This window comes from Plectropomus leopardus, chromosome 22, assembly GCF_026936395.1.
Source record: "Plectropomus leopardus strain MGB_pleo_1.0 chromosome 22, ASM2693639v1, whole genome shotgun sequence".
Lineage (NCBI taxonomy): Eukaryota > Metazoa > Chordata > Actinopteri > Perciformes > Serranidae > Plectropomus > Plectropomus leopardus.
In genome coordinates this window covers 20888052-21015254 of record NC_142197.1, presented here as the reverse complement: position 1 = coordinate 21015254, position 127203 = coordinate 20888052, and the positions used below count along the sequence as shown (strand labels likewise).

Genomic DNA, 127203 nt, shown 5'->3' with positions numbered 1-127203 from the left:
AGTTGGAAATCTGCCCTCAGGACGCTTCCCAGTTTGGAAATTTCAAGTTGGGAACTTAGAAGTTTCAACTTCCTGTTGCAAATGGAACGCACCGGTAGATGAAACTAAGAATCAGTGTGTTGTCTGTACCTTAAAAGGAGCTGTTTACTGCTACAAAGGAGTGGATCTCCTCCCACAGAGCCTGCCATGTTGTTTCCTTTGCCCAGAAAAGATAAATCAATCACTGGCTTTAGATAGGGCCATTTGCGTTTTGGCAATTTCACGTTTTCTATGGTTTTCCTACATGCTTGACACACAGGAGATGTTTCCATTCTGCAACCTCACCACCATATACGCCACTAAATCCTACACACAAGACCTTTGTGGAGGTTTCGATAACTAGTGATGTGGACCAGTGTTTTTATGAGCGAGTCACCGTTTTTTGCTTGTAACATGCAGCGTGTCTTTGTTGATATATTTATTGATTTTCAGAGTTTTTAATCCCACAAGAGAGCACACGATACAAAACATGTATACTTGACTTTAGTACAACTAGTCATCTCCTGACTACATAGAAGCACTATTCATTAAAAAATGTTGACAAATTAAAATCCCAATTCCCTGCCAACCTCCACACTCACCCTGGTTATAGAATAAATCCAGGTGAAGGAGGGAAGAATATAATTAGATAATTTAATAATTGCATTAATTATTCAAAGAACTGTAAAAAATGAGAAGAAAAAGGGAAACGGGAGGGGAGGAAAGGAAGAAATGCTCACTGCTGTAATGGGTCATTAATGAGTTTCATCCTACTATTTATCACAGCGTTCCAGAAAAGGCTTCCATATCTTACCAAAGGTTTTTTGAGTTGTAATTACATTTTTTTCATAGCTCTGAGAAATACATAACATCTTGGACCCAATGAGAAAAGGACGGAGGAGTCTGTTGCTTCCATTTTAAAAGGATCAAATGTCTTGCAATGAGCGTAGTGGAAGCTATGAGCAACAGGCTTTTTTTGGTATGAGAGCACAAGATTTATTTGATGTTAAACCAAAGAGTGTGCAGACCGGGTCAGTGTCAATCTGGGATTCACATCTCACTAATTCGCCATGGTGTTAAGTTTGAAGTGAAACGCCACAGGGTACCTCTAAAGTGAGCTGTCAGACACCAGTGTGTGAAAAACATGACAGGCCAGCATAGCAGGCATTCTAATTTGTGTCACTAAATTTAATACCGTATATTCTGTATTGATGTTCACATTGTTTTAATTGGATATGTTTCATGGCTTCACATTACACTACATTCAGTGTCCTCCTACAGGATTTTATTTTTGTTACCATAGAAATGCCTCTAAATGAGTATTTAAACTGTTGTATGATTCGTTCACCAAAATCAAATGAATGTTTTTTAAAACACTGTAAAATCTGACAAGTTGATCATACTTCCAATAATCTTGGAAATGGATTGCCTTAAAAAAAGGAGAGTAAATACAACTATTATATTTATATTATACTATCTACATTTATGTTAACTTTATATCTAATTGTTTAGTTTATTTCAAATTTAACAGTATTTACTTAATTTTGTGAAGTTAATGCAACTTAAAAATTGCAAGTGGAATTAACTTGTTCTTTTTAAGTGTTAGTAACTTCAGTAAACCAAGTTAGTCTGACTTAACTTGAGCATAAAAAATGATTTTGTCAATGATGAAGATGGGAGATCTGCAATTTATGTTTTTTTTTTTAACATGTTTAAGTATGTGAAAGTATGACTGACGTTTGCAACGGTAAACTTGGCTTACTGATGTTGTTAAAACTTAGAAAGATTAATTTGGTCAAAATGGTCATTTTTAGATTGCAACACCTTTAAAAATCAAGTAAATATAACAACATTTTAAATTAATATATCTATTAAATATAAAATGAACCCTAAGAGTATTAGTTAAATTTACTTACATTTTTCAAGGCAATCATTTTCCAGTATTTTTTTTAAACTAAAATAAACTTGTCAGATTTTATGGCATACATGTCTTGCTTGCTGAAACAAAACTATATTTGTTAGAATGACTGACTATTCTCACAGGTTATTATTGAGCTCTAACAAAAATTTTAGGACCTGAAAATCATTTTTTTTCACTGCTGGTGAAGTAGTAGCCGAATGGATCACCACCAAGGTTGAAAATCACTTTAAGATCCTCGATACAAAAATATTTTTAAGGACGTACTTCAGCTTTTGAAATAGTGACTGACTGACATTTTTTTTTTTTATCATGTGTGCTGTACCTTTTCTGGTATAACGCCCTCAGCTCTGACAGGTGTGTGAGGCTGGTGTGGGAGGAAACTGGAAGAAACTGGAGCGTCGAGAATCGATTCGCTCCCTTTCTCTATTATCTCTGGTTCCTCTCCAGGAAGACATGAACCAGATCAGACGACGGGGGAAATCACTCTGCCTGCGTGTGTGTGTGTACTCATATGTATCCTTTGTGTGGAACAATTGGAGTTTTAGATCTTCAGGGTGAAGTCATATAGCCTGTCCTCACTTCTCCAAAGGGGTTATTTTAGGTTCACGACCTGGATTGAGGCTAATTGGAGTGAAACCGTACATATTAAGCGATGGGTTCAGGTGACGGGTACAGCTAAAGGTTAAGAGCTAGGGAAGGATCATAGTCAATGACAAGTAGTGATGATACATATTGATGAGATTAGTACATGCATGTTTGCCCATATCTGTGTACACACTTCATTGTAAATGCTGATATACTGTATATGCATGTACATGATTATGGTGTGTGGGTGTGATGCACTTCAGTCTATTTATGTTAGCTGCCTTTGAGTGGCTTGAAGGATATAAATACAGATTTAATGCTTTGCCTTTATATTCACAGTGTAATCTGTGTGACCTGTGGAGCTGTTGAAGATGTCTTCATTCATGTATTTACTTTCAAGGCCTGCTTGATATCTTCCTTGTACGTTTGTAGTTGTAACATTTCTTTTCTCTTATGTTAGCAATGAATGCTAACTGCTAAATGTTTTGTAATATATGTTAAGCTTGTTGCCAAACCATTCCTAGTAGTTATTAGATTTTTTTTTTTAGCAAAGTTAACCCAGTTAAAATTAGTAGGTGCTTAGTAGGTAAAGGTGCTTTTAGATAGAAAATGAAGTAAATTTTACACCTTGCTGTATTCATGCAAATTTGCTTTCTAGAGTTTTTGAGTGTTGCTATCGCTGTTAGCTAGCTAGCTAGCATGAGCACAGATTTGCACTGTGGCTGAACTTAATCAGGAACTCGGCTCTTATTTTCCTTCATTTTTCCTCCTTTCATCACATGTTCAAGAGGTGGAGTCATTGATTCACATTTCTCACTCAAATTCCTGCTCATACTTTGCGTCCACACATGTTGTTGCATTGACTTTGAATGCAATCTTGCCGCCTTAAAAAATAGTTGTGTTTTTTATTTATTTATTTATTATTTTTTTTTACAGATATTTGCATTTACGATTAGTTATCTGATTGTCAGTTGACTTGTTGGGTTTCTGGCATGTCAGAAATGGAAGACTAGTCTTCAGCAGAAAATACTGGCAATGGCATTGTACATGGCATGTTTCTGCAAACCCTAGATGTGTTACATTTGTACATTTCACGTTTCTAAATGGATGCAGCATATCAGCATATTTTTTCATAGGGAGATGAAAGTGACGGTAGATGGCAGGACACCAAGGCAAAATGTCTGCCATGCTGCAGACCACTGTTCAAGAGCAACAAACAACAAAACTGGTTTCCTAGCAGCTTTTTAGCCATCAAATGTGTATTTCTTTAGTGACCTGCTGCTGTTTCTTCAACAGGGACAATGCCACGAAAAGTGATAGTTTTTAACGGAGACATCGCTGCGATTGCTGGGGGTTGTGCCACCAAAAGCAGGTATTTTAAGCCAAAACATCTTTTCCTGACCATAACAAAGTTGTTTTTTTGCCTAACCACATGTTAACCACAGTGTTGTTAAATGCAAAGGAACACAAACTTAAACTAATCTGCTGCATAATAACATATGTAATGTTTGCAGAAACATACTATGTCAGTGTTTATTCTGGTGATTTGGGTTGGAAATGTTGGTGGTAGTCCTACTTTACAAATTTACAGCAGGATATTGTTTGGGAATGGTAGAGAATGAGGTGACATGTCAAGTTGAAACACGTTATTTAACAGTTTAACTGATTATTGGTCTTATCTCATCTAATCTTAATCTAATCCATTAAAATTTAAGACATAAAAACTGAAACCCAACAGGATAATTTTACCAAAATGAGTCTTTTAGCCAAAGTCAGCTGTTAAATGTGCTTTGGTAAGACTTGACTGTACTTCAAAAATCGCAAAGTGAGAAAATAATGCAAAAGATGTGCACAAACCAGAAATTATCCCAGTAAACATCCCTTCTTTGCATCCTGGGAGACATGTCCCACCATATACTTGTGTCCTCCCAGACTTACACTGCCCACAGGGGGCCTCTTTTGATCACAGTCTGATGTCCACAGTCAAGTTAACACTGAACTTGACTCCTACAAGTCAGCATTTAAGAAGCACTATGTGGTCAAGCTCCATATCCTCATCAACCACATGACCACTGAGCAGCCTATAGTCCGAACTTGACCTTTTAGCGGTTTCCTCTGTTACAACACTTAGCCGTTAATATTACAGCCTTTAATATTTTACACCCTGAACATATCTGCACCCGCGGTAATTCAACACTGAAAGTGAAGGTGTGTTTGGGTGTGCGCACGTGTGCGTGTGTGTGGGGGCTGCCGGTCCGTGTGCCACATCAGATACCCTTACTGACAGAACAAGAGGGCGCATGGGAGTGTGTGTTGGTGTGGGCGTGCTTGTGTGTGTGTGCAACCTGACACTGCCTCTCACACTCTATCTGTATTTAGCATCAGTTACCATCAGGTAGAACAATTAGTTGTTGAGGAGGTTGGCCAAGCAATTAGACAGGGAGGAAGTAGAACAAGCAACACGCAACTCTGCAGCAAATACCATCATTTATTTCATTAATTACTTTCCTTAAAGTGATGGAAAGGAAAACAGATAGCTTGGAGTACTAGTCAGGTGAAGTTAAACATTAATATGCAAGTGTTACTTCAACCTCAAGAAAATATCTTGCTTTATGCTAAATATAACACTGCTGCACGTCTTACTTATAGAGTTTGTCTTATGTTTTTTATTTCCATAGTACATATACAAACTAATTCAAAGTCCTTTTCATTAGACTTTGAGACAAACACAAAGAAAAACTGAAAAGGTAAATTAGCATAACATTTTAAAGAATAAAATGTATTTTTCTTTAATTTGAAATGAATTAGTGTTCTAAGAGTGAGTCTAAGATCTTCTGGAAGTTTGCACCAGATCTGCACAAATAACTGGTTTTTGGTAAAAGAGTAGAAGGTAGAAGCCGATGTACAAGAAGACTTTGGGGGAGAAGTTAACAAAAATCAAACTGCAGTATAAAGGCATAGCAAATTACAGACAGAAACACAACAACTTCCAACTACTTTTAACAAATAAATACAAAATGGAAAAAGCATGAATGATTTAATTTAAAAAAACTTATGGTATTTGGTTGTTCAAATGACGAATGAATTACATTTGGTGAGGAGCGCATTATGACTTGTTTAGGAGTCACAACTCACAGTTTAGGACTTGGGACTTATCAATCTTGCCTTGGGACTTGTCTCTGGACTCGCCTGTCTTGACTTGGAACTTGTCTCTGGACTTGACTGTCTACAATGGGAAATTGTCCCTAGACTTGACTGTATTGACTATGGACTTATCTCAGGGATGACTGCCTTTTCTCTGGACTTGTAAGTCTTGCTTTGGGTCTTGACTTGGGAATTGAGAGCAAAGACTTGACACTTACTTGTCACTTGCAAAACAATGACTTGATCCCACGTCTGCCAGAATGTCTTTCCCTAACTCTCATATTGACATCTCGCATCTCATTTTGACCTAGCCTATATACATTCCTGAAATTCTGTCATAACTTTTGGTTTCTGTGATTTTTCCCATCTGGCCACCATGATGAGAAACTCTCTGGGCGCTTCTGACTCTATGACACATGTGCCTCCCTCTCTTGGGTGAAACTCCTCATTGTATAACTTTAATTTGCACTGGGAAGCCTCTTTTGTGGTCTTAAGCTTTACGCTGCGGACCCTTAAGACCCTGCAGGTTTGCATCTAAACCTCAACAGAAGGCACAGTAATTAATGCACATTAGAGGGCCCAATAATCTCTGCTTGTGTCTGTGTGCCTGTAATTCCTTTGCAGAACACCCAATCAGCCAGCCGGTCTGTTACCCATGAGCCCCGGTGTGCGGTGTATTAGGCGAGTGTACACAATAAGCTGAGTTGTGGAGTTTCTGCTACCCAGTCAGCCATTTGGAGGAGCGTATTATCCCAGCAGAGCTAAGCCTATACTGAGCTGAGGATTGCACTACTGAGTCAGAGTGTTGCTGTTGTTTCTCTCACCTGCTGCTGACAGCAAACCAGCATGGCCGACTGACCGAACTCGCAGACTGAAACGGGGCCTGCCTCTCAGCTGGAGTCACAAAGAGTTGAGGCGAAATGGCTCTCCGCAAATCCCCCTCCTCTGCCTGTGCAGGTGAGTAACCTATAGGAAAGCCAGCTCCTTTGTGTGGCCTGTCCTGCCTGTATCCTCACCAAACAAAAAGGACACACTAGACAGGACCACTGTAGAGTAACCCGCCTATTGTCCCATCCCAGTTCCCCCCATGTGTGTGTGTGTTTATGTGTGTGTGTCAGCAGGCCGTGTGGGGCCGCCGTCAACAGGGGAGGGGATACAGTTGCATGTGAGGCTGCTGTAGTTTAATTTGGTTATTCGTTCAGACCCCTCTGTGCTGCTGTAGTCCTCTTGTTGTTCTCATCTTTTGCCACATTTGGACAGAGCAAATCAGTTTTTAAGGAGGACTTTATCTCAGAGATGTGCTCCCTCGCAGTAAAGCTCAGGCAGGGTGGTAATCCGGGTTAGTTTGCATGGCTGAACGCCGCTGTGCTTTAGTGTAAGTGAGGTGACGAAGCTGTTGTGGCTGATTTCAAATGACCCTAAAATCCCCTTAAACCTTGAAAAGCAACATGAAGCATCCCCCTCTGTTCAGAAATGGCCCCAAGCTGAGACTTCAGAACTTGTGTGCTGTAGTGCATGAACATTTTATCGGGTAGCTCCAGGGGGAAACATTTTGACACGATGCAGGCAGGCGATATTGACTGCAGCAGGGGAATGATTTGGCAGCTCTGGGACGTCAGGGTTTACTATCGAGCCTCCTGGAGGTTTTATGTTCCAGAGTCATTATTATACCGTATCTTTGATGGGAGATGGCCAATTGATAGCCAATAATGACGTCCCAGCTGTTGCACACACCCTGCCTCGCATTTGGCAACCCAACCAGGCTTCTGCGTAGTTTGTTTACCCAGAATAGAACATGTGGAAAGTTCAATCGCTGCTGTTGTATGGAAAATTAAAGACCCCCTCCAGACATGTTTGAAGACATAAAATACAATTTGTGTCTGATGTGTTTTTTTCCTTAAAAAAAGAAGAGAAAGTTACGTAGTTTAGTCCTTTGAAGCCTGAGCAAATTGGTTTGATGTCTTTCAGAAACATGGGGAGGAGACAATGAGCAGCTTAACAAGACATGGCCCCAAAAATAGCAAGAATTTAGTAAAACGTTGAACATATATTTATATCTATCTATCCATCTGTCTATATCTATGTATCTATATGTAGATATAGACGTGTATGTGTGTATTTTGTCTGTAACATAATTTTGAATATCTAATTATAATAATTCTAAATATATTTTTCTGGGCCTTTTTTAAACATATTATTTACTTTTTTTTTTTTTTAATTTTCTAATAATAATCCTTACCCTATTTTTTTGGGGTTATTTCTTGTCACCTTTTATTCATTTATCTTAATTTGTAGGACATTTCTTGCCAAGTTGCTCATTGCCCTTTTTCTAGTTTTTTTTTTTTTTTTTTAAGAAATCAATGTCCTAAAATTCTTGAAACACCCTTAAATCCTGGAAATGTCCTTAAATCCTAGATACATCCCAAATTTCTAGAAATGTCCTAAAATCCTAGAAACATCCAATTTTTCTGGGAATTGTCCTACAATCTTAGAAACATCCCACAATCCTAGAAATTTCTAAAATCCTAAAAAAAAAAATAAAAATCCTAACATCTGAGAAATTTCCTAAAATCCAAGAAATGTCCTAAAATCTTAGAAACACTTATGGGGTTGCTTTTAGGCTCACTGGTTTGCTGTCTGAAAGTTTTTTTTATTTCTGTGCATATAAGGTTCAAGTTTAATGAACTTTTATAAGTTGCATATTGGCCTCTGAATGGTTTCCAAACTAGCTGTGACGTCACAAAATCCTGCTTGTAAGGTACACTTGTTAACGTCAGATTTTAGGGGCCTTGTGGATTTATGTCAAACTCTAGTGTCAAACTTGGCACAAACATCCTTCTACATAGTAAATATCAAGAATCCAAGTAACAATACACATTCTTGAGTGGAGGGGGGACTTTAATAATTAGGACACAATTCTTTTGAATTTCAGCAGATCTAGTGCATTACATTGCAAAGTGTTGAAAATCTTTACAGCTGCATTACATAAGTATTTTAATTTAATCAAGATGGTTATAACATGAAACCAAAATAAGACAGGGTTAAGGCTCTCATGCGGTCAGTGAGCCAGAGCTGAGACAACACGTATAAAAGCATCAGCATTAAGTCTGTGTGCTGTGTGGCTGCCCATTAGCTGCTCTCTGAAGGCTGCCCTTTGTCTCTGCCATTAAAAATGACTGTGATAGAGAGCGTGTTTATCTTACACAATCAGTCTGAGCAGCCAGGGCAGTGTGAAATTCCCAAAAGGTCCTCATATTATATCAAGCAACTTTTGAGGAAACTGAGGAAGCTTTTTAACTCTTGGACACACAAAAAAGAGATAAAATGTGGGAAGTTAAAGCCCAATTTACAATAATTTGTCTCATGGAACGCCTTGTTAGAGAAAATGTGTTATTAGATGTCATAACACAACAACATGAATGAGACATAATGTATTAATCTTCACGCATTTTCCTGCAAATTACGCTGAATTAAGCATGGGGAGAATTATGTGACAATGGGCCCCTGGGCATAGACATGCAAAAGGCCTCCACCTCTCCTGCATAGAAGTAATACACATGGTCTTTGCCTTGGCTTTGCCTGTTTTTGTTGTTGTTGTTTTGTGTCTCTTTGAAGTTGTCAGCATCTTTTTGTGATTAAGTGTCTTATTATGGTAATTTTGTGTGTTCTGTGTCACTCTGAAGCCTTTTTGTGTCTTTTAGAGGTATATTTGTGTTTTACTGTTGTTTCATTTATCTTAGTAGTTGTTTTGTGTCTCTTTGAGGTATATTTGTGTCTTTTTTGGACATTTTTTGTTACTATGTAGTCGTTCCATCTTTGAAATTCCTCTGCATCTCTTTGTATCTCTTTTTTCTTTTTTGTATCTCTTTGTTATTTTGTGTCTATTTGAGGTATATTTTTGAGTCCTTTTTGGTAGTTCTTTATGTGCTGGTAGTTCCTTTGCATCTCTTTGTGGTAATTTTGTGTCTTTGTAGTTACTTTGCATGTCTTTGTTGTTGTTTTGTGTCTCTTTAAAGCTCCGCTTGTGTCTCTTTGAGGTACATTGAGTCTTTTTTGATCATTTTGTGTCTGTCTATAAAGTTTTTCTGTGTCTCTTTGTAGTTCTTCTGCATCTCTTTGTTGTCATTTTGTGACTCTTTTAAGGTAAATTTTTGTCTCTTTAATGTATATTTGGGTCTTTTCTGGTCCCTGCGTCTCTCTTTCTAGTTGGTTTATGTCTCTCGGAGGCACATGTATGTCTGTTTGATTGTTTTGTATCTCTTTGTGGTTGCAATGTATGTCTTTGTACTTCCATTGCATGTCTTTATTGTCGTTTTGTGTCTCTTCAAGGGTCAAATTGTGTCTCTTTTAGGTATATTTGTGTCTTTTTTGGTAGTTTTGTGTTTCTTTTCCTCTCCATCTCTTTCTGTTTTGTGTCTTTGTAGTTCCCTGGCATGTCTGTTGTCATTTTGTTTCTCTTTAAAGGTCCATTGGTGTCTCTTTGAGTTATATCAGGGTATTTTTGGCCATTTTGTGTGTCTATGAGGGACATTTTTGTCTTTTTTTGCTTGTTTTGTGTCTCCTTGTAGTTATTCTGTATCTAGCTCCTCTCCATCCTAGTTCCTTTGCATGTCTTTGTTTTGTGTCCCTTTAAAGGTCAATTTGTGTCTCTTTGAGGTATATTTGTATCTCTGTATGGTCACTTTGTGTCTCTTTGTCATCTTTTCATCTTCCTTTGTAATTTGTTTGCATTTTTTTGTTGTCAGTTTGAGTCTCTTTCTCACTGAAAGATGAAATTTTAATGGCATTTTTCAGGTGAAGGCTCAGGGGGCCCTGACACTTTGAGCCCTTAGTCCTGTTCTCGGTAGACCCAGTCATTAAACATGTATGATATTAAGCATTGCTACAGAGATTGCCCAAAGACATTATAAGTAATATGTCCCCTAGAAACCTTTTTGGGGAAATCTCAACGCATGGTTGATGACTGTTTCCAATGCTTTTTAAATCTACTTCATACTTTATTTTAAAATCAAGAAACCGTCAGCAACATATTTTTCTGCGATGCCCTGCTTTATATTTATACATGAGGGATTTTCTCATTCAATTCCCCTCCTACCAGATTCAAACTGGCGACCTTCCAGTTATAGGCCTGCCTCTCTAACCTCCAGGCTACTGCACTGCTGTCAAGTGAGCTGTGAGGAACAGAAACCCAACTGTTGCCATAAAAATATCTGTCCTTACAGGCCCAAAATACTTCAATAGAGACATTATAAAAATATTTTTCCCTCTTGACCTGGTTCTTGCTCGTACAGTATGTTAAAGTGTTGTACAACTCTGCGAATGAGAGAGAGGAAGATAGAATGAAATAGAGCGAGCTGTCCGTGGTGCTGAAATGAGAGCACAGCACGTGGCCTGGTGCGTTACTATGGCTACAGCTGTCTGTATCCCTAAAATAACCATACACACACATAGTAACCTTATTACTAAAAAATCTGTTGCGGTTCCTGACAACACGGCAGATTGATGAAGATGGAGAAATGTCTGTCTGTCACCACTCCACTTTAAACTCCCCGAGAGGAACTGTTTGAAAAAATCCTCAGGATAAACAATGGCTTAGCAACAAGTAATCTGCTGGTGTCTTTTCCCCCCCCCCCCTGCGCCCTGTGGAGAATCAAACTTTTACGCCATTGAACATATTTTCTCTCTTGTGCTTTTTCTTTTCCTTATTGTGTTCTTTGTGTTCTGATTGTTAAGAAGTTGGCTCTACTGTACGTAGGCTTGTCCTTTGTAAAGTGCTTCTAGACAGGGTTTGTGATTGACTGACACGCACATCAATGTGTGCAGTTTGAAAGATTCATGAGGCAACTTTGCATATCTGTGGCTCCAAATAATAAGAAATCGGGAGGCTACGTCATAACCAAGATGTCCTATGTAGGTTTGATAGGGAAACGTGAAAAAAGTGGATGCATAATTGCGCTCCAGTTTGTTGATGACATATGTCAAGGTAAAAAGTGTGTAGAGCATTGATAGTTAAAATTATGGGTCATTTGTTTTTTGCATTTTCTTTCTAAAAGTTTGATGAGTGGGTCAGTGCAACTATCATATCTGCACATTAAATAAAAGGCAACGGCCAGCAGCCAGTTAACATAGCTTAGCTTAGCATAAAGACTGGAAACAGGTTGAAACAGCTAACCTGACATCGTCAATAGGTAAAAATAGAAATCTGCATGGCAACTTTGCTTTAACGCATAAATTTAGACATAATATCTAGTTCATTTAATGTATACAAAAACTGAAGTAGAAAAATGGCAGATTGTGGTTTTATTGGGAGTTATGGGGTGGACTATTTCTTGGTAGGGAGCACTGACTTATTGAAGCCTCCGTGGATAGCCTCCAACCTCACGCCAAAGTCACGCCATCCTGCCAAGAAAGAGTCTGACACATAACCCCCTGTAAAACCATACAACTTCCTGTCTTAAATAGATTAAACAATAAAAGACAAGTTGTTTATTATTGCGCTTCAAAGCAATACTCCACCTTCCACATGGTCTTTTGTGTATCTATTACTTTACAAACTCTCACACAACTCGTGCAGTATAATCCAATCTTATTTACTCAGTCGTATGCTCAATTCTTTCCAAATACGTGCATTTTTGCTAAAAGCGTAACATTGGACACACGTGGACGAGTAGTGTGATTTTAAGAGTTTGCAGAATTGTTTTATATTGTAATGTTTTAGCCAAAATGCATGTTTTTCAGGAAGTAATAAGCATACAACTGGATAAATGAGACTGAGATTATACTGCATGAGTTGTGTAAGAATTTGTAGATGAATATAATAGTTCTGCTGTTGTTTAACTTGGACCCCCAGCACTTCAAGTCATAAAGACTTTTCTCAGTTTTTGGATTCTTCGTTCACTGTGGAGACATGCGAGAAAAACATGTTTCCTTTCCGAAATCAACGTAACACAGGGTGTGCAATTTATTTTAAAATGATCATTTGGGGGGTGCACTATACCTGCTGTGTTACTGTTGCAGAGAACTGGCTGTTTGCCCCTGTCCCAGTCTTTGTGCTAAGCTCAGCTGAGTGGACATTGGCTGTAGTCTTATATATGTAGACATGAGAGTGGTATTGATCTTTTCATCCAACTTTGGGCAAAAAGCGAAAAAGCTTACTTCTCTAAATGTCCTAGAGATCAATGGGCTGGAGGGCTGAGACATTTGCTTTCATCTGTGGTAGCAAGGATTCACTTCACAATTTAAGATTCAGCAACAAGTTTCTCCTTAGAGGTTTTTTCGTCCATCCTTAAAGTGACCATAGCCCTTGTGTCAGTGTTAGCAATAACTGACAGGCTGGCCAATCTTTTTAACCAAATGTATGAACATTACATTTATAGTCATGCTGTTGTCTCAATCATTTGATATAGAAAGCACATTTTCTTTTTTATATTTATTTTATGACTATTCTGAAGTGCATAAATGTGAGGCAGGCTTTGAAAGTTTTAGTGCGGCTGGCTGACTTTGCCAGGATAAACAAAAGAAAGCTGCACAGGACAAGATGTGAAAATACACCTGAATCAATACAGCTGAATCATCCGAGAAGCTCCACATTCACCCCGTTTCACTCCTGTGTTTTTGTGTTCCTGGTGGGAAATGTTTACCCAGAGTAAACTGGACCCACTGCCTATAGATGCACCTCTTCACTACCTCCATGTTGAAAATGTTGAATATTAGTGAGTGGCATCACAGCACATGCACAGTTGACAGATTCCCTTTAAACCTTCAACATTTTAGTTATATTTTAACATAGAGCTCTCTTAAAATGTGAGCAAATTGATTTGAATTCTTTCATGGCCCAAAAAAAAAAAAAATTAGAAGTAAATTACCCAAAAATCAGATGTATTTTCAAAATAAATGTCATGAAATCATTTGTCTTTTCAAAATAAATGTCTTCCAGAGTCATGGACCAATGGTGCAACCCTTATGCGAGTGGCCACAGCGCTCAGCGAGTCTTCGTCCATCCACAGTGATGCCCTGTACCATCTCACCAAGGATATGTCCGGGATGGGACTGGACCCCATGTCCTACAGCATCCTGGAGCCTGAACCTACAGAAGAAACCTGGGTTGAGGAGTCACAAAGTTTATTACAGGTGATACAGTGTGTGTGTGTGTGTGTGTGTGTGTGTGTGTGTGTGTGTGTGTTGCTAAAATAACAACAACTCATCACTGAACTTTTGTTTTTTGGTTTTAGGAACCAGTCTGAGGTTAGAGCCTGCTCATACTCACAAGGAGAGACTTGTAAAAATTAGTTAATCATGTAATATTTCCTGCATGAGTAATGCATTGCATAGCCTTGCATCATTTTTATGACTCAGCATAAAATAGAAAGAATCTCATTAAAATGACTTCATGACTTTTAATCTGTTATGATGATGGAGGGAGCTGTTCTACAAGATTTGTTTTTCAAGAGCTTTATTCTCGCAGCCTTTCAAAATAAGAGTCGTCTAGGAGAACTGAACTGACTTTGACCTGAATTTCAGTAAAAAGCGTCAACACATGAGTTCAAGGTTAATGTTAGTTTTGGGAAAAGACTTGAGTTGAGGATGAAGGCTGATATTAGAAATAGGTTAATGGTAAAGCCTGGGGTTAGCTGTGCTTCAGAGGGTGTCTGTGTGTGTGTGTGTGTGTGTGTCATCTAAAATGCTCATTCTGAGAGAGACAGAAATATATTCCTGGGACAAGAGCTGTGCTACAATTACATTTTATATATTTGCTTCTGTGATTATGATGTAGCTATTAGGAAAACAGAGGTCTCTCTCCAAGTTACATCAGTGGGCTGTCTAAGCAGCCAAGGCTGCTCCCTCTCTCCACGCTGCAAAAAATATCCATCTTAACCTGTCGTGTTTTAAACAAGCGCAAGAGAGATTTTTTTCTATTATAAAATAGGGTAAAAATGAGCTCAAGGTGAAGGTGAGTTTCCAAGTTTTAATGTAAATAAACCTTTGAAAGGAGGGATTTTTCTACTGTCAGGTGAAATTCATTTCACTTCATACTCATTCTGTATACTTGCACCTACTCTGACATGTTTGTGTTTATATTCTGAATTTGAGATTTAGCATATTTTCAGAAACAGGCCAGCACATCAAAATGGCTCGGCCAATGAAAAGGTCCAATGAATGGGCCTTCCCTAAATATCCTTAACTCATATCAACACATGCACGTGCTTTCTCTCTCTCCTTGTTTAGATCATAGACTGTATAATAAAAGTGGATGACACAAGAGCTCTCCAAAAGTGAGGCCAAAACATATGAATTGCCCCCTTGAGGCTGGCTGCAGTATAGGTCATAAACCCCGCCTCCTCCATGTTAGCGGATGGCACATGGGCCAAACAAAAACTAGTCATATAATTTTTTCCCAAAGATGGTTTCTGTCATTTTAGATAGTTCGTATCACACTGATGATTGTTCAATTGTTTATTTTTCTGATAAGTTTGGTTTTAATTCATTATTTAAGGGTATAAAAAGGGGGATTTGACAGCTGACTGACAACTGTGTAAGCCAATCAGTGTGCTCATGATCAATGGCGCTGCTTGCGATTGGTGGGACTGAAGACTGCAGAAAATGCCTGCTGCACAGAATCTGCCTCCAAATGATGACACCAAGGCATATTGGGGATATTTTAGCATCATTTATGTAGAGTGGGAAGAAATTAAGACATGTCGTTCATTTTTATATACAGTCTATTATTTAGACCAGTAAATCTTTCAGGTCATGTGGCCATAAACCCGCGTTTCTTTCTTTTTTTTCTTGCAATGGTTGTGTAAAAACAAACAAACAAAAAAAACTTATACCATTCAGGAGAGTTTCCTCCCAATTTATTAAGAAAAATGCTACATTTTATTAAAGTAAGAATAAATACAGTGTTTATTTTTGTTGTTTTAATAAGTAATGGTGAATACATTGGTCCAAAATGTACAATGTCCAAAATTTGTACAATGTACAATGTCCAAAATTTCCCTTTCATTGGTAATGGATGAACATGATTGATGATGGCCCCCTTTCCCCCCCCTAATGGACACCCCTGTTCAAAAACAGGCAAAACTTCTAAAAACTATTGAAACCACACCGAAAATATTTTTATTATAATTCTCACCAATTAGCAGAAACGAGTTTAAAATATTGGAATATATATTTTTCTTTCAACAACAAGCCCAAATAGCATTTCGACGACAGACATTTTTTACAGTGTGGCATGCTGGGTGCCAAAGCGCCGGCGGTGCGCAGGCAGCCTCCAGATCACTCAGCGGGATAGATGGGTATCACCAGCATGCGAGCAGGCTGCTGAGAGTCTATGAGCAGCCTCTTCATCCTCACTGCCCTCTCTTTAACTAAACAATGAGCCGCGGTGCAGATGAGCCGTCGCTCCTCGCGGACTGTGGACTAACTGGAGTGACCTCGGGTGTCATTTGGGGATGACGGGGGTGAAGGTGGTGATGATGATGAATGTGGCTGTTTTTTTCTGCGAAAACTGCCAACTTTCACTCCCTCTCTTCTTTTATTTCTTCTTTTTCTACTTCTCTGTTTGTGTTTAAAGCGCAACAGCATGCAGATCTCCCCGACTGAGGACAAGAGCCCTGTAAGTACAACAGTATCCATCCGCCGACACTCTGTTGCTTCTCTCGTCTTTTTCTTGACTTTAATTAGCTTCACCTGTAGCCACTTCGTGTTGACGACCCACTGTAAGTTTTCATACTTCAAACCACCGTTCAGAAAGTGATTCTTAAACTGCTGCTGCTGTTTGACCCGATATACAGGCAAGTTAGGACCACAATACAGTCAAATATTTAATGCCAGCTGAGAGGTGAGGTTCTGTTAAAGATTTTGACAACCTTCAGAGAACGTTTTGTTCACCTTTTGCCACCACGAGTGGCCTATTTAGGAACCGTCTTTGAGCTAGCTAGGCTAAAGTTGCATTCTCCTCTTTCTAGAGAAATGTCAGCAAACAGAAACCGTTTTGAAAAGTTCAAGGTTTGAAGTTTGGATGTAGCAGTCACCGTGTGTGCTGTGTACTGTAGCACAGCCTGCATCACAGATGCTCTTCTTTTGCTGGGGGAGGCACAGGTCAAGTGTTGGCAGGGGCGTTTCTAAGATTTATGTGCATTGGGGGCTTAGCTTGGACCTCTGTTGGGGGCTGTGGAGGGACCCTCCCCTGGCATTGTTTTTGATTAACAAGCTCTATTTTGATGCTTTTTAAAATGCACTTTGGAACCGTATTTCAATTCAAAGTACAACAAAAGGTTACAGTGTAGATCAATTGACTTTATTGTGATTTAGAAAACAATAAGGCATCCAACTGCCTTGGCTGTAAGTTGAGTATCACAGGCCTACATGGCAGTCTTGACTCGCGATGCTCCTTATGACAACTTTCCCTGACGTTTGGATGGAAGTTTATCTTAGACTAGCAGACCATTTTAATAGTCTGAAGGTAAGAAACGATTCAGAAAACAGTCAACATTTAGCACAATTTATCTATAAGGTTAAAAATTATCTGAAAAATATTGCATATTAAGAAGATCTGCGGAAAGGCTGTCCATAACATGACAACAACTTAGAATTAAATGTTAATTAATAACATTTATTGTAAACAATATTCTTTATGAAAATAAATCTTTCAGAAACATGCCCAATTATTACAGCATTTTTATTGGGTGAATGCAATTGCATAAAATGATAAAAAATGATACAGTTTTAAATATAAGTTCAGTTGACAACTAGCAAGGGTAACAGCGTTTAATTGACAAGTCGACTAATCACGTGCATCACTAGTCTCAGCTGGTAAGATCTTTGAAAATTTACTATGGATATTATTGTTTTACTTGACAATATGCTATGGTTAAGGGCTGTTTACAGTAAATACAGTTCAGGTATATTAAAATATATTTTTTTTATGACATCTTTGGACATGAGGAGCAAACTAATATGACAGTTTATTGTGGGAAAATATTTGCACAGTAAAGGTTGGCCATATAGCACTAAAATATCACTACAGTTCAGAGTATTTTTGCGAAAATGACCTTGATGATATTAAAAAAAAAAGAAAAATATTACTCATTTTAAAAAGGAAAATCTATCAGTTCTTTAGTTTGTAAACAACAACAGCAAGTCACTGTTAGATTTGGTTCTATATATAATTAATATAATTAAAACAACAAAATACAATCAACCACAACTCTAAAGTTCACATCATAGCATATGCCTAATGCAAACAAAGTTGTGTGTAGATTAGACTTCATTTGGGCGGAGCTATGCTGGGAAAATATGTGAGATCACCAAACTAGCTGTGTCTAAAATCAATCCCAGATTTACTCATTTATTATCTTTACATGGTAGACACTCGGTCATTTATAGTTTTTAAAAGAGAAGACAATTAAATGTTCAAATGTATTGGCACGAAGTAAATGTAGTACATTATGCAGTAAATACAGTGGGATTTTGGACACAAGTCATGTAAATTGTTCTACCCAACAGGTGAAAGTAAGATGGCAATCAAACAGTGCGTGCACTTCAAGGTCCAGTAAGTCTGAATAAATGTAAAAGCCTGTGTTGGAGGACCATAGACACCTGGGGGCTTTTAAATATTTTAGTTAATCTGGCGTTGGAACCATAAAAGCATCTTGCCATATTTTAATGACATCGGGATCCAAGCTAAACTTCACACTGACATACCATTAAGTGAGTCCTGTAAGCTACCGTTTCTATTATTTCAGACATACAGTCGGAGTTGGAGTTAGAATTTGTCACTCAGTGAGATAGAAAAAAAATCACAAACATTAACTGTTTCGCTACTGGGAAATTATGAGGCATTTCACCATGGTGACTTTTTTTGTCATGCAGATGTACAAAGTAGAAGTTGCAACAGTTTCAGACATAGTCACATAGCTATTGTGCTGTAGTGAGAGGTTATAGCAGCTTGTTTGCTTGCCAGGTTATCAAACATGAAAGCATTTATAACCATTATTTACTCTTGAAATGCATCCACATTATCATTTTCTCCTTTCTAAATCTGAATATTTCTTGAGGGTCTGTGAATTTAGCATTGTTTATTATTATTATTGTTTATTAGTTGATAGCTGATCAGATTGATGGATAAGTGGAGAAGCAGAGTGCAGAGTGAGTGAATGCAAACTTTTAGACTCAGCACAATTATTAGTTAGGTTTCACTTTCAATGCGCCTGGTGTTCTACTGCTCCGTCTATGACAGTGCACGCTGCGCTCCGAGAGTGTGGTGCAATGAATAACTACACAGTACATGTTCAATAGCAGTGGTAAATCTATTTGTGGTGGCGGATGTTTTAATTGTGGCGGCATGCCAAAAAATAAACTTCACCTTCATATGGGACACACATGCCATTTTTGAACAGACTAGAATTTAACTTCTACTAAAAACCTGTCCCGCTGATAAATAAGAAACCAGCTCGGATGTTAAAAAAAATCTCTCATCGTGTCCAGAGCCTATAGAGCGTTCCCTCTTGTGTCGTCCATGTTTAGTCTCCCTCTCTACTTTCCCTCTGTCTAAATAAAGAATAAAACTGCCAAAGGTGAGCTGACTGCCCACTCTGCTGCTGAAGGTTCTCACTTCAGTGTTTTTGAGAACCTGCCAAAAGCCACTTCTGTTTGCGTGTGCTGACAGTGCAGTAGATGTTTAAGTTCATTCAAATGGTTATTACATAACTCCACTGCTGCGTAAAGGTTCTGCATATGCTGTCTTTAAACAATGTGGACTTATTGAATTGATTAGAGATGATGATTTCCTCTACCAGCAGTTTGAATGGTTGGTGCTGCTGATTTAACACCACTGCTGACTTACTAAATATTTTACATTCCCTTTTGATTGCTCTCCCTACAGGTCGTGGATTCAACATCAAGCCCTCAAGGCAGCGGAAAAGGCCTTTACTTCTCTGATGGCAGACGAAAAGTTGACTATGTTCTGGTCTTCCATCAGCGACGGCGCAGCTCCATACGATCTCCCGCCAGCACCTCGGTTTCACACGACAGGTTATCTATCGTTTCCAATGGCAACTTTCCCCCTGCGGCGGGATCAGATGCGGCGGCAGCAAGAGGCAGCATATCGGCACCGGACGCTGCGAGCGTCGGTGAGGTGTTCATGGAGCTTGGAGCTGCAGGAGGGAACGAGCTAACGGAGCCGGCCGACCATGAGATGCGTCTAATCAGACAGGAATTTGAGGCCAACCTGCTGGAGGCTGGCCTGGAGATAGAGAGAGACAGAGAGGTGAGTGCATATGTGGCCATGCTAATGTCCTTGTCATCTCCTTCCTGCTCTGTCCAAGGCACTCTATTGACACCTAAGAGGGTCCCATATCTTATACTTTCTAATGTTATATTCAACATTATAACATTAACTGCAACAATGTCTTGGCAGCTGGTATTGTTTTCATCTTGCAAGTCTGTTTGTGTGTCATCATGGCAAAATGTTGTCCAGGTGACACTAACTGAGGCAGGAACTACCACAGAGGCTGTTTAGAGTGTTTTACTTGGTGCTTATAAGTCTGTCAGTTTGTGGATGGACTTTGTCAATGCAATAATGTTTCGACGGTGCAAGATGCAGTCACAAGATTTTACAGGTGTGCTGTTAAGATGAAAATGAAAGCCAAGTTTTAAGATGGGTGTGGTCTAAACTAAGGAGCTGGAAGTGAGTGGGCAGATAGCAGTGAAGGGGCCATTGGTCCCTCCACTTTATGCCCCTGGCTCACAAAAAATTACAGTTTAGGCCACAATGGCAAAGTTGTAAAGTGGGTGTAGTCAGATATAAGGGGCCACAAACAGAGGGGTTGGAAGTATGGACAGGGCCATTGCTCCCTACTTAACTCCCCTAGCCCACATTTTAAAGAAGTATTTCACCAATATAAAGACAGTCCACACATAAAACTAGGCTGTCTCTGCAGTAGAAAGATGTAAATACTTTTTAAATTGATGCTCCATGACCAGAGAAAACAGAGAAAAGTGCTGTGGCATTGGCTTTTGCTTAAAAGGTAGAAAGAATAGAGCTACCAGAATCCATCGTATCAGTGACGTCAAGCAGCGTTCTGAAACTCATGTTACAGTTGAACAGTAAGCTGAGGCGTGTTTCTGGAAACATTTGAGGCAAGAAACAGACAACACAGTAATTGGTTCCTTGTTTACATTAGATCAACACTGCTTAGTTTTACAGTTTGATCTCTGTTTTTTGTCCTCTGCGGGAGGACGACCACTTCCTGGTCACAAACTCTCACCATAATGGCAAAATGGGGCATTAACATGTTTGTGAAAACATTTTAGGTGAGAAATAGGCAGTGTAGGGACATAATCTTAAATTTATATTTGATCAGCACTGCCTAGTTTTACCATTTGATAAGATTTTGGTCTGAGTTTTAGAGACTAAAAGAGGGGTTGGGTTTTTCTTAATTAGCTGTATACTCTTTGAGTTCATGGTTGTGGCGGCATGGGTGGTGGGCTATACGAAAAAATGCAAAAGGACAGCCTGTAGTTCGAGCAACAGCCCCAAAAGCCAGCAAAACACCACCGGGGGGAAGGAGGGATATCCAGGCACTGCTTTTAGCTGGAGGGAAGTTTATTACAGTTCATCTACACATCCTACCCACATTGTTTTGATACAAAGATGGTTGCAAGTATCCCTTTAAGATACGAGTCAAATTATCACAGCTGGAGTGATCCCATCACAACATCATCATTAGTATTTAGTGTTGATGCAGTTGAGAATGATGCTTTTGTTGGGAACTCTTCCTTGTTGGTGGATTAAAAGGCTGGTAGAAAAACCAGTCTGAAACCAGTTGTGGTATGAAAGGAACATTTAATGGAATAAAAACCCCACTGTGCTCAACGTTGAAGGCTTTCATTGTCTTCTGTTCCGGTGCAGTGTGCACAGCAATGAGACAGTGAAATTATAGGCTTCAGACAGGCTCAACCTGTAACAGTCAAATTAATGGACAACGAAGAGAACAAGATTCGAATAAAGATTAGAAAAAGGATAAAATATGCAATAAAATCAAGCACTATAAATAAACAGTTTGACTTCAGGGACATTAGCAAATAGTTGGCAGTTAAACCTGCTTTATTGTGATTTTGGGGCAGCATAACAAGTTCATCACAATAATTTATTGTCACCTATATAGTGATACCCAAATCAAAAATACCTACTTTTCCTCTTACCTGTAGTGCAGTTTATCAGTCTAGATTGTTTTGGTGTGAGGTGCCAAGTGTTGGCGATATCTGCTGTAGGGATGTCTGCCCTTTCCTGAATATAATGGAAGTAGATTTCAATTGGCTGGTGTTGTTCAGAGCACCAAAGAAATACATCTGAAAACCCAGCAGCAAAGTCTCTTTCCAGAAATGAGATGATCAACAGACCCTATTGTGAACAGTGTCATATAGGAACTATTTTCTTTCTACTGAATTACACCCACCAACTCTATCTCCCAGCAGAAGAAAGTGTGCATCAATTTCTATCCTGAAGTTATTGTAAATAAACAGTTGTGATTTTGATTGGGTCTATATCATCGACTGTAAAAAATAATACAGGTTTATATAGCAACTAGCTGAAAGGAGCCATATTGCTACCTACTGTGGAGGAGTCAGACATACTTCTGTCAATAAATTGCTTCTCCACTGGTGCTTGTATACTGGGACCAGGACAGTAGTACAGTTAAATGGCCGAATCAAGCTATAACTGTAGTTCCACTTATGTGTTCATGTAAGCGTACTGAATTTCATAAAAGTCGGCAAGAATGCGCAATTGTGTGCTTGTCTGCAAAAAACATGTTTTTTGCCCATTGTTTAAACGTGTAGGAATTTGGCCAGTTTTGCACATCACTACTCCAAAAATACAAAATCTGCTTTTGGCGAGGCATGTTTTAATCATGGCAGGCTGCCGCAAATAAATGACTGTGTGGGAAACCCTTTGGTTGGTGTCTCTTGACATCTTACATATGTAAATCTATTACTCACTTTACTTTTTTAGCTCTTGAAGAAACTATCTGTTCTTTTTTGTTTTGCTGCTGGAAGCAATGCTGAACAGAGTTGGAAGAATGAACCAAAACAGTAAAATTTTGGGCCTTAAAACACAGTAAGTGCTCCACAGGGCTAAGGAGAACTGCTGAGTTGAATGGTAATTCTCTGTAGATTTGTCTCTCTGAGAGACAATTTTATGCAGTCATTTTGTCGTCATTGTTGACATAAAAACATGGATCGGTGAAACTTTAAATTATAGAACATTCATAGGTAATGGTCAAAAATGTACAAACCAAGAGCATGTTCTCCTGTTGTTCTGTTTTTATATTTAAAATTGTCTGAAAAAGTGTGATCTTTATTCAAGATGGACAATTATGGTTCATCTTTGTGGTCTCAATACCTGGAGAAGTTATTCGCAGTATAATCTCAGACATTAACCAGCAGCCTGTGGATTGATACATAGACTAGATTCAGTTTTTATTGACTTCACAGGATTTTAAACCCTGCCACAGGATCTGATGTAACTCTGTCTTGAGCTATTTAAGGTGAGCGCCTACATAGGAACCTGGCTCAGATGGTAGAGGAAAGAAGTGGGTGAGACTCGATGTGTTGTTAAGGGTATAAGGTGGCTATCACACCAGCAAGAGTGTGAATGTGATAAGAGCTTTCTGTTAAACTTGGAAAGGTATCTCTCATTTCCCTTTAATGTACTGTGTTGTGCCTTATTCAGTCACCTTGTTGCTGCTGGACAAAATAACAGGAACGCCGCATAAAAGTGTGTCAGCTTTAGAACAAAGTGCAGGCACAATCAGAGCCAAAGGCATCCTAAAATATTCACCTGCACCTAGTCAGTACCTGCTCAGTTAAAGCATCTGAACAAAATATTTCTTCTCAACCACAAATGTAACCACTTAGCGCTTAAAATTTGCTCATCAAATCAGTTGTGTAAAAACTAGCAATAGGCTGTAATCTGCACTTGTTGCACCATGCTACATGACAGCAGTTATTAAGATGAACAAAAATTTGATTTTTCTGACTTCATTTTACAGAAGCAACCCATATGACATGGTGAACACAAAATTTAAACGTCCTACAGAGAGTAAAACACCCATGATGGCTTGTTTCTTGCAATGTCCTCAAAGTATTTTCCACACAAATCCTTTATTTTTTTCCAGAACAATTTATTTTGTCTCCTGCATTGACATGAATTAGTGAGCCCTTTTAGCCACTTAACACAGATGCTCTGGGGCAAGGCATTAAGCCTGAAATAGATGAACTCTAGAAAGGAAAATATCAAAGTAAATAGTAAATAGATAGCATATTGAGGAAAAAAAAGCAGCAGCATAGAATGCCAAACATGGACAAGCTGCATTAAACTGCAAGTTTTAACTCACCAAAAGGTAGATCAACACTTGAGCACAGTATGAGTTGGTCAAAAACCTTGACAGAAAATTCTCCAGAAAGTGGTGTTTAAGGACAGACAGTCCTGTGTCAGAAACGGCTTGTATCCAGGGCAACACACAAAAATGCACAAGTTGGAGCAGGCGCCACCAAACCTGCAAACCTGAGCAAGGTGAGCATTGGAGAAAAAAATCAAGTCTGAGTCATTCAACCTTGTTCCGTCATACAGAAACTCTTGCCAGAAGCACAAAGGAAACCTTCAACCAACAATGTTTCCTGTTAAGAGAAAGGGTGGGTGACATGGCCAAAATCTTCTTTCACTATATATATAATTATATATTAAGGTTACAGTATATAGCACAATACAAGATTTGTTCTGTAAATTCTGTAAAAATCAGCAGCCATATAACAGGGATGATAAATGATTGTTATTGCTATTGTTGTTGTTTAGAAAGCACTGGTGACGCTTATGTTTTATTTCACGTTAGAGGCCAATGCTGTTGTGTTATACGTCAAGATTTGTCTGATTCGGCAAGGCTGCAATGCAGTGTTTAAAAACACAGTGGAGAGGAATGTTGTTTGTTTATGTGTAAACTTGCAAAAGTAGTGGCCCTATAGAGCGATCTCTGCGTAAAACGGGCAAAAGAGAGGAAAGAAACAAGCGCAACCCGTAATGACAGCAAAGTAAAGACTCCCTCACAAGTTTAAATGATTAATTTCTGGATTGATCATTATTTTGCATTATTTTTGGCGTTAAAAAATGGGTCTCTTTCACTTGGCAGGGGCCCTCATTGGCAGCCCACCAACTGTTTCCAATCTAAACGTCTTTATCTTGTGATGTTTCTGTTATTTTGACTTTACCACCTTTATATGTGCATGACTGGGATTCTGTTTATTTTGGTGTCGGAATCCACACAAGAGCCTGACGTTTACATGTAAGCTGGCAGAGTCTAATTCTAGTCACTGAAGCCAACACAGCTGCTGCGCTGACCTCTTTGTATCGATTTACCAATTTAGCCTGAAACGGGTAATTTTATTTTGACATGTACAAATCGCTTCGCTGTGATTGTATGTTACGTAGCAACCAGTACTTGCTTGTGAGAGTGTGCAGCTCAGTCCTGCTTGTGTGTGTGTGTGTGTCTGTGTAGTAGGTATTTGGCAGAATGCACAGTGTGTGTGTGTGTGTGTGTGTGTGTGTGTGTGTGTGTTCTTGTAGTGGGGCTGCAGGCTCTCTGCCACAGAGTTGTACAAATGTAGTTATTGTTAAAAGTTCCACTTGTTACCAAATGAACTGCTGCTGCACTCTGGCTCCGGCACTAAGAGGAATCATTTGGGATAATGAAGTGTCTCTCGCATCAGCTGTTGGAAGCTGCAGAGAATGGGCTTGCGATTTTTTGTGAATTGTTACATCTCCTAATACTAAGAATGAGAGACAGGAGCAGTTACGCAATGTAGTTAACGATAGGATCATATGTTCAGGAAAGAATTATCTTTACTTTAAAATGCAGGATAGCCAGATTTTTACAGTATAGGGTTTGTGTGCATGTAATACCTGTTTCACGAAAAACACATGTGACTGTGCGGACATGTGTGTGTGCTGGCTGGCAGCCAGTTGGCAGTGTGTGAGGTCTGCAGGCTAGTATTAATCAGATTGCTGACAGTGTGGCCACGGAGCCTAAGCCAGGATGAGATTAGCTGAGTGACTATTAGCTCCTTATCTCATCCCATGGATCGAGGGGTAGATCGAATCTGCTGCCGAGAGCAGCCAATCTAAAGAAGAAGACCTGCGTTCCAGTGTCCCTCATCTGAATGTAGTGAGGGGTACTCTTACAAAATGACTGACAAACATAATTACACTCCTTCCATCAGCTAGATGTGGTTGTAGGAGGTTCTGGCAGAGAGAAGGAACATTGTCTGATAATAACTGCAGGTTTGCTGCTCACTTAATCACTCATATAGATACAATCAATAAATGGTAATGCATTTGTTGACCACAGTCTGAGTGCAGATAATAAATGAATGCAGCAAATTAAAGTTGTTTAACCCTTTAACAGGCATTTCAACAGCACAGTTGATATTTTTTGCGATCAAATTGCTTTTGTAAAAACTGGCCAAAACCTAATTTCATTTTTAAACGTTTTTTTTTTTTATACAATGCATTTTAGTATTTTGATTATACAATAAGCTTCATCTCTTTTTTAAAACTATATTAAATTGACTATTTGTTTTTTTCCTACCGTAAATTCCAAACATTTTGTTACTAGATGTGTTATTTTTTGTATTAGTTTTATTTGTTTATTTTATGAAGTTACTTACATTTTCTTTTTTTAATTATATAACACTGAAAATTTGTTTTTAGCATATATGTGTATACCTTTTTTAAATAGATTCATTTTTTATTTGTATCTATTTTATTTATTTTTTATATGTTCATTGCATGAAGTTACTTTTATTTTCAGATTTCTATTATATTACATTGACTTTTGCACTTTGTACAGTGCATTATATGCATTTTGTTAACATATTCTACGGTCTATAATGTTCTTGCAAAGGCATTTCTTAGTGTGACTGTTAAAGGGTTAACTTTCATTATAATCTGTGAATTTCCCGCAGCACCAATGTCAAACAGGAATGTATCTGCACGAGTATTATTTACTGAAAACAGACTATGTAATTTCAAATTAAAGAAGTTACATCACAGAGGCGGAGCATTAACCTCTGACCTGTTGGTTTATAGGGGCATTAAATGTTAGCCTGGGAACCAGATGAATCTGCAATCTGCGTCCCCCTCCCGTTCGGACAGATTTCCAGCCGGCCTCACATGGGTCAGGCCAATCACAACTGTTATCTAATATGGGTCATGTTTCGGACAATTACTGACAAGTTGGGGAAACCTTTGTGCTTTACATAATCTGTGTGATGAGGCCAATTTTGGCTGGGGCACCCTCGTGCTGGGTACACTAAAACAAGCATAAATCTAGCTTAGTAAGGTGGGCGATGTTGAGGTATTTTTTGAAAAAAACAAAAAAACAAAAAACAAAAAAAAAACAAGATGGCTGCAGCTAATCTTTCTGTTGAAGTACTGCTTTCAAATTGTGAAGGCAACACTCGTGCAGATATATTGATGCAAAATCCTCCTAGCTCATCTCTGCTGACTGCAGTCTGTTTACATTCATATGTTTTGTTGCTCTGATTGGTTAAAAATTCTATCCAACTACGTCCAGAGGCATTTTGGTCCTCTGCCACAGACAACTCCCCTTTGGAAATCGAAAATGAGCCGAGAGCTTCCAGACGAACTCACATTTGCAATTTGGTCTGGTGATATGAGGGTAATTAAATGTGTGCCAAAAGGTTTCAGTGGACAATGTTGTACTTTTTATGGTTATCACTGTTTTTTTGGCTTTCTATTGAATGAATTTCATTTGACTCCACATCTGCTGCTGAGCATTTTTTGAATAGTGAGCATATTTAAGAACGACTCTCTTAACAGCAGGTTGAAAATGTGGCCCTGAATGAACAAACCATTCAGCAAAGCAACAAAATGATTGAGCTGTTATTGAAGAGCAGATCAACAAAGATTATGACCGTGTGATATTGTAAATAAACATTGGCCAACATGGCAGCGATATTAAGTGTGATTAAACAGATTAAGGCACTTCATAATCTGTACGACAGTACGGCCGTCCATCCGTCCGTCTGTCTATTATTCAAACTCACTGCTGTTTTGGTGACAGTGTTTTACAAAGCAGACCGAATAATATTAATTATGATCAATTTTGTCCACACCGAACTAACACTTGTTAGGCTGAAGTCACCCAAAGAAAATCATAGATATTCTGCCAACTCTTCAACCAGCTGATCGATCGCTGCATGAAATAAATCTGCATTTTTTCTATAGTTAAACTAAATCACAACTGTGCACTAACAGTTTGGTGGTATCCACCAAACTGTTTTTTTCTCGACATTATCACTTGACCAGGGCAAGTAAACACCGTGTTCAGGCAAGTGGAAGGCATCAAGTGAAAAAAAAGTGTGATCTTTAAAATAATATCATTCGTAAATAAGCTGCATGCACGAGTCAGTCTGCCATACTGGACACTATAAAAGGTAACTCACATGCATTATAAAAAGTGATGCAACATATTAAAATATTGTAATAATAATGTATTGTAATAAAGTTCTTTCACCAGTGGCATTAAATGAAAAACAAAACCAAAGTATTATTTTTTAAATAATGTCCGTGTCGAGTCGAACTAAAGTCCCCAGTTTGTGTCCAACCTGTTTGACTCCAGATTAATTGGATGCTGGGAAAAAAAAGAGTGTGTAAATGTCAAACTTGTTGACTGTGTCTGAGGATTATTGAGTTGACCTTCGATCTCTGAGGGACATCCTCCTCCAGAACGCTTTTAATTAAATCAGAGCACGATGTTAATTCAAGGAGTGGAGCTGGGACTTTTGAAGAGTTCGGTCTGTGGGGGCTTGGGAAACAGAATGAGCAGGATTAACTATTTGTAAGACTGCCCTCAGGTAGAGAGTGATTATTTAACACGTGGACAGGGAGGAGGAGGAGGAACATGCTCGTCTGCTGCCTCAATTCCTGCTGCACCACTGTGTCGTAGAGGAATACCAATAATCACAAAAAGCATCAGAATCACAGCACTAAGAATTACTTTATGTGCACATCTTTTTCGTAAGGGTAAAGGCATTTGAGGCAATTCTGGATGCACACAGTGAGGAAAATCAGGTGTATCCTACACACCTCTTCCTCACATTCTCACTGGGAGGAGCTAAAATGTAAGGAAGAGACGTGAGTCACTGAAGCAGTGAGAAATAATAACATAATAAATAGCACCTTTAATACGTCAGTGCTTATGGTTGACTGGAGTCTATATGGCTCAAGGCCCTGACACCCTAAGCTGATGGTCCGCTGTTTGTCAGTGTTGTGCTGTCAGTGAGTGTGCCCCATACTGCCTGCCTTTTTACTGCCTTTTTTCAGGCGATTCAGCATGTTGAATCTGCATTGGCGGAGCCTGTCTGTAAATGAAATCACTCTGATTGACAGTTCATTATGTATTGATTTTTTTCTTCTTTTTTTTTTGTCAGCTGTTGAAGTCTTTAGGAGAAACAGTTTGTAATTGTGTTCTGGTTTGCGAGTGCACGGTAAATATCCTTTGTTCCCTCAACAGTGGGTTGTGTTGTTAATGTGCTAACTGGCTAACAAGCGTCATGTCTGTCCTGTCAGTCTTCCAGTTTCCCTTTTTGAGTGACAAATAGAGACTACTGTCCATGGATTTATTAAGAGACCTGGATACAGCATTGGACACAGGACATGCTCATTTCTGTGAAAGCTGCCCAGTAGCACATGAAGCAAAAAAACAAAGCTCTTTTATGAAATTCCCCAGATCTTCCACATTATGGAGTCCTTAGAGCATAGGCAAACCAGCCAAACTGGCCAAAAGGATAACTTCCAGCTTTGCGCTTTGCTAATAAAATTATTTAATCTTGCATCTCTTCTTGACTTTCTAAATGTTATTGGACTGAATGGATGAAATCCTGATGTCATGTTTGGAATAATGGGGGAGTATTAGTATGCATGTAACCGTAGCCACTGTCGTAAGGCAACAGGAAGAACAAGTTTTGAGGCTGCTTTTTAAAAGAGATGATTGTCTGTGCACAACATTTGAGTCATAAAAACTCAAGATGAAGCATAACCATAACTGTTAGTGTGGAAACTCCAAACTCCATGTATAATGTATGAGTCTAGTCTACATTTTGGTACTCTGAAGTACCCTAAAAGACTTGTCATTTCTCTGGAGTGTTTGTTCTGTAACTGATGTGTCATCTCTGCAGCAGGAACCTGTAGCTACTCCTGGTATTAATTTACTAAAATGAATAATGTCTTTGGTCAACGTAAGTGATCACTTAAGATGTGTAGTCATAGAAAGCATCAGCAATCAGCGTTTCCAGGTTAATCCCTTCATCCTACCACCTGCAGGTCTGGAGGAGCTTCTGTAATGTCAGCCCCCACAGCCTTTAACCCAATTCATTGACTTATCCTAATAACCACCTGCCATACTGTGTTTCCCTTTGTGTTGCTTTGTATCTGTCTCTCTCTGTGTGATCCATTTACTTTCTGTCTCACTCATCCTCTGTCACTGCCATTCTCTCATTAGCACCATCCGTACCTCTCTTGACTCGATTCTTCTCCGCTCACCGCTTCACCCAGCCGTCCCATCACCCAACCGATCACCTTCTCATATTCCATGCACCCTCCCCGCCCTCATCCAAAGACGCCCCCGGCTGCGTCCTAGTTACCCCCCCTACAGAGATAAAGAGCTAATTGGAAATCCCTCTACTAATTAACCTTCTCCAGGCTGAAAGGTATTTATATCCCCTGCTTTTTGATGGAGCGATAAAAAGAAGGGAGGGGAAGGAGGAGGAAGGAAAAGGGGGCGAGAGATCTGAGAAATTAATGTGAGCAAGTGGGTAGAATATAATGGATGTTGGTGGGAGGTGGGTACAAGTAAGTGAGGGAGGAGAGCGAGGTGTAGACGTGAAAGTAACAGGATGAAGTAGCTGCAGCAGTTTAACATAACGTCAATGAATCATTGCTAATTTTTTAATTTTGTGACAGTCCCATAAGCATTGAAGTCAGCTATCAGTTTTGTAGTCTGCAAATTTACATTTAGAGTCACCAGGTCAGTCTGAAGGGAGAAGAGACATTTGTTTGATTGCAGATTATGTTCTTGAGGGAGAGAAAGGAGGATAGTTTTCGGTACGCCATGCTGGTGTCTTAATGGTAAAGAACTTCCTTGTACTGTTGATTTTTTTAAAAAAAATTCTCATGGCATAAATGTACACCAGTCGTCAGTCTTCTCCGGCTTGCTTTCAGTGTCTCAGAAGCACAGGTGGGGTGCTGGCAGAGCCACTCAAAAAACGCTCCACCACCTTGTCCTCTAAGTGAGGAAATTGATTATTCACATTTTCCACAATGTGGTTAAAATTATATACATTTTTTAAGTGCTTAAAGTTCAAATCATCACTAAAACGTATGCCATGCAAGAGAGCCAGTTCAGACAAATGATATAGTTTAAGCTGTCATATTGTCATTTAAGGTGTGTTGGTTGATTCACGGTCAACTCATGCAACATGAGTAACATGCAAGAAAACATTACATTACACCTGTAAAGGTAGCTGCTGGTGGGCTTTAATTGATGCTGACAGGGTAACAGTAACAGTACATATTGTACTCGTAGTATTAATGATGTTGATGGCGAGGATTTGGTGACAGTAACAGTATATATTGTATTTGTAGTGTTGATGATGTTGATGATGTTGGTATTAGAGTTACAATAACAGTACAAATTGTATTTATGAGCTATATTGCAGCATCAGCCTTCATACTGGTCCTGATGCTGCATTGTTGTGGCCGTCATGACCTGTTGATGGTGATGTATACCACGCTGGAAATAGTTTATGTTATTAGGAGATGTTGTCATATTTGATGCTCACTACATTATTACAGACCCTATGAAGTTATGGTGGACGTTTACTAATCTGCTCCTGTGGAGCTTGAATTTGCAAAGGTGTAAGTCACCTTAAAGTCACAGTTTAATGTCATCTGTTGTATGTTTCAATGTCATATTGTTTATGCTTTTATGTGTTTTCTTTTATGTTTTTGCACTTGCTGCAACACAAATTGCCCTCTGGGACAAACAATAAAATTGAATTAAATTGAGTTGAATTGGCACAGTGAATGAAATTATCTGCACACATATGAAATACGAATCATTCTTCTGACTGTGTCATTTTTTTTGCTTCGTGGATAACATGATGAAGCCCATCTAAAGTCGAAAGTTTGGAGGTGGTTTGGCGCACTCTGATATGACTCCGGGGATGGTCCATAAACTGGTAATGGAAATGCAAATCAACACGCCTTGGTTTGACTCCGAACAGCCAAAATTGCAATTAAAAGTCCTACGTTAGTACCACCTGTGGGAGATACAGCTCAGCAGTTGTATTTACCATGATTCAAATATATGGTTGAGATATATATATATATATATCTATATATATAAATATATATATATATATATATATTTTTTTTTAATGATTCATTTAAAGAACTCAGACCACCTTGAGTGAAAAATCACACATCATTTGAATGAAGCCAGTTCAGCAGCACAGTAAGGATGCTAATGCAGAGGACTTGGGTAAAACAGTTGAATTAGTCTCAACTTTTGCTACAACACTACTGGCAAGACACTGCAAGGTTCAATTAAATACAATCAAGCTCACCTTCGTGCAAAATGCTTGTAATTTGAACACTATTTTTCTACAGTTTACCTTGCAGTTGATGTGATGACTTTGTCTAGGATAGTAGATAGTGTCAACTTCTACAGTTTATCTGACCAAATCAGCAAAATAGTTGCTGCACGTTGACACACTGAGTGTCAGGAAACCCCAGTTTTTACATATCTTTCTGCTGAGGTCTCAAATCTTATTGCTTATAAGTTCGTTTTTTCCTTTTGTCGGTTTGTGAAAAGTTAGTTTTGGATTCTTTATCATGTTAATAGTGCATCCCAACAAAAATCAACTTTTAGGTACTTTGTGTTGATGGCTAGCAGATGTTTATGACACAGAGTTACCATAGTGCAATACAGTTGATGGAGAGTCAATGCACTCTGTCTCTATAGTGCTACGTTCGCTCCTGGCTGAACGAAGCTGTGGAAAAAACATGTTGATCACACATCTGCGGTGGTGCTATTTGATGCAAGCATCTTCCCTGTTGACTTGAAACAACATCCTTGGGACGAATACATTAGTCTGGCTTATTTTGCCCTTATACTTATTGGTTAGGGCAAAAATAACAATCCCTCTCAGACAGAATACAGCTAACACGAACACAACATCAGACCAAATAAAGGTGAAACATCAGCGATTCAGAGTGATTATCAGGCTACTTTTCCCATGCATCATTGAGTTTCTTTAGTTGATTTTAAAATTGTTTTGTGTTCTTCAAAGATGGCTTTTAGTGTAATTTAAAACAAGTTACCTACAAACATTTGTCTTCTGAATATCCATATGTATGCTGCATAACAAATAGCTCAGGTGGCTTTATGCTCCGCTGTGTCCCTGAGCAGGACAAAGGACAGCGTGGATGTGAGCAAGGGAGAAGATAATGAAATATAAGAGGAGGAAGAGTGACAGTCACTGAGTCAGCCAGTCAGTCAATCAGTCAGTGAAACAGTGTCTAGCGGGTGGCAGAAGGTACAGTAATATATGTGCGGAGGGGGATGGGGGGTTGAGGGGGAGTGAAAGATCTCAGGAGAGTAGGAGTCGAGAGAGGAGAAAGGGAATCGTTTCAGGTTTCTATCATTTGCCATGCTACCTTTCTCTTTTCACTCCCCCCTCCTCTGTCAGAAGCTGATGAGGGTCTGAGGAGGGTAAGGTTACCTGGCTGTCGTCCCCTGCTGGCTCGCTTTCATTTCTACCAGCAAACCAGCTCCATCATGATTTTGGAGAAACTGTTTTATGCTTTGTTTCTAAATTTCTGTTCTCCCTAGTCAAAGCAGAAGTGGGTTTATTAATGCACTAATATTCATAATTCAACGTTTTTCTGCATTTGAAGCTGCTAATTATCAGATTTTGCTAATGCATCTTAATGTTAAATATAAAATACAGTGTGGGCACTGGATCGTGATTCATTAGCAGAACAGGCTACATGAGTCAGGGTTTTCTTTAACATACAGTAAATACATTTTGTGGGTTCCATCTGGATGATGATAGGAGCATAAAAAGCATCCAATGTGTCGAGAACAGGCTGCAACAACAAGAAAACAGCTCTGGGCTTCGCTTTAGGAGCACATCTATCTTTTATAAATACCAGTAAAGCTGCTGGCCAAGCTGGTCAGCCAAAGTGTTTCAGTGGGTCAGGCTGAAGGCAGGGACTGATTGTGCCTGGTTCAGGCGTGAAGTCAAACTTTGAGTGTGGAGCACTGAGTAATCTGAGATGTTGAGTTGCAGCTCCAGAGGCCAGTTTTGAGGCAAAAGCAGCTGAGAGGCAAGTGCAGCACTCACTGAGGTCTGCCGACCATATTGGATTGCAGAGCCGCACTGACAGATGGCCTGGTAAGCCAGCAGGTAGCTTCAGCCAAGCAATCTCGTAATATATTTCCCAAAACATAAAAGTTTACATTATAAAAAAATAAGAAAACTTTGGCTAACTGATTATCTTGTATCTTGTTGGGGAACCAGTTTGAAGAAGCAAATATGACCCATTTGCAGCTCTCGAGCATCTAGGCCATGAATACTCAGCTTGTTTTGCATAGGGACCAGTTGATAGACAAACGTTATCAATTACTATACACTAAACAAAATATACGTGCAACTCTATTTGCTCTCATTTTCAGCAGGTTCAAGTTTAGACTTTTTATTCACTCAATAGATAAACTTCTGTCAAATATTGTTCACCGATTCGTTAAGCTTCGTGTTAGTGAGCGTTTCTCCTTTTACAAGATAACCGATCCACCTGACAGTTGTGGCATATCAAGATGCTTATTGAACAGCACCATTAGCACTAGGGCTGCACAATTCTTGCTAAAATGTGAATCACAATTCTCTCACACAATTTCCAAGAAAAAACATTTATTGCACTCTTAGTTGCTCAAGTAAAAAAAACACGTCTGAGAAGCTGTCTGTCTAGACAGCTTTAAACGGACGACATTAACATCAAAGTGCTTGACTTACATATAACACATATCAAAGTGCTGGACCTAAACTTCAAAGTCTCTTGTAACACAAAAAAATCCCCTCAAGTTTCTTTTCGTCTCTTAGTTTAGAACATCAAAGTGACGAATTTAAATGCTGTCGAATAGAAAAATAGAATGTAAAGTTATAGCTTCAGAATAATAAACACATAAGCTGACCATCATTTATGCGATTGATACTCGTATGGTGGTGTGTCTTTGTCGCTCTGCAGTTACCCCTCCAAAACACAAGTCGGCACTGGGATTCCTGTGAAGTGCTGTAAATTTTGATTGATTCAAAACATACCGAAAAAGACACCTAAAACACACCTAAAACATGGCTTAAAAGCGATGCAAATCAATGTCATTATAACTTAAACAGTTCCCAGACAAAACGCTTGCCTTACACGACACGTGTTGAACACGATGCACTCCCAAATTCACAGAAGTGACAATGTAGACAGCTTATAACAGTGAAATGAACGTTCAGTTCATGTTCAACAGCTCTTTATGTGATGTTTTGTTTACGTGATGTTTTGTTTCTTTTTCAGTTAAAGACCCACGGCCCCAGCTTCACTCGTCTCCACGCGCCCTGGCCGGTACTCTGTCGAGAGGCTGAGTTCCTCAAGGTTAAAGTCCCCACCAAAACGGTGAGACCTCAGCACCTGTTCTGATCTTATCAGTAGTCAGTAGACACAGACAAGGGGGTCTTTTTATGTATCTCCTTACTCATGTCTTATCCTTGTGTATGAGCTCCTCCCAATGAAGATTTTACTCAGAGATGCAAGAAAAGGATGCAGATGAAGGTGCTGGGAGCTATGGCTGCCAAATGAGAAATCCTTTGTTCCACAGTGTCGGTCTTTAGCGACGTCAGTTACTGTGCCACATGTGAAGGTGCAGCATTTATATGTGATGCCCCTTGATTAACACTTTGAAACCTGGAGTTACAGCAGTTTTCTTGTGCTCCTTTTTGACACGTATTCAAACGTTTGAACCCTGCACAAATTGGTGTGATTTCTTTCAAAAACATGGGAAAACAGGCAATGAGAAACTTGGTAAGAAAATGTTCCACAAATTGCAAAAAATAAAATTGATTTTCAAAAAAGCAAAAGGAAAATGTTGAGGGGAAAAAAGAAAAGAGCAAGGGGAAAGACTATTATTATAATTCCGATAATTTCTTATTTAAAATGATGTTACAGAAATGTAAGCACTTTTTCTACATCATTTCTTTGTTTTTTTATTTATTTCATTTAATGAGTTTTTTTTATTTGTTTGTTTTTTTAAACTAATTTTAATGTAATGTTCTTGTACTTTTTACTAATTTCTTGCCAGTTTTCAGGTCATTTCTTCTTTTGTTGCTCATTTCCTTCCCATGTATTTGAAAGAAATCAAGCCAAATTTGCTCAGGTTTAAAGGGTTAAAGACTCCATATAGCATACACCTGTGTGTCTTCTCTCTGAGGCCCTACAGAAGCCTCCTCTCTCCTCAATGTGCATTTAATGGTATGGGAGATCCTCCATGATAGTGGAGAGGAAATGATATTGTAGAGGACTCGGAAAAATAAGCTGCCGTGATAAAAAAGGGCCCCTTGTGTTTGTGTCAGTGCCTCACATCAATCTCAATCAGCAGTCATACAGAGACACTGATATTTCAGCTCTGCCGCTAAGTGTTTGAAAAGTTTACATTCCTCAGAACTGTAAGATATTTTGACCAACGTGTGTAAAGTGGTCTCTGTGTCGTGTGTTTTAACAGAGTTATGAACTTAAAGAGGAAAGCGGTTTCGGGTCCAGTATGAGCACAGTGTGGAGGAAAATGAACCAGCCGTTCCAGCCCAAAGTACCACACCAGGACCACGAACGCACCAAATTTCTCACACACTGCTTCTCCAGGGACAAACTCCACCTGTGAGAGACGCACACACACACACACACAACCCCCCCATACCTTTCTGTACTGTAAGAAACAGATAAGCAGAGAGATCACAGCTCAGCCAAATTTAAAGCAGGAGCTTTCTAACTTGTATGAGAATAACTGGCACATTATCTTAAAAACTAAAAAGCTAAATTCATAAGCAATTATAGATACTAGGCACATTACAAATACTAGGGTATAAAGATGTGATTTTTATTGATTGGCTGTGTTTCTTTCAGGTACAACATCACATCTAAAGACACATTCTTCGACAACGCCACGAGAGGCAGAATAGTGAGTTTTCATTTCGATTTTAACCTGTCCAAATCAGTATTAGCTCGAATCTCCAGTCTTGACGTTCTTGCATGTGTTTTAGGTTTACGAGATCCTGAGACGGACTGTGTGTGTACGGACTTGTCAAACCATAGGTGAGGATACCAAACTGGTCAAGGACCAGACTGTGTGTGTGTGTTTGTTTGTGTGTGAACTTATGCACCTTTTCCTGCCTTAAAGTACGCACCTGTTACACTGATATGGACACTTTGACTTGGTCATTGACAAAATGCACATACGTGGAACACAATCTAGATCAAATATTCGTGCACTCAAACATTTCACAAATGTCAGTGATTTTTGCGTTATGCTCTTTCCTGGTCAAACGTGCACAAAACAACGCAGGAGTAACAGCAACACAATCTGAAATCCTCCTCTGACTACACATCCCATCTCATCCCATTGAAGTGTGATGGCCTGTAACTGATTTTTTAAATTGGAGGTAACAAGCTAAAGAGAGCAGAGTTCTACCAAAGAGATCATGAATCAAGACATTAGAAAAAAACGTGTTTTGGTTTAATAAAAATGCATTTTAAGCCTTTGTAGTGGACGTGTTTAGATTCTGATCACTGGCACTATCGGCCATCAGTTCAAAAGATGCCAGTCTTATAAGGTCGGGGAGTCTTGAAACTTGAAATCTTGAAACTTGGAATCAAACCTTTAGCTGGTAATTTAAAATCCTAGTGCCAGGTATGATCAAAATTTTAATCATTGACAATCAGCAACAAATCGATGGACCCTGAGCAGCATATTGTGAAAAGTGTAAAGCGTAGGTCTGGATTTGAGAGTGAGATTAGAAAGTAAAATCAGGTGCTGTGGGACTCTTTTGTAACATGTTTGGCTGTGACGCTGCAGGGTGAAGTCAGCTTTCAGCTCAAGGTTGTGTTCTAACTCTCAAACGTGACTGGACTTTGAGAGACTTCAGGTGAACTGGGAGGTGATACTGATATGCCTACTGGGAGTTCAGTTGGGAGGTGAAGTGAAGTGCAGTTGGTGACCCCAAACAAGGAGTGTGGTGATTGTGTAATTGGATGAGGACATCTTTTTAACTCTTATTTGTTTGGTCTGAGCTTTGTAGCAACACTTTTTTTCAACCAGGCTGTTCCTAGAAAGCTTCGCTTATTAACACTTTCGACTGTAAGCATCCGCTGGGGTGATTAGCAATTAGGCTAACTTAGAGCAGTGAGTAAGATTAAGGGGGATTTAGTGGAATGTCGTGGTGAGGATTGCAGTTTGCAACCACCTGAACCTTTTCTCAGCTGGAATTCCTTCACTGTTTTTGTTCAGGAGTTTTTTTTATACCTGAAGCTGAATTATCCACAGAAGTCTCCTCATCTCAAAAACAGACAAGGTGATTTGTACATCAGTTTCATGTTACAAATTAGTGTTTCTCTGATGATGTTAAGCCTGTGTGTGACAAGTATCTGCCAATTTGTGCTGACCTTTTTTTTCTGATACAGATGCTCAGGAGGTCTCCAGGTGATGCAAACCAGTAATAAACACTGAATCAATGTTTTTTTAAATGCTGTTTGGCATGTCAGAGACAGACTGTTAAGCAAGAGAGGGTAAGATGTTAAAAAAAAACCAAAAAAAAAAACCCATCACATTAACCAGCTTAGCCATCCGTGGCAGCATGTGTGTTTGTTGATGTCCCGGTGTAGGGACATCACAGTAGGGGCATCCCAGAAACAGCAGACGCACAAGGATACCTAGAGCATAATATGTAGACCCAGAAGTCTGCTGCAAAGCAATAATTTGTGACAAATTGGGATGAGAATATGTTAGTAGAAACATGGGTCTGTGGACAAGGACATGCTCTCTATGTGGATATAAACAAGTCATTCCAAGACCCGGGAAATAGAATTATTTTTATTTTTAGGTGATTATCAATAAAAGAAAACAGTAATTATATTCCATATCTGCCAATACATCCCCCTAACTCCTACACGCGGGTGCTTTAAATGAGGCAGTTGTGTCAGTTATTTATGTCTCTTGAAAATAATTTCTAGCTTTTGCAGGCGATAGCAGCAACAGCCACAAAAGAGAGAAAATAAGATAAGTGTCAGTAAGACTTCACACTGCTTGCAAAATAGGTCCACCGCTGTCTGTAAGAGACAAAAATATCTCCTCTGGGATTATCTAAATGCAGGACAATCCAGCACACTCTACATTCGTGTTAGCTCAGCTCTTGCCTTAGTGTTTATATATATGTTAACAGCTGCCTCTGCATGTATGAGACCCATCAGTCCCATATAGAAAGAGCAGACACCCGTTTTGCTCCCAGTGTCCACCATATGTCTGGTTGGCGTTCCCATCACAGCAGAAGGTCTAAGCCAGAGGGTGTTGATGGAGCTGCAGGGGAAGATGGGAGAGAAATGGGAGTTGCATCTCTCTAACCTCTATTTTCTCTTTCCTATTCAGTATGGGTGTATAAATTTGGTCTTTCACACACACACACACACACACACACACACACACACACACACACACACACACACATACAGAGCCCACTCCTCGTGTCTCTGTTGCCTTCCTCCATCTCCTACAAGTGGGTCACACTTCCTGGGTCAGGCAGAGATTGAAGCAGGGGCCTCTGGGAATTGTGGTTGTATCTCGCTGGTTGAGTGTGCATTCATGCATTTGTACATGTGCGTTTGTGTGTATGTGTGTGTTGGTCTGGAGTTTCATTAATAGCACAGCTAATCACTGCATACTTCCCAGTCCCCCCTTTGGAGGCAGTGATAATTAATTGATTCATGACTTTGATGAAAGAGCCAGCTGCCGGTGCCAGGTCATCTGATGTCACAGTCGGTCCTGACATTCACAGGTCAGGCCAGCGCTTTCCCACATGAAATTTTCCAAAGACTAAAAGCGGTTACCTACGTAACCCTAATCCCAGTGTGCTTGACACTGAAAAGCAGAGTTAAAGCGGTGCAGGCTGCAGAGTGTGGCCTGATGTCACAGCAGACACAGCTGGGGTGCAAAGGCCACTTTCTAATACACATGGTGGCTGGATTTGAGCCTGCATACGGGAAAACTAGCTTTTGGAATTGTTATGTAATTGGAAGAATTTGAGGCATAATGTCACTAACATCTGAATTTAAATCCATGCTGATTAATTTAAAACTGCTCTTCAGGAATCAATAAAAGATCTAAGCAGAGAAGTGTGCAGCACTAGATACGAGATAAATAACAGAAGGTGCTTCTTTAGTGGCTACCACTTTATTTCACGCCACATCTTGGAGCGCATTTGGTGTAAACTCGCTCTTTAATGCCACTATTACTCCACCAGCTGCTTGGATTCCTGGTTTAAAACTCAATTATCAGCCCAAACTATCACTGAAGAGAAAAGTTGTTTTCTGTCAGGACTTCTCTCCAGTAGATACAGTAAATTATTCATATAAAAGGGACGTTAATGATGATTCAGATGACAAGGCGGGAGAAGATAAGCATCTTAAAGTACATTTAAATACTCCCTTGGGGTTGTCTCATGTCTCTGCTCTCTCTCTCTTTTTCCAGGCATCAGCACATTGATAGCCAAAGGCGTGTATGACGCTGCCTTCCCTCTTCACGATGTAAGTGTGAGCTTTGGGATTCCCAGTAGACGGCCGGTTTCAATTTATTTCACTGCAGTATTCCATTTACAGAGAATAGAAAGTCACTCTAAAAAGAAACCAAAGTCAAAGCTCTGTCATCTCAATTTTTTGTCAAACTTTTTGAATTACATTTTTGTCAGCTTGGTAGGAACAGTGGTGTTTGTTGAGCTGTGTGGCCAAAAATCAGAAAAAAAGATCAAATTCACAGTCTCTGACACACATGTTGCAGCTATCTACAAGGACATTGGAACAAACAGGGAACAGTGATGAGACAGTTTGTGCTCTCAACTTCATTAGCATGTTAGGATGAAATATCCGTAAAAAAAAAAAGGTTAGTAAGTGAGATACACTATTGTGAGGTATCCCCTATCAGTATTTGAGAGTTTTTTTTGTGCCGAGGTGACTAATACATTTTTTTTTAATTGGTTCAGTGTTGAGAGAGAGCGCTGTTGTTTTTGCCACTGGTAGGTTCAGGTTGTTATTATAAGTGTCTGATAACATACAGAGATAGCAGTTTGAGTTTCAGGGCGCCTTCACACAAGAGCTGTTTGGTCTGCTTGGAACGGACCAGAGAGACCTCGGATAGTCCGCTTCGTTTGGGAAGGTGTGAAAGCTCATCTGAACTCTGGTGTGGACCAAACAAGTGAACTCTGGTCCGCCTGAAAACGTGGGTCTTGGTTTGCTTGCAAGTGAACCCTGGTGTGGTTCGCTTACAGTGGGAAATGCAAACGGACTATCCAGTGAACCAAACAGAGGAAGTGACGTAGAGCGCAGTGCATTTTGGGTAGAACAAAAAATAAAGTCAATAGCACAAATCTGATAAAGCAATAGTAAAAGTAAAAACAAAAACCCCAAGACTGCATAAATTTAGCGTTGCTCCATTGTTTTTGTGGTGAACAAGCTGGCTGAAGGGGATGGATTTCCATTTTTGGTCCTGGCCAATCAATGAGCCAGGTTTTCTTCTTCCTCATGCTTGTGAAAGTGTGAAAGTGAACCAAACCAAATGAAGGTGTGAAATTTTTCGGCATTCCCCGCCCAATCGAACCGAGTCCCCTGGACTATCCTGGTGTGAAAGCGCCCTGAGAGACTTTAAGAAGATCAGTTTTGTTTAACCCGAAACAGCCCACTATCTTTGCTGTCTCGCTATATTCAAACTCATCACACTCTATTTACATAAGCAGTCATTTTATCATCGGAAAACACACTTCCTTTAAAAGTTGACAGGAACAAAATAAGACTCACAAAAAAAAGCTTGGTTCATCTCACCACTGTTTTCACAAAGATCAACTCTGGATTGGTTCAGATAAATCTTGTGTTCACCCAGTTAGATGTGAAAATATGCTGCTCTATACACGCTTAAATTACTGTCTGTGTTTTCGGGCAGTCTGTGTTCGATTACTTGCTGTTGTTTTTGTTGTGTGACTTTGTTAATGTGTGTATTCCTAAATGTTTAAGTTAGTATGTGAGTAAGAGAGTGAGTGACTTCTACGTGCTGTCTATTCTCAGTTTTTATGCGTTTGTAAGCCTGCGTGCACTCATGTTTTTCTCCCTCTCTTGTCACTCCTTAGGGTGACTATAAGGTCATTGAACACCTTGAGGAGAGGAACGATAGACAGGTAGACTGACTCCTCATTTCACTCTTTTTTCCTCTTCTCTCCTGTCTTTCCTCTGCTTCTCCTCCCACTCCTCTCCATTTGTCTGCTAATGAAAAACAACAAAAAGGCTACCACTGCTCTACCTCTTCAGAAAGTAACCTCGCTAATGTGATTGAGTGCTGCGGCCGTTTAGGAAGAAAAAAGATATATGTCATCTAAAAGTCTACTGCACAAGAACTTTTACCGGTGCTGCAAGTTTCACAAATGTTATCTTCATCTCCTATCTTTCTTCTATTTTCTCTTTTCAGATTGTTCCTCCTTCCCATCTGTGTAACACTGTCACAGATTGGAGTTTAAGTTCAGTAAACATTCCTCAGAAGCAGAGCTGCGCTCAAGGCAGAAAATAAAACTCATTGACTGACTTGAATTTCAAAGGAACGAGCAAAACAAACTATTTTTGGAGCGTGCGTTAGTAAAAAAAACAACAGCAGCAAACAAAAAATGAATGGAATGTATAAATATCAGCTTCTTCTTTTCCATTCAGAAATCATCATTGCATTCATGTTTTGGACTTTTTAACCAGGTCATTTATTGTAATATTACTTCAGCATCTAGAGTGTCGTATTATGATCGTCTTCCTTCTCCTTAAACCTCTTTCACTTGGCTTTGGCTTAATGTGACTCAAGCTGCAGCTCTTTGATTTCCTCCAGTGTGTTTTAGCTCAGCTAATCAGATTATTTTTGCCTCCAGATCAGCTCTGCCTCTGAGGACTGTTTGTTGATTTTCAACTTGCTGCAAACTAGTAAACATCCAGCCTGATAACATACACCCACATTGACTCTTTCCTGTCTGTTTGCCAGATTCTGCACGACGAGTGGGCCAGATACTCGGCCTTTTACAAGTACCAGCCCATCGATCTTGTCAGGTAATGTGACCGCAGCACTGCAATGTAGAGATTACATCAGTAACTCACCTTTTTTTTACGCCTGAATGTTTTCGTTTCATTTAATTTGCAACTCAAGATAACTGCTAGACTTCTCTGATCTGTTAAGAGAAAGACACACTACAACTATACAGATGTTGCAATGCATTATGGATATTGTAGTTTACTAACAGACTTGTTATTTGGCAGGATTTGACATTTGAAATCTCCAGATTGCTTGAACTCGCTGATTATAATCAGCGATTCTTTGCATCATGGCACAACTATGATAGCCCCAACTTCTCAGATGTTTTAAAGTCATAGTGTCACATGCAGCAACATTCTTTACGATTTCTCTTATATTTTTCCTCATTTTCTGGTAAGAGAAAATAAAAGAGAAGTCAACACTTAATGCACCAAACTTTCTTAACCCTCCAAATTTACTCTTACCCAGCTGTGCTCAGTGATGAATCCCACTTGATCATAAGACACCTTAGCATAAAAGACTGACATATAGCCAAGACTGGAGACATAATGCCAAAAAAGGTTATAAGAAGAACTTCTGCCTACTGTTAAATGAACTTAAATGAAGTAAATGTTATTTCAGGGAAAAGTATTAAAGTATTAGTAGTAAAGGTACACTTGCAAAAATGTTGTAATAGATCTAATGAAACTAAATAAGTAAAAGGCAAAGCAACAAGTCCTTATATAAACAGCAACATAAAAAATCCTTAGATTTGCACTTTACTTGTGTAAATGTACTTTACTTGCTACATTCCTGCACTGGTGAGCAGAGGGTTGCACCACGACTGAAATTACAGTAATTGCTCCATCAGTGCACCAAGTATAGCAGTATTTCTTTAGGCCTGAAATTTAATAATTTAGTAATTACACTTACTCTAACACATGATCTACATTTTATTAAATGATATTCATGCATTTTTAAATGGTTCTTAAAATATAAAACTCATTTTTCCTTGCACTGGGCAAAGCAAGATGTTTTTCTCTTATCTCAGTCAGAGTGCTCCAGAAATTTTCTCTGACCTCAGAGAAGGTCAAAAATAAGAAAACATTGGTGAATCCCAAAAATCCATAGGTGCTGACAAAATGAGAACAAATAGTGAATACGAACAAAAATAAGAGGCATATATATTGTATATCGTGTCTTGCGTGAAGCCCAGTGTTTTTACACTACACCCATAATTCCAGGGGAGTATTACAATAATGAAACCTCTCCTCCATACTGGCTGTCAACTGAATTCCCTCTTTCAGGATTCAGTATTTCCAGCCCAAACATTAACTTTCAGTGTATTTATATCCTACATATGAAATCACACACTGCACTAAATACACAACATGTGTACTATTGTCCCACATACTTTTGTGTACATAACCAGTAGTGTGTGTCTTTTTGGACCAATGAGCTGTAATCACCACCTCACTTCCAGATAGCCTCCTTGCCAGCTGGAGACGCGTAACCATGGTAACCCCTGCCAACCCCTGCCATCCTCAGCTCCACTGGCATCTGCAATACCTGACAGAAAGCATGATGAATTTTTTGGTTCTGGTTTTTTTTTTTCTTTCACGTCTGTGGGAGTACTTTGGCTGTTAGAAAATGTGAACCTGTTGTGCATCTTGCAGGCGTCTTCATTGCCAGATTAAATTAGCTAAAAGCGAACACCAACCTGCTAACTCACTAAAGTTAAGCAAACATAATGTTAGGTGTGTACCAATCACATGGCATGCCATCCCAAAATTGTTTAAGACATATCAGTGAGTGTCAAAATGGAGGATAGAGCGACCAACATCCCTGGTGACATGCCACTAGCATGACTTAGAAAAACCTCAAACAATCATGTTGTAGCCATAACAAAGCTAATTATTAATAAAATATGTCATCTATCTATAATGGTACCCCTACCCACAATTCTTCATATAGTGTTTCCCAAATATGCACATCAGGCAGCTGACTCATGACCAAGAAATTCACTAGAGGTATTTATTACTCAGTGATGGTTCAGAGCTGCCTTGGTTGCTGTCTGAGAATTTCTGTTATGAACATTGTCATCTACTGCATTGCATTGTGAGATATTGGGATATTGTGAGATGTGTCATATTCATGCTGGCATAGTGTCCAGATTCAGATTCAGAGAACTTTTTTTATCCCAAATGAACAATTTTGGTTTGACGACCTCGCCAGTTAGCATAAGAGATAAAAATAAGCAAACTTAATAAAATGAAATAAACAACAAACATACTTCTACTGTTTGCGCACAGTAATATTTCAGCGGAAATACTATACAACTCACATACTATTGGTGTCATATTAAAGTTTCGGACATACAGAAAAATCTAACATACTGTCCAGATTGTGGACAGTATTTTGTGTGTGTGTGTGTGTGTGTGTGTGTGTGTGTGTGTGTGTGTGTGTGTGTGTGTGGAGGACATGCATGTCTCCTTTCCCAATCTTTCAGCCTTTTTAAATGCAGTTAATAATGCATGGACTACCGTTAACTGATATGTCTGGAGAAAAATATTAAGTCTGCACATTTGCAGCAGATTGGCTATAGCTTTGTGGTTATCGTAGATGCCGAGAGAGAGAAGGCAGTGGCTGATGGTGACAGTTTATTGTGATTACTTGTCTATTGGACATTTGCCATCACAGTGGAGTTGTGTTGTGTCGCGGCTGACATTTGCTGCTGTGGCTCCAGTGAAACTCATAACTCAACTGTTAAGAGATTGACTTCTGGAAGACTCAAGGAACATGGTTTTTGGGTATAGCTCAGTAGAAAGAAAGTAGATGCTACATGAAACTGCTCACAACAAGGTCTTTGGATTATCTTGAGTAACTGGGTCATGATTTTGGGAAAGAGATATTTCTGCTAGTTTCTCATGTGTAGTTTTTTGGCATTTCGAGCACTGCAAGCTGAGTGCCATCTAATCAGTTTCTTTACATTGGAGAGAAGGCAGACGTCTCTATGGCCGATATCTCCAACGTTTGGCAATATATCAAAATGATCTAGATTGATAAGTAGCACTTTAGGTAGAGCAAAATATATTTTTGATTTGGGGGTGAATTGTCCCTTCAAGGTTGAAGTTAAGTTCATGCTTGGGGCTTACTTCTGTCAGTCGTGGCATGGTAAGCAGAGCTAGTACACAAATCTTAAAAAAAGGTGGTGCTTTGTGAACTCAGCGTAAACATTGAGAGAATGAATGAATTAAACCTTAACATGCTTAATCTATTCTTGTAACAAACACAGCATGAGGATTCCCACACCCGAGTTGCGTGCTGCTTAATTCTACACAGTCTGTTCTGCCATGACCATGACCGGCTCTGCCACTTTCACCTCCTAATCCTTGACCTCTGACCTCACAGGAAGTATTTCGGGGAGAAGATCGGTCTGTACTTCGCATGGCTCGGTGTTTACACTCAGCTGCTGATACCAGCCTCCATAGTGGGGATCATCGTGTTTGGCTACGGGGTGGCAACAGTGGATACTAATATACCCAGGTACCAAAAAGTGCACTGCAGCTTTATTTGAGAAAGAACATATTGTAAAAAGAAACACTTTTCAGCTCAATTAAGGTGCAAAAAAAGGATTAAACCCATTTGAGAAATGACATTTTTTGCTACTGTGTTTAGTGAAATAAGAACAAATGTTTGGCTGCCACAGTGCTAACACTAGTCTGTGAAGAAGCTCCAAATGACTGTGAAACCGTTAGGAGAGTTGCGACACTTTCCCTGATTTTAAGCAAAAACAACAGCATGATGGACATTATGGACAACATTAGAAGGATGCAGAGGATTTGGATCTCTTCCTACCACAGTATAAATGTATGCACACGTGCCCTTACACACACACACACACACACACACACACACACACAGCAGACAGGGATTGCCCAGATACCTGCAGTATCTGGCTTTAGACAGCGCTGTGTGGGAGGAACACAGAAGGCAGTGCTGGCAGTGTGTGCATGTGTGTGTGTGTGTGTGTGTGTGTGTGTGTGTGTGTGTGTGTGTGTGTGTGAGTGTGTCATGAAGCAAAAGGTTGATAATTCAGCCTACACTGACTATGAGTCAGGTCAAAGCAGAGAGGCTTGTATTGTGGTTATGTGTTAAAAGTTCCATTCATTTCTAATGGTTAACTGTTACTCTGGGTCTTTTTACTGGGACTGAATCCACAGACGGATGCAGAACTTGTCTTTATTTGATTTTTTTTAAGTGCAGGTGGCTTAAATTCAGTGTATTATCTTCAATTGTGAAACACCATGGGGTTAATGCTGTCAGATCCAGGTGCTCTGTGACTTAACTTTTGATGTCTTCCCCCCTCAGTTTGGAGATGTGTGATGAGCGTCTCAATTTCACCATGTGTCCTCTGTGTGACGGAGCCTGCGACTTCTGGCAGCTCAGCACCGCCTGCGGCACCGCCAGAGCTTCACACCTCTTTGACAACCCTGCCACCGTCTTCTTCGCCATCTTCATGTCTCTGTGGGGTGAGGTTATGCTTGTGTGAGTGTGTGTGTGTGTGTGTTTGAACAGGGGTGCTGAATTTGCAATTTGAAGGTGCTCTTTGATTTTGACTCATCTTAAGACCTCCTTCACTTTAAGTTGTGGGCTGTGGTGGAATTGTAAAAAAAAAAAATCATGTGTCTTTTCATGAACACTTTTCCTTGACCTTGAGGAAAAACATTATGAGGTCAAGGACAGATGTGACGGAGAATTTATAAGCAACTGGTAAAAGACAAAATTTGGTTAGGTGCTCCAAAGATAGACTAAAAGCACATCTTTGTCCAACTTTGCCCCCTGTGTTCTTGCATGTTGTTCCATGCACGTTATATAAACATGGACAACATGGTAAAAAAAAATCTTTTTTTATTGCCAAGGTTACACTTTAAATGCAAACAAAAATCCACCCTCATGAAAATCAGTGAAACACTTAACCTTTAGCTGATGAAGACAAAAACATGAGTTGGGTGTGAAAGTACTTTTTTTTTACACTAGAAACTGAAGCATAATATATATCTTGTTTTTTCTTTTTCAATCATGAGATACAGTTGGAGATGCCAGAAAAAAAAACTACTAAAGCCATTCTAATATCCTCATTGTATGGATTGTATTTCAATTTTATATGCAGTCAGATCAGGGATCATCTGATTACTGCCAAACCACAATTAACAAATGCACCTGGTCAGATCTTCATCAAAATGATCTGACTTTTCCTGTGTTTGTTTAGCGGTGCTGTTCCTGGAGCACTGGAAGCGCCGTCAGATCAGTTTGAGCTTCAGTTGGGATCTGACTGGCATCGAGGAGGACGAGGTATGTACAACACACACACACGCAATCACACACACTTGAAGAAATTTACTATTGCACATATGTGGGTACTAATATTAAATGTAAACAAATGAGTGTGTCCGTCTGACTAAACACACACACAAATATATACACAAATACATATACATCATCCATATGACAAGACAGGATGTTGGACCATCCTGCACTACCTCCAATTATTTTTGTCAGAGCTAAAGCTTTTTCTATTTATTCCTATTGCTATATGAGTGCATGCCAACAACAGTATGTTTAAATCTGAGCAAATGGCTTGGTTTCTGTCAAAAACATGGGGAGAAGGCAATAAACAATGAAAAAAATGACACCCAAATTAGTAAGAAATAATTACAAAGTACAAGAAAGTTAATTGAAATTATTTTATTATTTTTTCAAATTATTAAAAAAAGAGAAAGAGCGTTTAAAAATAAACAAGGAAAGGATCTAGAAAAAGTGATTAAAAATTATGATAATTCTGTAATAAAATTTTAGATATGTAGTTTGATAATTAGAAATATGGTTTTCTCAGCTTTTTTTCTTTTTCCCTAGATGTTTTTTCCAAGCTTTAAAAAAAAAATTGCTAAACTCACACATCTTGGTAAGACAAGTTCCACAAACTGCAGGACATTTGCAAAGTTTTAGAAAATTATTTTTAAAAAGCATTGCATTATTGTTCAAGCATAATATATGCTTGAACAATAATGCAATATATGTCTTGCAGTTGGTGGAACTTTTCTTACCAAGTTGTGTAAGTTTCATTGCATTTGAAATGAAATTGAATTGCCATGAAAGACAGACATGCTGCACCCTTCTCCCCTCGCCACAAATAGGACAGATTACCTCCTCCACTGACTCTAAACACTAAAGACGTCATCCTCTGCAGAATCTCCTGTAATGCCATGAGAGAATGGACTGAAATGGTGCATTAATCATACACAACTACACATACAGAAAAAACACAGTTACACACATACATAAACATAATATACATGTATTTATCTCTTTCTCCTGTTTTTTTCTTCAGGAGCATCCGAGGCCAAAATACGAGACCATCCTCCTTCAGAAGAGACAGAGGAAGCAGAAAAATAAGAAGAAGAAGAAGAAAAAGAATGAGGTAGGGATGATTAGAAATGTAACTGCTTTGGACCACATTTCCCATAAAGCCTGTTTTCCAAACTCGTTAGTGTTTGCTAAATGAAATATGAACAATGTATGAATTCCATTCTCATAGCTGGACCTGACTGTCAACAATACTAATGGAAAGGTATTATACAGGGGAACTCATTCACTGCATAACATTTAAAGTAAAATATAACATTCAACAAGTCCGCACAATATATTCCCATTAGCCTCATGAATACAGGAAGTATTCTGTACTGCGGTCTGTGAGGGAGACAGAAACAGTGAAGCCATGAAATTCTTCCGCCTGGCTCAGTCTTCACGTTTGCAGTCAGCTGGTTCTTCATGCATCCTGATAGTTTGGATTCCAAAGCGTGCGGCAGACATCAGTGTGATAATCTAATGATCAGGAACGATCTAGATTCCCTCTGTAAATTGGGTCAATCACATTGAGTCCTGTTGGCCCACATACACTTTGCCTTGGTGACAGATGGCTTCCTGCCACAGGCTAACTCATTCACACGGTACAGGATCCCCGCCACACCACCCCAAAACCTGATCCTGGGATAAAAGTTGGAAACCTGAAGGATCCTGCAGCTGCTATTTTGTGTAGCTGTAGGGAAAGTGTAGACATATGCCATCTGCTGGTTAGATTTCAACAAAATGGAAAAGTACTGCACAGTTTCACAAGAAACTGAAATGGTTGATTATGTACAGTTTTACCATGGCCACGCTGAAATCTCTGTTCTGATTGGCCTCACGTTGGTTGTTTTTTTTGTCTAAGTTATCATTGGACATATTATGCCTCGCATACACTGGAAGACTTTGAAAAGACTAAAGTCTGACACCTTCTCATATCTAAAGACACACTCTGTAAGATTTTGCAAAGACTGGGGGTCTTGCAGGGTTACTATTTGCAAGGCTATAGCTAGATCGCTTTTGAGACGATTTCCCATCCTACTCCGGGTGAAAAATATTATTCCAAACTCCTGGCTGGCAAAAACACACAACTCTAGAAACACTAGATAAAAGGCGTCACAGTTCAACAGTATTTTTATTAATTTGGCATCAGTATAATCCGTAAAGATTAACTGTATTTGCAAACTTTTGAAATTTTGTTGCCTCTACTAGCTACCTTAGTTACCTGAATATGTTAGTGGGAAGAGGGAATTGTGTGTTTGGTGTGTGTCAATGTGTGTAACCTGCTGCTCTGTGTTGCAGCCAGATAAGCAGGAGGACGGGACAGTGACAGGGAAGGACAGATGGAGGCAAAAACTACTGTCTGCCATGGCTGCAGGAATACCGGTAACCCTTCCTCTCCCCTCGCCCTCTTCCTCTTCCTCCTCTCACCTTCCTTTTCCTCTTTCACTTCCTCTTTTCCCCCATTTTTTCCCTCTCCTTTTCCTTCTCACCTACCACTTCCTCCTCTCCTCCGTTTTCCTCTCCTGCAGGCTGCTGTCTATCTGTTCTTCTCTTCCTGTCACATCCTCTGGCTTCTGCAGTTTCAGGTATTTGTTTTGTGCAACTTTTTTTAACATTAATTCATATATCTGAAAGTCACAGAAACAAACTGAGCCTTTGTAATCTTCTCAAGTCTTTCTGTGCAACTAAATGTGTGACAGAGCTGTTATTTCAGCGTCTGTTGCCTGGTTGAAGTTGACTGAAAGATTTCCTGTTCTGTGCGAGCTTATGTGAGCTTCTCTCTTCCACTAATGAGGTAGAAATCTGTTCTAACTGAAAGTTTTAATTCGAGGCAGTCTGCTGCGGTGTCAATATTAGGAAATATTTGCTTCCTAAATTCAATATTTTCATTGATTGATGACTGTTTTGTAAGTAGGTTTTTAATAATGGACCTCATTGTAACGCTAGCCGTTTTTGTTTGGAGAGGTGTCTTCTCAGTGATGGACGTCTCATTTTCGGAATGAAACTTCTCGGTTATTTCAGATTTTTGCCAGCAGTGAGGGAACAGAATGTGCTTTCTCTCAGCAGAAGGAGACGAACCTGTTATTTGAGACAAATACAGTCTGTATCAACAGAAACAGGGGCAGTGTTGTCTGGAAACTTCAACAGGTGGAGTGTTTTTCTTCCAAAGCAGAGGGAAAATGTGAGGAAAGCAAAGACTTTCATTAACGTAAAATCAATTAACCATTTACTTACTGAGGCATTTTGAGACCTGCTGATAGAGAATGACATGTTAAAGAAGGACTTCAGGGTTTTCCATAAGCACCAACTATTGGTCTGATAGCTGGACATGAAAACACTGCAGACCAACTGATTCCTTACTGTTTCAAGCATAGCTTTCAAGTAACATCACTATCACTTTTAAGATGTTTTAAGATTGGGATGAAGGTCTTTCGTCATCAGACATCTGGATCTTAAGTTATCTGAGCAGCAAGCAGAGTTAATGTAGCAGCAGCTCGGCTCGCAGACCGCCCCTGAACCTCCCCGTGTCAACTAAAGAGCGTTGGAGAGACACTGATTTTTAACGTGAAACTGTTTTTTCACTGTTTTTACCAGGTTAAATCAGGTCTGTTTGTTTTGGGGCGCAGGGGCCTAAATATAGACTGCAGGCAGTGCAGTGGCACCGGGGCCCATGGATTGGGGGGCCTGTATATAGGGTGGACCTGTACAAAGGGGGGCCCTTGCTAGTGATTTGTCAACAAATCCCTCAAAAAAACCAAAATAAACTCCCTCTGTGCTTAACAGCTCCATTAATGTGCAAAACCTAAAAACACATCAGTGCTACAGTAGCTGTTACTTCATCATCACAAACATACACACACACTGCAATTTATTTTGAGCCTCTAATACACACTTGTAACTAAATGCAGACTAATCCACGTCTGAAAATAGTCCTCCAGCAAATACACTACTTTCTTCTGTGCCCCACTGTTTCAGTAAACTACTTGTAAAAAATGAAACCATCAGTTTGTGATCTGCTGTTAAATATTTCCGTCTCCAGAGAGGTGAATGAGTTGAGGGCTGAGCGCCACAGAGAGGTTATCTTTAACTGTTGTAATCCCATGTTTAACAGGCATTTCAGCTCATCAGAGACAGGTGTAACTAATAACATTAATGATAGCTTATTGTGCTCGCTGGATCACAGACACCGAAATGAAACAGAGTTAATGGTAATTAATGCCATTAGTTACACCTGCGTTTTTCCAGCAATGTCAAGTCAAAATGTCTGCTGGGAAAAAAAATGTCTGTACAACTGCTGTTGTGCTGGTAGAACTAGAATTCTCCACCTGCAACCAACTGTCTGTAGAACTAAATTAAAAAAGACAAAGAGCGCACGGCATGAAAAGAGACAAAGACACAGAGACAATGAGAGAGACACACAAATAAAGAGAGAGAGAGACTTGGAGAAGTACAAGGATGGAGAGCAGCAGAGGGAGGGAGGCTGAGTGGGAGTGAGGCATGCTGGGCTGGAAGCCAGGGGTAAGATTAGGGAACGTCACTATGGCGACACAGAAACCTCTCTCTCTCTCTCACATACACACACATACACACACAAACACAAACATGATTGATTTTATACCTGTGACAGTGAAGTGAGCTTTAACATCAAATCTCAAGACATTACAGTTCATTCTGTATTCAGTATTTTTATGACTACTCAATGTACAGACCAAAACATCGCCTGGGAAATCAGCACTTTGAAAGTGCCTCGTCATAATGTGACGGACAAACAGATATTTTTACATTATTGTTACCTTGTGCTTTATTTATAGATGAAGCCGGGTCCGGTACTCAGTGACGGACAGATCTCTTTCAAAACCTTTCACATCATTTCTTAAATTAGAAGATGTCAGTGCTAATAATGTGAGACGTGTCAAAGAGCTATAATAAGATCATATATACAGGATCATTTTAAATATTTCAGCACTCAGAGGTAGTGGTGTCTTTGAGAATTTTTGTAACTCTCATGATTTTATTCAAAATCGATCCTATATTAAATTCATTGAACAGACGGCATGATTTTCAGTCTCTTGCTCAAGTACGCTAAACTGTCAACTGCCAAACCAAATCTCTGGTGTCCTTATTTCACTGAAATACAACATGAAACAAGTGAAATAGACATACAGGCACAGAGTTGTTTTCTTCACCAGAGTTGGTTTGAGTTGTTTAAGGCCACAGTGTACGTTCATCAGCTGTTTTTGTTTGTTTACATTACTGCTGATAGCTACTGGGCTCAGTCGGTTTCTGGTTGATGGCGTAGAATGTATTCAAAAGTATACAAGTGGACCAAGAGAACTCAGATCAAATTTTACAACTAGGCAGTGCTGGTCAAATAAAAACCAAGTCTGTTACTGCACTGCTTACCTCTCACCCCAGATGTTCTCAGAATCATGTTTTAGCTTAGTGTTTAACTGTTATACGAGATTATTTGTTGCCACCTGCCCGTCATTGTGTCTAACAGACGACTTCACATACATTAGTCAACCACCAGCGGGAGCATTTATTGGTCTGGTACTGCACAGTGCATTCTGGTAGTTGTAGGTTTTCTACCTCTTGAGCAAAACTGAACGCCACAGTTCTTTTTCTGTGTTTTCTCTGATAATGTAGCACCAATTTGAAAAGTATTTCAATCTTCCTACTGCAAAGAGAGGGCTAAGTTTTATAAAAAGGTGTGTACGGTAGCGTTGTCTTGGTTCCTTCATCAAAAAGCCAATTGGATTTTTCCATTAGGTTCTTGATCAGTGTAGAAAATTGGAAAAAGAACATTTATGATACTTACACAGTTTGTTGAGCAAGATAATCTCCACAAATGAACACCACTTTTAGGATTTTTTAGGCCTAAATGCAGTCATCTGGAGTAAAATGTTACACCATGGATGCTCCACCTGACGTTGCCACCACAACAACACGACGGCGGTCTGTAGTCACATTTATCTGCTTATTAACAATCTTTTTTTAAGACTCATAAAAGCCTTAAGGTTCAGAGTGGGATATTTACTTACGTATTTTGTATCGTAGAACAAAACGTGAAAGTCTCTTCCGCTTGTGTATACCACTGCCCTTATTTCAACCAAACCAAAAAACCTGCTCAAAAACCCCATTGGCTTTGAGAGTAGGGAACTGAGGTGCTGGAATGCTAAATCATTTTCAGTTTTTTGGACTCATTACTGGGCCACTCTATACTTCTTTAAAGAGGCTAGTTTGCCTGGACTTAAATCAGCAGATTCAGAGCTATAGGGCCAGCAAACCTGAAAAATACCATAGTGAATCACAGGCATAAATGTAGCAGCGACAGTATTTCTGAAACCTATGAGTCATTATCGTTTTGCGTCATTATTGACAGGTGTTAGTGGCACGACGGTCATTTTTGCATGTATTCAATGTGACACATTGCATTGTGGGATAAGATGACCTGATGACCTGTCCATGGTGTATCCCACCTCATACCCACTGTTCACTGGGCTCACTGGATGAGTTTTAGTCAGCTAGCAACCAATTATGATGGATGAACAAATGAATGCACCCCTCGTGTGTGTGTGTGTGTGTGTGTGTGTGTGTGTGTGTGTGTGTGTGTGTGTGTGTGTGTGTGTGTGTGTGTGTGTGCGCGGTAAATATCTTGGTTGTCCTTGCAGCTGCATCAGATTTTCACATGGATATGAACATGCTGATATGATTTCGTTGCACATTCTTTCATTGCTTCCCAGCTAATTAAATGCAATACAACTACCATGTTTTTGACACGAAAGAAAAAAAGAAATAGAGAGAGGGAGGATGAACTGAGGAGGCAAGTGACAGAGAGAAATAAAGATCTCCGTCACCAGACGAAGGCTTTCACTAGGCTTTCCTCAGCGGAGGTAACAAGCCAAATATAACACCTGACCCATTTACTACTACCATTCTCTGTGATGGCCGTCCCCACCAACAATCACACACAGACACCTCTACTTTGAAGGTCTTTTTTTGTCCTCCAATAAGTGGATCCCTCAAGTTCATCACCTGGTGTGTGTTTGTGAATTAAAAAAAAAAAGTATGACTAGCAAAGCTCTTTAGTATCTTGGTTGAAATTAATACACAGGCCAAAAAAAATCAGCAGTCGTATTTTAAATCTTAATATACATATTTCATCTCTCATACTATATATATGTTTTGTCACTATTGATTAAAATGCACTATTTACAGGTGTTATAAAACAGTATAAAGTAAAGAACAGTGTGTTGCATGAAGTTGAAGGTTTTGTATTTTTTTTTAAGATCATTTTTTCTGGCTTTTTTTTTTTTTAAGATTATTTTTTGGGGCATTTTTCCCTTTATTGATAGGATAGCTAAGGATAGACAAAAGGGGAATGACATGCAGCAAAGAGCCACAGACTGGACTTGAACTCTGGCCACTGCAAAAGCCTCAGCCATGTGAGGTGCAAACAAAATGAGCTAGAGGTCATCCCATTTTGCACATTTTAAAGTCTGTGTGAATACAGTGTGGACTTCAGAATGCACTGTGCCAGTGTATCCACTAGATGGTGCTGTTGGCCTACTCAGCAGATTGAAGGACTTTTACTGTACAGACTCCCTGAACATCATTCAGTGACTGTGTGTGAAATTCCTGCTCTTGCCTGCCACTGTGAGAATGTGTGTGTGTGTGTATGGGTGAGGGGGTTCACATGCATGAGTATGGAGATACAGAATTCATTTTGTTTTTTTGCGGAGATCAAATTGTATTTAACCACAAACAGGCTCTGAAGCAGCTCCTCTTTTTGACACAAGTAGGTCAGCTTCTCCTGCTGGTTTTAAGTTCAGGGAACGATGCTGTGCACGCTTGTTAGAGAGAGTATGAGGGTGGAGTCAAGGGTCCCTCCTTTTGAGCACCGGACCATCATGAACTTTTGGAATTGTCTAGCTTTGAGAACACTGTCTAAGGAAGACAGATGCTCGGCATTCTTTTGCATCTCCAAAAATGAACCGAGCCATGTCCCTGATCTCAAAAGTGGCACAATGATGAGTAAAATGTTTACAGACTTAGGGTGTAGTCTGACCCTGAAAACTGTCGAAATGTCTTTATTTCATGAACAAGGAGCACAAAATAATGAGACAGTCCTCTTTTTTGTTGCTGTTCTTTGCTCTTCTTTACAGGGAGGTCAAAGGTCAGCTGGTCGGCATCAGGCAATTATCTATGACCTTGATTATGTTTTAGCTGGGTTAGGGGTCCACCAATATTTGTTTTATAGGGCCGATACCGATTATTAGTAGTTATTGAGACCGATAACGGATATTTGGAACCGATTTGTATTTACAATAAAAATGAAAAAATTTGTGTTAACATTTAGAATTTGAAATATAAGAAACTCCAACACAAAACTTGCTGAAATGCTTTTAGCAAATGTGTATTGTGAATCAAAGCTGAAACTTTAGATCTCATATACAATAAGTTCCGGGCATCTTTTCTTATAAAGTCAAGTGAAAATTTAAAGAAATTTCCTTGCACTTTTTAAATAATTAATTTTATCCATGATCATTAAAATAAAATGCTGATCGGCAAAATGCCAAATATTGGCTTTAATAATCGGCCAGGCCGATGATCTGCGGACCCCTAGTCTTGGTTTTGTTTCTCCAGTCTTTGTTGGGTGCCCACCTTGAATCTGTGCTGATTGTATAGATCTTCTGTGCTGCAGGGTTAAAGATATGTGTGAGGCATCCATTTTTTTTTACAGACGTGGATGTAAACTATAACTACAACTTTACTGGTTTTTAGGAGGTTTACAACTATAAGGTGTTAATTCTAGTTTTTCATGTCAACAATAAAACAATGTTTACACAAAAATGCCCATTTTAGTGTCTGAACAAATGGATAAATCCCAGGGTCCAAGGAATAAAAAACATTTGTTCCGAGCTGGTCTCTAAAAGTAGGATGCAGACTGCATAACAGGCCATTGTGCTCCTTTATGTCTCTCTGTTGAGACGTGGTAACACTTCCTGTGGAGGCGGTGAAATACAGATGGCTGCTGTTGCTTCAACTCTCCATTCAGCTTTTACAAACTGTTTGAAAGGAGGACAGGAGACTGTGACAATGCTTTTCACATCAGGATATTTGAAAGATTTATCAATGCAAACGTGTGAAAAAGCTTTTTTTCTTCCTCGCTTGTCTTTTTTGATGTCTCAGTGGGCGACTCTGCATCCTAACAAATGTTAATAAAGCTTTGATCACTGTACAAACTTTTCTTCTCTTGTCCTCTCCCTTGTCCCCCTGTCCATCTTGTCAGGCTGCCATAGAGAAGTTGACCTGGAAAGACCGTCTTCCTGGATACTTCATCAACGTTTCCTCTATCCTCTTTATGGTTAGTACATAAAAATCAGGTTAATGCTCTACTTAGGATCATACATTTCTCAGTATATATATGCATTAAAGTGCTTTACATGGAATAATAAACACGTATATGATAAGCTAATGTACATAAATGCCTATACGACTGACCTACATCGATGTGATCTTTGAAATATTCATTTCAGCCTCTGCACTGTGACGATCAGACAAATATGGTGGAATAATGACTTATTTATTGTAATTTTTTTCCCTCCTTTCTGCTGTCAGTTTGGCTTGACGTTTTCAGCAGTTTTCGGCGTCATCATCTACCGCATCACAGTGTCGGCCCTGATGGCGATGAGCCCAGACCCGGAGACCAAGTCCAATGTTAGGGTGACAGTGACGGCCACTGCGGTCATCATCAACCTGGTGGTCATTCTAATCCTTGATGAAATCTACGGTGCTGTGGCGCTGTGGCTGACTGAGCTAGGTACAGAAATACCGATATTTACTTTTGTAGTGCGGTGCCTTCAAGAAACAAACCCAAACAAACTATGTTAGAATAAGCATTACTAGTTGACCTCAACAATTTTAGTCATTCTTTCTCAATCATTAAGTAAATAGTTTGACATTTTTTGGAAACTTTTATTTGCGTTTTTGCTGGGAGTTAAATAAAAGAGAGATGCCGCTCTCATGTCTGTAGCCAACTATGAAGGTTGGCAAAGCTGTGATGTTTAGCTTAGCTTAGCCCAACAACAGGGAGCAAGAGAAAACGGCTCGTATCTTTCCAAAGATAACATAATATCCTGTAAAACTAAAACTCGTTTCATACAGAATATCCAAACAAGGCGTAATGTGTTATATTGGTGGTACAGTGGTGCAGGAATGAGTCCTAAAACCTGGAAATTAGTTTGCATTTCTGTACCTTCTGTTCCCTCCTCTTGAAGTCAGTGTTTTTGTTTTTTTTTAATGGGTTTTTGGTTAAATGCGTGACATAAGTAAGTAATAAAAGATTGTTATTGCCGTACCACTATAACTCATCTTGTCAAGACGTTTGTTCAGCTGACATTTCTTCTGCATAGGGTGAAAAGACTCCAGGGCTCATGAGCTGTTATGCTTCACTTTGATTTCATCTCCTTGAAATAAACAGTAATGCCATCAGGAATGTGGCCCTATCAAAGAATACTCATAGAATAGTTACTTACTTAAATTTGTCAAATATCCAGCTGAGTTTTGCCTCATTATGATTCTTTCTTGATATTAATGGGAATCGATTTATGATGACATATTTCAAAAATTAGAGATTATAAATAATTAAAATTCTGCCCAAGCATCTTGTTAAAGAAAGTCAGCACTTTTACTTCTAATCATCGTGTGTGTGTGTGTGTGTGTGTGTGTGTGAGAGAGAGAGAATTTCCTTCCTCTTGGTGTACAGTTTGATGAAACTTTGATGTTTTTATGCTCCACTCGTCCCATCAGTCATCCCAGGAGGTTCCAACCACATTTACATTCATATTCAAAAACCTCTGAAACACAAGAAAATAATGGGAAGCAGAAGTGTGAGAAAGAGGGAATGTGTGTGTGTATGAGTTTATGTGTGTGCATGCGTGCGGACGTGCGTGCCGTGTGAAAAGTGCTAGTATTTTAACCTACTTCCAGCACAGTGATCATGTTCTGACTTAAATTCATGAGTCAGACTGGCAGAATCACCACCTCACCCCAAGTAAAGAAACACACTGTAAAAAACCTCTTTCATTTTAAAAAGAAAAAAAAATATATGATGACAGCCAAACCCCCCTCAGTCATTCGTTCGTCTCTACTCCTTACTGTCCTCACAAAACACTGTCATGTCTCTCTCACAGTTTCTCTTCACCTGTTTTTCAGAGATTCCTAAAACAGAAACCAACTTTGAGGAGCGTCTCATCCTGAAAGCCTTCCTGCTCAAGTTTATGAATGCATATGCACCCATCTTTTATGTGGCTTTCTTCAAGGGGCGGTAAGTCCTGCTTTCACATGTGCAGGAGTGCATTAGTGCATTGCAGTCCTTTTTTTTTTTTTTTTTTTTGTTTTTTCCACACATCAATGTCACTGATGTGGATACACACATAATGCTCATCAGCCCGAGATGCTGGTGGGAATCTCACAATTTTCATCCGATTCAGGGGGCCATGAATGGGCTGAGCAATATGGAGCAAATCCATTATCATGATATTTTTTACACAAATAATCTCAATATCAATTTTGCAGCACTACTGTAGGTATCATGTGCTTTCACAAAATATTTACACAATTTTGATAAATAATCGTCAGTTATTTGGATATAATTACTAAATTGGTAAAGACAAATATTTTTTTTTTTTTTTTTTTTATTAATGTATGTACCAACATACAATGATTACAAAGAAAATATTACATACAAATTTCCATATATACCAACACCTACACCATACACTGTGCGCACTCTTGGTACACTTGAGCCACCCAAAAAAAAAAACAAAAAAAAACCCAAAACATTCAAACACTCGTACATTCATACCTACATATATACCAAAGATTTGACATAATCTCTTCTCATCATGCAAGTTCCTTATACATATCTAAATTCGTATATTTCATTTTTTATACATACACAGCTTTAATTTATTTAAGTTTTTTTTTTTTTTTTCTTTCCTTTCTTCTTTCTTCCCTTTCTAACCCAAAATTAACCATACACAGTACATTTTATAATAAATTTGTACACAGCAACTGAAAAGAAAATGGTTGTTTTTAGTCTTTTATTTGAATTGAAGTGCATTGCAGTCCTGCCAAAACTATGTATCTCCAAAATATCTGTTTTCCCAACTGAATTGCCAGAAAAATTGTAGCAATCGAAGCATTGTGCATTTCTCCAAACCACAGATTTTGAGGTTAATGTGTAGTTAGGTTAAGGCAAGAAAAGATAATATTTTTGGCTTAAAATAAGATGGATTTTAGTGGCACAGTCACAGCTGGAGAAGCAGTTGATATCACGGTTAAGTAGAACCACTTTTCATGAAACTGTCCCCGGTGGAAACAGTAATTGGTCGCTAAAAACCACCCATGTATGGTGGCTAAAAGCAGCTGGAAACACAGCAATGCCTTGCTAAAGAACAACCTGTGTGTTATTTGTTGGTATCAAACAGGCGCCCGTGGTGGTCTGCAGCTTGGCAGCTGTCTTGCATAGGTGACGCGCTGTCCACAACCCCCTCCACCTCCTGATGACAAAGTCAACTTTTATACCTCACTTTAGAAACCTGTCCAAATTCCATGATTTTATTTTATGGAGTAGGTGTGCGTGCTATGTGAAGACTCAAAGTATCAAATTGCTCAATCTACAGAGAAATCCACACAGTCCGTATTAAGAAATTGCTTCTAAACGAGCCGTCAGGGCTTGGGTGAAGTTGTGATGTCACAAATCTATTATATTGAAATAGAAACTGCAGTTGCAGTTTTGTTACAATCTTCTCCTAGCTGCAGTGATGGTGCAGACACACTGAGAGCACAGAAGTGGAAGACCCAGAAACACTGAGCAGACTTGGCTGTCTGGAAATGGGTCTTACAGAGATGGGTGCTAAAACAGAGCGTTTCAGCCAAACGGTGAATATATTGACATAATATATTCAGGCAGACAGACTGAGAAATTTTTTATTTTGAATATTAAAGCATGTAAACCTCTTCAGGTAAATACTTCAAACACAGATATGAACCTAAAAATGAGCAAAATGTGGGACCTTTAATATTAAACATAAAACGTACAAATGTAACATATAATGTAACATATAATATCAACATTTTCTAACATACAATGCCAACATTTTCTTCTGCCGACTGAGCTGGTTTTCCATGTGTTTGTTTTGAGCTTTGTGACGATGCGTTTTCAGCTAACCAATTGAGTTTATCGAGGTAAATAATAAAAATAAGATAAAGGAATATTTAATCCTTAAGTTTATGTGAAAAAATTTGGAGAAACATGGTTTTCTGTTGGCAGCAATGGTATTGATGCTGTTACACAATTGATTGCATTAATTTTGGAAATAAAACACATTGTAATATCCAGGTGAAGCTTCTCAGTCCTTATTGTGTCTTTCCACAGGTTTGCTGGTCGACCTGGAAATTACGTGTACGTCTTTAACGATTATCGGATGGAAGAGGTTTGTTGTATCTCTTACTTCCCGTTTGACTGAATAATTGAAACAACAATTATAACAATTATAACAATGTAATAATAAGTAATTGTACTAATGAAGTGTGTGTCTCCCTCAGTGTGCACCAGGGGGCTGCCTCATTGAGCTGTGCATTCAGCTCAGCATCATCATGCTGGGGAAGCAGCTAATCCAGAACAACATCTTTGAGATCGGCATCCCGTAAGTACACTGCACTCCTTTTCTTTGCATGTGCTCACTGAGTAGGAATATTTGGAGACACTGAAGTGGGATATTTTGTGTAATGTGTTATTCTCTGACACCGAACAGACACGCCTTTATACACACTGACAAGCACTTAGAACATTCCCTCTCCACCGTCTTGTTCTAATAACATTCCTGCCGTGTCTGTACAGTGGTGCTCCATCTTTTACATGCAAATCTCAAAGGTCAGAGGTCGGCTCTGTTTATAACAACTGTCACACAACAGAGAGGCCTTTTGGCTTCAGGCTGCACTGTTACTGTTGCTGTGAGCACAGCTTGACCTTCTGTCCTGTTGGGTGAGTCTCTTCAAACACTGGGGTTTCTCCATGACGTCCTGAGGGATCAGCGAGCCACAGCACATCCCATCATATCATCTACACACCACCCACTCATCTGCTTTACATTCAGCCACTTAAAAGCTTTCACACCTGGGAGTCGACCAGTAAAACCACAGTCTCATACTGTGGGCCAGTACAAAGAATCTCGAGCGGCTGAGTGGAGGATGTACATTAGAGGTTTTCACAGGTTTGAAAAAATTATACCTGACCCTAAAAGCCCCTGTCGGAAGATGTATAAGACAGACCTGTCCATTTGAAAAAGTCAAGCCGACATCCCCCCAAAGAGGATTTACAGCCGCGTCATCCTGAGCTCCCACCCATGAGACCTAAACAAGTGACTAGCCCTCAAGAGTCATGGCCAGTTAAATTATAAAAGAAGGGTGTGTTTTGCTGCATTTGGAGGAGCCTTGGACAATCCCGTTGACTCATTGTAACACACTGAGGTTTGAAATACTGACTTCAAATTATGTGGCTGCTGAATTTGAGCCCAGTATGTGCAGAATGTGGGAGATAAGGCATGAAGCTTAAGATAAAGATTCAGATATATTGAGAAAAAAAAAATGCTCCTTACTTCAGAACTTACCTGAGAACCATCACGTTTTTAAGTTGTCCTCAGTATCACAGTAATCCATCGATAGTTATCCATGTTTACATTGCAAACGAGATCTGCTAAAAACTAATTTGGCACACTTCTTATGGTTTGAATTTGTTGGGGAAGCTACTTTGAGAGCTTTGCAAGTTACCAATGACTTCACACTGGGAGAAGCTAAACTACAGCCAAGCTACTCTAGGGAGAAATCTAGTTTGTGTAACTAAAGCTACTTCAAAAAGGTAATTCAAACTACTTTGTTAAAAATGATCAAATTGTCAGCGTACGTGTGATAAACGTACGTGTGAAATTGTGACAAAATATGATATAAAAAAGTCACATGGCGGCAAAAAATGTCACTTGGTTAAGTTAATTGCAAATAAAGAAATAAACTGCAAATAATTAAATAAATAATTATGATAAAGTACCCCATAATTTATGGGGAAGTGCATGGAATGTCAGTTTTGGTTTTATTTAGAGTGTCCATCAGTTGGGGTTTTCCAGCCGGAGATATTTCACTGCTTAGTTAGCCATGTAACATCTTAAATGGCACGCAGAAACTTCTCTGTTGTTAATAACATTTGTTAATGGCAATAATCAATACTTCTGACTGGTTAAGGTAAAAGAGATTTTAATTCCATAGAGAAGCAATGGTAAATAAACATTTTAGAAAGTATTCCTTCCCTCTCATGGCCTAAATTTGTTTGTAGTTTTGGTGGATAACCACACAAAAATGGCAACAAAAGGAATTTAACTACCTCACTATGCCAATATAAGTGTAGTTTAACTACCATTAAGCTACATCATGATGTAGTTATTATCCTAGTTTAATAACATGATGTTCACTACTACCCAACACTGCCAATTTGCAAAAGAATCAACAAATTTTGGCAAAAAACAACAGGGCTTAAGTTTAAGCAAACACTGTGCTTCAGTTCCAAAACTCTGCAAGGCATCGGTGTCTCTCTTTTTTTTTTCCGAGGGGGTCCACAGTGTCAGACTTTGAAAACCATTAGTATACCATGCATAGTAAGACAGAAGAAAATAGTCCACTTTTTGATGTACTTAAAATCATGTGAATTAAAAAACTCCTAGAATATGTGTATGTTTTTATTAAATTTATTAAATTGAAGCCGTGTTAAGTAATTCTGACCACTAGAGGGCAGAAAATACTTAAACAGATTCATTAAAACACAGTCCCTAAAATGCTGAACACAGTTATGGTTTACCTGCTCACACATCAAGCAGACACCTGCTGCTACAGTATCGCCCCATTTGGAGTCATGTTTCTGGCCAACTGATCAATATAAGTCCAATATTAAGTGTCCTTAAAAACAGGAGTCCTTAGCAAATGTCTTATCTAAGCTTCCCAAATCCTTAGTTTAATTCAATTCATTGCAATATTTGACTAAAATCTGAAGAAGTACAGAGATAGTTGATCTGTCTCAGACTCTTTCTCAAAAATATTGCCAAATGCAGGTTTTATCAGATAACCTAATGTTTTTATATTAACTTAAACATCACTCAGATAGAATTTGGGGTATGTATTTGAGGTATACCTTGCATTTTTTACAACATATTTGACTTGGCGGTAACCCAATGTAATTGCTAAAAAGGAGGGAAAAGGAACACCGGGCGAAGGCGGCAGAAGCATACATTAAATGTGCAGACAGAGTGAGAGTCCTGACCTACATCAGAAACCTCTAATCTCCTTTCAGACTAACAGCAGCAACACAACTGTGTGCACTGTAAGCATGTGTGTGGGTGTGCACATGTGTGTCTACTTTATGTGACTGTGAGTGTGTTGAAAGGACAGTAAACATTTGTACTTTCACTGCCTCCCCCAATGTGTCGTACACACTCCCGTGTGTGTGTGTGTGTGTGTAAGGGAGAGAGAGATAACCACCTAAATAATGCAGTCAAGCATTTAGCTGCTTTTATTAGAGTTTTTATTAGTGCAGTACAGTCACATGCTCAGTACTTACACACTCACTGTCACACAGGCCTACATCCATCATTTTACATGTACACAATAGGGATGTCCCGTTCACGTTTTTTAGCCTGTGATCTAAATACGAGTCATGTTATATTGATTATCTGTCGATACTGAGTCCAGATACTATTTTTCCAGATAATACAGCTGCACTGTGCAAACTTTAAGAAGGCTCCTTTAAATTTTTTTTAAAGATTCGTCTAATGTGTAGCCTGTGCTTCACAATATGCAAAAATGAAAAACTCTGCAATGCATTTGCCTATTATTATTATTATTGATTTATTTTACAAAATAAAATATAAAAAACAAACCCTCCCTTTAATGGTTTTGGCTTGTCTCAGGGGAGTGTCTGTCCCTTTAAGAGATCTTTTGTTGCTTCAGCTTGTGTCTAAGTTACCTGAATGAACTGTACTCCCTTAAGTGTTTATTTTTGTCGTCCTCACATCTTTTTTTGAGGATTGCACTTTATTAATACATTAGACATGCAGTTGAAGTGGCATGGTTTACGTGTGGTTGTAATAAACTCAGCTCTGCTCTGCTTTCCTCCTCTCCTCGGAGCACGACGCAGAAACACGCGCTGTAGCTGAAGGCAAAATGCGAGACCCTCACACTGAGCTGAAATAATACAAGTGTTCATAACTACAGTAAATAATGTATATAAACAGTCTCATACTGGGTTTTTGTTTATGGTGTGTGATGTTTTGCGGCAATCAGGACTCAGCCACCTCTAACACACACTCACACACACACAGGAGCTCAGCAGAGGGGAGGCAGAGACAGCTGAGTGGAGGAGCGTGACAGCTGGCATAAAACAAAGGATCAGATGCACTATAAGCTGAATATTCACAGTTCCTATCAGTCAAAGAATGCGCTGGTATCAGTGTTTGAGATCAGATTGGGAAATCCCTAGTACATATATACTGTGCATTTAAAATACTGTTCATGCACAGACACACATACTGTGAGTTGGACTTATTTCCACTGGGGTATGTACCTACAGAAACACACACATAAAACTTTTGTGTACCTGGCTCTCTCTGCTCTCCCACTGTGTTTCCCAGCAGCAGCCTGTTTGCATCTCACAGCTTCAGTTTTTAGTTGAATGCCAACCTGCTGGCTACTTTCTTTGGCGTCTGCATTTCTTAGAAAAGAGTCAGCGTCTGGCTCTCAGTCCAGTTGGTTTGCAATAAAATGTTTAGGCTTACTTTACTTCTGCAAACATGTGTATTATGTTTCACAAGCAAAGTGAGTCTGTCTGTCTCTATTGTTCAAGTTTACTGAGTACACATCCCGTACACCAGCACCAGCATGCTTTACATTTGCACAGGATTTCCAATTCAGGCTCCCAGCAGCACTAAAGTTGCCAAGTGCAGCTTTTTGAGGATTCAAGGATTCTTTATTGTCATTCCAGCCATGCAAATACATGAGAAGAACAAAATGAAGTACTCAGGTCTCTGTGGTCATTAAATAATAAACATTTATATAAATAAAACCCTGAGTCAGCAAATAAGTTTTTAGTTAAAAAAAATATTTAATTAAAAAAAATAGAGTGAGCAGTGCAGTAAAGAGTAAAATAAAAATACCTTGAATAAATAAGACAATTTCTCTACCAATGTGTTGGGTATTGAGTAACAGTTAATTTCTGTTAAAGTCACTTAAACATGAAAATGTCCAACTGTGATACCTCCTGAAGTAATATATTTCTATTAAAAAAATACAGCAGTAGACAGCAAAAATTCAGTCCCTGTTTGAAATCAGCCACTTCAGCAGGTAATCCAAAAAAGAAAAACTAATTCCATCACTAATATCATATTATTTTCTTACCAAATCTTTTCTTATTTATTGACTCACAGAATACAAACAGAAAAACATTGAATACTTAATTTTAACAACTCACACATACAAGGGAGTCATGTCTAACCCTTTCCTAACTAATACTGAAAATCCAAAACCAAAATTGGAACCAACTCTTTACCAGTGTGCCAATAAAACAATATCAGTCATAAAGATCATTACTTTTTCTTACTACATTCATCTTAGCACAGTTTGAATTTGATTATTCAGTTTATATTTTTTGTACATGTTGCTACTTTAGATTTGCTGTTTTTATTTGACACACAGAGCACATATACACACACACAGCATGAAATGATTAAGTCTTACCATAAATCTTTTTTCCATTGCTCTCCTTACCTTCTCCTCCATGTCTCCCTCCATCCTGACAGGAAGTTGAAGAAGCTGGTGCGTGCAATAAAGGATAAGGGATCTGCAGAGAAGGAGATGGAGGAGGAGAGGCCTCCGCAGCAGTGGAACCTGGACTACGCTCTAGCTCCCTTTGAAGGCCTCACACCTGAATACATGGAGATGAGTGAGTCTGCCTGCGCACACACACAGAAAAATTAGTTTCAGGGACAAAGACTCATCATTTTTGCAACATACAAGCAAGTACTCCGGTGCATCACTTAGAGGTGTTAGGTAATCAGTATGTATGAGGACCTTCTCAAGGCCTGAATAAAATGCCGGCATTGCATATTAGTGCAAACCACAGATTGTCATATTTGTACGTTATTATGTACCAGATATGTTGAAACTTCTCTTGTTTCAGCAAAGTTGTGGTTAACCTATAGTTAGTTTTGTGATTTTGGTTTGGAAAAAGATCATGTTTTTGTTTAAAATATATGCTTTTGGTGGCACAATCACCGCTGGAAATGTTGCTGATGTCTTAGTAAGTAACACTTTGTTCTGGCGGCACAATTGTCAATGGCAATGTTTCCAATATGTAGCTAACAAACGCCTGATTTTGGTGGCACAGTGCCCACTGGAAATGCAGCTGTTGTCTGGCTAAAAAACACTTGGTTTTGGTTGCACGATCGCCAGTGGAAATGTTGCTTAAGTCTTGCTAAATAACAATTTTTGCTTGCACAGTTGCTGCTTGAAATTCTTGTTAAAAAACAACTGGTTTGTGCCACAATTGCTACTGAAAATGCCGCCAGTGTCTTGTGAAAACGACTGGTTTTGGTGGCACAGTCGCCAATGGAAATGTCGCCTTTGTCTCTCTACAAAATTGCTGATTTTTATAGCACAGTTGTTTCTGGAAATGCTGGCAATGCCTTGACACAAACAGCCATTTTTGGTGGCACAACTGCCAGTGGAAATGCTGCCGATGTCTCGCTACAAAACGACTGGTTTGGTGGCATAATTGCAGCTGGAAAAGCCGCCGTTGTCTCATTACAAAATATTAGGTTTTGGTGGCACAATCATGGCTGGAAATACTGGCATTGTCTTGCTAGGAAACACTTTAGTTGCCACTAAACTTGCCACTTAAGATTTGCTAAAAAAATATATCTGGTTTTGGTGGCACAATCATGGCTGGAAATGCTGCTGATGTCTCGCTTATAAACAGTTTGTTATTTGTTGGTATTGAACATTGGTCTGCAGTTTGGCTGGTGTCATGCCATCCCTTCCACCTCCCAGTGACAAAGTTAGCTCGTAGACATATAACCAGAACTGTGTCACTTTCGAAACATTGATATGATCCTTGTGAAATGTTCTAATGTAGGGTATCTGCGGTTGCAGAAACATACTATGCCAACATTTTTTTCTTCTGGGACTGGGCTGCTAAAAGTGCACACTTGTAATGAAGAGCATATAGATTTGAGATGTATTTGCTCATTGTTCACACACACTCTTTAGGACCGAGGTGAGCTGACAGCATTTGTCAGTTGTCTAAAACTCCTTACATTGACCTGACAAGGACCTCTACCAGAGAAGTGAATTATGACTTTTGTCTGTCGCAGTGAACAGTGTATTTTGTCATTTAATTTGGAGAACTTGTAGCAGTCATCCACATGCAAACTGCACATACACTGTATGCAATAATTGATTTACATTCATGTCCATCACAAACCAAAGCACATAAACACTGGAGATTAAAGGCTTTTCCTCCTTCAGGCATAATCAGTCTCAGCTGCGTATTTAAACCAGCGTATTTCATGTTTAAGGCCGGCAACTAATTAACAAGCGACACATTATTTTGAATGGTTTTCACTTTCATTCATGGCCCTCTTGTTACCAGTGCTTTTGTTACAATGCCAGAAGTGTATGTGCCTTTGCTTTTTTTTACACACTGTTCGAGTTATTCAAATAGAAAATAGAAAAGTTGTTGTTTCTCAGCTGTGTTGATCCAATATGAAATGACATCATGCTTATACAGGCTTGTACAGGCCTGGCACTGGCTGTTTGGGAAAAGTTTGCAAATAGTCAGAACAAGCCACCATGTACTGAGGCTAAGGAGAGACTGAAAAAACTGTTTTCCATTCTAATGTTTTTGGACAGGCTTCCGTAGGTTTTTGGTTGTCTACAGTAGTACGTAGAGAACTACATGCGACAGTGTCAGGCTCTAAAGATCTTTAATGCAACCTAATCAATGCAGTGTTTTGACAGGTCGTACTACTTATTTAAAAGAATGTAGCACAATGTTCAGCTTGTTTTCACACATTTGTAGCATTAGATGGCTGCAGTCATGGAAACCTCTAAATTTGAACTTATGTGAATTCAGAGCCTCTGTGGAAAACTGGCAGTGGCACAACTTGGAGCTACCAGTCTGTCTTTACTGTTGTTGGCACAAATAAAACATGGTGGGAAAAAAAACCTGGGAAATCAAACGTTATGTAGAAGCCCATTAAATTTCGTCATGACAAAGGACTGGCAGAAAGAGGAAAAATTGCAATAGTAATAATAATAAAAAGAGATTAAGTCAGCAAGGGGGAAAATGGAGTTACAGGCAACATCGAAATAAAATTAATAATATTTCAAGTTGTCCTAATTTTTTTAACACAGTATGCCAGTCAGGTCATTCAAAGATTAAATAGTTTAAAGGAGGGACTGGTATGTGGCAGTAAAAGTCGACTCAATATGAGGGGATACTTACCATGGGTGAAAGCCCTGTGTTTGTTTGACCTTCCACCCTAAACAGACTCTGTTACTCTTTATACTCCATCCCCTGACTCTCTCCTTTGCAGCTGTAGTAATTACTACAGCCACTAAATGTTACCGCCTAACAATAAACGTACATATTGGTCAGTATTTCTGCTTGGACAAATGGACTAAGCGGTTGTTTTTTAAAGGAGAGTCTTGATTGGCTGATGATTTGTTGTAACAGGGAAAATGAACTGAAAGTGAAAATAGCTGCTTCAAAGCTCCACTGTGATGAAATGTAATTCTGCTCTGAGAACAAAAGCAAAAATATGTTTAGGATATATAGCATATAAATGGCGGATAGTCCCCTTCCGATACAGCCACACAGCTTGATATTTTCAGAGCATTTCCTTTAGGTCGATGGAGTCAAAGAGCAGCAGCAGTTGAAACTGGCAACGTGTATGTGAAGGATTGTGAACTAGTAAAACTGGATGTGAGCCTGGCCTGAGGTCAAAGCCATAAAAACAGGGCGATTTTGGTGAAATTGTAAATAGCAAGTAAAGATTTGTTTTGTTAAAATCTAATGTGACCTGCGTGGGAAATGATCTCGTAAATGTTGCAGAGAAACCTTTAATACATGGACCAGACTGGGCGTATTAGAAATATCTGTACTGTAAGAACTACACTTCTTTACAACTGGATAAATATTCAGTTATTTTGACATTTTATATTAAAATGGCATAAACTTGAGTCATAGCTGCTACCGCTATCGTTTGGTGGAATCAAGACCTGTGATAACTTCTCCCAGAGTTCAGAAGAGTCTAGAGAGATTGTGTCGTGATAATGTGGAGATTTTATGTGATACGGAGCGAGGACAGATGTAGGAGGGAGGAGGGAGAGAAAAAAGAAAGAAGAGTTTGCTGATGTGGCTGCAGGGCAAAGCAAGGAATGTCAGAAATGTCTGAGCTCTACATGCAAACACACACTCACACATAGCTGTTAGATGTGTGAATGGGTAGTTCTGGGTTTGTGTTAACCCATTCATTATTTGTGTGTGTGTGCTTGTCTGTAACTGTTTGTTGTATTTGTGCATTCATTTGAGACCAGGTGCTCGTGTCAAGGTGTGTGTGTGTGCGTGTCTTCCCTGTGTGTGCCTGGACCAGCCTCGAACCCGTCAACCTCGGCTCAGGTAGATAGCGAGGTTATTCTAAGCTTGCCCTCTAGCACTCGCCGCTCCGCTGTCGTATTTTCTTCCTCACTGCTCTTTGTCTCAGCGTAGCGTCCCGAGGTGAAGCCGTCAGTCTCCGGCTCGCTGGAAATCCCCGTTCCCACACTGCTAGAGTTCCACTGCTGCGATCAGAGACGCACATCGGCCAAAGTCAGGCAAACTGCCTTGTCTTTCTCATGTTTCCTCTCCACATTCTTAGGAAGCAGGTGGAGTTATTTTGGCCATTTGTAAAAAGTTTGTAGCAGCAATAGTGTGATAAAGCTTATATCTTTAAACCCTGCTCATTGGCCCGCTATAAGCCCTGTTTATATTTTGTCCAACGGCCAGTGAGTTGAAAGATGCATTTCTAACCAAACTTTCTGCATATGCAAACATCTAACCGTCCAGGGTCATGATTTCATTACTGAACAGACCTACCAGGCACAGGCCCAGGGGCCCAGAGTGTCTGCAAAATGTCACTTAAATTAACACCTGGTGACCAGGAACAGCCTCAAAATGACTGCAACAGAACTGCAAAGAGACAGAAAATGAACCCATAGAGACACAAAACAGCACAAAACGACACAAAACAGCACAAAAAGACACAAAATAACTACAAAGAGACACAAAATACTGACAGAGAGACACAAAATTACAGAGATATAGAAAAATCTCAAAGAGACACAAAAGCTTCACAAGGAGACACAAAACAACTACAAGGAGGCACACATTGAATACAAAGAGATAAAAAGTGACTATAAAGAGACGCAAAACAACAGAAAAAACTAAATTACCTCAAAAAGACACAGCATTACACAAAACAAGAGACACAAAACAAGTACAAAGAGACACAAAATGACTACAAAAAGACACACAGGACCTCAAAAAGACAAAAAAGGGCTAAAAAGAGGCAAAGACCTCAAAGAGACACAAAATGACCCAAAAGAGACAAAAAAAAACCCTAAAAGAGACAAAAAAACCCCTTAAAGAGACAAAATGACCACATGGAGAGACAAAACAATGGCAGAGAGACTTAAAATGATTTAAAGAGACACAAAATAATAAACAAAACTATGCTAAATTACCTAAAAAAGACAAATTTTACTTGAAAGAGACACAAAAGTATAACAAACAGAGACAGAGGCAAAACCACCACAAAGTTTGTTTTTCTTGCTCCTGTGTAGTAAAGTTGGTGGGGCCTTTTGCATATCTGTGCCCAGGGGCCCACTAACTCTTTAATCTGCCCATATCTACAGTGTCCTCGGACAAGACCCCAATTCCCCACCAGTTTCAGAACAGCCTTACTAAGCTTACCTCTGACCTTCCTGTGGCTAAAGGGAAGCCCAGACAAGTCTTTTAAAGCATCGTGGTTCGGATTATTGAACTTGGCAGTGGCGAGCCAGGAAGCTACTGCCAACAGCCCTACAACCCTAATATCCAGTGTTTGTCCGTGTGTGCTTGTGATGTTCTGTGCAATAAATTCCTATCAACTTTAGTTTAAATTATCAGTCATGGCTGTTGTGTCTCTGGGTTATCTAATCAGACTGACTTACATAACAGACACATAACTCCACGCACTTTCTAATCATAAAAAAGTCCCTGTTTAGCTGGTGCAGTGGAGTGTTTAACCTTAAAAGGCATCATCTGAACTGCAGAGCGAGCCCGGACAGACAGTGTGACTCCTGACCAGACAAATGACCATTCACAAATGTCAATCTGTCAGCGTATTTGTGGCGGTTTGAAATGTCTCCAATGCTGTAGATTCCTTTCTCACATGTCCACCCTGTCTTATGCTGGCGAACAGCAGAAACAGATGGCATAAGTGGTTATTTTCCAAGAGAAACCTGTCGCCTTATGCAGCAGTGTTAGCTGAAAAATAGGAAGTTAATTTGTTTCCTGCATAGCATTCCTAAATGAGCCAACTTTTTTTCTCACTGTGGACATTCTGACCTCACATAGAATAGCACCATGCACAATCTGCCACATTGCATTTTCAGAAGAAATTAAACTGACTTTCTTTTCTCTGCAATTTACTGACACTCAGAATATTTACATGAATATACTCAGAGTACAGACCACAAGGGGTTTAATTTCTTAATACCCTGGTATACCATAATACTGTGATACTGCTGATGCCTTGTAATGTTGATTACTGTAAGCTAATCTGTAGCAAGCAATGAAACTCTTGTACCACATCCATTGATTTTCTTGGTTCTGCAAGCTCTACAGGCTTTAATTTTTGACTCTCAATGCTCTTAAAGCTGGAATACGCAGATTTCTGTAAAGGTATACAAAATATGTCAAAAATAAAAAATAGACCTTTAGCAGTCCCCCCCCTCTGCCCTAAGCCCCTCCGTCCAGAAGACCGTGAGCATTTGGACATGCGCCATACTGTAACCCAGTTTTTCCCATACATTGATTTTTTTATTAGCCTTATATTATTGAAGAGCTGCACAAGACACATTTGTTAATTTTCCTTCGCCCCTCCTTGCCCTGTTCTCTCTTTTTGAGATAAGAATCAGCTAGCTAGCCCATCCGTCTCGGCTTCCGCCACTGTAGACTGCTTTGCTAGGAGGAAAGTGGGCAGCAGCTCTGGAGATAGACATTTTTTCAGTGGCTGTAGCGCTCCATTTGGCCTGAGTGGTCTGATCCCCCAGTGCTGGCTCCATTTGGATCGCTGCAGCAGCTGACTGGGGGTCTGTCTACAGAGCTGCTGTCTACTGCTGGAATAGCAACTTTCTCTGCACGATTCCTCGCCATTGAATCAGACATTCTCCATCTGAAGGGACGTGCACGCACATCTACATTTGTGGAACAGCCAATAAGAATGCCTTTTCTCTTAAATGACCTGTGATTGGCTTAAGTCTCCAGTCACAGGATAGATTTTCTAAAGCTTTAAAACTGAGTCAAGAGGAGGTTCAAAAGTCTAGTTTTCTGTCAGACCACAGGTTATTATGAGGTTTTTGTCCAATGATGCCAAAATAAAACTTTCTATCCCAGCCTTTATTAACACTTCTGCTGATTGTAACACATCTTCTGTGTCTGCCATTTTGGAAACATGGAGAAAATTGTACCATTTCATTAGTATACAATTCTCTCACCTTATGATACCTTCTTTACTATTTTCAACATGACAGACAGAAAACCAGACAAAATATGGATGTGACAACAAATATGAACATCCAACTTCCAGCTGGTGTGGACACCACTGTTGTTACCTTAAAACAAAGTTCAGATCAGAGGTGGATTTAAGATGCTTTGCTGGGCCATATAGGCTAGAAAACTGATTTCTCCTTAACAATTTTTTTTTTTTACAAGACGTTGGAAGTACTAAACAATGTTTCACTTAGCCTAATTTCAAAGTACTCTAAACTGGGATGTACTTTGATGTAAAGTTGGACAAAGGATGACTTTAACCACTATCACTGTCTGCGAACTCTGCTGCAAGGCATTAATGGATACAGGGAAAACATATTTAATGTTTGCAGCAATACAGTAGTACACACAGCAGTAGACACCCATGATACTACTATGACGTAAACTTGAACCTCAAAAGTGTCTGATTGTTTTTCTTGATCAAACTGCAGTGAGAAACTTGAAAAAACTCTTTGTTAAAAGTGTGCCCCGAGGTAGAAGTGTAACTTGGGTAATCTTATGTCAGTCATAAGTCTCATTCCCACTGCATAAAACCCCCACTAACACCCGCTAACATCTAGCTTTGTAATGCAATGACAATGCGTACAATCGGCATTCACACCCAGGTCAAATGACTCTGCAGTAGACACAGGTTTTTAATTGCCTTTGGCTCCGAATGTGGTAATATAAGCTCCTTAACCAGCAAAATGCAATCATACGCCCTCACTAATTACCCTCTGTCTCCTCCTAAGCAGCATTAAAACACCAATCCAAATACATCTTTACCGAGTTTGAAAGAGAAACTGAATAAGTGAAGGATATTTAAAGAGATGAAACCACTAAAAAGTTGTCAAAGACCTCTGTTCCTGCTACTGTCTACTGTTTACCTGTTCTCCAGTCTGTCCATGATATCGCACAGACACACCAACAAAACAGCCCACACACACACACACACACACACACACACACACACACACACACACAAGCTAAAGCAATAGAATACAGTCTATTGCCTACGTTTAATGGGTTTACCCGTGTTTGAAAAACCTGCATGCATGTGCTACTTTTGGTGGGAAAGAGGTATTAGAGCCAAATATGTGAACTTCTATGATGTGGTCAGCGGGTAGCAGCTAGAGGCTATGGGACCACTCTCAGTTTGGATACAGACATGTACATTTGAATGTCATCAGCATAATTATGATAAGAAAGTGTGTTAGAAAATCAAAAACAGGATTTTTATTTGAAAAGTGTATGTACAAAGGGCATGGAGCACTGGGGGGTTTGGGAAATGTGGCCTTCAGTTCCAGAAGCACAATAGCTAATACAACGTACCCACCATGGTCACATTTGTTAAAATATACATGTATTTGTAACAAATGTGTTATACAAACTCATTTTCACTTTTTCTTATTCTATTTTCTCCAGTCATCCAGTTTGGTTTTGTGTCCCTTTTCGTGGCTTCGTTCCCGCTTGCTCCGCTCTTTGCTCTGCTCAACAACGTCATTGAGATCAGATTGGATGCCAAGAAGTTTGTGACGGAGCTAAGAAGGCCTGTCGCTGTACGTGCTAAGGACATTGGTAAGCTGACGTGACACATGTAAACACACAAAGCATTATTGACTCATGATTGTCACAGTCTCCCATTAAACCAGGGTTCAATAATATATCAGATTTGGCAATGGAAAGATTTGATGTGGTTTAGTAGATTTCAACAGTTTAACAGCTAATGCGGCAAAGGATTGGACAGGAGCTGCTAATGGCCAATACTTGTATCATTTATATGCCAAAATGACAAGTTTTGAATATGTTCTCCATAATTTTGTTCAGAGTGGAAACCCTTTAAAAGCAGCATTTAAAACATCATAGGACACCAAAGCTCCACTGAAACCAAACTGACACCCCTTAGCAGTTCCATATAGTCATGTTGTTGCTACCAGCTCTGAACTTCTCTAAGCTTCTATTTTAAACTCATGCCGGTAATGTGAAAAATGCTCTCTTTTAATGAGCAAAAAAACTGGTATGAGGTTTATATTTGTGGTTTTACGTAAAAAGTCTTAGAACTTCCTGGATGGACTGCCATGAAATTTGGTACACGTGGTACATGATCTTCTCACGATGGATTGTAATAACTTGAAGCATCATCATCAGGTCAAAACCAAATACATGCAATTAGTTATACCTGCTAAACATGAAATGTTCTATCATTGTCAACATGTTTGCGTGCTGGTATTAGTATTTTAACTCACATAACTGCTTACTTTGCTGCAGACTCTTTTGCTCTCTTGTTTCCTCCATGTCTCATAAAATACTGACAATTTGGAGTGTTTCTCTCAATCTAATGACCAGACAGACTGTGGAGCGACATCACAGTTATGTAGACAATAAAGGCAAAAAAACAGCCAGTTGCAAGATTGAGTTGCATGCTTTATTAAGAGTTTGGGAAAACAAAGTTTGTGGTACAGATTTTCTCTCTGAACCCTTATCAACATAAACCACTCTCTTCTCTTCTCTCTTGCTCTTCCTCCTGTAGGTATATGGTACAACATACTAAGTGGAATGGGAAAATTCTCAGTTATTATAAATGTAAGTATCAATGCAGTGTTCCATCTTTTATTACCTGTGTACTGGATAAATGATGAATGTAGATATGTGCACAAGAAATGCAAGTATTTTACACAAAGTAAAATAAAATTAAAAGCGCTGTTGTTCGAAGAAACAACGTTTTTTTTTTTCAACATGAATTAATGAACAGTTAATTGAAGATTAATGAAAAAAAGGTTTCTATCGATATGTAAAATACAAAATATAGTGCCTTACGTGCAAGAGTTGGTGCAATGTAAGAGATGGTTATAATGAGACATGGCATAACCCTGAACTGTAATGACAACATTATGCTAGTGAAAATATGCTAAAAAACTTGGCTGCAAGATAACGAGGGGTTTGTTAGCTAACATTGGGTGTTCACAATTAGTGAAAATATTACTTTTGCAGTGTAAAATTTTGTTGGCAGGTTTCCTGCCAGTTCAGGTGCGCTTGACATTCTGCTGCTCCGTCTCACCAAACGGAGTCCTCAGATTACGTTCCAACAGCGCTCCAATTTAATGAACTGTCCAGTTTTTGCAATAGTGAGATTTAGCACTCATAATGAGTATTTCTGAACACACCAATTTAAGGTCCCACAGGTCTGTGGATTATCTTGAGTAACCGGGTCACGATTTCCGGAAAGAGACATCGCTGTTGAGTTTTTCAAATGTATTTTTTTGGTGCTTTCAGCACCGCAAGCCGCGTGCCATCTAGTTCCATTTTAGAGGGAAAGCAGACATCTCTACGGCGGATATCTCCAACACTCTCACAAAAATAATCTAGATAGATACATAGCACTACAGGTAAGAGGAAAAATATGTCTTTTTTGGGGGGTGAGCTGTCCCTTTAACAATTTACCATTTAAAATAGTCAGAACTTACTTAATGTACACAAATAGAATATTCATAGAGGTGACTATCAGGCTTTAGCAGTGTTTTCAGTGCATTTTAAATTGTGAGTCAACAAGTAAGATTTAGAGGGAAATGAGATGGATTACAGACAAAACAGAAAAAGATTTAGAAAAGTTCAATGTATTTGTCATGTAGAGTGCTACTCAGTTTGTATGATGTATTCTGTATTCTCTGGAGGGAGCTTTGTTTTGTCTTGTGCGTTTAGAAATACTGTAAATTCATATTTGACTCATCTACAATAACACTGCGCTGCATTTCAAAGTTATGACATTATGCTGAAGTTACAATATTCCGTTTTTACGGTAACAAGGTCACTTCATTTACCCAAAGACAGAACAGACAGGGACTACATCAGAGGTTAACAAAGATTGTGTAGCTGCAGCAGTGCTTTTACCTTGAGCTTCTCCCCTTCTCTGCTCCTGCCACTTGTAATCCGGCTTTCATCACGTCTGCTGTGAGTGTGGATTACATATATTTTAAATTATACAGCGCTGACAATGACAGCAATTGATAATAAACAGAGATTTAACCTTTCCATTTGTTCTGGGATGTCATCCATGGTGACCTTGTGAGATCCCAGAATCATGTCTGAAACCCCTTAACATTCTGATCTGAGGAGGTCAAGGTCTGTGTGTGTTTATGGAGTTGGGAAGGTTCTGCTTGGGATTTGTCCTAGGCCAGCTAACCAAATCCTATTACGTTTACTTTTAATACTAAAGAGATTTGTGTAGGATTCAGAAAAACAAGCAAAAACGAGTTTTTATTTATTCTAGCTCTATGGGGCATTGGACACATACACAAATGGTTAAGCTACGCCAGGAACTCAAAGGCAATGGAAAACTAGAAGCAGAATTCCCCTTTTGTACATGTCTCTTTTATCAGTTCTACAAACTTTATTTATTATTACTACATCAATACATTTCCATGCATTACTCAAATACCACTAAATTCATATTTTATGAGAACTATTGCTTTAAACATCTGAAAATAAACAGTGTGACCCCTTGCAACTCTCCACAAATCAAAGTTTAATAGGATGAAAGTTCTTGTTTCATGGCATAATTATTTTTTTAATGAATTGTCATTGAAAAAAAAAATTTTTGTCTCTCTCTTTCTCTCTGCAGGCCTTTGTGATCTCGTTCACCTCAGACTTCATCCCTCGGCTCGTCTATCAGTACATGTTCAGTCAGACCGGCACCATGCACGGCTTCATTGACCACACACTCTCCTACTTCAATGTGTCCAATTTTAAACCTGGCACAGCACCGCAGAACTCGGACCATGGAGATATCACCGTCTGCCGGTAAAAACACACACACGAGCACACATGCAACACTTAGAAGTTACAGATATTAAAAGGAGTACTTCATTCATAATTTGCTTCAACATCTTTGTGACAGGCAATAAATACAACTGACAAGTCAATGTTTTGATTATTTAATTCGGCATTGATGAAAAATAGCACCCTGGTCATTAAAAATAGATAAGTATTCATACACTTTTGCATGCTCATGTACTACTTTAAACACACAGCCCTACATTTGTAGTTTTTGACACATCTTTTACTGTTTGTGGAGTACTTGCAGTACGTGCATTCAAGAAAACAGTCAAGTCAGTTCATCTATTTTTAATCACATAAGTTCAGTTGGGGGGGGGTGGTCAAAGTGGATAAAACAACATTACTCTGTTTTCTCATAGCTTATAACTTTGACCTTAACAAATACTTAAATACTCGCCTTCGGTCTGTGTATCAACAATGAATAGCTACCATTATCACGCTTATTTCAAGGCTAAAGAGAGGATGTATCTGTTTTTTCTTTGGTTCATAGAGTCTACTGAACTCCCAACAGAATTTTCTCTCTATTCCTAAACCTTAATGCATATTGAGGAACCTTTTTGTAACAGTCTGAATAACATTTGATCATTTTAACATTCAAACTAAAGGAAATGTGGAACAATTACAGCCCCTCTTTGTTCACCTTTTGCTATCACCAGAAACTCTGACCACTTTTGCACTTAAAGAACGGCACTTTTTTTGTTTGTTTTGTACCATAAAACAATTCAGGAGATTCTGTTTTTGTGATAACAGAGTGACTACTAGAGCAGCCAATTCTGCAGTTACAGGCATGTCTAGCTTTGTATCCTGACATGGCACCAAAAACTGAAAGTGATTATAGTGGGAAATGAGATATCAGCATTTGATACGTATAATAATATGTCATCCGCATAAGGCAGCATATTGTTATATTCATTGATGTATATAAACTGAAGGACTGATGCATTTTATGAGTGATATTGGTAATTACTTGAGTCAGGACTTCCAAATATATACTAAGTGGGTAATTGAGCACAATCTTGCATGGTGGACTGGGATCACTGTTGATGATTTTTTTTATTTTCTTTGCTCAAGTTGGAAGAAGAGAAACTTTGTTTTTGATTTTTTTTTTCTGAAGATTATTGAGAGGAAGTCCTTTAACCAATAAGACCACAAAGGTCACATGTTCTTACCTGTGAGTGCAACCTATAGAAGTGTTTCCTAAATTAGCTTACCTCCCGGTGGACGTCAGAATAGCTTGTCTGTGAACGGTTGCAATTTTAAATACTTGGGTAATGTTGTGAAATGGTCGCAATTGCAACAAAACTCCTTGGTTCAGTTTAGAAAAGTGGTTTGACTTTAAATAAGTATGTGTTTTACTACTGTAATGTGATGTAGTATGTTGCCATACAACATTGCGTTGTTAAAATAAAGCAACAGTGGCCTTTTATTTTTACTGGAGACATAAACACCAGTCTTCTGGTTGAAAGCCCTGTGTATGTTTGACCCATCAACCCAAAGTGGATTTTATCTTGCTTTGTTGCCTGACTTCCTAGTAAAAATGAGATGTGATTTTTGCTTGTAAAAATGACGTGGTTCTACTTTGGAGGGCAGTGTCATTGAGCATTGTACTGTTACTGAGGTTTGCAGGTGAAGGAACGGAAAACCTTTCACTGCCATCTTGGCCCCCACAGACTTTTCTCTGAGCTTTTTCTCTGGGCCACAAACGCCATGAACGGCCACTGAATGAAAGAATTACCTAGCGAGTGACCTTGTGATAGTTTTTGGTTGGAGTCATGGATGGGGTTAAGGCTGACATACATACCTTCACACTAACAGGTCACAATAAGTCACTTTGAATCCAAAGACAAAGAGAACGGATATGTAAGATCTTGTCAGAGCTCAATAGAAGCTCAACAGTTTTTGCCCCAGAAGACAGTCCACTATTGTATCTTTTCTGCATCTTAAGTCATGCCAATAGCAAGCATCTCTTTCATAATATCAATATAAAGCGCTGTAGAAGAAAAGGTCACGGATGCCAGCGCCCACAGACAGAGGTCAACCTGCTGTTACATAAGACAGCTAAGAATTACAATGCAAGAATACAGTCTTTGTGCAAATGTAGTGTGGTACGTCACGCCCGAGACACGACGAGATACTGAACGCCCTTGACTGCTTACAGGCGTGAAATTGGCTGGAGGATGTTCCAAGAATGGTGTGAGTAGTGCTGTATAGTGTATGTACAGACTGTATCCAGGCAATGTAATAGCTGCTTAGGGGAAATGATTCAACACTGTATTTCAAAATGTGTCAGATGCTCCAGACAGTTAATTTCTTTCTTTTTATGGCTCCGCGTCGGCGACAGCCGAGGGCTGAGGCATTACGTTCCCGGACTGTTTGGTTTTTGTGAACACAATATCTCAGGAAAGCCTTAAGGACTTGAGGATGAAGTGATTAGATTTTGGTTGTTAAAGGTAAAGGTCACTGTGACCTCATGTCCGTCCAATTCTCACATATGTGATGAAAGACTGGAGGGAATTTTATGATAGTTGGCACAAACGTCCACTTGGACCCAATGATTTTGGTATTCAAATGTCACTGTGACCTCATATAAAGGGTTTTTTTGTCTACAACTTGAATATTAATTTGATATTTATGTCAAAATTAGAATAAAATGGTGAAGTTAGGAACAGAAGGGGAGATGTTTGTTCAGATACTGAATTGATGATACTAATCTTGGTGTCCACCTTCATTACATTTGTAATTATACAGACTTTCCTTGCTGTCAGGTTGGAGATGTAAGTAAAACTTTGACATTTTAGAAATAATAGCTTCTTTCCATCCTTTTTTTAAAAAAAACATTTCTGCTGTCATGGCTACAACTTTATCCTTTTAGAATGAGTTTTATTGGCCACAATCCAGTCATCAGTATAAATGTTGGCATTGTATTTTTCTGCAAACCATGGCTACATTACCTTTGTATGTTATGTATTTAATACATCAAGACTTTATTTCTTTACATTTTACCACCACTTTGGTTAACGTGTGGTTAGGTTTTAGGCCCAAAAAAACTTGGAAAAGATCATGTTTTGGTTAAAAATGTCCAGTTTTGGTGTCAATATCTCAGCTAAAAATGCAATGATGTCTTATAAAAAAAAAAGCACAGTGCCAGAGGGTCGCTAAAAAACACCCATGTTTGGTAGATAAAAAGAAGATGGAAACACAACAACAACTAAAAAAACAGCCATATTTGTTGGATTGTTGGTTTCGCACAGTGGTCTGTAGCTTGGCAGACATCTTTACTAGGTGACAAGCTATTTATCATCACCTCAAGCTCTCCATGACAAAGTCAGCACATAAACTACCTCATTCTAGAAACGCTGATATGATACGTATGAAACATACAAATGTAACATAATTGTGGTTTGCAGAATTGTACAATGCCAACATTTTCTTCTGGCACTTTGGTTGTTTCCCATGAATGTGAACACATAAAAGGACTTTGACTCTGTTTTGAACATGTACACTAAAAGACATACAGCACTTCGACAAAGTCAAGTTAAATTTTCCTTTGACTTTCATTTGTCCTGTAAATTCCCAAACCACACACAAAAATGTCCCTCAAAGGGCCTCACAACAGCAGACAACATCCTCTGTTGTTGCACCATGTGACAAAGTTCTTTATCAGAGAGTTCTTTATCAAAGATTGTCCTCAAGTAAGAACGGCATGTTCCTCACTGGAAATTATTCACTGGAATCATACATGTCAATGTAATGATAACGTCCATTTCAACAAAAAATACACTTATCAAATCCCTTCACGTCTTTGCTACAAAATTTTATCGAGTGTTGACAGACCTGAATGTAAACTGCAAGCTGACAGGTTTATGGAGGCATAAAACCGTGAGGCAGTTCCAGTCTTTCTTTTTATTTGACCCAGTTCATTTTGGGACTCTAGTATGGATGAATATATTGGAGAAAAAAAGAGTTTGAAAATGGACACGTGGATGGATGACCAGGCAATGGAGAGATGACGAATAGTGTCATTGAGCAGAAAATAAAGGGATAGCGAAGCATGGAAATATGTAGAAATAAGACAGTAGAAAAGAAAAGGGAGAGGCACTGTAGTTGGATGGATGGTGTGACAGAGGCCAACCACTGAGGTATTAAATCTTTAATTACATTTTAAAACAGCAGTGTGAGGAAGCCTAAGACAGTTTATGCGTCAGTGGGCCGAGCATCACTGTACCAATCTGCAAACGTGTTTTCTCTACTGTATCCACATCACAAGATCAGTGCTACATAAAAATGTGGGTTAACTATGAATTCTGCTTGGTGGTGAAAACCTCACCAATGTCAGGAAATTTGTTTCAGATCATTTCCAGAGCATAATGAGCTATTACTTTTAAAACGCCAATTTTAAACTTCATTTTTACCATCCACAAGTGGCGGTTAACCATTTCTTTGGGATTTGCTGAAGCAAATGTCAAACAGATGCAGCAACCAAAGCATTTAAATGAAAACAGTGCAGATGTATGGTCTACAACTATTATCCCTATTATATAAATCACAAAATAAATGCATGAAGTACAGCAGTAACCAAACAGCAGCACATGATCAGTTTGAGTAATGTTAAAAGTAAAACTCCTTTTGGTAAATGTGATATTTCTCGGTCACAACCCAGCTCTAATGACCATGAAATTCAATATAATGTTCATTTCCCTGAGCATGACCACCGTTGATTCTAAACCCATGAACCAACAATAAAGAAGACCATCACTCAGGCCGTTTATTTACGTTTTTATGAGTGGATATTTTGCCCTCCTATCATCACTATGTTTATAGAGTGTATATGCTGACTTTCTCAAAACATATACTGTACATCTCATTACCATTGGTTCCCCTTCAATATTAGGATGTAGGAGCTCACTTAAAAATTAGAGTGATGCTCTGGACATAGAACTTTTGAAAACAACCACTCTTTCGAAATTGCCCCACCATCCACTGGTTCGATCAGGCATGATCCAAAACCATTGCTTCTGGTGGACCTTGAACGGAAGATTGAGCAAAAACAATGGGTGCAGCAAATGCCTCAGTTCGTCCATTAAGTGTTGCAGCAATGCTAAATTTCAGTCTCAAGTAGTTATTAGACCTAGCAGTGCTAACAAAATTGTGACAAATTGTTAGTCCAGCATTATTGTTTTTGTTTTCCCAATGCTCCATTTTACATGTTTACATGGATACAAAGTAACCATAGTTTTGAAAAGTCTTTACCTTATATGCTGTTGTCAAAAATCTCAATTCTAGTTACCTTATTTCCATTTTTGTGTTGACAAAAGGCTGAAACGTTGAGGAAAATATCCGTCTCTGAATATTTTTGGGTTTAGGGAAAATTTGATAGTGATTTTAAGACTTGTGTAACATGACTTAGACTCAAGTCACACTTAAGTCACACATTTGATGACTCAAGACTCGATTTGACAAAATCAAAAAAGTCTTGCAACTTGACTTGGACTCAAATACCAGTGACCCAAGACTTCACCTGGGCTTGAGCCTTTTGACTTGAAAATATTGAAAGCCAGTTTGGGTGGAGAAAGTTATAGACGTTTTCACTGACTAATAGTGCTATTATACTATGGAAGTACGTGTAAGTGTTACTTTTTTTTTCCTGATCACGTTCAATCATAATTGTTCATGGTTTGTGACAGACACAAACTCAAAGTTAATAACTTTGGAACTGATTTGTCAGTCTTGACTTAGGACTGGAGTGCAAAGACTCATTCACCATTAAAAGTGCCTGTTACATAACATTAAAAAATCAAACTAAAAAGAAACATACTCTCATAAAAATGCCCATTTTTAAAGGTGATTCAGGTCCGTCTCCTGTTAGGGAAATACTGAGCAAATATTAAATCTCCACCAGCCCCAACTGTCATTTGGCCGACCTCCATGTGGAGGGGGCAAGAGAAAAGGCAGTATCCAAACAGGAATACACTTTATCTGTCTGTATTCTTAACATGTACTGACGTCGGTTAGCTTTAAATCAAATTATGTTTAGCCAGGAACTTTACAGTGATTTACAGAAAGCAAAGAGCACACACAACATAAACAGATAAATTCAGGATAATAAAAACAAGACACAGGACGAATTAGCCACTAACTCTTGTGATTAGAAGACTTTATATGTTAAAAAAATGTTTTCTTTCTGGATAAGACTTTGCAAAGTATTATGATATCAGGACTTTAAGGCGTATACCTGCTTAATGTCAAGACTGCTTTTTCCCTGAGCTGACAAGAAGTTGGGCATGGTTACACTCTTGTCCTGGGAGTCAAGTGATAGTCAAGGAATTATTGGACAGATTATCATGTTGTTTCTGAAAGGATTTTCTTTTCTTCTTTATTTAGTGTAGCTGGTTCAGAAATAATATGTGGTCATGAATAAATGTTAAAAATAAATAAATAAATCAAAGACATGGCAGTAAATATGTCTTCCTACATGAGTTATAAAGCGGTCTTTTGGGTAGAGTAAATAACACCCCTTCAGTTCTGAGCTTTATCTTTAGTTTTATTTATTTATTTTTTGTCAAATCAGTTGTAATGCTAAGGCAAAAAGGTTGAATCTATAATTTGCCCTTGATTTATTAAAATATTACCAGTTGGGTCAGTGAACTTGCACATGAAACATAAGTTAGTGCACAAATGACATAAGATCACCACCACCACTTGACTGATCAGGGTAACCTTGGAAATTTGAGCACACAGTAGTAGAGGTAGTCAGGTAGTTTCTACCTCAGGAGGGGCAACTGAGAAGGGATCCCTCTTCCAGGACAGACAGACCTGCAATAGATGTAAAGAACAATAAAATTACAGTAGCAAGAAACACAGCGTACAGTTCATTATGGGAATTTCATACATTCTGTTAACCACAGTACTGCAAACATTGAAATTTTATTGAAAGTTTAAAGATTAACATTATTACAATGAATGCTAAGGGGGGCATCCATGTCCCAAATGTAAATTCATCCAAAAGCTGTTTGCTGTTTCACCAAAAAACACATATATCAACTTCATGGTGGTGCTCAAGGAAAAGTCCAGAGATCATCAGTCATTCAGAAAGATTCAGTACGTTTACATGATGTTAGAAAAAGAAAAATTATTATGTTAGTCCAACAACAGTTTTAGATACAAATTAACAGGTTAGTCTGACTGAAATTGTACTAAAATGAATTTCTCAAAGTCGGACTAACATACCGAGATAATGTGGTTGAGGGACGATTTACTCGCTCATGTATGTGCCTTAATCGGCCAAGCATTCTGCCATAGTCCCCTCATCGGGCTTTGACTCGGAAGTCGAACAGCATAAATTCGTAAAAGAAAGCCAGGAAAAACAAAAAAAGAAGAAGTAGGGAAGAAACAAAACAAGATGAAGGTGCCAAGCAAAGCTTTGAGTATGTACAAAATGTACAGTGTTGACACGTTGTCCATATTGTCACCTAGCAACATGCTACCTGTTTGCTGCTTGCTAACTTATTTGGTATGTTATGTAATAGGTCAGCCACAAGACGTATTCTCTTAAAAGGTGTCATTTTGCCACCTACCATGTCTGACATACTTCCGTTAATAAATCGATTCTCCCCTGGTGCTAGTCCAATTAAATGGCCTCATCGAGCTGTAACGGTAGCTCCACTTAACTGTCTATGTGAACACACTAACTGTCTGGGCACGTCGGATATCTGTGCTAAATTTAAGGGTAATCCATTGAGTAGTTTCAAGAAATTTAACTAAAATCCCCAACAATGTCAAGTGCAAAAAGAAAAGATGGTGATGCTTGAGCTAAAGGCAGTAGGATTCATCCTCTGGGGACCATGAATATCTTTAGTGGGTTTCATTTATAAAACACCATAACTTAAAGTTTAATAACTGTGCAATCGGTGGTGCAAAATACATTTTTGCTGTGTGTTTGTTTGGCTGTATGAGCACCAGTCTCGTCTGTACAGGAGCTGCATTTAATTTGTCGTTACCTCTTGCCCTGATCAATTCCAATTTTTCATCAAACTCCTCCAAAATTGAGACTGTAAAGTACATTTGTTTTTCAATCATGATCTGTAGTTCTCAAATATTAAGTCTGAAACATGTTGGATGGAAATTTTGGAGCTTTTTTTTCTCCTCCTGTCCCTTTCTTTACCCAGCCAGGGGGAAGTAATAAACTGAAGAGGGATGGAAGTGTTTTTGCATCAAAGGAAATAGGATGCCAGAGCTGCTGTTACTGCTCTCTGCTCTTAACTGTTCTGAGGAAAGAGAGACACAAAATGGAAAGAAACAAGAGGAAAAAACTGCAAAAAGTGGCAAAAAACAAAGAGAGTATCTGAAAAAGATCACAGAAAAGGCAAATATTGGCAGCTGCATGACATATGAAAGGCACATGTGTTCGCAACAGAGAGAAAGATGCGATTGTTTTAGGTCATTAATCTGAACCAAAATATCACCTGACAGTTTTATAATGAGGTGGTTAGAGTGTGTGTGTGTTTGTGTGTGTGTGTGTGTGTGTGTGTGTGTGTGTGTGTGTGTTTTAAGGATGGGAATGCTCTGACCCTTGTTAGTAAATATATTCCTAGATCCCAGGGGGCACTCTCAGGATCACACACACACACACACACACACACACACACACACACACACACGTTCTCACGTACTAACTATAATCTCATTGGTCTTATGAAGGAATATTGAGTTAGATGCTCCACTTGTTGCCGAGCTGCACCACCATAACCAAACATGGTGCGTCTACAAAACACACACACACACACACACACACACACACACACACACACACACACACACACACACACACGCACACAGGAAGAGAGACAAAGGGTGATTCATTTCTTTGAAAAAAATATATTTCATACTTGATTCCACCCAGATAAGTTAAATGAACTGGAGCATGACAGGAGGGGAGGTCACGTCTTACAGTTTGGTTCACATTGGAAGTCGATCAGCAACAAAACAGTGTCAAATATTGGCGAGTTAGTGAGAGGAAGATGAACAGATCAAAGAAAAAAAAGCAAGGGAGACCAGCTAACTCTCACGGGCAAGCATTCCTCACTCATGACTGTATAAGGAGAAGGAATCAGACACCATAAGACCCGCTGACACACACACACAATGCACACACACATTTCGCCTTCCCTCTTATTATTTCTATACTACAAGCTAAGTGCTTAGTGAGACAATCAGGCTATTTCATCTGTTTTGGCTTCAGAGAATTTTTTTTCATGACTGTGTTTGTGTGTGTGCGAAAACTTTGATCTGAACCATCACATCCATCACATTAATTTGACATTTTAAACTGCTGTGTGTTCACTGTAAAGGACAGTTTCCAGTGTGATTGGCGTTTCCTGCATTCCCAGATCGAAATCATCTTTGGTTATTGAGAATAACTTGCTAAGAGACATTTTTAATTCAGCTTTAATTTATTTATTTATTATTATAATTTTAGGTGTGTGCAATCTCACTTTAAATTATAATTGTCACTTTATCGCTTTTAGAATTCTGCCTTGGTTTTTCTGATTGGCCTTTTTCGCAGCAGACATTTTGACTCGAATAAAACACTCGCTTCTGTTGGCAAAGCAAATTCTCATCTCTGCATCGTGTGGAGATAAACTTGGGTGAAGTTTGATCGGGGAATCTGCAGCCTCAACCAAAAGCAAAAAATTATGTGTGGACAAGACAGTGAATCTCATTCATTAAACGTTAGCAGAATATATTTGTTTTAGCATAATGAAAGGTGCGTGCACTCTGGCATTTATCAATAATTTAGTAGCTTCGATCTGTTAATAGTTACTAACTAAATCTACAGCTGCCTCTGACCGTTCGTAGAGCTTGTGTAAATTAGGAATGCACATAAATATTGCCATTATAGCGTCATTACAAGAAACTACAATTTATTCGTATTTGTTTTTTATGTTCACAATACTTTGAAACAAGCAAGTTAGACATGACAAAAGAGTAAACATTTAACACATTTAGCTAAATTACTTGGCAAATACCAGATTCAGTGGAAAAAAAAAGGTCAGTGATGGCTGTCAGAATGTAGCAATTTGTGAGATCATCACATGATCTTAAATACCGAGCCACAGTATTTTATGATCGGAGACATGGGATTGTAGCCGGATTACAGCTGAAAACGAGTTAGATGAGCAAAACAATACCACTCTAGCATGGCTTAGCTGAGACTGGAAATAGGAAGCCTTGCTTTTTCAGAATGTACTGTGATAAAATTCGACGTTCAGCTCTTCTAAAGTTCACTAATTTACACATCATATCGCACTTGGATTAATCATTTAAAAAAAGAAAATTGTTGTAGCTTTAAGATCGTTATGTGGCAGACAATTTCGTGGCTGGAAGCAGGGACTTCCTGAAGATCTTTATGGTTGTCTTGCAATCTCACAATGACTATAAAACTTCAGGAAGTCCCGGTCCCCGGGCTAAGAAATAATCAGGCACATGAACCCTCAGAAACCACTTTTTTGCCCTGATGTGATATTGCAGTGTGCCAGTCCGAAATAAGACTACAGATGTAAAATGGTGGCAAAATAAAAGCAAGAGCACATGAGTCTACCAGTTCTTAATACTGGAGAAGCAACCGCTTTTATCTTCCTGCCAGATTTGTGCCAAATGTTTGGATGTTGTCACAAGACCTTTTAAAAAATCTTTATTTCCAGTGGGAGTCACAAGAAGTCAACAATCACAGCACTGTGAAACAAATAGTTTTCAAATTGCATCTTTGCAAAGAGAGCAGTTGAGATTACTTTGACGTAGACTGACTACTTCCATGTTCCCAGACACTTTTGAGTCAAGAGTATTTACTTTCCATCACCTCAACTCAATATGGGTTGGATCTCTTCCTAGCTTGTCATTATGTTGACCATGAATTAAACACAAGAAGCAAGCAACCACAGTCGAAAGAACTTTATGTCATTTGTGTTTCCTTATGTTTGCAAATTCAGTATCTCTCAGATTTAAAAGCTCATCATGGAGTACCTGCACGATGAGCAGAATTGTCACGCAGAAAACACGTCATGTCTTCATTGCCTCGTCTTCCATGTTTGGCACGTTTTTCATCTTGATTTTCTGTATTTTTGTCTTCTGCTGGGCCATGTGTTTATCATCAAAAAATGCTCTCTATATATCTATAGCTCCACATGACGAAGATCTTCGTCGATAAATCTCAACCACGGTTATCATTTCCATACATTCAGTGATTTAGGAGGATGCATTTTTCTTCCTAAAGATGTTATCTTGATGAATAGTGACATGGGTTGTCTCTCAGTTTTCTCCTTGAAAGGAGTGTTATATGTTGTACTTGGCATCCCGCAGGGAAAGGCTGTCACTTTTAAAATAGCTATATGGGAAATGATGTCCAAAAATACTGTAACATATAGACTTGTGGATCTCCAGACCCAACTCTTAAGCCAGAGTCTCCCTAACTTTCCTTGCACACTCTATGTCAATCTAAAGACATGAATAAAGTATTTTACAGAGCGTACCTTCTGTGTAGAGGGTTGGTAGATGCTAAGATTACTAACATGTGATGTTTCTGTTGGATCTCTGCTCAGATAGCTGCTCACATAGTCCTTGAAGCAATCTGACTGTGCTGCACGTCTTCACATCAGACCCTTGTTGAGAAAAAAAGTTCTGATTCAGATTATTTTGAACACCCATGTCAAAATCGAATCAATAGAAGATTTTGCATATTTTGCATCCAGCTTCAATGATTCCCTGTGTTACATGTGTTTTTCGCTTCTTAGATCGGTGTTTAGAAGAAAATGGTGTAGCTTAACAGTACAGACCAAATGAATAGGACAATAGTTGGAAAACAACTTTATTGTTTTTGTATTGCTTTTTGATAAATGTGATTATGTGCAGCATGTTTTTAAGCAGCTACAGACTCCTCTCAGCTGTCAACTCTGGCTGCTTTGCTGAAGAGATTTTGATTTTGATTGAATCCTGCTGTGTTCTCATATATATCCATATGTGAATAACTGACTGCATCCTACTAGATAAGTTATAAATAAACCCTGAAGTGGAACATAAAGAGGGCAAGACCCTCTTTGGCTTTTTTAGGAGTGATTGTATCCAACAGGAAACCGTTCGTTTAAACTTATCCATCACCTTGGCTTTGTACCAGGAATTACTGTACACAAATATATACATACGTTGGTGTACTTATGATAATGCTGGAACCATATGTTCTCATTTATCTTGTTTTTATTCAGTTTTTTTTATCCCTTCGTGCAGGCACCAACCATGGCTGCAGGAATTTGGCATTATGTTTTCAGGTACCATTTTCGTTTAGCGGCTTGGACTTAATGATGAAAAAATTAGATTTTGGTGGGTAAAGGTCAAGCTCATCGTAATCTTGTCCATCTCATGCTCCTGAATGAGATATCTCGAGAAATTCTTGAGGGAATTCCCATAAATTTGGCACAATCATCTGTTATATCCGAAAGGTCAACTTCACTGTGACGTCATAATGTTCTACAAAAACTCTTTTCTGGCCATAACTCAGTGCCATAACAGGAAGTGAAACACTTGGTCAGATACTGAATTGGTGACACTTCTCTCGGGTGCCTGTTTTGAAACTGTGATAGTACAGATCTTGTGTGCTGCTGGGTTGGAGACATATGTGAAGCACATGTTTGTTTCAGAATAGGTAGATAAGCATTGTTAACTGTCATGGCTACATGGGCTAGGCCTCTCACTGGTTTTGCTGGTTTTCCATTAGCTTCCTGTTGGCTTTAGAATTGGTTTTAAGATTTTACTGATAACTTTTAAAGCTCATCTAAGTGTGGCCCCAAGCTACATAACAGAAATGTCGACCCAATATGAGCCAGTTAGCAGCCTTATGCTGCATTTCCACAAGTCAGTTCAGTTCAGTTCAGTTCATTACGCAGTTTTTTGAGTTTCCATTGTGAAATGTTGTGGATGGTACCCTAAGTACTTTTAGAACCGTCCCCATTTTTGGCCATCTCTCTGCTTGGGATTCCTAGCACACTGATCTTGTAATAAATAATGGAGCTAGAAACGGTGCAGTCTGCCCAGTGGAGAATCAACACTGTGTGCTCAACTGTTTATACTGTGACATGTTTTTCATTCATTAGTAAACTATAAAATTAAAATGAAATAATGTTTCACAGGCTCTACCAGCTGCTGGAGATTTAGAAAAAATAATTTAATTAACAGGGCAACACACCTTAAAATTCAACATGACAACTTTGACTATTCTGTCTGTTTTTATTGTCTCTCTTGGATGACATACACTTTTAGTAATAAGTGGATCTTTAAGTCTTCAAAAAATGACATTAGTTGTAACTGGATTGTGTACACGATTTAGGTACTTGGTCTTAGGTGTTACTCTTGGTTCCACATTTATTATACGGTAGGCTTTTGATAGCTTTAGATCCTCCCGTAGGGCTCTTCTCGCTGCTCCAAAGAAGAGGCTTAAATCAAAAGGTAACCGTGCTTTTGCCATCAGGGCCCCTCAACTTTAAACAACCTGTCTGAGGAAATAAGGCACACAGAAGCAGCGACCTCTTTTAAATCATTTATCAGAATCCCTTTTTAAAGACTTGCTTTTAGGTGATGCCGCAGCTTCTTATTATCTGTGTTCACTGATTATATTTATAATTCTTAATTATAATTCTTGTCTGGCCTTTGATCAGCATTGTTGTTTGGCTCCTGTTATTATATTGCCTTGTTTTTTTTTGCCTCTGCTTAGCTTTGTTTGTCAAAGCACCTAGTAAACTCTGTTTTTTAAGGTTCTATATAAATAGAGTTATTATTATTATTATTTTATTACAGGAGTTTTGACACACTTGGATGCAAACTGTAACTGCAATTTGACTTTAGTGCTCGGAACAGTGAGCTGGTGACAGACAGACAGAAAGTAACAAAAAAGTTTTTATTCTTCAGACACCAAATTTTGCAATTGTGTAGTGCTCCTGAGAGTGATGGGCCACTTTGACACTCAGTCATTTTCTTTTTACATCTGCATGTCAGACAGCTCGACTACAACTTGACATCATTTTACTTTGTTCTGATCTTTTCTCGTTGCGCCGGAGCCAACAGATTCAGCATCAACAGCTCTGGCGCCTGAACTGTCCGACTGCCTCAAGTTACATTGCACAATATTTTCATTTTTATGGCCTCTTAACATGCAGTCTGTGCGCTTAGTGGCAAGTGATACACTGTCACAAGAATCATCTGTGACTCAGCTGGCATGACGCATGATAACAGCCTGTCAGCACCAAAAGCTGATATTTTAATTTAAGTGATGTTTCACCAGTATTTCTTTAGTGAGACAACAAAGCATAGCAAAAATGTGACCGAATCAATAAAATGACCTAATTCCATTAATGACTAATAAAAGACTAGTTCAAGAATTGTTTTATTTATTTAGATCCTCAATTTCCTCAAGTCTTGAAGTCAAAGAATAAACACGCTTCAGCAGATAAACAGCTGTTTCATGCTGTGTGTGTGTGTGTGTGTGTGTGTGTGTGTGTGCGCGTGCGTGCATGCGTGTGTTGTACCAGACAAAATCCTCTGCCTGTCCGCTAACATTAATTCTTTCAGTCTTTAATCTGATAGCCAGCTATAAAGTAAACACATCTTCTCTGTCTTTTTTCTGTCATCTCTTCTAAAGTTCCTTTTTCTCTCTCTTTATCTCAGAATGTTCCTCTCATTTGTTTGCCTCTGTTCCTTTCCTTTTTCTTGCTTACTTGTTCTCCTCTCTCTGATTCCTTATCACCATTTGAAGCCATTACTTCGACATGTGGTTTGAGTTTTCTGCTTTTTGTTTTGCCAGCACAATAAAGAGTGTTTACTACAAAGAAAACAGAGGAGAGGGACCCTAATAAATTTTAAGCACTTTGAGTCGGGGCCCAAGCTTGCGTGGAGGAGTGGGATGTTGTAATGCGACCAGATCTCAGCCAGGTAGAGATAAATAAGAACAGGGGAGAGAAGGTTGTCAGAGGCTCTGAACTGCATCTGCGATCGCCTGTCAATCAGACAATGCGGAGGCTACCTTTCTTGTTTTACCCATTGATTGATGTTTTATTGAAATTTATTGTATTAGGATAAACCTCTTGAGATGCATCATTTCATTTTCGAGAGGGTCCCAAAACAAATATTCATTTTACGAATGTAAAATAGAACGGTATACAAGACAGTGCAAGACAGTGCAATAAAAAAAAAATCAAACAAACAACAAACCCACAAAAAGTAGTAAGCGAAAATAATAATAATACATTTTTAAAAATAATGTGTGTGTGTGTGTACATGTACAATTTTAAAAACACATACACACACAAACAAGCATACATACAAAAATTATTAATGTGTTTTAAGCAAGATGACATGAAATAATGACAGAGGACAGATATTAAGCGAGTGAAATAATGAAAGAAATCATATATTTTATGGTAACTTATTTCAATCTGAAGAAGCTAAAAACAACTTTTTTAGACAGCAAGGTCACTACAAGAAGGATCCAATCCAAAGCTTCTTAGTGAATAAATATATGTATCAGGCAGAAGGAATCGTTTTAGACAGTCAGGATAATTAAAGTTGATGCATTTGAAAACAAATTTAAGCCAATGGAATGTCCATCTTCTGCCAAATATGTTGTTTTTGTCAGTGATGCTGTTTTGTTGTCGTGTTTCTCCATGTTACTGCTCATACTAACTACCCTGTTGATTCCAAACTAAGCTCCACCAGGTGTGAAACAATCAAACAAAAGAAATTACACACAATCACACTGTTTTTTTTCTCAGGTACAAAGACTACAGGGAGCCCCCCTGGTCTCCAGACGCGTACACGTTCTCCAAACAGTACTGGTGTGTCCTGGCTGCAAGACTGGCTTTCGTCATCCTGTTCCAGGTATGAGCTCATTGTGTACGCTGGTCAGTTTCAATCAGCTCATAAGTCTGGGGTTAAGACATTTAAGACCGTTTAAAAGCTCTTAGTCAGACGTCTTTAACAGGTGCGTATACATGTTCGGAACTTTTCCAGTGCATCATCCTCGTCACTCTGCAGTGTAGTTTGCATTTTTGCGGTGTTCTGCAGCTAAATGGAACTGATCTGTAAAGACAGATAAAGTAATTGTGCGTGTATTTGTTTGGGCCAGTCTTTTTTAATTAGGCGGATCCCAGTGAACTGTCATCATGATCGGGAATCTTACCAGATGACTCAGTCAGATAGCAACCAGCTCATCTGATAAACATCCGTCTGTCTGCCTGCACGCCTCCATCACATATGTCTACCAAATGTCCTTCAACAACTGAAGATTTTCTTCAGTACTACTGAAGACAAATTATCTTTAATTGTGTGACACCTGAAAAGAATTCAGGAAATTCCTCTTTAATGTTTCTCATGTTTTAGATCAGAGCTTTTCAAGGGAGCGTGGGAGGGTTGAGTAGACGTGGAGGCGTGGCTGAATCGACCATTGGGGTCACCGAGGTCAGGACCTCTGTATTTTTCTGAGGTGTATACCTAATAATAACTTTGGTGTTGCAAAATGCAGTTAGGTTTTTCATTTGGCGAGTCAGTCTTGAAAGGTGATGAGCTGTTCAAAATATTTAAATAGTATTGCGTCAGATTTTGCTCTGGCTTCTTTCTTAAGTTTGCATTCATAATAATACATTACTATCCTCATGAAATGTACTGAAACATATGTATGGGGAAATGGACAGGTGCATGCCAGTGTTCTGAAAACAACAGGGCATTAATTATTGTACTTTACTGTAAGTTAGCCCCCCAACTTAGCCTGCTTACCAACACAACCTGTAGCACTGGTTATTAAAATACACTTACAGCACCGAGTTGCTGCTGCTTTGTACTCCTCGCACATTAATTCCCTGTATTCCGTGGAGAAATCATAGAGAAAAAAAGCTCCTTATATTTCCAAAACTTCCCTTACAAATGTCACATTTAAAGTTTTCTTTAGGATGTATAAATCAACAGGCACATTGCAAATAGGAACTCCGAGTAGCTAACTTTTAATAGTGCCAACTCTTTAAAATGTAATCAGGTCTAAGCCAAAAATCAGGTTTCACGTTGTAGCTCAGAGCGTATGTCACTGAATCTGACATTATACATTCTTTATACAATCATCAAGTCCCTTAAGTTATGCAGCCTGCAGTTAACAGTAAGAGTATGATTTCCCCCAAATGGGGTTGGATAAAGAATAATTGGCTTTAAAAAAATCCTTTGATGATAACTTTTTAATGTTGCAGTATTGTTATAGTTCTCTGACATTACTAAGCTCAGAATACCCATGTAATCAACATGGTTCATTTCAAAAACGTGTTCTAGATCCTAGATTCCTTTAACTTCACAGACTCAAAAGTGACTTTAAACTAAAAAAAGACTCTAAACCTGCAGGTAAACAGTCTGCATGGATAGCAAAAGAGGCGGGAATGCAATATTGGGACACATCTGCCATGATCTTACAACAATAAAGCTTTTTATTTGTCTTCTCTAATCTGTCTTCACCATGTGCAGACATCTGTTTATAAGACTTAATGTTGTCTGGACCTGATTCAAGTCGCTAATTGAACTGTAGACAATAAGTGGCATGTGAAAGAGGAAGTTCTGACCCATATATTTGCTGGCTACCCCAGATCTCCAGAAAGAGACTTTCGTATTGTCACTGTCGTGAGACGATAGCTGATGGTTTCTGAGAATGCTTTTGCCGTTATCTTGCACAGCAGCTAGATTATTGTGAGTTCACGAGATTACAGAAAAAAAATGATCTTGTCAGGCTTCAAGTATTTCTGACACTGAGTGTCAGCCACTCAGTGTCCTGTGAGGAGCGGCAGCTACAGGTGTGGTTTCAGTGTGAATGACAAGACACACAGAGGCAACTGTGAGTTCAAAACAACAATGGTGACAATGGCAGCAAAAGAGGTTGCTGTAGATGTTGCAGTAGCATCAATTATATCAGAACTGGAGCGTATTTTGTCATTGAAAGAAGAGCAAAGAACGTCACTGAAGGCTTTTCTCTATGGAAAAGATGCTTTTATTCTCTCTCGACTGACCTGTGACAGATGGATGGTTCATCCAATTATCTGCCAAGTACTTTTTGAAAATGCCTGCCCTTTACCAAACAGTTTCCAATAATGGTTTCCTAGTTCTGCTTCACAAACCATTTGGCATGTCAGGTTACCTTTATCGTCCATCTTTCTTCAATTTTCCTCATACCATTCCATCTTTTCCTCTATCATACACGCCTTTCTCCTCTTCCTCCTCCAGAATCTGGTGATGTTCCTCAGCCTCATGGTCGCCTGGGGGATCCCCGACATTCCCAAAACCATTGTGGAGCAGTTCAAACGCGAGAAGAAGCTCCTGGTTGACGTCTTCTTACAGGAAGAGAAAGAAAAATTCCAGCTCATCCAGAGCCTTTTCTCCAAGGACACCACCCTCCACCCAGACAGCCACACTCTCCACCCAGGTCAGGGCTTGACCATCCCGGGCCGCTTCAGTACTCTACCCTCGGGTCTGACGCAGGGCTTGGCCGGAGACGGAGGAGGACCGAGGGCGAGGTGTAGGGCCGCCAGCTTCAGCCAGTTCACCGGGAGCATTCCCCCATTGGCCAGAAATGAGAATGAGAATTCGAGACACACGGCAGTGTGACTTGTAACACACACATCTGTAGGGGCGCCTCAGCTGGGCCTCGGGACTGGAGAACATGTTGCACGGGTGATTGGGTCCATGAGTGTCTTTGCCTGTGTCTTTTGTGTCCCGGTGTGTCTGACACAGTTGTGCTGTGATTTAAAAAAGTCACAGCATCACTTTGAACCAATCTGAATTCATGTCTGCGCTGGTTGAATGGTGTCTGTGTGTTGTTCCTACTTGTACCGACTGTTCACCTGGTAAAGTGTTATAATTTTTACTTTTTGGTAAAAATAAATTATTTAGCGAGGCAGACTTGCTTCATAGCGTAGACAAGCAATAATTACAGTTTTAGGCTGAACAACTGAATATTACAAGAACTCAAAGGAGACTGGAGATAAAGAAAGAACTGTTAAACAAATGGACTGATTCAGTGATGAACACTTAATAGATTGATGGACTTGGGCTCGGTACTCGGGCTTGGGGCTGTCCGAATTTTCCTGCTTTATGTGCTTATGCTCTTTATGTTTTTTTGTTTTTAACAGACTTCGTAGCGGCTACAGCAGTCCACATTTCCTGTACTTTTCAAGACATGGTACCGAAAACACACATGAGCCTTCCAGAGGAGCAATTCATTCACTGTTTTCCAGTTAGTTTTTCTCCGTAGAATTCAGGAATCGTTTTCAGACTGTACTGAAACTGTAATGTTCGTCACCACACAGCTACTGGTCATTTGTTTCTCTGCTTTTGATGGACGGGTGCACATGCCAACGTGGCACACTGTTGCATGCCACTCATAGATCATAGACAGTCCAAGCTGTAAGTTTTAGAAATAGATCTGTGAAGCAAATGTTTTCCCTGTTAGCCATATGGACTTTACAACTGTCAGTTGAGTACAGAGTGATTTAATAGTCACGCTTCTGAATGCAAAGAGAAAGCCAACTCTTTTGCAGACTGTGAATGCGAGTGAGCTAGAATTGATCTTACTCACAAAAACGTCCCTTGACAATCCTTTCTTTATTACAAAACATCAGTCTGTATTTTCCCTGCAGGTAAGTAATAAATCTGGGTCACTACTGCGCAAAAATAGAGGGGCTGCGTCTTGCATAAAAGAACTTATGCAACGTCTGGCAGTCATGTTTGAAATCTTCAGCTCTCGATTAACACAGAGTGTCAACATATTTGGTTTAGTACAACTGAGCTATCTGTTTCTGACAACCAGTCTTCTCATCACTGATAGATCTGATTGATTTCATGTTTATATAATAGCTAGCTAACAAAGACCGTCTATGTGGTCAAACAATCGCTGTATAGTTGTTCACAACTTACTAGCATACTCACTCCATTAGCTTTTTTATGTTAAAGTCAAACTGAAATTTGAATTCTCACTTTTTGTGTTAGGAAATACAAGTTATAATAATGAAGCTAATGTGCATGATTTGACATTTTTCATGAAAAGGATAAGATCTTTTTTTGGGCACATTAGTGCAGACTGTTGGTGTTGCCAAAGCCTGTTTCTCACTGCACAAATAACTGCTAACACTGTGAACATCTGGCTTTTTAAATAATATAATGGGAAAGGTTATGATTGGCATCGGAAGCACTTTGTGGTCAAACGGCTATATCGGCCAAGTGGATCAGATTCTGGCAGTGCAAGGAATCATTTTGTTGTGGTTTGTGGCGCTTTATTAAAATGCATCCACTGATTTACAGACGTTTCTTTCTTAATGTAAGTTAAGGAGGAAAAGCCTTTTTCAGCTGCAGGGCATCATGTGATGCTAAAATTATACTATTCCAAAATTTGGCATCATAGTCTGGCTCACTTCCTGGGAGCCTGGTTAAAATTAGTGATATTAGAAAGTATTGTTAATATTGGACCCCTCAATTTACCAACAATGACATTGTTAGTAGGGACCAAAAACTCATGCCCCAAATGTAGGAGGTGCAATCAGGACAGAAAAATTTCTAACACTTTTATGTCTTCGTTTGGTAATTCCAGCTGGGACCAAGTATGTGCATAAGTTGAAGCAAACACCAGTGATGTAAAGAGTATGTAGATTTCTTAGCAAAAATGAATTTAAATTTCAGTTTAACTTTAACCGTGGATATGTCTAAGAGACCTGGTTATGGCGTGGAACTGTGAGTCCTGTCCAGTCTTGGTGGCCAACATGACTTTTCGGTGTAAATGCCTGGTGGTTAGTTTTATATTTCTCTAGCATGACGAAGGTATGACCTACCCTACTCTGTCTTACTCTACATCTGATTGCCTTACCCTGACATTCTTACCCTAACCCCAACCAATCTAATTCCTCATGCTTAGACATAGCCAGCCCAGCCAATGAGGGCAACGAGCACTTGCCAATCAGAGGAAGAGTAGTCCTGGTCATGCCTTAGCCATCCTATAAAAAAAATAAATAATTGGGGCAACAGGTTAGCAACTTTCTTTAGAATAAATTTTCGCCATTGTGGAGCACCATATCCAATTCTCATAATGATGTTAAGATGCCGACATGCTGTAAACCTTCAGCACTGTTTCTGATGCCTTGTAACTGCTCTTGTATTTCTGATACGACAAAACACGACATCTGTCTGCTCAGTTAGGACTCAGTGGTATATTGTTACCTATAAATGTATTCACATTGACTTTAGGACAAGGAAATTGTGATAGTGGTGTTATGCTGGTTTCTGTCATTCAAGAAGATAAATGTTCATCCTTACCTGATCCTTTCCTCACTTACGCTGGTGTAGAAGTTCTTAAATACATGATTGTTTGGTGGATTATGAAATAATTTTTACATGTTGTGTGATCTGTTTGATTTTATCTCATCAGTCTGTTCTTTTTTTTTTATTTTGTATTTGGGCCTTTTTTTTTGACTGGGTAGTCCTTTTGAGATTACCCGGTTAAGTGGAAATTCCTCAGAAAATAATAAACATACAAGGCTGAAGCAGGTTTCTGTGCTTGCTAGAATGCTGCATTGCAACCACTTTGACAACAATATATTGATATAATTCTACAAGTACAGATATTCAAATGTATTCACTTTTTTTTTTCATGGACATCGTATTTGTGATTATTTCAGGTGCCTGTTTAATCTTGTTGGTTTATCTGCTTGAGGAACCTCTTTATCTTTTGGCATCAGGTGAGGCGAAAGTCAAGGAAAACTATGTCTAGGCTTGATTGGTCTTGGCTGGACGTTCTTAGTCATTCAGTAGACCAGGTGTACAAAAATGGCAGCTGGTCTAGGAATGAGTCCTGCCAAAATCTTCCACTGTTCCCTCCTGCCTTTTACCATCTTTGCTTTTCCACAGGTTGTCCTGATACAGAAGAAAATACAAAAGTAAGTGGACTGCTCACTCAATGTTAAACATCCTAAATCAATTGTAAAATTACATTCTGATTCAGATGGAAAACCCCACAATTAAAGTGTCTTCATGGTAGAGAAAACCTGTATATTTCTTGCAAGATAGTGGAACCCAAAACAGAAATAAAAGAAGAAAAAAGTGATTTAAAAAGTGACTTAACCTGCTTTTCTCAAGTGCCCAGACACACAATTTGGATGCTCATGATGAACTGTCAGCCAAACGTGTAAGTAGACAACTGTTTCTTAAAACAACTTGAGATCATAATGATATATCAGGCCTGTGTTTCTAGGATTATTTCTGCCACCTAGTGGTCAAAAATTGCTTTAAATGCAGTTTTAAATGTCTCATTGTCTAATTAAGCCTTTGACCACTTCATAACACAGACTTTTGAACCAGTTATTATTGTTGGTTTTATAGTTGGCTAGAATTACATGTAAAGGTTAAGGAACCTTTTCTGACATGAAGTGATAAATCAAGATTTTTAAAAAAAAATTTGGCACAAACTTCACTTGGACTCCGATGAACTGATTAGATTTTGGTTGTTTTACAACTCCTTGCACTCTTTTACAGTACAAAGAGGGACACCAGCAATGTTTATTCACCTTTGACCAGTTAGTGTATCCACACTAAAATATGTGAAGTTGAGTGCTAACCATTTGACTTATTTTTACATTCATTTTTTTATTCATGCTATTATTCGTTTTCATGCTTTTGTCTTTTTGCTTTTGTGCTATCTCGACACCTGGCTCTGGGAAAACAGTTGAAAATCAGCCTAAGGCTAACACATTTAGAGCATTGTTTATTAATGTGTACTGTTTCTGTAAAAATGAAATCAGAAAGATATAAATTAAGGATGATAACAATTTATCAGCAATCGATTAATTTGTTGTTAACACGTTTTTTATCAAACACAGGACATTTAACCTATTAATCGATAGCTGTAATGCTGTCAAAGTATATGCAATATGTTGTAAGCTTTGATTGAGGAAAACACACATTTAGTATTCTTTGAAATAAGCAAAGTTTTTTTTTCAAATTATGATTAATCAATCATTACTTTTTTTTTAATTTTTTTTTTTACCAATAATCAATTATGGAAAGTGCTTATGATACGCAGGCCTGAAATAAATAAATGAAAGGAGTGATATCGCAATTAATGGCTGATTTCTAATGCAGGCCAAATTGCAGGCAGTCAAGACAGCTGGGGACTGGAAATTTTATCCTATGACTGATGTTGAAAGAAAAAACAAAAGTAAGGCATTTACATTGAGTGTTCTGGACAATCTCCTAAACTGAAAGTTTGTTTGATACATTTAGTTCAACAGATAAGATGGTAGAGCTTTAGGCAGAAGCTATAGAAAAAACAATAGGCCTACGCACATTAGACATGCTTTTTTGTCATATGATGTACTGTGAAAATCCCTAATCTTTTAAAGTAAATAATTATATACTATGTTGCTTATCATGAAACTGTGTTTTCCCTTTGAATGTACCAGAAAGTTTACTTTATATGTCAACAAAGCACGAAATAAGGTACAGAGTTTTCTTTTCTCTGGCCATACAGGAGCTCTTGGAGGTTTCCTGTGGTCCCTGAATGCATCTCTGACATCATTTCCTGTCTGGAGATTTGAAGTTTGCAGCTGTTGGCCCTTTTGCTTTTGGGATTTAAATGTTTGTACTTTAAGCTATGAGCCTTTAATTCAAGACAGGACTTAATCATTTTGAAACAGGTATGTTGTCAGTTCTTCATTATAAGCAAAAGTAATTGTGTAGTGAATTCTACGTTTGTTTTGAACAGCAAATACTTGCATGAATTTGGAACATTTACAGTATATATTACAAGTGCTACCCTATAGTTTGAATGTTTTCTTCTGTTAGGTAACTAGCATTTGATGGTTTTGGTGACACAAGAGCTAGCAGATCTTGTACTGTTGATTGGAGAGGCTGAAGTTGGATATTTCAACCACTTATTATTTGGTTTTAGGTATCCATTTCAACCATTAATCTATCCTACTTAAATCTGACTGTTTCAAAAGTTTACTCATTACTCTAAGCAGCCTATTTCAACTGTTTTTCTATGACTTTAAGCTAGCTGTTTCAGCTAAATCCATTAATGTTAGCCTGCTTTTAGCTGACAGATCCAACTGTTTATACATTACTTTTAGCTAACTTTTTGAACTGGTTATCTGTTTACATTAGCCTTTTTTAAGCTGACTGTTTTATCAGTTTATCCTGTTATGGTTACCTACTTTTAGGTGACGTTATCAATCATTGATCTAGTAGTCTGCATTTGTTACTTTTAGTTAATTATCCCAACTGTTTATCCATTTAGGTTAGCCTACTTTTAGCTTACTGTTTCAAATGTTTATTCATAACTTTAAGCTAATTATTTCAACCATTTCTCTTTTTATATTACTTTTAGTTGAGAGTTTCAACTATTTATTTATTAAATTATTTCAACCATTTATCCATTAAACTTCAGCTTCAACCAGTTATTCATTACTTTTAGCTAACTATTTTAAGCAATTATCTATTTTTGTATTTGTAATTATATATTTCTGTCAGCCTACATTTGTCTGACAGTTTCAACCATTTAATTAAGCAAACTACAGATATTTCAACTGTACAGCAATCAGCCGTCTCGCTAATAATTTTATCCATTTATCCATCAGGGTTAGCCTACTTTTCGCAAGCAATTTCAAACATTTATCCATCAATGTAAGCCTACTTTTAGCAAACTATTTCAACCATTTAGCTATCACTATTTCAGCTGTTTATCTAGCACTGTTACCTTTCTATTTAAACTTTTTTATCCATCAGCCTACTTTTAACTGTTTCAACTGTGTATCTCACTGATAAATGTTTGAACTATCCATTGCTCTCATAGCTTTTTTACTATTTTAACCTTGTCATTACAAAATAAATCTATGTTAACATTTCATTCATCACTTTGCTTTAGCTGTTTAAGTTTCTGTTCAGTAGAGGCTTTCTCAGTACTTTTTCGTCTCATGGAATCATAAGTTGTATTTGTTAAAATGAGTTGAGCAGCAGCTATCCATGTAACCCCTGGGCGTCCTTTACTCCTGGTTTGGAGTCACCACTATTGTGCACTCCTGATTGTGACTTTTATGCTTTTATGCTCGCAGCTGTGCGTGTTTAAATGGAACAACAGGTAGTTTCCCTCTCTGTAGTATGAGGCCAAATTGACATGCGACCACAAGACGATTAAGCGAAACCTCATGGCAGAAAAATGAGTTGAGGTTAGCGCCCACGCAGTGGGGGTTGGAGACTGTTGTGCATGCATATATATGAATCTAGCAACGTCTTGCAATTGCAAACTTGTCCTTGAAGGCCAAATTGTCTGCCTCATCCTCTGGTACGAGCCCATTCCACCAGAAAACACTCAATCAAACATGGATTTCAAGCCTTCAAGATCCTTGAGCCCTCTGTAAACAAGTTAAAGGAGCAGCAGTATATGCACAATTTCAGACTACAGTAACTTTTTAACATGGACACTTAAAAAACAACAACATGTGAAATCAGCAGCAACTGTGTCGGGTCACAAGCTGCTAACATGATGGTTACATTAAGATCATGATCAACACCAGCTGTTTAGTTGTGGGTGGTGGTGGTGGACACGTTCATACTTAACAGCATCCTGAGTAAAACGTTATGGTCCGACATTTAACATTGAGCTAAGTGCTTTACATTTTTCAGTGAAATATGGAACCGCAAAGCAGCCATATGGTGGACATTTTGAGCTTAATGCATATTGAAAACAGCCTTTACGTTAGTTAACTGTTCTCCAAGAAACCACTGCTGTGCTCTGATGATGATGCAATAACCTGCAATTTAGCCAAATCCGGATGTGCGGCAGATTTGAACCTTTACTCCTAAATCCGATCTGTCAGTCTGAGTGTGTGCATATAACTGTGTGCATTTCCAAAGAGGATTATGTAAGTTGAAGGCTTGACTTTAGTCTATATTCTGGTCATTTGACAAACCTTGCTCTCAGTGACCAGAGGCACGTAAATATTTGGGTCTTTATAGGCTTATCTTTGGCATGAGACACAAGCAGAACGTAAGCTGGTGGCTGGTCACACTCCAGCATGTGTGGAATCACACATATCTGTGTGAGTCTCTTTTTCTTATGAAGCCAAAAAAACAGGATAACATGTAAAAAAAAGAAAAGGAAAGTGAGTGAATGGAGTGAATAGATAGATATTTTAAGAATGGGACAATCAAAGAGGCCTGTTTTGGTGGGTCCCACTGGTTTTTCTCTGTGGCGTAGACCTGGGACCATATTCAGGTACAATCTGCAAATAATATTTGAGAGCTCCTGTAGCCTGAATGACACTACACCAGAACCTATTATATGGTTGAACTGTGTATGAAATGCTAGACAGCTTTTAAGCTGAAAGGATGGCCATCATTTTGAAACAGGAACTCAGTCACAGACTTTTGCTTACAGCACTGGACTCACTTTTGAAGTCCAGGCAGTCCAGTTTTTATCTTTACCAGGATCTAGTCCTAACTTTAATGGGAAATTCTTAGAAAGCGTAATAATTTGTAAGAAATTTTTTAGAATTTTGTGCCGAGTAGGAACTTTTTGTATCATTAACATCTGTGAATTCGGCCCCTGGAAAAAAATTTGGAAAAGGGTATAAGATAGTTGGGCAGAACAGACTTGTTTATAGATAGAGGAGGACTGGTAATAATAGAGGAACGTGTGAATAGCACTTAAATTCCCTTGCATGCCTTTTCATGTCCTGTTTTGTTTATTCAAGATTTTAACAATGCCAACAAGCAACCTGTTGAATCGTGAAAATTTAGAAATGACAGACTACAGTTGTTTTGATAGCTGCAAGTAGTACTTAAGCTCTGTTACAGCCCAGACAGCGGAAGAAAGTTTTGGCACTGTACGTTTCTGCAAATCTCGAATGTTTCATTTGTGCATTTCATATATTATTATGGTGTCAGTGGACTTCCTCGTCTATTTATTATACTTTTACGTACCCCTCTGCGTCTGCTGTTTACGCTCTGGGATGTTGTTACCACGCTGTAAACAAAGCATGTAGGGGGATGACTAGAGATGGGGATCGTTAAATTTTATTGATATAGATACCGTTATCGAGACTCCTTAATGGACTTTTCTATTATTTGGAGGAGAGCTGAGGTGACAAAATGTTTTTAACAGAACTGGTTTTATCGTCACTTTTGGTCTTGTTTTTAGTGATTAGGAAATAAATTATTCTATTTTAATTAAAATATTCTACATTCAAAAATCCTTATTATTAGTTTTGATTATGTATTATAAAATGATTAGAGCTCATGATATGACCTTAAACAGGTTGTAATTCCATCTCTACTATCCATTTTTCAAATTATTTCTTTCTTTCTTCAAGTTTCTCGCCAAGAACTGAAATTTCTTTTTCTTGATGTTACATTTGAACACATCATAATAACGTTTTATTGGCTTTTGCCTAATTGTCATTTTACTGAGCCGACCTTTCACACATCACAGTGAAACCTCATGGAACCTCGTTTATGTAGTTAGTTAGCTCTTGTCCTGCCGATTTCAACTCGGATCTCAACATTGTATTACCATTTTTAACTGACAGGACTTGTCCAAAGTTTGGGTGTGTTTTCCACTGCTGCTGTGAGAGGATGAGGGTGAAGACTGTGCCGGCTGCAGCTGAGGGGGTTGAAGGATTTTTTTTGTGTGTGTTTTTTAACCCCGAAGACAGACGAGGTAACTGCATTTGGGTTAAATTTGGTGTAGAATGGATTACAGTGCGCAGACCAGAATTTGGTTTTAAATGACGTGACTCGACTCGAGATGTAACGTTACAACCCACGGGACTCCATAGCGGCAAGCACGGACCAATCACTGGGCCGATTGACCCGGGGCCCGGGGCCTCTAAACCCCACCAACTGTACCATCCAGCCTTTGCTTCCTCTTCCTTTTTTTTAAAAAAAAAAATCAGATAAATACTTCACTTTATGCTAGTATCTGTGTTGCAATATGAATGAATTCACACACCTACTTTATTTGATAATAACAAAAGTTTTATGATTGTTTAGTTGCAGTGCCTGTGATGACGACGATGAGTCATGTGACCATGAGAACTGGAAAGCGCCAAGACCGAACGTTCAAAATGGATAAAAAAATGGCCAGTGGAGCAAAAAGCGAAGGTGAAGTGAGAAAAGGACAACATGGAGCTTAACATATGGAAAAATATTTCCTGTTTCAGTTTCTTTTCCCCTCGCCTCTCTGGAAAAGAGACAGATGTATTTTTTTTAGCCTGATAGCTAGACTACTAATCTAGAGGACCAGCCGGACACCGAAGCAGATGGCGGAGACTCATTGGCAGGTAGGCAAGGAGTTTAACAACCCCACAATTTATCTTTTTCTTATCTAGTTTAGTCTTGACAGTTTTAACTTACTATTCAAACCATCAAGGCCAGGCGCCATCGCAGCCCCGTCCCCCCGAAAAGTCAAATTAATTTTATTTTAGGCCTGTGTGTGGCGCCAAATCACAAAAAAAGTCATTTAAGGTCACTTTTCATCGTGAAAAGGTCTAAACTATGTTTTTATTGAGTAATCTAAATATGTTTATGTTATTTATCAAATCAGTGTTTCAGTCTCTGCTGCCTCTGTCAATTCCACTCCATTCACGCAGGGCTTCACCCCAGCACGCACGTGCACAGCTCATATGTTTAGCACAAAAGGAAACAAAGAAAAAAGACAGCTGAGGTAAAACAGTCAGGTGATAGTGCTGAATTGACTTGGTGATCATGATGTTGGTAAAAACGCACAAATTTAGTCCTCACCACTGTTTGTCTTGTGTTTTACTGAACATCCAACACGTAGCCGCTGGTTAGAGAGCTAATACTGAAAATGCACAGAAATAGTTACAGTTTTGTTTTTAGGAAAGGCAGCTGAATACAGACTGTGTGCCAGCTGTCTGCACAACAGCTGATCGATGGATGGCAGCAGCAGAGAGACAGCCCTCCGCATCATGACTTGACTCGATTTCATTGATAGTGATATATTTGTAATATATTTGACAGATTAAAGCTCACCCAATCCCTTTTTACCATGTAAATACCTTTAAAAGATCAATGCAACAAATAAAATGCAATTTTCAACTTGCCAAAAAGTGATTGCAGCTGCTATCTGTTTTTGCCGAAACACAACCATGTGCGATGTCATCCCACTATGTGCATTTGTTTACATCAGGATAGCCACATCCCACAGCATAAACAGACACACAGGGATACCTAACTCGTAATATGTAGACCCGAAAGTTCACTGACAGAGCTGCAGCGTGTGATGAGAGCACGGTGAAAATGTCCTACTTTACATAAACATGTTTACAACCTGGTACAATAAACTTTTTTTTTGGACATTTTTTCTTAAGGCTTAAGGTTATGCATCATTATGGGTGAGCTGCTTTGACTGACTGCTGATAGTGCCTGACCGTGCAAGTGAATCTTGCAGAGGGAGCAGAGATTGGCAGAGAAGGATAGAAACACAGAAAGAAGACTTTGTGAGAGGAAACATAAGAACATGGTTAAACGTCACCCGTGGTTAAGTGTCTGCAGAGTGGTCTCACAGCTGAATCATCCAATAGGAGAGTCACCCCACTGTTGATGTCACAGTTTGATTCACATCAGCCGATGGATGTTTAATTAATGCAACAGGACTCTGAGCTGAGATCATTGCTGACATGTTTATGTGCACACACACTTTTGTTTTGGATACGAAGGAGCTGATACATACTTCAGATTTATACTCCGAACATCTGACAGTTTTTTTTTTTTGCAGTTATTCACTGGCAATTTCCTTGTTACTCTACAAAAGAATATATTTACCATACATTTTATACAGTCCTAATATCCTAATGTTTAAACCGAGGGCCTCTTTCGGCAACAGAACAACATATTACGAATAAAAGGTGCTCAAAGATTAAGTTCTACTTTTTTTTTTTTTTACCTATTTCTCCAACATATAATGCGGTTTAAGAACTCTTAAAACATGTTTTTGTGGTAGTTGCCTGCAGCTACAGCAGATATACTGTAGGTAGAGCTGTTTCACATGTCGTCATGTGGTGCATTTCTATCCTACATGTCATTGTGTGTGTTTGTGTGTGTGTTACTTGCCTCTGGCTAATTCCTGGCCTGCCCTGATTTGTCTCAGGTCTTCTTTACTTTTCTGTTTCTCCTTATTCTACTTTTCCAGGAAGGTGCAGAGACATTTGGAGAAGGCATAGTTTAAATACCCCATGCCCCATTATTACATTACATGCAATTCAGATCAACCAGCAACTATAACTAATGGACTGACTCACATAATAATTATGAACAGATTAAACCAGGAATTTACGCAACTTACAGCCCACGGGCCAAATCGGGCCCCTGATAGGATACCGTGTGGTATCCTATTAGGGGTCTCAACCATTTTCTAATTTGAAATAAAAAGTCATTCACATTGGGAAATGTTTTATAGTGACCATATTTTGGATTTTGTAGTGGCCACATTTGGATTAGAGGGTGGAGCTGTGGCGGGACGAGGGGTGGATCTGATTGAGAAGCAGAGGACTCTATTGGTAAACAGCCTGCTACTCAAAGCGTAACTTTACTATGTGTAAGTTTGGGCCTATACGAAATCAAAAAACGCTTTTGTTATATCAAAATTCATCCCCCAAATTATTAGGGTTTCTTTAAGAAACAGACAAAAACAAATTAGTTATTTATTAGCATAGCTCAGGAGGTGTTGAAGAGAAAGTGAGGGGAAAAACAGTATATATGAACTGCTGATTAGGCTGCTGGATCTCTTGAACAGACTTAGGATTTTGGTAGTCTTTGAAAAATGATGATACCTGTGCAAGTACCAACACATGTGATTGGATGCAAGCGAAAAACTGCAATATGTCATTTTTTAAAGATCTGGTGCAAAAAGGATTAATGCAGGTATCATTTGACTGGATAAGTTTTGATATTACTTGGCACTATGTCATGTAGTTAAAAAAAGAGAAATAATGGTAAAGTTACATGACTAAAACACAAATTCCACCTGCTTTTTATGGATGAAAATAAGTACTAATAAATCCAGACATTAAAAAAATAATTTAGATTAATAATAATTGACTTGGAAAATGTTAATCTGCACTATTTTTTCTTAACCTTTTTCATATTTTTACTGCAGACGCTGCACATATGAGGCTCTCGTGGATGTAAACACTAAAAAGCAAAGAGAGAGACAGCGGGAAGGAGCGAGGATGATATGCCAGAAGAGAGAGGTCATGTTCCTGTGCGTCTGTGTCCTCCGGCAAGAATATACTTTGCATTGTAAGTAATATACTTCTCCTTTTTCTTCCTGTTTTTCTCCATCGCATACACTGGAAACTCCTGTTCCTCCTCATCTCATCTCACCTTCCTCTCCTCTCTCTCTCTCTCTCTCTCTCTGTCTCTCTGTGTCTCTGTCAACAGCTTTTGTCTTTTCCTCTCTTAAAAATACAGATGAAAGACTTCTATAGAACTCTGATATGAATTCTTTCATGTGTCAGTCTGGAAAATGCCCCAGGCCACACCTTATATGCACATACACACACCAGCAGCCGCCAAGTATCCTGCACACTGCAGGAGCCTACAAACACACTGATTTGCACTCTTGTATGTCTGCACACACACATCTAAAACATAACAAAAACAAAATGCATGTGAAAAACTTTGTAAGTGCATATTTGCATAAATGTCCACACAGAGCCATGCAGGAACTTGAATGCCCACCCACGCACATGCACACACACGCACACATTCACATCCATAGAGACTGCAGCCAGGACACGCCCTATTCTCTGTCCATCTGTGTAAATACATTAACTTTGAAGTGTGAAAGGAGGGTGTGTGTGTGTGTGTGCTGGTGTGTGCGTGTGAGCAATGCATCTCTCCTGAGATCTTACTTTTCTCTTATTCCTGTCTCCTTAAGATTATTTTCTTGCTTAACTTTTTTGCATTGTCTACCTCATTTTAGAGGATACATGGTGTTGCAATGAACTATGTCTTCTGTTTGTTTTTTCATATTGAACATATCTGCAAAATGTTTAGACAGTGTCTTTCCTTTTCTTCACATTACAGAAGTGTGATTAACAATGTCAAGGCCAGTGAACGCACTTAGTTAAAGCTCCATTAAGGGCACAGGAACTCCAAAACAAGCAGCTATACAAAGCCCTGAAGCCACCTTTAAGCAGTAATAGCTAACATGTTAGCAACTCTGAGTCATGTATCTGGCCTATACCTGCGAATCTCCTTTAGCTTTATTTTTGTCTTCACCAACTCCAGAGGGAAACATCTGGGCCTTTTGTTGCTAAGTAATCAATTTTCTTCCAGAGTTGTCCTCTAAAAGTTAAGATTTGTATCATCAGTTGAAGCCTGCTCGGTAGACTGAGATCCTTCAAGTTATAGTTTTAATTAATTTATTCTTTTTTGGGGGGGCAAACAATGTGCAGTGTGCTTCTTGCAATGTTATGTTCCCAAGATTTATTTGCAGAGTAAGCTTTATGCTGCTCTCCAGGAAGCTGCAGACACAGTGAGTCTGAGTGAGATGGAGGAAGCTGCTCAGGAGGACAGGTTTTGTTCAGTCAGAGATAATGTTATCCTCTGCCTTCTGCATTCAAGTGGCGAATTAACTGCTCACAGCAACAAAACACGATACAGTCTCTGACTTTTGTTTGTCAGCAAAAAATGTTGATGAACATTTCCCATCTGTCATTAGCGTAGTTAGCATGCATTCGCTTGCAGGGCCAGTTTGGCTTGTTTACTATGTAACTTGAATGTCACTGTCAGCCTGAATGTCCTGCCAAATCTCATTCAAACTCTTTATATAGTTGAATATTTGTATTGAACAGCCAAATCTGATTTGGCTGATATAATTCTACTTTTTTCTTCAGCTAATTGCTAACTTAGGCTTGGGTGGTATCTATTTTTTCATACCTTCCTGGAATGTCACTGGTGAATTTAGTATATGATTGTATCAGTGTGCAGCGCTACTATCACCATTATAACTCACACAGTCAGGATGTCTAAATAGCCTGGTATACCGTAATATTGTGATATTGCCCATGCCTATGCTAACTAGCTGTTTAACTCCAGAGAAAACATGTGTAGTTAGTTCATCAGTGCCTGCTGCCACTGGAAAAAAGGAGTTGATGGGTAGTGAGACTGAATAGTACCGAAAATATGCTGTGAAACCAAACAATAAGCAAAAAGAGGCTTAAAAAAGCTTTATTGAGCTGCAGGTGCACTTAACAAATTTGTTAATAATTACTCGAGTGAAACTGGGCTAAAAAAGAGTTTATTTTCATTTTTTAGGAAGCAATAGTGAAAAAAAAAAAGAAGTAACAGTGTGTCGTTGTGTAGCTGTGAATGGATGTGATCTTTCAGAAACAAGGACACATGCTGATCCAAACATACGAGTCTTTACCGCTGGACCATCTCTCGGCGTGTGAGCCTGGTTTCTTCTGTCTGCCAGAGAGACCCTGAAGCATCAGGCTTCATATTTATTAATGTTACTGTCTATTTTTTGCTATTTTCCCCCTCTTCTGCCCCCACGTTTACCATAGAAGGCCACAGTGAGCTGAGGGCTCAGGACCTCTTAAATCTTGTTTAGACAGACAGAATTTCCTGCTGTACCAATACACACATACAGTTACATACATGCAGGCATAAATACACAGCCACATTCACAAAAAACAGGCACACACACTCACATCCACATGAACACTTTGACGGAATGCAACAAAAAAACGTATCAAAGCTCCCACTCACACATGCCACACAGACTCATAAGTGGGTCAAATAAATCACTCTGAACCTGATCCCTCGCACCATAACGTATCAGAGCGTGAAACACTGAGTGCAAAATTCCACAGAAAATGTTCTTTAAATTATGTTTTATGGCCCGTAAATGACTTGCAGACCTCGTCCTTTTCTCATTGGACACTGCAGGAAAACAGATAAAGAGCAGAACAGAACTGAGTGTTTTATTGTCTGACTTATAGGGTGATTTTCATCCACCAAGCTGAGATGATCATAAAATGATGACAGGGAGATATTGTAGCTTGATTTTTTTTTTTTCATTATTTTAGATTTAGAACCATCATTGTGATAGGATTTTGCACAGCACCTTTAACTGTACTCAGAGAATGTAGAGTATTTTATGGTGTATGACTGAGAATTGGAAATGTCTATTCTTAGTATTAATATCAAGCAATCTGGGGGATTTTTATAGTTTTACGTCAGCAATGTTCTCTCAAAAATTTAGGCCACCCGAGTAACATGATCTCACCACAGTGGTCTTTCAGGCCCACTGCTTTAAGATGTGAATCAGCACGCAAGAGTTGTGATAAAGCTCAGTTCTTAAAATCAGTTAATGCATCAGCCCCATTCTTCTTTCAAGTTGAATCATTACTTTGTCACTGTGACATTCAGCAAACTGAGGAACCTTTTAATTTTTTACTCATCTATACCACAATTGGAGTTTTCAAAGTGGTTCCTATTGAAAAAATGGTTTGACTTATTGGCAAATATGTTAATTCGCAAATGGGAAGATATCACAATAACACTCTTATGTCATCAAAGGTCCAGTGTGTCAGATTTAGGGGGATATGTTAGCAGAAATGAAATATTATACTCATAAGAAATATACTTTCATTAGTGTATAATCACCTGAAACAGAGGATCAAGAATAATAGTTGTATTTACTTACATTTCTCAAGGCAATAGGTTTCCTAATTACAAAAAAAGTCAAACCAACTTGTCAGATTTTACAGTGTAATGGCAATACACAATATATATTTCAATATTTTGAAAAATCTCAAAGTACTTTGCCCTATTTCAGAATGCAGGATTAGAGAAAACCCTGATTATGTTGAGCCTGAAATGAGGTGAGTTGAGTTTTTGGTTTCACAAAGCCAGTTCAGCATCACCCTGAGTCAGTTACTATGGCAACATGCTCTATGCTGGCTGGCAGGTTTGCTTAATCTAAGCCTGAGATTGATCGCTCGCTAAGCATGGAGCAGGAAGGAGAGACACGGCGTGTCCTTTTCTGTATCGAGTTGTGGACGTTGAGCTATCTTGTTGACAGCTGACAGCATGTACAGTTTGTTTTTATGACATACTGAGAAACATTACATTCATTGAAGGAAATGTCTGTGGTAGTAAATATCTCTCTTTCAACCTACAACCGAATGTATGAGCAAAATCATCAAATTTGTGATTTGTGACTGGTAGATGTTGTGATTGCATTTTAGGTGGTTGAAAAGATGATGAAAAGAGATCTTTATTCATACTGAATGAATATACTTTATACTTAATATCAGCTAGTTTCCAACTAGAAAGTAGTGTCTCCGTTCTTACTGGGAAATCAGACACGCGTCACTGACTTGCCATCATTTTGTAAGTGATTGATGAACTTTAGAAACTTCATGGGATTTGAAAATTATGAATTAACACGCTCTGTAATCTTTTCCTAAGCCTTCTCACATGTGGATGTATATAGGAAGTCAATCTCATGCTGTTCAGCAGCCGTATTAGATTTTTTTTCTCTCTTTGTGAAGATGTCTTCATTCGCGGTCATTAAAATCTCCAATTCAGTTGAGGCAAAATAAGTAGCTCTGCTTCTAACTCCTCTTTCTGATACCTTGAATCATGTTATCTGCACTCCACTGATGATGGCTTTTTGTGAACGCGATTCCTTCAGGCTGAACATACTCAAGAGTTGCCTGAGCTCATTCTGATCAGCTGTTCTGGAACCCAAAACTCAGACTTTTCCAGCTCAGGCTCAGTCAACTCGGAGGTCGGGATCAGGCTCAGAGTTTGTTGAGCCTGCTTTCTGAAATAGGGCCCTGTAGACTACTTCCACTTTTAACCACATTTGCCATCATTTCTTCACAAAACTCCCACAGCAAGACACTGTGACCCATCTCCCTAAAAAAAGCACATAGGAGTTTGGTTGTATTGGCTGGCAGCGGGGGAGGTTACCACAAATTGTCTACCCTGTTAAGAGTAACGTAAAAATCGCATGAATTTTGCATTGCAAAAAAAAAATCAGACCTGTATCTGATCTCAGACCTGTAGGAACACATATGAAAGTGGCCCAAATCAGAATTGAAAAGATGATTTTCCAAGTGATTTGTGTTGTTAAGAAAAAACAGATGTGAGTCACACATGAGCAAAAAAGTCAAATTTGGGCTACTTCTGCCTGCAGTCTGAACCCAGGGGCTCTTAACTGTCCACATCTGTGACATATTATGTTTTCATATCTCAAAAGAAAGTAGCAGCCACTACAACTGAGTAAAACTGATGTGGAAATTCCTCATGCTGCAGCTCCTATAGCTGCTGGCTCCTGTCTTCCATCACCATCGCCTTCATTCACATCGATCACACTAACGTCCCGTTTGACACAGTGATCATTTATTGAAGTTTAAGTGCAGTGAAAAGCACACTTATCATGAGTAAGTCTCTCATGTGATGCATCTACATCCTGGTGAGCAGCTGGTTGACTGTGGCTCCTCCGCCTTCCATCCCTGACTCCTCTACCAGCACCTTCCTCTGGAACTCCTGCAGGAGGAGAAAAAAAACCCTGAAAAAACCTGACATTGAACATGTGACAGTTGTCACCTTTAGTCCCTCCCACAGCTTCTGGTAAACAGGAGATCTTAATTAAGTCTAGTGCCAAACCAAACAGAGTGCAAAGACAACTTGGCACCACAGGGATGTGAAATAAAGCTCATGATGACAGTTTTGAACTTTTCACTTTGCCAGGCATCTATTCGTTGTAAGACTTACTGACAAGACTCTTTAAAAGCAATCGTTCTATAACTTGATGAAGATGTCCAGGGACCCTTAATGTTTGATAAATAGTTCGTCTCAGATCTTTCAGAAAAGCTTCTCTATCCTGCAGGCGCTTTGAAACATTAGAAGCCTCGTGGCTGCTGAAGTCGTCTCTCTGTGGTGTTGAATCTCAGACTGTTACACTAAGCTGCGGCATGTCAAACATCAGCACCTGGTCGATTTGTCAGCTGTGTGCTGGACATCGACAGTTGGTCCGCAGCCAAGTTTCAGATTATGAGGTCTGTCAATGTTTGTGTATGTTCTCACCCTGAATCTCCTGAGTCTTGCCAGTCTGTCTTGTAGAGTCTTCTCCTGGCTGGAGGTCAGCTGTTCCACATGAGTCCGCCACTGCTGCTCTTTCTCCTAACACATAGGAGATATACACAATTATAGGCAACTGAAGTGTGCACCACAAGACTGAACGTTAAAAAGCGTTTCAAAGATGCACATTACTTTCACGTTAACAACTGATCAAATGTTAAGTGAATAGCTTGCAGTGAATTATCACCCGACTCTGCAGTTACTCACAAGTCTAAAGAGTCTTTTAGTGTCTTTCAAGACTGCCCTCCTCCAAAATGCCGATAAAATAGGTCTTTTGTGACCCATATTAACATTTAGTGTAGGCACCGACATCTAATGCTTGTAGTATTTATGACGGAAGCAAAGCAGGAAGTCAAATGACATAGCGTGATAAAGGCTGCATCTGAAGGTGGTCAGGGTTTTTGGATGGGTCAAAAAACACAACAGGATTTTGTGTGAAACCAGTAATCAACACTGAGTGATTCTAAGTTATGTATGAACATTACTTTAGATACTTGTCACATTGTTGCATTGTCACATTGCATTAAATAAAGTTTTTAACTTTATGGTAATCCTTTGAAACCTGAGCAAATTGGCTTGTTTTCTTCCAAAACTTGGGATCTATGGTAAAGAAGACATCAACCCAAAATTATCAAGAATTTTTTTACCTGAAAATTGTAAAAAAAAAAAAAAGAAAAAAAAAAAAAAAAACATTTTTTTTATAACATCATTTGATATACAGCATGTAGTTATGATTATCATGAATATAGTTAAACCCTGTCCTTTTCCTTTTTTCCCTAGACATTTCCCCTAGCATTTTAAAAATATGTTTCTTAATTTACAAATTTCTTGCACTTTGTTTAACATTTCTCACCAAGTTGCTCATTGACGTTTTCCCCTTTTTTAAAGAAATCGCACCAATTGCTCAGGGTTCAGAGTTTTAAGTACTTGAGAAAGGCATCTGGGAGTAGCACAAGAGAAGGGATGTCACTGTAGCAGGAGTTTGAACTTATTGCAGTGCGCTCTGTGTGCATTAACACCTGGCATATTCAGTCACAGATTGCTTGTTAATGCTAAATGTTAATGTGTGGATGGGATAGATGTACATATCTGAGGGACAGTTGCCTGCATATTGTGTCTATGCTCTAAAATCTTATATTATCATTTATGTGAAAAGGCGTTTGTGACTTTGCTGTAAGGTCTTACAAATACTGTTTAGAGGTATGAGCAGTATTTCTGTGCTAGGGAGAAGTTAGTGCTCTGGTGGTGCTGTGGCACGTCCTCGGGTCATTTGTGTTTGCTGGTAGACGGATAAAAATCCATCCGTGACTGTGGTGAGTGGAGCTTTTGATAGCAGTTAAATTTTCTGATCAGTGTGTTAATTATGCTTTGGACATGTTTAGTTTGTGATCTTCAAACCAGACTGTAATGTTAGAAGTCAGTATCTCAAATACACATTTACTTTGGAGTTGTACATCTTGGATTTGAAAAGGCAGTTGTGAAGGTTGTTGGGTTGAGCTAAATGCTTTATATACAACAGGTGTCAGCTACAAATCTCATACAAACTAAATTACAATTGACCATCGACCACCAAATTCTTATCAGTTCTTTCTTGGGTCCAAGTGGATTTTGCGCCAAATTTAAAGATTTTTCCTCAAGGTGTTCTTGAGATATTGTGCTCGCCAAAAATGAGACTAATGCAAGGTGGTTACAGTGACCTTGACCTTTGACCACAAAAATCTATTCTGATCATCAGTGGTTCTTTATCTACGTCTGTGCCAAATTTGAAGGAATTCTCAAAGCATTCTTGAGATGCCGTTTTCATGAAAATAGGACAGCCAGATAAAAAACCCGAAAAACAAAGCCCCTCTGGCTACAGCAATTGCCTGTGCATAAAAATAAAAAATGGCATAAAAAATGTCAATATTTTAGTACTTCATAAATTCATCAAACACATGTAAAGCTTTACCATGATGCATTTTAACATTTCACGCCTTATATATCGCAACCTATATAACGCTCCATTTGACAAAGAACAAATATCATGACTTGATTTTGCAGCTGCAAACCAGCTTGACAAAGAAAACACCCACAATTCCTCACATGAAATATGTCTGAAATCTTAAAGCTCTGTAGGAACATTTTGAAGGTTACAAAGTTCCCCTGGTACAATGATATAACAGTATATACATTCTGGTGGGGCCGCACCTCTGAGCCTCAAGTAGGCGTGATCATGTCAAGTGTGTCTTGAGGTGTATGTGTGTGTGTGTGTGTGTGTGTGTGTGTGTGTGTGTGTGTGTGTGTGTGTGTGTGTGTGTGAGAAAGAGTGAGAGTGTGATGAAAAGAGCTGGTTGTGTGTCCCTGACCTCAAATTGGGCTCAGTATCACTCTCTTGGATCCAGTTTCCTGCTGTGTTTGTATGTATAATTTCTACGTGTGTGTGTGAGAGAGAGAAAATGATAAATCTTTCAGGCTTGTGTATGTAAGACTTAAAACAGATCAGATGGGATACATGTGAGATTGCCGAGGCCAGTGGCTGTCAGTGGACTGCGCCTGTCATCAATTAACATCCCCCCATGCTGCGTTTGTGTGTGTGTCGGGGGAGCAGAAATGTGTGGAGGAAGTTTTCGGAGCAAGGGAGGCATTTAGTTTAATGTCAGTTTAAAGACGAAGACATGCTGACACATATGGATTGAAGGTGAAAGCAGTTAAACCGTTACCTCCCTAATTACATTTAGGCGAACAGCCGAGACATTCTTTCCAAAAAGGCCTTGAGTTGAAAATGAGTATTTGGACGTTTGAATGATTACTTCATTCATGTTCTATATACACTTGTTCCACCTCATGGTGTGTGAAGAGGGGGTAGCACGTTTTCGACAAATTGCCATAAATTGTCGATCGCTGACAAATTGACAAATTGCGTTAATGCTTCTTTTCTGTCTGTGATCCAATCAAAACATGCTGGTGGCAATTTGCCATCTGGCCAGTGGTGTTAGTTGTAAAGTAGAGAGTCAGTGTGCAGAGCAGTTTGAGGGTCTGAAGGACCAAAAACACAAAACTGTCCTCAGAGCTGTGAAAACATCCCTCCGGAGCCACGCATAATATTTGCTGTATGAATCCACTCTTTCTTACAGTGGACACTCATACTTTTAGAACAGTTTGGGGGATACTTATCAGGTCAACGGGTTGTTTTGATATAGCAGGTTATTTACTGAGACCAAAGATCTCACAGACCCAGCTGTAGTTTATCTAACTTACGTAAGGTGCTAGAAAAAGACTAAGTAAGCTCCATTACTGTGCTTTTTAGGAACCATGTTGTGCATGCCATTAAAGCAGAGGGGTGCAAAAGAAAGTGTTTTCTGCTGCCGAATTGAGCATATTTTTCAAAAAAAGAAGCTATAATCAGGCATTCATGCACTTCAAGGACATATGCTATAAGCATGCTAACATTTGCTGTTTAAAATTGAATCACATCCAAAGTTTGACCTCAAGGGATCACCAAAGTAAAAATGGTGTATTTATTAACAGATTCAGTAATACATTTAAACTTTGACCTGCTGATGAAGATAATTAAGAGTTAGGAGATCCATTCTATGGCCACAGTAGATATTTGTATCAAATTTGACCCTTTGAAACCTGGAGCAACATAACATTTCTTGTACTGCTTTCAGACACCTTTCACAAGTGTTTAAACCTTTGAACCTTGAGCAAATTGGTCCAATTTTTTCAATAATATGGGAAAAAAAGAAATAAAGAACTTCGTAAAGAATATTCCTCAAATTGCAAGAAATTAGTAGATTTAGAAAACTATTTTTATAAACGTTAGGGAAAATGTCTAGGGTGAAAACTATATTTATAATAGTGACAATTACCTAATGTTACAGAATTATATTTTTACACATCTTTTCAAGTCTTGTTTGCCTGTTTACTTAAAAAAAAAACCAAATGCAATGGACCGGCTTACCACAACAAACCACGAGAAGCTCCGATTAGAACACTAACAGAGGTAGCAAGACTTTCTCTGCTCAGGGCACCATTACTCCACTACATTTTTATAGTTGGCAAATTGTGCTTCCTGCATTAATAATGCTCTGAACGTTCGATTCAATTTTATTTATAAAGCCCATCATCACAAATTACAATTTGCCTCAGAGGGCTTTAAATGCTAGATGCTAAATGTCACATACAGAACCTTTCAAAGGCAATTTCTTCAGTAGATGTTGAGAAATTTCAGCCTGGACCAAAGCGGTAGATCTATCAACTAACTAACAGACCAACATTGACATCTCTGCAGCCACACTGCAGGAATGTTTCAGACAATTCAGAGATCTATTTGTGGGGTCTGGCGTAGATGTAAGGGTGCCCAGAAGGCTTTGAGTGTTCTTTGGAGCTCAGCTCCATATATACCTCCAATCCCACTGGGATCCCACTGAGATTGGAGGTTAGGAGGTATTACTTGTGCTGTTATCACACTGCACTCCCTGACTTTAGTTGGCAGATTTGCAAAGAAACAGCCCTAGTTGGCTTAAATCCCTCACATATGTAAGACTTTAACTAAAGTAGTTACACAAAAATGTTTCTTTTAGTTTCTCTTTTCCGTCTCTTCAAATTAAATGAATAAAATCCAACCAATTTGGGTTGATTTAGTTTCTGGAAACAATTTGGGAAACCAACAATGACTTTTGATATATTCACCCTCACTGCCTTTGTTCCATTTATTACATGACATTAGAAATTGCATTGAAATGTACCTTGGCCACAAAATTGGTTGTTAGTTTGGTCTAATGTGTTATATTTTGGGAGAAGCAGTCGTTCCAGAACCTGAGTGTTAAGTTAGAAACATTACAGTGTGTTTCTGGAATCTCTCTGGCATGACTGTGGCGTTCCAGCGGTGTGTGTGTGTTTGTGTGTGTGTGTGTGTGTGTTTGTGTGTGTGTGTGTGCTTGTGAGATTATATCAAGAGTAATGTGAATTTAACAGCATGTGTGTGTGTTTGTTTCAATGTTAAGGATACTTGTATGCACCTACTATACATGCAAATGTGCGTTTGATTTGGGAGTGTGAGTGCACATATCAAGGATCATACTTGAAAGTCATGGAGTAGGTGCGTGCGTGCGCGTGTGCGTGCGCGTGCTTGTGTGTGTGTGTGTGTGAGGTTAAGTAAGGGTTCAGCGGAAAGTACATTCCAAACTGAGGTGAGAGTGATTGTCCTCTTCATCAGGGTAAATGTTGTCATCAGCTTCCTGCCTCTTTTTTTTTTGTGTGTGTGTGTGTGTGTGTGTTTGTGCGCATGAAACGGAAACACTGACGACAACAACAACAGCCCGTGTCCCTTGTTAACCTCACACACTCTTGTCAGAAACGGGGCGACTGCTCAAAGCACCCTCAGCTGCTCTGTTTGTGTGTGTGTGTGTGTGTGTGTGTGTGTGTGTGTGTGTGTGTGTGTGTGTGCGCGCGTGCTACTGAGTGCATTCCACATCCATGAGGATGTCTGTCTGTTTTGACAACTCTGTGTGTGTGTGTGTGTGTTTTTCTAAATGAATATACAGTATGAACACACTCCAGCTTTTTAAAATGCCAAATATGTGTTTGTGCTGCTGTTAAATGTGCTCCTACTTTAGTGTGTGTGTGTGTGTGTGTGTGTGTGTGTGTGTGTCTATGTGTGTCTATGTTTAGCACTGTGAAGTGTGAGTGAGGTTTGGAGCGGCTGATAAGCCTGGCAGCCTTGACTGAGGGCCAGAGTTGTGTTTCCCACTCTGACGTTTCCATGGAAGTGAATCTGATTTTGCTGTGAGCGATGAAGTGAATCTCTGTGGTAAATTAACACTTATCGATCAGGCATCACACCGCTGCATGCCTGATTGTTCAGACTGCTGTTTCCATGAGGCTGATTATAACCGCATGGTTTCATGAAATGTTAAGGACTGAGTCTTAAAATGTGAATAATGAGCTGCGTTCACAGAAAGGATTAACCGGAGGAAACACAAACAGAAAACTTTCTGACAGCTGCTTCTTGCTAGTAGCTCAATAAGAGACATAATTGAAAATGATGCTGGGCACAAGTCTGGGCACAAAATCTTTGGCTCAAACCAGGCAACAAATAAAAACATGTTAAGGAGAAATTAAGGGCTGAAATCCAAAATCTCATCAGAGCTTGGCTTCCAGTAAGAATTGCTGACAGACAGGGCGATCTGTCACTACACTGATCATCTCATTTTACTACAGATTGGATTCCAGATGCAACCTGTGTGTGTGTTCGTGTGAGTGTGTGGGTGGGAAGGTGAGATTGAAAATGTGCAAACAGGCATTGGCAAGAGTGCGTTTTCAGGAGAATCAAATGGGAGCAGTTGAAGCTTAACTAGTGTCATTCAGCGGAAAACCTCCATGCTGTTTCAGAGCTGAGAGTAAAAAGGCTGTTTGGTGTGCGGATGTACAGACTTGTAGAGTGTGTAATCTGTGTGTGTGTGTGTGCGTTCACCTTCTTGCTCTCTTCTATTTCTTGGAGTCTCTCTTTTTCTAGCTGCTCCCTCTCCATTTGCCTACGGACCTGAAACACACACACACACACACACACATACTGTATTCTTGTGCACATTTGTGATTTTTAGGGGAGTGATATAATTGTGGATTTTGAAATATTAAAAGACTGGCTCCTCTTTATCTCTTACCCTTTCCTCCTTTTTTTCTCTCCAGTCGTCATCCGAAGCTCCAGCTCTTTCCACCGTTACTTTTTTCATCTTTTCTGACATTCCCAGAAAGGCATAGTCCTCTTCTTTACACAAACCTCTCATTGACTAGAACGAGAAAAACAGCAATTTACCAAATGTCATTTTTTGTTTACTTCCTCCTAGATTGAAATTGCCTTGAGCTAGCCAATTCTCATTGACAGGTTGTCCAATACCGATGCTTTATAACATCCCTTAGTGTGTGGTATCGAAGCCAAAGGCACCCTTTAGCGTCTTCATGAGAGGCATGGCACTTTTAACTAACTCCAGTATAGAGCCATTCCTGCAATACTTGAAGCTGAGAGCAACTGATGTGTTATGAAGAGTAAGAAAGAGGGAAAAGTTGCAGTGTCCAGATGTACAGAAGTGATGGAGACCTATCCACACAGATGTGCAAGATGCATGTACTTGACTGACCTGAAGAAGGCGAATACCTCTGCAGACAAATATGCTGTAACTCATATTTCTAATTCATTTAGATCACTCTGTAGAGACTGGAAAACATGAAAACGTCTAAACCAGGTGCATTGTTTGTCATGGCACTGTGCTGTGCGGGAAAGGTGGGCCTGAGTATAAATGAGCTGCCATATTGGGTTAGTAAGAAACCTGATGTTCTGTCTTAAGCAATGCCCCCAAGGGGCACAAGGGATCAATAAATAGTGTAATGAGATTTTAAATGATGGAAATCGTGCCTTCAGTCACCAAGTCAACCAAAGCAACAGATACAGATGTGGAAAAAATCCACTGTGGAAGCAGTTTAATGCTGTTCTTTAATTGACACCTCTTGGAAAAACAGTTTGGTTCCACTAAAAGACATTTGTGAAAGAATCATCTGCCAGGTTGATGCGGGATTGATAAGGAATGAAAACATGAAGGAACTTGTCAAACTGCTGCGACTTTATGATTGAGCGGTTTTAATAACTGCAGTCTTATCCCTGTGCAACCTATTGTCTTAGCAGTCAAGTTGTTCCCATGGGTCCAGCAATTCCTGACATACCTTGGACATTGGAATGCTTTGGAACCTTTTCATGTGAGTCATCTTGATCTAGGGCAGGTCTGCCGCTCTTGACATAGAAATTCACAGATAAATTAATGACATCTCAAGGCATTGAAATCACAACTTCCATAAATGTGTCAGTGAGGAATTTACATTTACTTTTTAACTGTTTTTAAAAATACAATCAAGTATTAGTACTCCGGGGGAAATAAGATCTAATTAAGACAGTTAAACAATTTGAAGTCAGTTACTTACCTTTAGGTCAACACTGACTGTGTTCTCTCAAGTCTGTCAAACCAGGGTCCACCTTGCGGATCAGTACCTGTTGCGTCCCTCTGATTATGTTTGTAATGTCTCGTAATAACAATAGATCCCTCCTGCATTCTTCTCCAGCTTGAAGTCCAAACAGAAAGTTTCTGATCAGAGTTATAAAGGTTTCTAAACAGTGACGGCGTGCTGCCTACATGCTAGTTATTTCTGCAGTGCTGTGGCAGAAGTGACACTGTCCCACTAATAGAGAGTCAAGAAACCAGAAGAGCATAATGGATAGTTCGGAAGCTTTTTCATTGAGATCAGTGTGAGGTTTCAGGTCAATGTATCTCAACCCATACCAAACACATGACCAGCTAGCACACCTAGCTATTTAGCTGCTAACCCTAAAAATGATTGAATATGTTCGTTGGTTTGACATTTTGGGAAACAGCTCTACTAGCTTTCTTTTCAATGGTTAGACAAGAAGATCACTACCACACATGCCATTATGCTTAATATGAAACCAGCTTTGTCATAGTAAGCCTAGCTGTTTTTCCCGTTATGCTTGCTACTTGTAGCTTAATATTACGCGTAAAGACGTAGACAAGTAGTATCAGTCTTTTCATCTAACTCTCAGGTTGTAAGAAGGGTGATATACCTACTACAAATTTGATTTTGAATCCTTCATATTGGTTATATTCATTGCTTTTGCATTTCTAACACATCAGTACAGCTCCCTGTGCATAGTTGCATCAACTTTTTTTTACAGCCAGCATCCTGCTGACATATTTCTCCTCTGGGATCGATGTAGTTCATCATGTCCCCTTAATTAATAGCACTATTCAGCAGGCTGCTAATAAGAAGCCTGGTAGACAGAACATCTTCTGTATCCATCACCACAGAGTGTTTCCAGTGAACTCACTCTGTCACAGCATTGTTACCGGAGTGCTGCTGGATCAGATCAGTTCTCCAGGCCTGACAAACAGAGTCAACCATCTGACTGTGTTGACAGTTTCCTTTAGACACATATCACATCCTTGAAGAAATATGCTGTAGATAATACATGATAATGCAGATTTCATTTGACATGATACTCTGTGTGACATTAATCATTACTCAAAATGAAAAAAAGTCAGTATAACTTATTTCCCTTCTAAGAGTCGGCTAATATATATTTTTAGTTTAGTTATTTTACATTAGGTGGAATTTAGTGTACCGTACAGTGATATTATTATACTTGTGTATACATGTACATATATATGTTTTCCTGTACACACATAATTATAGACCATATATTAACTTGAATAAACATACTGAGCTTGATATGTCATAAGAAGTAGACAAAAAAACAGTAAAATCTCCCATGTAACCATGGGCGGATTGCATTATCATGGGCCCCGGGGGACAGATATACAAAGTGCCCCACCACATGTTCTACACAGGAGCAAGACACACACACTTTGTGGTAATTCTGCATCTCTTTGTGACCATTTTGTGTCTCCTTTTGGTGAATTTGTCTCTTGTAGTCTTTTGGCTCTGTTATAAGTAATAAATCTTTTTTGGTGGTTTTATGTCACTTTGTAGTCAGTTTGTGTCTCTGTAGTGCTTTTGGTTCTTTTGGTATTTTTGCCAATTTTTATGGTTTTTTTTTTTCTAATTCTAGGGGTTTTACAGGATGCAACTGTATTCTCTCCCAGTAGATTACTGTGAAAATGATGTAGTAACTCACTGTGAAAGTAATGCAACAGTAATTTATGATAATTGTTCAGTCAAACATTAGTTTAGTCTTTTGGGTCTCTTTGAAGTATTTTTTATGTTTTGTTGAAGTACGTAATTTTGTGTCTTTATTTGGTTATTTTGTGGTTATTTTGTATGTCGTTGCAGTCATTTTTGCATATCTTCATGGTTGTTTTGACTATTTGTATAGTTATTTTATGTCTCTTTGGACTTCCTTTACATCTCTTTGTGGTCTTTTGAATCTCCTCTTGGTCAGTACTAATTTGCGTAACATTTAGCAGAGGAAGGCCAGGGTGGCCCCTGACACTTTGGGACCCTGGGCCTGTGCCAGGTTGGCCCGTTCTGTAATCAGGAATAATTTAATAAAAACATTACCCCAGAGTCCCTTGTGAAAGTAATACAACTAAAAAACTGGGAAAAGTGCATAGATTAAAGATAAATTTCTATTCATAATTCCTGTGAAGCACAATGAAAAACTGTTCGTTTTTCCTAAAATGAATCATAATAAAAAAATGCTGGCCGTATTATGAAACTTACTTACGCAAAAGAAAAGGACTTAATTCATGAACCAGTATGTTTCTTGTGTTCAGTCCAAGACCTGAGGAGGTGGTAAAGTTAACAACTGTTGTTGTTGGTGGAAGTGAGAACCAAGTGTGAATGAGAAAGCATTGTATACAGTATGGCTGTGAAGGTATATATTATGTATAGGTTTTGTTCTCCATAAGGTGCAATATTGTTATCCTTCCACTGTAGAATAATGTTTGTTTCTCTCACTGTAGCTATGAATAGGTTCTTAAAGGTTGTTAAACCCAGAACAAGTTCATATTGAGAGATCACAAATTTCTGGCAGGTCTGGAAACCATATGAATAATGTTCTCTTTAGTGTTTGCATGTGTGTGTATGTGTGTGAGCCTTCCAGACAAAATACCTAAATTAAAGTCATATATCTAAGACATCTGGTT

At 39.0% G+C, this 127203-nt stretch overlaps 2 protein-coding genes across 3 annotated transcripts; one reads left to right on the top strand and one right to left on the bottom strand.

The window, feature by feature from the left end:
• The first annotated feature begins 6249 nt into the window (after positions 1 to 6249).
• ano2b (anoctamin 2b) lies at positions 6250 to 100301 on the top strand. 2 transcript variants are annotated; one of them, XM_042511446.2, is made up of 27 exons: positions 6250 to 6625; positions 13605 to 13798; positions 16242 to 16283; positions 19554 to 19937; positions 35373 to 35471; positions 36574 to 36725; positions 36972 to 37026; positions 37109 to 37160; positions 40585 to 40640; positions 42230 to 42277; positions 43117 to 43181; positions 46555 to 46689; positions 47515 to 47675; positions 48416 to 48498; positions 49535 to 49624; positions 50851 to 50934; positions 57845 to 57919; positions 58174 to 58375; positions 59770 to 59881; positions 61997 to 62054; positions 62167 to 62267; positions 67455 to 67597; positions 75914 to 76066; positions 77019 to 77071; positions 79107 to 79285; positions 95131 to 95236; positions 97610 to 100301. In XM_042511446.2, the coding sequence occupies exons 1-27, from the start codon at positions 6589 to 6591 to the stop codon at positions 97988 to 97990; spliced, it is 3300 nt and encodes a 1099-aa protein (XP_042367380.1). In that variant the 5' UTR covers positions 6250 to 6588; the 3' UTR covers positions 97991 to 100301. The 2 variants fall into 2 exon arrangements, with proteins under 2 accessions (XP_042367380.1, XP_087928792.1); XM_088072666.1 differs by lacking the exon at positions 50851 to 50934 and having other exon boundaries at positions 6258 to 6625.
• A 15500-nt stretch (positions 100302 to 115801) lies between these two features.
• On the bottom strand, positions 115802 to 124294 carry LOC148185910 (uncharacterized). The gene is made up of 5 exons (XM_088073079.1): positions 124253 to 124294; positions 123199 to 123324; positions 123009 to 123077; positions 116498 to 116593; positions 115802 to 115957 (listed from the first exon to the last, which is right to left on the bottom strand). The coding sequence occupies exons 1-5, from the start codon at positions 124292 to 124294 to the stop codon at positions 115874 to 115876; spliced, it is 417 nt and encodes a 138-aa protein (XP_087929205.1). The 3' UTR covers positions 115802 to 115873.
• Positions 124295 to 127203: the final 2909 nt, after the last annotated feature.

Bases quoted from the DNA above. Each gene is read 5' to 3' on its own strand.
- ano2b (XM_042511446.2), top strand. From the start codon at position 6,589: ATGGCTCTCCGCAAATCCCCCTCCTCTGCCTGTGCAG. The intron at 19,938-35,372 runs GTGAGTGCATAT...TTTCTTTTTCAG, and splicing joins AGATAGAGAGAGACAGAGAG to TTAAAGACCCACGGCCCCAG. The intron at 95,237-97,609 runs GTATGAGCTCAT...TTCCTCCTCCAG, and splicing joins CTTTCGTCATCCTGTTCCAG to AATCTGGTGATGTTCCTCAG.
- LOC148185910 (XM_088073079.1), bottom strand. From the start codon at position 124,294: ATGACTCACATGAAAAGGTTCCAAAGCATTCCAATGTCCAAG. The intron at 123,325-124,252 runs GTATGTCAGGAA...TTCTCGTTCTAG, and splicing joins AAAGCATTCCAATGTCCAAG to TCAATGAGAGGTTTGTGTAA. The intron at 123,078-123,198 runs GTAAGAGATAAA...TGTGTGTTTCAG, and splicing joins GAGAAAAAAAGGAGGAAAGG to GTCCGTAGGCAAATGGAGAG.